The sequence below is a fragment of the Lonchura striata genome, chromosome 4 (assembly GCF_046129695.1).
Source record: "Lonchura striata isolate bLonStr1 chromosome 4, bLonStr1.mat, whole genome shotgun sequence".
Taxonomy (NCBI): Eukaryota; Metazoa; Chordata; class Aves; order Passeriformes; family Estrildidae; genus Lonchura; species Lonchura striata.
The window spans coordinates 19,433,476-19,577,654 of NC_134606.1; the positions used below are offsets into that span (position 1 = coordinate 19,433,476).

At 34.3% G+C, this 144,179-nt stretch overlaps 1 long non-coding RNA gene across 1 annotated transcript; it reads right to left on the reverse strand.

Annotated features, from left to right (window-relative positions):
* Window positions 1-31,852: 31,852 nt before the first annotated feature.
* On the reverse strand, window positions 31,853-115,822 carry LOC144246118 (uncharacterized). Its single transcript, XR_013339801.1, has 3 exons — window positions 115,688-115,822; window positions 36,077-36,153; window positions 31,853-31,867 (listed from the first exon to the last, which is right to left on the reverse strand). It is a non-coding gene; the product is annotated as an uncharacterized LOC144246118 (long non-coding RNA).
* Window positions 115,823-144,179: the final 28,357 nt, after the last annotated feature.

Sequence of the window (144,179 nt, forward strand, 5' to 3'; positions counted from 1 at the left end):
AAAAAAAAAAGTTCAATTTTGAGCAGTTAAAAAGAAATATAAAAAAATATGAAGTATTTGTTACTTTGTATGGAACATATCATAGTGACATAAATATCAAATAATTTATAATAATGACACTGGAATGTGTGATACTTTTTACACTCAGTTGCAGTTATCTGTGCTTATCATTCCATCCCTGTTATTTATGGGACATTTAGAGACATAATTATATTATTATTCTGACTTCTCTCAATTAGTCATTGTCAAATTATGCACCTGACTTTGACCTGTAACGTGGCACTTCCACCAGGATGAGATCTGTTCTGCCTTATTTGAGAATGTCAAGTTCCTTACAGTGAACAGAGACCACCCTACTTTTTTAGTGATCTCACAACTTGTTTCTGAGTAAAATCAAAAAGAAAAATAATTAATTAAATTGCCTCACTCTTTGGGAAGTCTCTTAGAAGTGCCTGCCATCTTAACAGGTTCTAGCATTAATCAGACAATTAGGAGTGGTCAGCTAATACCAATACAACCTAATTTTGGGTTTGATTTTTTATGATTATTGCTTGAACTCAATTTGGACAGCACATACCCAATGAGTGTAAAATACATTCATCTAAGAGCCCCTCACTTTTCAACAACATATTTCAAAAATATCATTTTAATAAAGGAAACATGTCATAATAGGATTCCCCTCTTTTCCCTGTTTTATTAAACATAAAAGAAACAAAAATAAGGGTAAATTTAAAATTAGCTTAAAATTGGTTTTCCCAATATTAGCTTTAGAATTCAATTCTTAACACATAGCCTTCTAAGAACATATTTTGAGGGGAATATATATTGTATTTTACCTCTTTTGATGTTAGAAATTATACAGATGGATTTACCATTCACTGAATGTGACTTATGTTATGGACTAGGGTCCAAATAATGACATTATTCAGTCCCTGTTCACATAAGAAACATGAAGAGAATATAATATATAATGAAGTACTATTAATCTGAGTGGTTATTCACAGAATAAATTGTATATTTGTTAAAACAAAGTTTTCCTTTACAATACAAATGAGGAACAGGAATTTCCAACTTTCTAAATATCCCCTTACTTAGGCAATTAAATAAGTTAGGAAGAGATTTGACTGTACAGTCCTCTGTGAATACAATATTTCCAAATTAAATTAATTGCTCTGTAGAAACATGACAAAAACAATTAAATGTAAGTGTTGATTCTGGCCAGTGTATCTTGCTGTAGCTCAAAGCCTCTGGCTTACAGTAGTAAAGGATTGAACAGATTTAAAGTTTGTTAAAATTGCTTTCTCCTTTTCATGAAACAGTGTATAAACAGGTATAAAATTATTTTATTTAAGTCATAAGTAAAGGAGACCAAAATACAATATACCTTTGTAACAATTATTACTAATCCATATACATTGAATTTTTAGTGAATATTGTCAAAGCCAAGTTATTCAACTTTATACTGTACATTCAATCAATTGAAATGATAACAATTTTAAAAACTGTTGGAAATTAAATAAGTTGGGTAAGTACATTCTATGAAATCTATTTGTAGCCACAGAATCACAGAAGCATTTAGGTTAGAAAGACCTCTGGGGTCATCAAATCCAACCTTTGACTAATCACCACCTTGTCAGCTGGACCATGCCACTGAGTGCCACAACCAGTCAGATCTTGAACACCTGGTGACTCCTCCAACTCCCTGGTCAGCCCATTCCAATATAGAACAACCATTTCTGTGATGAAATTCGTCCTGATGCCCAGCCTAAACCTGCCCTGGTGGAGCTGAGGCCATGGCTTCTTGTCCTGTCTCTGCATGCCTGTGAGAAAAGACCAACCTCCACTTTGACCAACCGCTTTTCATGTGGTTGTAAAGAGCAGTAGGGTCACTCCTTGGTCATTCAATGGAAAAAAGAAAGAAAGAGATAATGCCTAACCAACTTTCTCATACTTTAAAAAGTAATTTCACAATCTTTATAAGTTTTTACTTGGATAGTGCTTTGCATAACAATAGATGCTGAAAAATAGTAAAATTAAAAATACAATCTTTTGAAATATTATATGGAGATTTTAATTCATAATCCCAAACTGATTTTAGAAAAAAAGATCAGTTTAAAGACAGAGTAAATTCATAAACTTTGCAATTATTTGCAGCTGGGTCTTGGACACCATGGATAATATATTTTGTTTAGTATCATGTTTCTTCTGAAAAATGTCTTAGAAGGCAAATGACAGATTAGACTTTCCAGTATAGATTTCTGTTTCATGCATACAGAGAAGTTTTCCAATGGTGTTCTATGGTACATTAAGTACTACAATTATGTGGGGGTTTGAGAAGAAATGTGTCACAAAGCAATACAGAAGTATACTTTGCAGTGCAGAATATAAAATAAGACAAGAAAATAATACTGATTATCAAAATATATTAAAAGTTTTTTACGTTCCAAGAAATGTTTTAATTTACAAGACATGATTTAATTATCAAATAATGAATGATAACTTCTTCCTAATGATAAAATAGGAATATGCACATAATAGAAAAATCAATGGAAGCATGAAAGCACTGACAAACCAGCACTTGTGTTGGTCTCTGGGAGGAGGGAGGGACTGACTCATTTATGCAGATGGACCACACAGTCTCCTGCTGTTCAGGGATGCTCAGGAGAAATGGCTCTAAGGGAGGGCAGTTCCAGAAGGATCTCACAGATGTTTTCAGCAACCATTCTAGGGCCAGTGGCTGTTTCTATAACTTGTTCAGCCTAAAGTCAAGCCAGTCAGGGCAAGCTGCCTGGCACAGAAAATTCATCAGGACCCTAATTCAGATGCTAAAGCCAGTGCAGGTTAAATATCAATGCTGGCTGACATAGAGGGAGCCTCAAGGAGGCACTTGCACTGCCTTTGGGACTGGTGCTGCTGTCACTGCCAGGCTTTGGTGTTCACTTGCCTCATGTGGGACCTGAGCACAGACTGTTCATTGAGACAGAACTTCTTTTGATTGTATGAAAATGTCAAATGTTCTCATCTCTTTCTTCAACATTAAAACTAAATTTATGGGGATAAAGAATGCTAGAAATAATTTTAAAAAACCCTTGTTATCAGAGCATATATGACTTAACCCCTAAAAAAATTATGAAATAAATTCTTGAAATTGATGGAATAAAAATGCATTTTATGCATATTAGCTGAATAAGAGACACCATTTTCCCTATATCTTCTCTAGTCTTAAAATTATTTTAATTTTTTAACATCAATATTCACTTTATTCGGAAAAAAGGTGTTTCAGATGTTACTTTGATAAACTGTAATTATAATACAATCATATGGAATTTTCAAAAGCAGTCACACTGATCAGTCAGCAAGGTCAAAATTGTTATTGACTTTGCTTATGGCAAAGCCTGATAATAATTTAATCCTCCACAAAGTGTTTTGAAACCAAGTTTCTGAGAAATTCAAAACAATAAGGCTTGAAAATTTCTTTTATATATACACTCCTGCTGGATTTCTTATTCTTTTATCGTGATTACTAATCATTATTTATTGCTATTTATATAATGGTAATGCTGTCTTTGAGATCTCCTATTTAGTTTCAAGCAAACTACTGCAATCTGTTTAGCATCCCTTCTGAAATTATGAACAAGAACAGCATGTGTTATTTTCTGTTAAATTAGATTTCAGGCAATAGGTATTTTTAATCTCCAAGTTTACATGTTATAAAATAGCAAAAAATAACCTTAATTCCTTTCCTAATTATTTGAGACATTGGAGTTCAGCTACTGGTATTGTGTCCATGTAGTAGAAAACTGCAACCTTTGAAATGCTATCATGTTTTTTTTTAAGCACTTATATCTTGAAACACTACCAAATGTTGAAGTGTGCACTTCTTATATTAGAGCTCGCTTTGTCACATCACCACAGCCTGGAATGTATTTAGCATTAAGGGAGGCTGACATAGGGCTCTGCTTCAGGGATTTTTGATGCTCAATTTCATTCCATATGAGTTATAATTACACTTCTTGAGAGTAGGAAGATGGTTTGTCAAAATCTTCGGAATTGCAAGATATCATTTCAAGACCTATTTGTAACTCTGGAAAAACAGACAAACAGATACAATGAAAATATAGTCAGGCTCTGTTTGCTGTGCACTACCCTGAGACAGCTCTTTTTATCATAGTGTCTGTAGTTTTACAGGATTTCTATTGTCTCTCCTTCTGTTTATAGAAATTTTCATTACGTTCTATGAATCACAATACTTTGTAGCCCAAAGGAAATTTTTACTAAATATATTTTAAAATTAGATATTCCCAATTTTTTTTAAGGCCCTCCTTCATGCTCTGGTAATAGAGAGAATGGGGAAAAATAAAAGGATACGATGTAGCCTTACTACAGTCAGTAAGGGTTCACAATTTAATTACCTCTAAATTCAAGCTTTTGCACAGGTGGTGGAATAAAACATGAAAGGCTATAGTTTGCTAAATACTCCTATCAGCACCTATGCTGTCTCAGGCAGTCCCTACATTTCTGATGTTCCTTATCCTCACTTCCCTTTGTTAAAAATAACTAGGAAAAATGGTTTATTTTTACTCTGGATCAATTTCTCAATCTCACAGTTCACACCTGCAAACAGTTGTTATAGCTCAACTGAGAAAATGGCATAAGGACTACAGTGATAGCTGAGAGCTCCTTAAGACAAACTAATACTGAAAAAAGTGTTCTTCAAAATACAGGTAAAAGCATACACTAAATAAAATTATTTTTTTCTCTTGTGCCTACATATGAAGAAGTCAAAAGGAAAATCTGTTTGGAAACAGCTAGTCAGTTATTTTTCTATTGTGTATTAATAACATTTTTGCAGCCCTGATACGTGTAGTACACATCCTATTCTTTTTTTATATCCAATTATAAATATATTAATCATGTTTTATTTGGGGTTTTAGGTACAAAACCCCAGCAGTTAAGAAACAAACTCTTATTTTAACCCCAGCTACTTGTCCTATCCAGGAAAACCTTATTCAACTCTTTCTGAGTTTAAATAAATAAGTAGAAACTAGCTTAATTCAATTTTCAAACTTTTTTTTTTTTTTTTTTTTTTTGGTGTGTGTGTCTTCTGAGTGCTTATTGTATTTTCTTCTTGAATTCCTATGGCATGATTTATCATGATCCTTAATAATCTCAACAAGTCTTTAATAGAATTTCTTACATATGAAAGGACTTAGTTGATAGCTTATCAGTTACAGAAAATACACAGGAAGTGGATAATAGATTCACCAGGAGCCTCTGTTCTCACAAGAAAAATGTGACCTGAAAAATTCTTTTACTAATGGCTAAACCCAACAGATTCCAGAAGTTAATTCTCAGCTACATTTTGGGTTATATTGCATAATTTCATTTCTATCAAGATATGTTAGGTTAATGCAGCATGGTATATGGGCAAAACATAAAACCTTTATAATATATGGTCTTACTTCAGGTTCTAAAGAAGTTACATAATGAAATCTCCTGCAGGATGCCACAGGTCAAATGAAGCATGTGTTTGGAAAAAGCCAACACAGATTTACCAAGGGTGAATGACACCTGACAAACCTGATTGATTTCTATGTCCCACATCAGCCAAGCACTGGACATTGCCTACATAGATTTCTTCAAGACCTTCAATGTGGTTTCCTACTGCCTTTTCCTAAAGAAACTGATGCACTGTGGTGTAGTGGTCTGTGCTGTGGGTGGGAAACTGACCAGACACACCTACAAGAACACATCTGCTTTTCAAAGTGTAAACCTGTCACAAATGCTGTCCCCCAGGGATCAATATTGGGCCATGAAGGGTTTAATCTGTTCGTACTGGATGGGATCAAGTGTACCCTGATGAAATTTGCCAACAAATTGAATGGGGAAGTGGACACTTCAAAAGGGAGAGTCACCCTGTAGAAAGACCTGGATAGATTAGAAAAGTCGGCCTTATGAACATATGTAAGGGACAAATAGGTCCTTCACATAGGATAAAATAATCCAGCAGTGAAACACAGGTAGTAATCTACCTGGTTGAAGTTTTGTGGAGAGGCACCTGGTGGACAACCAGTTCTATATAAGTGGACAGTGTGCTGTTTCATCAAAGAAAGGCAACAGGATTCTAGGTTGCATCAATGTGGGCATCACCAGCAGAGATAAAGAAATAATTGACCCACTCTGTTTAACACTTGTCAGGTCACATCTGGAGTACTGTGTTCAGTTGTGGTCCCTACTGTACAGTAAAGGATGTGGACAGACTGGAGAGGGTCTAGAGAAGGGGCACAGAGATGTTCAAAGAACTGGGAAGCCTGACATGTGAGGAAAGGCTGAGAGAGATGGGTTGGTTCAGCCTTGAGAACTGGAGGCTTAGGGGAGACCTTGTTCTAGTATTTAAAGGGTGACTACAGAGGAAAATGGAGACACCTTTTTACAAAGAGTCATGTGGAAAAGACAAGAGGTAATGGGCAGGAGTTGTGCCTAGGGAGATTCTAACAGGACACAAGAAAAAAAAGTTTACAGAATAGGAACAATCAGCCATTGGAATAATCATCCCAGGGAAGAGGCAGATTTCCTAACATTGGACACCCAGAATTTTGTGGGACATGAGGCTGGAGCACCTCGTCTAGTCCATGCTTTTGCCAAGAAAGGTTGAAGCAGATGAATCTAGAGGTTCCTTCTAATCTGGTGTTCCATAATTCTATGATTCTATGAAGAAAATATGGATGCAGTTATTTTTTAAAGTCTAATCCAAATACTTCTAAGATCTTAGTTTAAAGATGTTATCTTTCCAAAGGAAAGCAGATAAAAGTGTTATTGATTCTCTTAATTAAAATTTAGTCACTGAATGCTTTACAAGGGAAATACAATAACAAATATAATTGTGCACAAAGGAGTCTGCAGATCGTGAGGATATTATCTCAAATGTCTTCTTTCTTTTTTTAATCTCAATAATAGAAGCTATTTATTTATTTTTGTTTGAGGTTCCTCAGCATTTTCAGTCAATGTTGGATGCATCTGTTTTTCAGTTAACTTTTTCTCTAGCAGGCTCCTTCTACTTCATCTGCATGGCATCTTGATGTTTTGAAGATATGATCAGACAAAACCTACATCTACTTTTCTATATTTTCATTCTTTCACAAGTTGTGATTTTGTTGGCTTATTTATTTTTTAATGTAAAATTAATTTTATATCAAAATATCAGAAAATGAACACATTTAATTTTGCACCTCAGCATACATGCAGCTTAATATAATCTTGGAGTCCCATTGAAAGAAAAATCAACATCAATAGAACCAGGGCCACAGGAGGAATTCTAAAATAACATTGGTTTTTATAGGCATTTGCCATTTTTCTGTGTCCTTTACTTTCCTAACTAGGAGAAATTTTCTGACAAACATTTTTAATTTAAATAAATATAAATTTTCATTGTTAAATCAGCAGAATAAAGTCAAATTCCCTTGTAAAAGGACATTTGTTTTCCTCTCTTTTGTTTTAATTACCACTCCATGGAACTAATGTATATCCATCTCAACTACTTGAAAAACAGGCTTCATGATGACTCTGTAATAAAACTGCTCATATATTTATTCCAATGTCAGGGTTGAAAGTCATTATTCCACTCCTGAGCTTGTTGCCACTTTAACTTCCAGTAATCTATTTGATTTAAAATATTATTTTGAATTGTCTGTATCCTATGTGGTTGTATTTGGTCTAGCTGAGATTAAGTTAATTTTTGCCATGTCAGAGATAGAGCTGTGCTGTGCACTGGTATCTGGAAAGGTGCTGCCAGCACAGCAGTGGTTTGGGTGCTGCTGAGCACAGCAGCAGCGCTGTCTCTCAGCATTTCCCCCATCACAGGGCTGGGAGTGGGCAAGAGCCTGGGAGGGACACAGCCAGGGCAGCTGGCCCAAAATCATCAAAGGGATATTCCACACCATGTGACACCAGCTCAGATACAAATCTAAAACATGGAGTAGGAAAGGGTGACATTTGTTATTTTCAGTGTTTGGCTTCTAGACCGAGTGCTCTGTACGCTGAAGCCCTGCTTCCCAAGAAGTGGTAGAACATGACTTGCAGATGGGAAGGAGAGAACCAATTTTTTATTTCTCTTTGCTTGTGCATGCATGACCTTTCACCTCTGCTTTAGTAAACTGCCATATTTCAACCTATGAATGGTCTTCCATTTTATTTACTCTCTCTGGCCAGATAAGAACTGGGGAGTGACAAAGCACCTTGGTAGGCATCTGGCATCCAGCCAAGATCAACCCATCACAGTGCTATTCCTTTTAGCACCTTGTCAAGATATATTTATCCCCTCAACTCTAATCTTAGCCATTTTTATTTGTCCTGTCTGACTTAATTTTTTCTGTGAACGACTAGCATTTGTTCCTGTCTTAGCTACAATGCATATGTTTTTAAATGCCAAATAAACAAATGCATAGCTAATATTCCATGTGGATTACCCATTGTACTATTAATTCATAGCTCATAATTTGAATGACAATCATTTTAATGCAGCAAGATAGGGTTTAGAGGGTATGAGTCTGGGTTTGGAGTAAACTGAAGCTTCTCTAGTGGATCACATCTTAGGAGACTGAAATATGGTACACCGACGCTCACAAATATGGTAACGTACTTAAGTTGCTGCAGAAAGTCTTGAACCCATTGTGGGGCCTGCCTTGGTCTGTCTCTTTTATGCATAAACAGGTCAGTCAACAAAAAATGAGGAAATATCTTAACTTCAGAGTTTGGTATGTTAAGGAAAGACAGCGCAGTGAAAATTTCCTTCTTTCTAGGAGTTTGTAGTTCACTCTCATTGCAAACCACCAAATTAGGAGCAGGGTATACAGCTGTGGGTAATGTTTTCTCTAGCTATTTATAAATATGTTCATTCATATATACAAGGGCTTGTATAATTCACTGTTCAAATATATTTAAAGGTCACTTACTACATTCTTCTCTGCAAGGAATTTAAATTTGTTGTGTGGTTTTGCTGGACTCCATCTCTTTCAAGAACAGTCTTTCAAACAGTATATAAAGCAGACTTTAAAAAGTTTATTAATGATCTAGTTATATTTTTGCAAAAAATAATAACCACTCCATGTTGGGTTTTTTTTTTTTGTTTTCTAGTTAGTCAAATATTTTACTAGCTGTAGGCTATAATAGCTGTCATTTATTGGAAAAAATGGGGTGGAGCAGAGTTTTTTCCAGTCACAGCTGATGACATATAATTATACACCAGAAAATAGAACTCCCTGGAGAAAAAAATAATTCAGATCATGCTCAAGTGAAATTGTTTAAGGCTATTTTGGATGGCATGGGTATTTATGAGCTCTATTAATAATAAATGAACTAATGTTGTAGTTCTACAATTTGGAGACAACCTCATCTGACCATTGAGATGATGCTGGCTTTCTGGCAATAATAAAAGTGCATAAATATTAATATCTTAAGAAAATAAAACCTCCTATCATTCTGTAATGGTTAAAAGTACATAAAATGTAATGAAAACATGAAATGTAATGGTTAATGAAATTTGTGATAGGTTTCTTCATTTATAGTTTAAAACCACATTAGATATTCTTTCAGTAGAAGAAGTTATTAACCCTTCAACCAGTTACTTTCCTAAGAGTATTAATTACTTGAATTTCAGTAGTGTAGAAATATGCAGATGCACAGAAATTTTGTAAGCCTTTGCAGATAACTTTTTGATATATTTTTTATACCTGTCCAGAAGATAATGAATGCTGCCTTATTCCAGGTAAGTTAAAAAAATAAGAAATAGGCCCCAGCTAAAAAATCCAGTAAATGCCTTCTAAGTGCTTGTCTGTTTGAAAACGTTTTTAGTTACAAAGCTAATTAATATTCTTTGGGAGGATATTCTTGCTTTGAAACACAATTAATTCCACAAAAAATTGTACAGTACCTAACAGGAAAGTAATTCCTTCATACTATTTTTTGTGATCATGATTAAAATTACTATGGAGCAGGACAAAATATGAAATTAGGATTTGCCTAGGTTTATTATAATCTGAGGACATTCATTTTCCCACACTGGTCAAACTGGGATCAGCACTTGTAGCATAATTCATAAATAGGAAAATGAGAAAAAACCTCAGATTTGAGAATCAGGATAGTTCTATTTCTTCCACTTGGTTTTACAGCAGAAATGGTTTTTTCTTTCTGAGGAATTTCTATGCCAGTATGTGATGTAGGTGAATACTGGGAGTCCTAAACATCCTAGGAACTGGATGGAGAGAAAGAAGAAAACGTTAGAAAACTCCTGCAGCTCTAGAAGTCACATATCCTTATTTCCCTCATGAGTTCAGAAATACTGTGCTAGGCTTTTTTATTATTTTTCTTACATTTCAGATGTCAGTTATATCAAACATGGAAAGAATATTTGCATCTCTGAATTTGATCATCACAACCAGGGATGGTAAAAGATTAAAAAAATAAATAAACAAGAGAAATTAGTTATTATTTTCTCCTGTCAAAGAATTTAGTAATTCTCTTCAGTCACCTAAATACATATCTGTATCATCACACAATTTTCCATGAATATTCATATATCATATATATATATATATTTATTTATATGTATCTATATCTAAGCATTAAAAATTAAAGGCTGGCAGGACAGGACAGACATAAAAGAATGAGGACATGAATAATTTTGTAACCCTGATTCTAAAATGTTAAGTACCAAGGTTACAGCCACAGTTCAAAGTCTGATGTAGCAGCTACAAAACAGATCTGGTTTTTCTCACAGCTTGATACAACTCTATATATCAAGCCACTTCATGAACTACACTTCAACCAAAAGATACAACTCAAAAATTGCACAGGATCTAGGAAATAATATTTTATTGCACATTACCACAATGCATACAAAATGTGAAAAAAACTTGCCAGTGCTGTAGACCTGGACTGGGATTTTGCTGGTTATACCCAAGCTAACAGAATTAGGCATTTGATAATTCAAGCACAGTGTAAAAAGCAACACTTGGCAGCAAGTAATAAGGTCCTTCAACAAGGAGGCCATTATTTCTTTTCCAATACATTGCAAACAATAATCTCTTTTAGTATTGTCTTGATACTGAATAGACTCCCCTGATCTTGTTTTGTGTGGTTTTCTTTAAACCTCTCTTGTATTATATGCATGGACATGTGTTTGCATCCACATATAGACACATACAAAGAGTATTTCAAAGTTTTTGTTTAGGAACATTAAAAATTCCTAACGCTAAGTAGTTCTAATTATTCTGTAACTCTTGCTGCCTAAGTACTGTTATATAGCTGCTGTAATAGAACTGTATGATCCCCAAAATTCTAGACATCCATCTCATTTCTATCAAGGCATTAATAGGGTCAAAGATACTCTCATTCACTGAGCAACATTAAACATGAATAATTGGAGATACTTGTGCTATTTTTAAACAGCTAAGGGAATCTCTATACCAATAATTTATTTAAATTATTAGCAGTAAGATGGCAATATTGAATCCATTAATAATTTTTATTTTATGAATTTCTGTTTTACTTTTCTGAATCAGAAGTATAAACCTATCCTAATTATAACAATTTCTAGAAACCTGAGGGACTTTTCTACTTTCTGTTAATTATGATAAAGCATGGGTACCATCACAGTGGACCAGTACATGTTGGAGAGGGCAAGACATGCTTTTCTTTGAGATATTCCTAACAGGAAGAACAAGAAAACCATAAAATCTGTAGGGAAGTGTTAGTATCACCAAGTCCTACTAAAATGCACCATTCTTTATTGAAAAAGTCTTGAGGTCATTCTCAGGGCTAAAAGCACATGTCCTCGTCCATGAAGAACTGAGCCTTATACTGCTGAACCTAATGGTCCAAATCTTCTCAATCTAGCAATCTGAGACCCAATTCTCCCTGAGGTCAAAAGAATTTCCTTCACTTGTGCAAGATGTTTTCTTCTTGGGGCAGGATACTCTTCCATACAAAAAGGAATTATATTCTGCCCTAGTTTTCTATTATCTTTATTAATACATAATGAAACATTTTCCTGATTTCAAAATTTTACATACTATAATGCATTTCCCCTCTCATACCTTATAACCAAATACTCTCATTTTGTTTCAAATCACTGCTTACTATAGCAAATAATGTATTAGAGATTAAATATAGGCAGTATAGCTGTCACCTAGATAGACAATATCTACATGTAATATGAGACCAATGTCTCAGATTTCTGCTTTTAAACATATGTTTTTCTGAGACATTTGAAATCTTTCCTGTTTTTCAGATGTTACTTATCTCTATAAAATATTTCTGTTTTTTAATAACCTATTGTCTAAAAGTACGACAAAAAAGTCATAATTTGAAGTCAGGTTCTGAATGTAAAGCACATTTTTTCAGTATTAGGAGAGTCAAGCATTTGGAACAACCAGAGAGTTTCTGAAATACCCATCCTTGAGAGTTTTCCAGACCCATCTGGATGATCTATCAACTGATCCTGGTTTGAGCAGGAGGCTGGATTAGAAAACTCTTCAGGTTCCTCCCAGACTGAATTGTCGTATTAACCTGTGCTGCTAATTCAGGTAATCATAGAATGTTAGGTGTATTAAACTTTTCACTTATTGACTCTTAATCCTAAACGCTCCCCACAGTTTTGCTCAGCCATACATATAAAAACAGGACTGGTAAAGTCTATCAGTGGCAGGTACTGTGGAAATTAGCACCAGTGAACTATCTTAGAGAACAGAAAGCATGTTCCTCCTTTATTAGTGCCTATACATTTTGCATGCTAGGTACTGAAAGTGAAACTTTGTCTTTTCTATCATGCCCCATCTCACAATATCCAGGTGGTTATAGACAGTTTCAGGTTAAATCTTATTTTGGTCTGCTTTGGTTTATACTTGAAGAGACTTCACCATGACAGCTTTACTTCATGGTCTAAGAATAAAAATGGGAATTGGCAATCAGGCATAACTTCATCTGCAAAACATAGGGGTCTTCAGTATGTTTTATATGAAATGGAAAGTTACCTGTGAAAAATAATATCTCTGGCTTTCCACAATTTTCCCATCTTATCCTTAGTCTCTATGACCAATTAATTGTTGAAACTCAAGATCAGATTTAAGTTGAAACTTAAGATTGGAAGTTTTCTTCTCATGCTGCCTGTGTCACTGCTAACTTCACATTTTTATTTCCATTCTATTCTCCTATTTACACTTTCTGATCTCTACTGGACTGTATTTCACTTCAACTGGTCAGTTTCTGTCATATATCCCAGTGAATACCATCAACAATTTATAATTGCTATTTGGTAATGCCCTGGAGCTTCAAATCTAAAAAGTCCACCTTTATACTAGAACATAGAATGTTCTACATAAGCAAAGATATATGTGTTGTTAATCATCTTTATGTTATGTATTAACACTGGATTTGAAAATTTTTAGCAGATCAGATATTCCTATAGAAGACTAAGGAACTGATTTTTAAACAAGGACCCCTTCCAACCAATTTCTAAGTAACTGTTCCAAAGTGTGATGTTTTTTAAAAAAGTCTGGTAATTATTTAACATTGGCAAACAATATATTGTTTTCTGCTTTAATTCTCAGAAATTAATGAGCTGTTTTATATGACATTAAAGCTGAAGCAAAAAAACGAAAACCACAAAGAAAATCAATCTGAAGCAATCACTTGTAATGGAAAAACATATACCCAAATAGATGAAGTTTATTGATGTTTGGAACAAATGAAAGTAGAACCTTGTAATGAAAGGAATCAGACTACCCTAAAAATAATTGATATTACCATCATCTAGTAAAATATCTGTTCAGATATATGTGGAGAAATTAATGCTTGACATTACTAAAGGTTCAGAAATCAAGCCAAATTAGACACCCATTCTCTCTGTCTTTAAATATTATTGTATTGCAATTGTACATTTATGTATGTCCTGGTACTGAAAGCCCAGCAATGTCCTACAGTAACCATCTCTGGAGTATTCTGTGCACACACACTGCAGTAATTTTGCTTTCAGTGGCTTTCAGTCACTGTCAGCTATGCATCGTTAAATGTTGAGTATAGCATGCCATAAGAACAGATCCACTCTCTAGGTCTAGCTCTGGATGAGAGCTGTTAGTATGCATCGATGAAATATTGTGGGATTTGAGATGATGGGTAACAAGTTTCAGCTTCACTGTATGCAAGAAAAAAATTCAAGAGCATACATAAAATTACCCACTTTTCTGGATCTCAATTTGTAATTTTTGGGTGAAGAGCTTCTTTTTCTGTGCCCAATGAGTTCATTGTGATCAAAATGTATGTCACCCAAAGCACATGGAAATCCAAAAGTTGTGATCTGTCCATAGCAGAAAACTTTCTATATTTTTATAGAACCATTGCAGTTGAACTGAAGCTATTTTCATGACTTATTGGAAAATAAATATGACTCACACTCCCATTCAGTGCACTTCTGCATCTAATTGAAAAGACTATCAGGTTGTAAACCAGGAGGAATATTTGCCCATGCACAAACTTCAAGCTCTCTGGTCATGGGCATGAATCTTTTGTGCTCAGGAAACTTGTACCATCTACAGTTTGTTCATGTCCTGGTGGGGATCTTATACAAATTCAATAACTGAACATGGTTTAGGCTGACATAAACAATTTGGATTATAATTTCTATTGTCCTTGCTTTCTCCCTTCCTCTGCAGTTTGACATCTCTCTAAAACAACAGGAGAAACAAGACTTCTGTCTGAGCACTAGGAACTATATCTCACTGATCCTTAGCATTCAGTGGTGTCCTACAGTTTCCATTTGTTACTATCTCTTTCCCATAGGTTGTCTTCCTTTATAGGGAATGGCAGCTTCTTTATTCCTTAATTATCACTGTCCCTCTGACCTACTACAGCAGAGAGAAAGACCTTGCCTGAATAAAGTAGTTAGAAGGGAACTCTGTCTTTTCACTCTGCAACCTAACACCATGTACGTGCCTGTGGGAAGATGGTTGAGTATCTACAACTGAGTGGATATTAACTGAGGGAGCATTTAAACCTTTGCAGTATTAATTTCAATTAAACCAGATCCTAGACTTCTGTATTTTCAGTTTCTCTATTGCTTTCCAACCCCTGGCAGAGAGGCAGATTTTTTTAGCATAATTCTTGGTCTGTTTTCCAGTCTGTAGATATCCATTTATGATTTCTCAGGTGTGGTGGTGTATATATGCAAGTGAAATGACTCTATGAAGACATAGGAGAAAAAGATCTCTGTAATGATAAAACTCTGCACTATTTTCCTCTTGTCTGATAAAACTAAAATTAATTTTTCAAGAGATTTAAGAAACAGTACACATTTTCTTCTTCAAATATTAACTATAAAATTCAGCCTAACAGAAATCAAAAATACTTTCAAACTATTTCAGCTCATTGTAGTAGAATAAGAGCTGAGTAAATTCTACCACTTTCTCAACAGCTTCTTCAGCTGAAACTTAAAATGTCCTGATTAGATAGCAGCTCAGACTATCTCCCTAGAAGGTAATAATTTTTCTGTCTATCTTTTTTCTAAGCTTTCAGCTTCTGTTGCATACATATGAACTCCAAATACTGTTCTCCGTAAAACAGCCCCTTTAGAATGCAAATACCTCCCAAAATAATTCTGCCATTCTGAATCTGGCTCCCCTGAGTCCCACCCTGTAAAAGAATTTATTTGTCATTTATATGAAATAGATATGAAAAATACATTGAAAAACTCCCAAACGAAACAGCTCTATTTTGGAATGTTATTAACTCATTAACTGCCGCAACCAAGTCTATAAAAGTGTCTGGAAAAAATATGTTGCACAGCTTGCCTATTCTTTGCTCAGTCATCCTTTGTGTTCAGTACTAACCTAAACTAAATAGAGTAAATAATGATGCTGGAATCTCTGGATATCATCTGCTCAAATGCCAAAATGTAACTCAGATTATTTAGGACTTTGACCAGTCAGACTGTGTCACACCTATTTCTGGTAAAACTGATAATTAAAAGAAGGAAATCCTCGGTAGTCTGGTATGATTGTGATATTAGAAATCTGTTGTTCTTTCTAAACACTTTAACAGTTTTAATTTAAAAATTAACTCAATTAGGTAATTAATTTAAAATATTAATTTTAATTCTGTAGCTTTTTAACTATGTAATTAATTGCTAAGGATGACTAATACCCATATTTATTCTCAGTTTCTGAAGCCTTCTATATATAAGACATTATTAATATTCTGATAAAATTGTTAAGACATATTATAGAACCCTGAAAGCTGCAGCATATTTCTAAGAGTTTTCAGTTAAAACTCAGAATTACAAAGACAGTGCAAACTTAAGGTTTTCCAGCTGCAGCTCACAGTTCTTATTTAAACAAAATACAAAGTCTGAAAAATTTATTCTGCTTTAAAGTAGTAAAAAATTCAGGACCAAACTTTTATGATTGCTAACAACGTCTGTGAAGCCATGGCAATTTATATTAGCCTGCCATTTGGCTTCTGAGAGTGAAGATAGTCAAATGTAACTGCAATGTTATTAAATGTTACTCAAAGTCCACAAAAAGAATTTGATTTCAGTATCATAAACAGTATAAATGAGTGAACAGATAGCAATAAAGCAGATGGGAATCAAGACCACCTCCTCTACCCAATGCAGCATGGAAAGAAGCATTTCCTAGTCACCAGCTGGCCCAACTTGAGTGTTCTGGAAACTTCCCTCATTAATTCAAAGTAGGGAAACAAAGCATGGAGAAACCTTCTTACTGATGTCACAAATTTTATCATCAGAGAGAAAACAACCAGTGTCTAATAGAAATGTGAAGTTAGGAGAGGCAAGGAAGTTAGGAGGGAACATTGAGTAGTATGTGTGAAAATCCCAGATGTATTTGAAACTTGATAGTAGGTTAAGGAAAAATGGTTTCTGGAGATTACTTTTCTAGTTAATTGTTATAATCTTTATGACTTTCAGCTTCTGGTTAAATGTGACTCTCAACTATTTTTGAGTGGTTAGCTAGGTGATACAGCCAGCATACTTTTCATCTCAATTTAGTTACAATTTTAGAATCTTATCTTTCAAATTGTCAAGGAAATGTGTCAAATTGTTAAAGGAATATTTCTACCCTCTACTCTTAAATCAAGGTGCATTTCTTTCTGCTGACTTGCAGTACTTAAACTCATTCATTCCTACTTACAGACAATCCACATTAATAATAATAATTTAAAACTGTCACTCAGCAAGTCCCAGCCATCTCCCTTTTTTGAAGAATTGCAGAAAGGGCAGAAGCATAAGGGAACCCACATAATCTACCTGAACCCTTGTGCACAAAGGTGTGCTAGAATACATTGATTAGGGCCATATTCTCCTGTGTTTTTAATATCTCCATAGATGGAGACTCCCAGACCTCTCTTGACAACCTGCCCAAGTACTTAATCACTCTTGGTGTTATTTTTTATTTTTTAATGTTTAAACAGAATTTTTCATTTCATACCTATTGCCTCTCATTCCTTCACTGGGCACCACTGAGAAAAGTCTGTTTCTGTCTTCTGTATATATACCTCTCTCATCAGGTATACATGCACACTCATAAGACCCCTTGTTGAGTCTCCTCCAGGCTGGAGTCTCAGCTCTCTCAGCCTCTCATTATGTGGCACATTCCTATCCCTTAATCACCTTCACTGCATCCAAGTTTCCCTTGCAGAACTGGACACAGCACCCTAGCTGGGGGCTTCCCAGGGATGAACTGAGGGATGAAATCACCTGTCTCAATCTGCTGTCTTTCCAGTTGCTAATACTTAGAACTCTTACACATATATATATATGCTCCTTATAAATCAATTCCTTTCTTCCAGCTTCATTGCTGTATGAGAATGAAGTATGAATATGTTAAAATGTCTGAGTATGTTAAAATTGCATGTTTTGCACATTTTCTCATTAATACTACTGAATAGGTAAAGGGATGAAATTGGACAAGAGCCCTTGGGATTCTGGAAATTAAAATAGCCTCTTAAAATCCAGTGCCCTGTAACAATATAGTCAGTGTTGCCAAAAATAAATAAAAAATAGGTAAATTTTTACTTAGCAATTAAACAAAAACTGTAATCCTTCTAATCTGCAAAGCCTATGTGGTCTAAAGCTGACTTTCCTCACAACTTTTCTAAATTGACAAGAAGAAAATTCCCTGGTTTTGCTTGCAGTGCAACACTATTCTTCACACTGCTAAGCTGTAGCCAACATACTATCAAAGCTTCAAGAGGAAGTCAGTGTGCCAGGTCTTTCTTCTCAGTTTAATATCCCTGACAGTAGAGTGAATATCGATGACAGCATTAAATGTCTTCTGGCAGGGCTTTGCTAAATCTGAAAGTAAAAAAATTGAAAAAATATATAACCACTCAGTAAAAGCATGCATGAATCTTTAAAGTCAGTATCTCCTTATGTGCAAATTGAAACATGAAATAATTTAAAACTCTGTAGTTTTTTTAAAATTTAACTCTTTCTGGGATGATTAGTGATGAAGCAACTGTGAATAAAATATACAGTGGTGGAAAGGGGCAAAGAAGTTGATATGCCAATTTTATAACAGTTCTGAATTTTTAGTAGATACTTTTTATAGCATTTAAGGGATGCTGAATAGAATGACAGTAAGAAAGTGGCAGGTATTGCTCTAATAACTCCCTTAACTGCTTTCTGTGGAGCACATTGAAAAACACATAAAATTTTGAACAAGATGGTTGAAACTTCTCCTGCTTAAAAATGTGTAAGTTTTTTATATATGGATTTTAATAAACACAACAGAATACTAAATATGAGGAAGCCATATCCCCTGGTTACCATATCTTGTGTAGGGGTAATTATTTTTCCAGTACTGGCAATCTAGGCAGGATTATAAAGATAGGTTATATGACTGCTAGTGCCCTAGTGAGCCATAATGCAATGCATAGAAAAAGCTCACATGCTCTATCTATGACCATCCATTTGGGATTTTGTATTTCTTTATTCCTCTGACCCTCTGAGCAACTTCAGAAATAAATTGTGACCCAGACCTGAGAAATCTATATATTTTGCTTTTGTACTAAAGCTCAGTGGATGGTTGCTTTTGCACTGTTGGAAAGCACTTAAGCAATAATAAAAGAACAGTATGGGAAGATGCCCCTGCATACATTCATTTTAAAATCAGAAGATATAGTGAGTCTTGAGTACAAAAGCTGTCATGTATTTAAATTACACATCTCAAATATTTATTCAAAGCTCATTTTCACAGAACAGGTGAGTATATAGTTGCTAGACTCTAGGCAAAACCAGAATAACAAGAACAATTTTACAGGCAAAGAGAAAGATCCTTTCAGCTTCAAAGTTGCTGTTGTTGATTTGGGCTCTTGCTGGTGATACAGATTTATGATCAATGCACAGGTTATTTACAGCCCTATTGTAAAATAACACTGCAGTTTTCCCATGATTTACGGTGTAGTTTATGCAAGATACCAGCTGGTATTTTACAGTAGCTGGGGGAATAATGTTACTGCTCACTGCAGCCTTCTGACAGTGACAAGGATTTATGATGTCACTTGAAGATGAGAGGTTATGAAGTAAAAAAAAAAAAGGCCTTTAGTCTTGTATCTACTCCTGGCATCCCACTACCACTTTACATGTTTTGAAAACTTGAATTAAAGGACAAAATAAAATGGCCTTGTATGGCACAGACACCATTCTGCTATAAGACCAGTTATATTTTACCCATGGGAAATTTTTTTATTAGAAACTCATTGGCATGATCCTTCATGATTTCTTAAAGGATTAATGACTATTGGCAAATCCATTTTTAAATGCCTAACCTAGCACCCCTTTCAGAAAGAAAATACTTTACAAAATGAGGAACATTGTTGGTGTTATTCTTTAACAGCCTAGTAGAGCTAGGAATCTTTCTTATTAATACAAATTTTCATAGGCTGTTGAAAATATGTTATCTAGAAATAAAAGGGGGGTCAATAAGAACCTAGGTACAAATTAAATTAGAAGGATCTCTATCAATTGATAAAGTAGCTGCAGGTAAAAGTAAAATTCTTCTGTATTTATAGGGATTCAAGCTGATGGGAATCCAGAAAGCGTGAATACTTAAATTTTCAGGAATTTCAGAAGTAGTTCACAGAAAAAAATATTACTAAGATAATATTTATAAAATGATAGCAACCTAGTATTCTCGAATAGGAGGGCAATCTTTTTCTAAAAAGGTTAGAGTGAAGTTAATTGTGTTTAGGTCATGTTTCTCATCTGAGTACTGACAGCAGATTCGCAAATAGAGCTGTTTGTTGATTTTAATAGATACTTCAGAGGCAAGCAATGTCTTTATGTACTCAATCTTGTATGTGTACCGTTGAATCACTCACAATAAGTAAGTCAACTACAGTTTGTGTTGATCTCGGAAGATAATTAAGGCTCAGTACTTCTGAAACTGAACTACTCTGATCTTTTCTTTCTTCTAGTACTTTTTCTTGACTGTCTTACACAGTAATGAAAATATTACGAGTTTGCCTGCTCTGTGTTCACAGAAAGTCACAAGATGATGCTTGCATTCCCATAAAACTTTCTTCCTTCTACCTGTTCCTCTTCTCTAGCTCCCCATACAAACAGAAGAGTAAATGAATCTTCTTCTTTAGGTAAAAAGTTTTAACTTTCAATTTTCAGAAAAGGACAAAGCAAGAAAGAATGGAAGAATACAATGGGAAGTATCGCAAACAAACCAGAGATGAAAAAAATAGTTTGATAGTGTGATCAGTTTAATCTGTGACTGTTTCCTCATTGGCATCTTGATGCTTGTGGTTTAAGTTTGATTGTGAAACTCATGTCTTTCACTCCCTTGGGACTTTTCTTTTGGTTTGGTCTAAGTGCAGAACTAGACTGTATGACATATACTTAGGTTCCTAAGAGTTAACTTGCAGGTTTAGTATTCTGTGGTTTTGACATTAAGAGGGTTCTGGTTACTTTGAACATGAACTGTAGAATTTTCTGCTGTAATGTCCTATGAAAAGAGACTTTGCAGAGGTATTAATTCTCCTCAAGATGTAACTGGGATGACTGAAGTGGTAAGCAGTCTTAGCTCTTTACCTTGACCATATGACAAATTTTATTTTTCCAAATGTAAAGATGTCCTGAATCTATCCTGAATAGACATTTAAATCTATCCCAAATGGGATACTTGTTCTCTCCTTACATGTTTACAGTCTAGAATATTAATATAAGCTACTTATGAAAAATTAAGAAGCTGACATAAATCTGCTGGTGGACTAAGAAGAATGCTACTTTAATATTTTGCCTGCACAGTGTGATGACCCAAGACCAAACATGTATCCTGCTGAGCCATGGCTGTTGCCAAGGTGGTGCTCTGTCTGATGGAGATGGGCTCAGGGCAGTATTCACTTGTATTGATATACTTAGTACATTACTAAGTATGTCAGTGCCCCTGTATTCAAATACATTCCACATAGCTTTGTTAACGCAGGGTTTATGACTAAATTAGAGGGACAAATCTCCAAATATTGAAATATTAACAGTCATGACGTAGAAAGTGCAGAAAAAAATAAAATACATTTCATAAATAAAACAATTTAAAATTAGCCTTTTTACAGTACCTCTTTTAGCACTGGAAATTATATTAATGTATTCTTTACAGTGCATTAAATTGTATAAAGAACTTGAACTTTGTTTCAGAAAGAGAAGTTTTTTCTTTTCTTTAGGAATATATATTAAACTCGATCTTCTTTTCTTCAGTTATTCAGATAACTTAGGTTATAATAGACATTATGATTTTATGGAAATGATTAATACTATAATCTGAAGAAAAGCTATTAAGTGTAGAAAAGATAGGGAGGAGCTACAGAAATATCATTTCCCACTGAATAATCCTCCTGAAGAAAAGTAAAATTAATCTGATACCTTTCTGTTAACGGTGCAGAGTGGATCAGAGAGTTGAGATCTATGAATTGGAAGATTACCACTAGGACTGTAGAAGTACAGAATCCTCTAGAACAGACCAGACTTTTGAATTCCTATTGTTTTACTTTCATTATATGTTCTAAAGCATAGATTTAACAATGTTAAGGTAATTCCATTTTATTGACTCAATATTTTTTTAATATGTCCATTATTCTACAATCCAGTTCACCCACAATACCTTGGTCTTGATCCAAGCTGTACAGATCTCATTCATTAGCAAAAGTGAACAAACTAGATTAATTTGTTGTCTCAGTTAATATTTATTTTTTCTTTCAGTCTGAGAAATAAACTCCATTCCATCCAGCTGATCACTATCACCAGTTTAACTGACCTAACTGTGTAAGAGGAGTGAAGCTGTTCAGCTCTCAGTAGGCTCAGAAGAGGATTTTGAGTAAAGACATTTTAATTAAATCACTTCATTGACTGGGTAAGAGAGAGGAAAAGGCTACTTTCATGTTCTTATAACTTTATTGCTTCTACAGTTCTAATAGAAATAAAAGCAATCTAAATATTATTACTAGTAGTAAAATGCATAGGTAGACTTCACAATTCGATCAAGGTGAATATTGGTGAATTGCTAACTAACTAAAATACAAACTGAAGAATTTTGCTGAAATGTTTCAAAATTCAAAAAGTAATGTTTTCATTTATGTAAATATTTTTCTAGAATTTTTCCTCCAGAGTAAAGACAAATATCATACTTCAAGAATAAAATACTTCCATTCCACAACTCCACTATTGACTATACAAGTATATTAAACTTTAATTACAGAACAAAGATTATATTAAAGACATGAATAGAGTATGGCAGGTGATTATTGATGGTGTTTAGCCTAATATATGCACTGCAAAGCACAGGAATGGGTAAAAATGAATAAGGACATTCTCTTTTTATTTCATACAGTGAAAATCTGATAATAACTTAATTGTTACTATGTTCTTGCCAATATAAATGTACTTAATCATTATTGATTCTACCTGAAACATATGCCTAAAATAATAATGATTTAACAATTTTAAAGCAAAGTTAAATCAAAATTATGTTTAATCAAAAACTACTGACTTTTTTTTTTTTAACCTGGTCTGTATATGTCTTAAGTCAATGTATTAAATGCTTTTTCACCTCAAACACGAATATCAGTAGATGTGGATGGCATGTAATTTCTTCATTCATCTTATGCCAAAGAAATTGAATTTTCTTCTATTTTTTCATTTGCTCTTCTCTCCATATAATGCAATCCTTTGTTCCTCTGACTCTGTTTTAATGCAGTAAATAGATTTCTTATTTAATTAATCAGCACTGCCAAACTTCATATAGTTTAATGCACAAAAACTCTTGGAGCAATATTGACAACTGGCACTTCCTTACAGGTGATTTGCTAAGCATGGTGAAAAAACAAATTTTGCATGTGGATTTATGGACTGCTGAGACTTGTAGCTTTTTCTTGTTTGGGTTGAAATACATTAATAATATCATGAATGCCAGTTATAGCTGAATAAATTATTTCTTTCCTTATTTTTCTATCTATGCTATGAATTATGGGACAATAGAACAAATCTTTAATTACCATTGCCTCAAAACATCTAAATCACTAACTGTGAAGAGTCAGCTAATCAAAATTTTGGTGGGTGGCCCATACATAACATAAGTAATATAAGGTTTTCTACCCTTGCACTAAAGCTGAGATTCGTACTCCACTAGGTAACCTCACACTACATAACCCTTGTTCTTTTATATTTCCTTCCAGTTTATTCATGTATCCAGAAGTTTATTTTAATGACACTACTAAGAGAAGATGATCAGAGGGCTTGAGCACCTCTTCTATGCAGACAGGGTGAGAGAGCTGGGGCTGTTCACCCAGCAGAAAAGAAGGAGTCAAGGAGACCTAACAGCAGCTTTCCAGTCCTTAGGAAGCTGGAGTGGGACTTTTTACAAAATCATATAGGGATAGGATGGGGGGGAATATCTTTAAACTCAAAGAGATATATTTAAATTAGACAGTAGGAAGAAATTCTTTGCCATGAGGGTAGTGAGATACTGAAACAGGTGGCACAGGGGAATAGTGGATGTTTTTTGGAGTGTTCAGCACCAGATAGGATGGCACTTTGAGCAACCTGGTCTAGTAGAAAGAATGTGTCAGGGGGTTTGTACAGGATGATCCAACCCAAATCATTATATGTTTTTTTTTTTTTTAATTTACTACATTACTTGATACTTATTTCATCACTATTAATTTATATACCTTGAATGCCATCTACCACCTTTTTAAACTGTATTATAAGGTTCTTCTGCATCATCTTTCCCTTTTCACAGCATTTAACCAGCAGAAAGTTGCTACCTGAATACAATTCTACATAAATGTGATTTTGATTGATTTGCTCTGTGTTATTATCTCTCTAGGACCTGTTATCCTGTGACCTGAACAATTTTTTAACCTTAGACTTAACTGCTCAGATGATTTAACCCAGAATATCTCCATGTAGTTCCTATTTGTTCTTGTTCACATAGTTCTCAAACACAGTTGTGCTATTTTTTAGTCCCTTGTAGCTAAAACTGCCTATGGCAGGGTGATAATGGGTATGATGCCTTGATGATTTATTCACAGTTCAGTGTCACTCAGTACACAACCTGATTCATTGCTGCTACACTTTATGAAACTTTCCTCAGGTTTTCTCTGTGACTTCCTTCAACTCTGTCAGCCCATCCTGCAGTGCCTTCACCTGGCAATAGTATGTCTTCCCAGTGCTCTCTCTACTCGTTTTAGACTATCTCTTACTTAAATAAGCTTAGCTGCTTTCCCATTTCCTGTATAGTGATTCAAACCATTCCCAGCTTTATTCCTACCTTACTACTAGAGTTCCCTTCTTGGTCTATTGCTTTCTATCAGCTAGTCTATACCTATCTAATCAAAAATACCTTTTGCATTCTCAGAGTTTTTGCTAACTGTTTGCTAACTCAACAGATCAAATAAGCTTGTGTGAAGCCAGTAGATTTATAAATCTTTTGGGAACCTTTTAACCTTTGCAGCAGCCTCACTGCTAACCTATTAAGCTGGATGAGGAAGGGTCAGTAATGGCTAAAACCACAGCTAAAAATAGAATAATTTAATCTTGGAGTTATAATAACCATTCACAGAAAAAAAAATGTTGGAGGAGAATCATGTAAAGTGGTCTTGTCTCAAAGCAGAGACAATTGAAAAGTCAGAACAGCTTGTTCAGGGCATTGTCCAGTTGAATTCTGATCATCTCTAAGGATAAATATTCCTTAATGTCTCTGGACAACCTGGTTCAGTATTTTATCCCTTCACTGTCATCTTTTTCCACCTACATAGAATTTTCTTTTTTGCAATTGTATATTGCTCAAAAAATCAATTTCTTTGCACTTCTGACAAGGAGCTGATTCTGTCATCCTTGTAACCTCCCACTAGGTAACCAAAGAGACCAAGAAGATCCCCTCTTAACATTTTTTTTACATAAGCCAGCTCCCCTAGCACCTTCTTACTCTTTATGTAGCCCAGTTTCTTTTATCATCTTGCATAACTTCTGGAGGACTGTCTCCAGGATGTGATTTTCATTTTCAGCTGAAGAGCCAAGAAACAAATGCAGTGCTCCAGGCATGGCCTCCCAAGCTGCACAATAGAGAATATAACCACATCTCTTGAAGATCTGTCTGCTAATAGAGCCCCATATGGCCTCATCCTCATTGTCACAAGGTTCCACTGCCGAGCTGAAATCTCTTAAAAATAAGCACTACATTCCAATACTAACTGAGAATAGGTGAGAGCCCTGATTTCCTAAGTGTCTTATGCTGTCCAAGCAGAGAAGAGATACTTCAGAAATGTAGGGATCTTTATATAAAATTCACAGCTCTACTAGGGTCCTTTATGCTTAATGTGTGCAGGATCATGTGAGAGGAGGTAAGATGAATAATGCAGATGCCAATCTAGGGCAAGTTAGTCTCAGCTTTTGAATAATTTTTAATAGAAGTTACATAACTTATCCTTTTTCACTTCTTCACATATGAAGAAAACCTGTAACATTACTTGTCTTATTTCACCTCTCAGACGTGTTTTGCGGTAACGTAGACACATTTTTATGGTAATGATGTGGCTGTGAACCAAGTACTTGCATGGGGCCTATTGGCATCATGCAGACAAAGCTTGTTGCCTTTAAGGAAAGAGTGACAATTGTGCTGCTTTATAAATTATGCAGTATCTCACTTGCCACCCTGACAAAAATTGTAGTTGTAGCACATTATGTTACATTTTCTAGCTTCTTGGAAATTCCACAAAGGAAAAAGCCCAACAACCACTTAAATATTATGACTCCTGTTGTATCATTGCTTAATTAGGTCAATATAATTATATTAAAAATCAAACATAGTCTTTGGTTTCTCCACTAAAAAAAGTGACCCTAACTGTGAAAAGAAGCATTAGATAAACAGAATTTTAGATAATTTTTAATCATTATTTTCCAGGTCATTTGAAACACCTCTTTCTTGAAATGTCACTATAAACCCTTTATTTTTCTTTCAGTGCCATAGGAATAAATTATATGTAATATCTTTCCTATCCCTTTCCTTTTTGGTGCTCTCCACAAAACCAAACATAAAATCTCAGATAAATACTGGGGAGAAAGAAGAAACTTCCTTATCAGAATGATAGAATAGCCTGGATTTTAAAGATAATCTACTTCCAACCCCCCAGCCATGGTCAGTGACACCTTGCACTAGACCAGGGTGCTCAAAGCCCATCCAGCCTGGCCATGAATGGTTCCAGGGATGGGACAGTGAGACAGACTGCCAGGGACTGCCGGGGAGGTTGTGCAGTCTCCACGCAGGGAAGTGTGCAAGAGTGACTGCACAATGACCTGACAGACCTGGTCCGACCCTCTGCTGGGCCTAAGGCTGGACTGGATAACTTCCTGAGGTATCTTGCAACCCACAGGACTCTATGAAACTACAGACAAACTTAGAATGGTAAAATATAAAATGAAGTAACGATGGGGATTAATCAAACCTGTTCCTTAATTCCTGAATTCAGTTGGACCATATATCAACCCAACACCCATTAATTTTATACTCCAAATAAAAGTAAATTGGAAATTTGAAAAGTTTCAAGCAATCTAAGTTTGGGGATATTTGTTTGGAGATTACGATTCAGTTTGTAGCTGAGTATATCTACTCAGAATATATTCTACTGGAATTATTTTCTAGTGTTATCCCATCAGCCCATCAAGTTAAAAAAAATGGCCTCTCTTGTAAAACAGCAACAAAGGGAAACACTTGAAAAATATTAGAAATTTATGAGTCAATGTCTATTAAGTTGGAAAGATAGTCTGAACATCCTAAGCATATGGGACTTTTTAATTCTGTATATCCTAACGATAGATAAATTGAAAGATGATTCCTTCCTCTTGTACATGGCCAAGGACAGAAACTAATTAAAACTCATTTGTTATTAAAGATTTATAGTTATAGAAATTAAATGACTACATCTAGATTTTTTAAGAGATTGAATTTTCCTTTGTATAAGGGGATTAATAATATAAAAAATTGAATCCACTATAAAATGCAGTGCTTTTGTATACATGCAACATTATTGAAATAGAAGGGAAGTGTTTTAATGAGGTGAATTAAATTTTACTTTAATAGCAGGAACAAATGTGTGTGCATTGTTACTAATGATACAATTTTTGAGTTCTTATGATGCTTCGCTGTGCAATACAAATAGATATAGCTAATTCTTTCCATAATGCTAAAAAAATGCCTTTTCAGGAAATGTCCTAATACTTTATAATTTTATACATCACAAAAGCATTTATGTTCTCAGTTCTCTTACTGGTTTAGATCCTGTGCAACTGTTAAATCAGTATCCTTTCCTTGACAGTGAGATCTGTAAGTGTCCAGCTGAAGGTTTGATTAACCTGATTACAATTACTTTTGTACTTATTTGTAACATTAAAGATGTTGGTTAAAATTCTAATGGAATGCATATTAAGGAAAGTGTGTTCTCCAAAACATTCAGCAACTGGGACAGACAAATTGCATCCCCCAAGAGCTAAACAGTATCTTCATGTCACAGCTTAGATTCAAATTCTTTGCCCAGTGATTTTTCTCTTAAATCACTTAATTTAAATTTACCTTTCATACATTTAGTTGGAAATCAGCTGCAAATGATAAAAATACCAACATCAAAACAACGCACTTTAAAGAATAAAAACAGGTGTGTTTAATAGATTCTGTTGCTAACAATGTTTATTCAGAAGCATATGCACCTTATAGAATAGCTTTGTCTTTCACATGAATTCTATGTGATTATACTGACATTTTCATCACTGTTAGGCTGCCCACAGTGTCACTACATGCAATTCAGTGATAATCATTAGTTTTACACAGCTTTAGATACCTCAGGATTATATTCCTAAAGCAACACTCACTTCATTAAAAGTATTACTGCATATGTGAATATTAACATAGAAATGAAAAGAGAAAGGCTGCCTCAGGAAGTTAAGTTTTTTTTCTTCTGCTATTAAGACTTACCACAAATCTTGATAAGAAGCAAGAATAGAATACAAAGTACAAAATGAATACTTATAAAGCATGGTTGAAGTATAATCATATACTAGAATACTGTCCTCAGTACTCCTCAGTAAATCATAGGAGTACAGAATATTTCTAATTAAAACCTACTGTAGCTAAAAATATTATCAGTATATTTTCATGTATTTTAAACAGGTCCAGGGTTTTTTAAACATCAGAAATTCACAATAGAGAAATAGCAAAAATTAAGTAAAATCACTTCTTACTGTTTTAACCACATATGAACAATATCCTACGATAATTTTTGCACCTTAAAAATATGCTGAAATTGACATCTTCATTTATTATTAATTCTACTGAAAATAAAAGCTTCTGGTTACAACAGGACAGAATGGCACAAAGTGTTTTTCTACAACCACATTATGCTAGAAGGAAAAAATGCAGCACCACAGTAGCTAAAAATGAGATTTCCTCTGAGTTCACATACCCTCCAAGCTAAAATGTGGTTTGATGTCTCTTGGTCAACTAATGTACTGGGGAATCAATTAATTAAGAGTTGCCCTAGTCTATTAAGGCTCCCTGTAGACTAATTATTAAAATGCCTTGGACCATTACAAATCTACAGCAAAAGAAAGTCACAAAAGGGTTGCTTATATTATGAGAACTCCAGTACCCAGTAGATTATCTTTTGCACTGAAGAGAATCTACAATAGGAGACTACTTCCTTTTCTGCCATGTGAGGAATAGAAAAATGTACCAATAGAAAATCTGCATGTTCCTGAGTGTTTCTTTTTTGTATATTCATATGCTTTTATCAGTTGTCAAATTGGTTATAGACGGAAAAAATCTGCTTTCTAATTTCTGATTTTTGTTTTCTTTTCCAAGATTGAGTTAGCATATATACAATGCTTAGGGATTTTAAAAATTCTATGAATTTTTAAAAAAATGTATAAAATCATTAAATAGAATTTCTTACAGAAGGGCTGAAGCTGTCTACAAGGTCACTGCTTAGAAACAGTAGGACATTTTCCCGTATACTACAACTACCCATTTTTTTTCTGCTCTGTCCTTTAAAAATCAGAAAAACACAAGGACTCTAGGCAAGGGATTCTGTTATCTCAACCCAGTTTCACACGTCTGTAGCTCTGCTCATTTCACATTATCAAAACCATGGTGCAGAGAGAGCAATAAGACCAATGAAGTGATAGAAGGGATCACATGGAATATATTCATAAAATCTAATTTTGTTTACTCTTAATTTCTTCTTAATTCTTAACTAATTTGGATATCTCTCTAGCACAGATGCATTCCATCTCTGACAACTGATTTTCCCTGAAGAGGCATACCGTATCTGCCTGCTAGCCACCTGAGTTCATCAGATATCTCAGGAGAAGCATCCAGGGCGACCTTGTGTGTTTTTCCAAATCCATTTTTGGATTTCATCAAAAATTATTAGCCATAGGTACATCTTGTGAGGTCACTCAACATGAAAGAAAGTTGAGGGAGCAATTATGTGGCCTTTCTCAGACAGAACACCCATCTTCCAGTATATTACCAGAACAGAGACATGTAAGGTCATATGCAAGAAGTAAAAAAATGCTGCTCAGTATTACTGAGTTATTCTTGTGCTTTGTTGTTGTACTGTGTGATTTAACAGTTCTGTTTACTTGATAAATATGATCCATTTAAGATTGTACCATACAGGTGAGAATGTTGCCTCTTTCACATACACTTATGGTGAACAAGCCTGACTATTTGATTGCAGACACAGAGAGACTTCTGTATTTAAAATACAAATTAATCTTCTGATCTTAAAAAAATCCTATTATATTTTAATTATTAATCATTTTTGTTAATCATAAATTATGTATTAAAAGATACTTTTACAGTTTGAAATATATTTTTTTTCAAAAATAACCCTCTTACTTTTGTTTATGGATTTGAATAGGTTTGAGGTGAAGAAATATTTTGCAGTAGTTCATTAATCAATGGAGGACACAAAATTTGCAACAGTATAACTGAATGATAAGACTAAATTTAATACATATTTAGTCTATACGCAAAGGTGTTATCAAGACTATTTCCTTCAGACTTAGAATTGTTCAAAGACCCACCTGAGAAAATTCATATAATTGACCTGTGGAATTCTATATATGCAGGTCAAAGGCTGGCCAATCGAGTTCAAAAGCATGGCTACTTGATCAAATCACACAAAGCCATAACAACTGTAAAGAGAGAAAACTAACTCAATAGGAGAAGCAGAGGAAAGCAACAAAGAGTACTTGCCTACTGTTTGTGATAGCAGTCTATTTCAGTATTTCAACTGGTATAAAATCCCTGGTTTTAAAACTTTCCCTTTTCAGAACAAGCTGTACCTCTCAATCCAGTGATCTAATTGGTTACCATAGGAACAGCTGAAGACTTTCAGGTTTTGAAAACTGAGCCCCTAACAGTTTCTGTATATGCCTCCAGGTCTAGCCTGATCCTGTAAAGGAATATTTAGGATTTTTAGACCCCTTCTGAAACCCTGTAAAGCTACCTATATGCCTAGTAATTAGTATAAAAAGAGATGTGACAGAAAAACCTAGTGATTACAGGAGGAAGACTATCTAGTTAAATGAAAGACTGTGGTGGATCAGCAAAAAAAATGAACCCAAAAAAATAGACTAGGAAGAACAGCAACCTCCTAAGCATAATAATTGGAGATTCTTCTGTTTTCTTAATTTTTAATAATTTTTCTATAATTTTTAGAACCTTTTAGCTCTATTTCAGTGGCACAATATTTGTAGTTGGATAACTATGCATAATCTGTTGTATTCACTGGAAGCAATTTTTTGCACTTAACACTTTTGAAATCTTGGGAGGAAAAGCACGTAAAGATCATAAAAACACGTGTTCATTCCTCTTTTGAGAATTACTCCAATTACTTTAGGAAAATGTTGGATTTAGGATTAATGGATTTTTCACCCTGCTATCCAAGCAGTCTTTGCTGCCCTGACTGGCATCATTTGAGAGAAGAAGCATCAGCCTTTGCAAACACCAGACCAAGACTTTAATATTGCTCAGCTGGCATCACCCACTCTCTCTGTTAACACTGATAACTTGACCCCAGTCATTGTTTCTGCACTTGCTCAACTACCCTTCCTTTCTTTAACATTTTATAACCTTCTATGCAGGTATTTTCTCTCCTGAATCCTTCTGCACCAAATAATGCCATTTTAACAATCCTAACTCTTACCTTATATCTCTGCAAACTTTCTCACAGTTCTTCCTGTGTGAATCAATGCTGTGTCTTATCTGAGTTGATCCTTGGAGTCTTGGATCCCCAGCCACTAAAAGAGGGAGAAATGGGAAGCTTAGAACAGGTAGTTACAACACTCCTTTCCAGATTCTTTATTAATTTGATGATGGAATGCATAAGTAAGGAAACAAAGGAGTAGTCAGTTCCCTTGGAGTGAGAAGATGTGAAATGTCAGTGTCCACTGCTATCTGCAGAAGTGCTTGTCCCCTTAGGACATAACCAATTGTTAACAAAAAAATATGTTGTTCTCAAGAGGAAGATGGGAAACAGTGTTATGAGAAAGTAAAAAGGCTGAAAATCACCAAGGATAAAAAATAAAGTAAAACCATTCTTTATTTTTTGTAGTTATTTGAAGGTTATATGTATATTTTAGGAATCTAAAATATTAAAGAAATAAACAAATAAGCCAAACTTAAAAAACAAACTGCTAATGATTTATGTCAACATATCCTGAGACAGAATAACACCACAGTTTTTTGTGACTGCTTATCTATTATTCTGTTTATTCTTATTAAAAACTGATGCTTTGTGTGTTTGTGTTCTGTATATGAGTCCAGGATAAAATTAGGGAGATGGGTTTGAAAGGATGCGAAATACTAAAATATTCTTTTTTAACTGTTTTATTAAAATATTCAATATGTGAAAAATAAAATAATATGACAGGAGTTATAAGCTATGATTAGCTTCCCTAAAAGAATTCTTGATTTTTTAGCTCTGATTTTAGTACTCTGTTGCCCACATTGCCCTATGTTTCTGTTTCTTTGTTATGCTGTGGCTTACACAGTCAGCACAAATAGCAATTCACATCCATGGTCAAATCTTCAAAATCAGCACCTTCTTGCCTAACTAAAAACTAAAATCTTGTTTTGGACATGTTGCTCAACTCAGTTTGAATTTCTAATTGTTCAAATTATTTCAGAGGGACCTTCAAGCAATGAAACCATTCTAAAGAGATGGCAGGGCTTCACAGAGAAATTTCTGAATGCTTATGTTAACTTTTACAGGAGAATAACTGAGGTCTAACATTTCCCATTTTCTTATTAGCTAGGGCTTTAAAGTTTTGGGCTTTAGGGTTTTTTATATGTTTTTCCACTGTCTATTAAAACCTGACTATTATCCATCTGTAGAGAAATTATAACAGTCTGATGTTTAGTTCATCTGGAACAGATTTGTTCTTCAGTTTTAAGACTCACAATTTGAGGTAGTGTAGGCAATCCTTATAGGTGTATGAGCATGTTACTCTTCTGGATACATAAGCATACAAAAAAAGTAAGGGTACTTCTCAGTGTAACAATGGATCCATTTCTCATGGATCAAAGCAGCAGCTTTTAAAGCAGCTGTTGCTCTTTATCTCCTGCTATAAACTCCTACCTACTGCTGCTACTTCTCCAATCAGCTAATACAGTGAGAATCTCAATGGAAAAAAATGTCTTTCATGATATTTTCTCACAAAGTGACTCTTGATATAATTTCTGATAGAGGACAGGATCACTGGGGACTGTATAGTATTAGCACAGTAAGCATCTTTAGCAGAAACTTTGCAAGCCTTTTCATTGCTTTTCTTTTGCATTCTGACAGCTCTCAGCAGCAACATCTAGAAAGTTTAGAAAATATAAGCAAAAAAAGCTACAAGCAAAGGCACCAAAGAATTCATTTTCTGTATAGTTTTAGTCAATACAAAGTCAGTTAAAGCAATTTCTCTTAAAGAGAGATTGAGCACTTAAGTCCAATAATGCCGTCATAACATGGTATCCATGAGAGGGATTGAACTTGTTCTATGTTGTTGACATTTTTACTCTTATTTACATCAGTAAATCCCCTAGTTTTGTCTTCATAAATTCGTTCTAGTGAACTACTTCGATACCAACTGTCAGTTGATTATAACAAAATAAATTACAAGGTAGTTATGTCCCTGTTTAGTGAAAATTTTATTATAATTAGAGTTCTCTATTCGTCATCTCTGCCTCTCAGTTTCTTCTCTTTGTTCTGTGCCTTACATGACATCCACAGGACAAAACGTGGGTAATTTTTAAGTAAAAGGTGTGGATGTTTTTTTACATTATTTATATTTCACTGAACACAGCTCTGATTAATGCTGAATAAATTCTAATATAACTGCATGCTAATGAACCCTTCATCCTTCTTACTGCAACTGAATTTGGAACTTCTCTGAAGAAACATCTCCTGAGGATGCTCTTTTGCCCAGATCTGATCCTCATTCCTATTCTGTCACTCAGCAATTCTTCAGCATTAAAGATAATGAAGAACGAAAACAAAATCAACATTCTTCAGGAAAACTCCTTTCTTCTTTTTCTTGACACAAAAGTGTGTGAAAAAAAAATTAGATTTTTCCTTTTTAGGGATTGTTTAAAAAGGTGTGTAAAGCCCACATATATAAAAAAAGTTTGAATTAATAACTTCAACAGAATTTTTGAACGGGAGTAAAAATCTTATTATTAGAAATAAGGTTCTACATTTTTCTCTAAAAACTGTCAGTAAGTCAATGGATTAAACACCAATTCTGCCAGGAAGAAGAAGATGGGCAACGAGAATTGTCATTGAGTTTGTCATTGACTTAATTTGTCAACTTTGTTGGCATAGGCTGGGGAGATAGGCAGCTGAAAAACAAGTGAAAATAATAAAAAGGTAAACACTTGTCATCATTTTATCAGTGATCTTAATTCAATATATTTCTCACAAATATACACATTTTACTATATAAAAACATGGTAATGAGAAGTGGTTGCACCAATGGCACTACCAGTAAATCAATATCTAAGTACTTATAAACAATAAGGCGTTTTGTCCATGGCGCAAAAGAAATAAAACATACAGGTTTTTATTTCTAAAGGAATAGCTTTGGCTCTTCAGGAGTGAATCCTGAGAAAATATTCTGTGCACAATTATTTAATCCAACTATATTTTATACTTGAGGTTAGTGCCTCTGAAACAAGCTAGTCATATAAAAATATTTCCTCTTTTATAATTATCATAGCAGTAAAAACCCTGTTTACTTACATCTTCTGGATTAGCTATTATCTCATATCTTCTTTCCTAAATAAAGACTTTATCAAGGTATATTAGGAAGAAAAATATATTAAAAAAACATATATTAGATATATCTAATGATATATTTCTAAATTTACATAAAAGCAACTGAATTTCAGAAGTACTTTCTATAGAAAGGGTCACCACACCTTAAAGAGTTACTTGGTAAGGAATAGCCAAGGAATTTCTTTTCTTTTTTTAATGTTCATGCTAATTTTTGTTTAACAAGAGCATAACATAATAAGTGTGATGATGGCACATTTTTCTGTGTGATAAATTTATTCTGTTTGCATCCATCACCTGCTATCCCATCTCATTTATGGTGCTATTATTGGCAATATGATTTTATGTTCCTGATATCAGTGTCATTTTTTAATCAGATTTGCTCTTTATGAACCACTCCATACTTGTAGTTAAGATTTTACTGCCCCATTTTCAAAATTAAAAAAAAATATTTTCCTTAGTCTCCTAGTGAGGAAGTGAAAGTTTGCAGATTCAGGTAGCAATCTAAACTTAAACCTACATTTCCTTGGTGCCTCCTGTGTAGATTTCTCTTGAAGGATAATCAGTGGTCAATGAGTGGTCAAAACAGTCTTTCGTTTATATTCAAGGAGCTGAGAAATGGATTACTAAAACTTATAAAAATACTTTAAAATATATTTCAAAGTACATTATTTGGATTTTTAATAATTAAAGGGAATTTAAATTTTTTTGTTAATTTGTGTTAAATCTGAACTTATTAGTAAACTATTTGTGATTTTTTTTTTGATAAAAAAAGAAAAAAAAAATTTTAAAATTTTATCCTCTGTTTCTCAGGAAGACATAAAAAGATAAAACTTTATTGTTTTAAATTTCTTTATTAAATTTCAGTATTACACTACCTATATAAAATGATAGAAATCAAAATATTCTGAGATGAGAGACACTGGATGAAGATCAGTGTAAGGTATAAATCCACAATGCAAACACCATATTGGACATATCAGCAAAAAGAATACTTGCAACGTGGTCTAAATAATCCACATATTTATTTCTTCATATGGGATCTAGAAAGGAATAACTTCTCTTCAAATGAACATATAAGACCTTATTTTTTTAAATTTAACTTTAACTTCAGTTAATACCTGAACAAAAGGAATTAGTTTGTAGGGTCTGTAATTTAGAGTAGAAGCATACATAGAAGTGTTCATACCAGAGTTTTGGTTTGCTGTACTGGTTTTCTTCACTGTTTTGTTTTCTTGCTGATCACTTTCTTTCCTCCCCCAAGAACTAGGAAGTGAATGAACAATCACAAGAATTTCTCAATCTCTATAGATAATTAAAAAAAAAAAAAATGCCAAATGAATTTTATAGCAAAATATACATGCTTAGATTCTGAACTGTGAGAAAACTCTACCAAAATGTTTTTGCAGTTGTTTTATTTGAGTAGTATGAAAGAACTTCAAAACATTTTGATCTAAATTTTCCAAGTCATGAATATTGTAAAATAAAAGCAATTTTGTATATTTTTCCTTCTTTTTTTTTTTAACATGAATTGACTGATTGACATCTAGTTTGAAGATTATTTTATAGAGCACATATGTACTTAACTGCAAGTGTTATGACTTCCCAAGAGAAAACATAAAACTCAAAATGGAGCAGTACAGAGCCAGCTTCTGAAGAAATATAAACCAATCTCCACTCTGCCCTTAATATCCCCTCTGAGAGCCATTCTTTATATGCTGCTTAGCTTGCCTCTTTGCTACAGCTACATTATATTTCTGTTTAGTTAGTGCACAATATTTTATTTTCTTAATACAGAAACTAATGAACAGTAGAGGATGATAAACTTGGACATGTGCCAAAGAGACTCTCAGGAGGAAAAAAAAGAAGTAAAATATCAATAAAAATCTCCATTAAGCATCATAACCCTGTCCGAGTCTACATTCCTCTCCCCAGAGTAACAAGTCCAAACTCAGAATGCATACTCAGACTGGATCAAGCACTGTGTCTGGTTTATAACCAGATGTGAAGGGTCATTCAACCTCAAATCCTCAAATGTTCCTCTATGTGGTTTCTAAAAATATCACCAAGGTATTATTTCTAGGACTCTTGCTTCAATGACAGGAAAGTTAGTTATTTCTTTTTTGAGTTGGCTTCTACACATTCCCACCAATGCAACCCATGACTGAAAGTGTATATCTATACCTATGATTAGTATGTCTGGAGGCACAACTTACCTAAGGATATACAGAAGTTAATTAATCATTGAAACTGTAGACAGATCTTTAGTTTCCTCAGTGGCAAATGTGGGTTTTAATTAGTATTTTATTGCATTGCTTGTAAAGGCATAAAGAAAATGAAAATACTAAATAATGCAAATTTAATATACCATAGAGTATATATGGTATTGCTACTGTTCAGAGAGACTATTAACAGTTCATGAATTTTTAAATATTTTTTCTGTGTTTGTTAAACTGTCAGTTAGAAAGTATGATGGATTAGCTCCATAAATTCAACTGACCTTGATAGGAATTCAAACTCCCTTCCTGAATTTTGAAACCTGCATAAGACAATATTCAGTCTGAAGAATTCATATCATATTACCATTCAGTGCAGCATCTCAAAGGGACTTCTGAATACTTGCTACTTTTTTCACAATTGATAGCTCCAAAGTAGGGATGTTACAATTCCCAAACAGAAATATACATAATATATTTCTTTTTTCCCCAAAAGGTATAGAAGTTCTTGCAACAAATGGTACTAATAAGCTCTGCAACTCTTTCATCACTTACAAGCTGTGGTAAAGCCTAGACCTCTTTGATGGAATTTAAAATTATCACCCGGAAGAAAGCTATGAGATCCTCTAAAAAGCAATCCTGAGATTTCCATGAGAGCAGAGGCAGAAAATATTTAATGTCATCATAGTGTAGATGTCACTGAAATACAGAAAGATGCACTCCTGGTGGAGTGGCAATAGGCAATTATAAATAATCCATATAATAAAAAAAAAAATTATTGTAAACAAAATTTTATATGTTGCCACTGAAGTGTTACAGCTAACAGATGGCTATGACAAAGATTTAAGCTGCTGCCTTTGAGATGAGCTATAGACCAGAAATGCCAAGATAGGAAATGTGTGACAATCTCCCCCTGAAGTAACAAATATATTTACCAGCCTTTCCAAGTTGTTCACATCATGCAAGGATGTCAACCTGGCAATATTTCTTAGGTAATAAGAAATACTCCATTAACAGGTTGAAAAAAAACTCATTGGCAAAGAAGAGGATAGTACAGGTAGACCTAGTTAGACAGCAAATGTTTGAAGGTAAAAGCAAGAAAATTCTAATTTAATTTCAGATTATTTGTGTAATTGTTAAATCTTCAGTCAGTGTCATATAAATAATTGGAGTCTAGCCAAATACCTTTGAATGCATCATAGACAAATAATCATGGTGATTTAGCAATTTTATCAATAAATGTCAGCTATACAGTCACAAAAAGCAAAGAATACCTTTTTAAAAAATCACAGGCTGCACTTCAGCAGGAAGGACTGTTTCTTTCTATAATTCCTTATTCATCTTCTGTTAATATACTCTAATATCTAGGTTAAACTTTGTGGAAAGATTCTTTTTTAAGGTACATAAAATTTTGAATCTAAAATGCTACAATTTCAAGATATTTTAAATAATCTATTCAAGTAACTAATAAAATACACACAACTCTTCCTCTTCTCCTGAGCATCAGCCATTAAATACACATTAACTCCATTATCATTCTACATTGTTGTGTATTTATTTGGATTTCCCTTTTAATGTTTAGATATATAATGATATACATTCAGGAACAAACCCACTTTGATTGGACTTACATCAGGTTGATCAGCTGTTGCAGTACTTGGACACTGAGGCTACACATTAATGGTTAGAAATGTAACATACGAAAATGTCAGAAAACATGTTCTAACTAGTATTTATGAAAAAGGTGATATATTATTTCCTTTACTTTACATGTATTCCTACTGTTTTGGGGTTTTTTCTCCTCAGAATTTGTTTAGCCAGTCTATTGCAAAAGACCATTAGTGTGCCATAATTTTCAGGTTAGGTTCTTTTCCATTTGCGTTCATTTATGTCTTTTCCAGAGTTGTATGGGACTCAGATATTTTAAGATCTATGTTGATGTAAAAGTGAAAAACCACATAGATAAAATTCTGTAGAAAATATTCCTATGATGTCACTGCTGAATTGTATACAGAACTTTATTTTGTTTCTACTCTAAGTCATAGATACAAATTAATATTCTGAAGCTAAAAGAACTTAACTGTTTTGAGCACCAACATCCTATATGGACTTAATGGTATGTGTCACACAGACACACCAGGAATTAAATTGGTAGCTGGAATTTGGTTTCATTTGTTTGAAAACTCATTTTCAGTATGTGGTACATAGTAAGCTGCCTGATTCCATTGAATCTATTCATTACACACGGTTTATTTTCCAATGGTGTCTATTCAATCAGAATCTGTATCTCTGAAATGCTTTACATTCCTCAGGACAAATGAGATTTAGTGCCTGTAAAATATATTTCTTTACTCATTTAGTCAAGCTGTTTCCATTTAGTTGGATACAATTTTGTGAAAGCTTCTTTCCTACCTCTCTTTCCATCACACCCTCTCCCCTTCAGCAGTGGAAGTCCATAAGCCTAATTATTTTCTACAACATATCTCTGCTTTTCATTATTTTATATGTTCTTACTGTTTTTCTATTTACAGTGTAGCATGTTCAAGTTCTTCCTGCTGCTTTTTAAGTGAAAAATACATTTATGTAGTAACTGGTAAGGTCAACTTAAGGAGGTAGAGAATAAATAAGTAAATAACATTTATATCATGTCTGACTAGTATCAAAACTAATTATTAAGTGCAGTTCATCTCTATATCCATTTTGGTTATTACAAGTTATACAGTACAGTAGAAGTATCAATCCTCTTTCTAAGGTACATCTAAATACATAGCAATATTATTCTTCTTAGTAAAGGATCCTGTTTTTTTTATTATTATTACTATCCAGTTTTTATGTTTATTTCTAAGGGAATAAAAATTATTCTTTTTCTTAGCTAAAAAAAAGAAAAAAGAGAAAAAATAGGTGCCATTTTTTTTCAAGATCCAGTTGTGATATTGAATGCCAATTTAATCAAGAGCAATGTCAAAAAAAGAGTACGTGCATTTTTTCACATACACTTCCATTGGTGTATCTAACTGAAATCTAAAGAACAGCTTGTAAGGAAGATGATGAACCTGCCACTTTTTATGCTGATCACAGAATTGCATTTATGTTGGAAGGTCCCTCTGGAGATCGTCTAATTTGACCTTATGCTCAAAGCAGTGCTGATTTGAAAGTAAGATCAGGTTGGTTATGGTCATATCCATCTGAGTTTTGAAAATCTCTAAGAGGAAGGTTTTCCAGCCTCTTTGTACAACCTACATCACCATCACTCTGAAGGGCTTTTTCCTTCAATCAGGATTTCCCTTGCTGCAACCTGTTACCATTATTCCTTGCCCTTTTGCCATGTACTTAAGTGTCTGGATCCAGCTTTTTGGACCACTGTAATTAGTTTGCCCTCCTTTAAGTATCCTTGAAGAATAATAAAAAAAAAATAATCTCCTTCAGTTTCTTCTCACTTTACCTGTGATCCAGACTCCTGACAAACTTAATAGCACTCCACTGGACTACAGTTTATGTGTTTTCTACTGGGAGCCACAAAACTGGACAGTGCTTCAGATTTGACCTCATGAATGCTGAGTAGAAGGAACAAGCACTTCACTTCAGCTGTTGTTTATGGTCTTGTTAACACAGCCCAGTGGGCAATTATCTTAAGCACGCATTGCTGACTTTTTCAGTTTCTAGTCTACCAGGACTCATAGGTTCTTTTCTGAAGAGCTGTTTTCCCAGCCTACATTACTGCAGACAGTTGTTCTGTCTCAGATGCATGATTTTCAGATGTCTGCTAAATCCATGAGGAACATGTAGATTCATTCCTCCATCTTACTGAGATTCTTCTATGTGACAGCCTTGACATTCCATATATTAATGATTCATCCCTAATGGTTGGGCTAAGTGGGCATTCTGACCCATGAACCAAATACTTAAAGCAGAAGTGAATACACATGGTAAAATTCTCTTTCTTTCTATAATACAAAAATATTTTTTAAAGAATAAAATCTTCAACTATTATTGCTAGATTAGCTTTTTGTACATTTCCAACACTTAAAGTGTACACCCAGTAATCATGGTTTAATTCCTGGACAGGTATATAACTATCAACTCTTTGGTTTGAGAAGACTTTCTAAATCCTAAAAGATGATCCTGTTAATAAAGCAACTGTTATCTAAGCAAAAGTGCTCCTTGCAATGCTGTCAGAGATAATGCCCAGTGGGGGAACATCTGTCATGCTGAGCATATAACACCCAAGTGACCACAAGTCAATCTCTTCATCTATTAGTTTTTAGCACAGCAACTTAATTCTCTTAGTAACCAAAAAAAGGAGCCAGCAAGCATTCCCTTAGCATTTTGGATCAGATTCTATCTTAGCTATGCATTTGTAGCTACTATTTTCTCAACATAATATTGCCATAAGTAGTTGCTCTTGGGAGTGTGCTGGCCCTATCCATTGTTGCTTAGTACCATATCTTATGGAAAGGTATCTTATGAACAATGAGTAAGTGTTTTTTCTAGTTTAAAAAATATTTTCACTAAAGTTAACAAATATGCTGAATTATTTCAGAACCATAGGGCTATCCGCAACATTCTGAAATTCAAAAATAGCTGACCTAGAGCCTATGAATCAGGATTAAAATGAGGGCAAGGGCAGAAAGCATTATTGTGGAGGACTGCTGCTGGCCATCTGACCAGGAAGACAATGTGTATGAGGCCCTCTATAATGAGATCAGACTAGCCACCTGTTCACAAGCCCTGGTCCTCATAAGGGACTTCAGGCACACTCGTCTCTGTTGAAGGAACAGCAAAGAAGGGCATAAATACTGCAGGAGGTTCCTGGAATGCTTTGATGAAAACTTCTTTCTCTGAGTGATAGAGAAGCCAAAAAGGAGAGATGGTATGCCAGACCTGGCTCTCACCAGAAATGGAAAGTGGTGGGGAATGTGAAGCTCAAGAATGGCTTGGTCACCATGAAATGGTGTTGTTCAAGATCCTTATGGCAGTGAGGAGAGCACACAGCAAGCTCACTGTGGATTTTATGAGAGCAGAATTTGGGCTTTTCTTCATGGTAGTGTACCATGGGATATAGTCCTGGAGGAGACAGGAGCCCAAGAAACTGGTTAATATTCAAGGATCACTTCCTAGGAACTCATGAGTGAAGCATCTCATCAAAGAAAAGTTGAGCAAAAAAAGATGGCTACATGGGTGAACATACAGCTCCTGAAAAAACGTAGCACTAAAAGGAGGAAGCTACAGAGATTGGAAGCAAGCAAAAACAGCCTGGAGGAATACAGAAAGGGTTTCTAAGTAGACAGTAAAGCTAAAATCCTGGGGGGAATTAAACTTGGCCATGGACATAAAGGGGAACAAGTAAAGCTTCTATAGGTGTCAGTGATAAAAGGAAGACTACAGGAAATGCAGGTCTTCTCAGAAAATACATGAGATTCCTGGTTACCCAGGGTATGGAGAAGGCTGAGGTACTGAATTAGGTTTTTGCTTCACTCTTCACTGGCAATTGTTCCAGCCACACCACCCAAGTCACAGAAGGCAAAGGCAGGGACTGGGAGAATGAAGAATCCCCCACTGTAAGAGGGAATCAGATTTGAGGCCTTGAGCCTGAAAGTGTACAAGCTCATGGGACCTGACAAGCTGCATATGTGGGATTTGATGGAAACTGATGGAAGAACTAGCTAACTTCTGAAACGTGCAGCTTTTACAACTATCATTCGCTGTCTGAAATTCATAATAATTCACTTAATTAGTGATTACTATTAAACTGCAAGTATTTTCAATAAGTATATTTAACATATTTTTAATGAGAAAATGAAATAATATTTTGAGTATAATAAAATATGCTATTGTTATTTTTTTCAAATGCTCTATATGGTAAAGTGTCTTATAATTTAGATGCTATATTGCTAGAATTATAAATAAATGTGTGAATGATCTTATTTATCCAAACCATGGGCAAAGTCTTCAAGACATGGAAGTATTAAGTTCATATTTTCCTAACCTAAGAGCAATATATTAAAATATTCCCATTTTACACTTTATTTTTCTTAGTGAGGTTAGAAAATTCAGCATAACCCATCAAATCAAAGGGAAAGTGATTTTTAAACTAAGATGTTAAAAAACTTCTCTATCAGAAACATATTATGAACTATCCAAGCATTTTGGGACAAACCACTGTATCTGATGGAAAAGGGAGAGTCAAAAAGTCAAACCAGGCAGACATAAACACCTAAGCTTTATTTAACACCATATGTGCATGTTGAAATACTGATATGTCATGAAAAGAAAATGCCTGAGGAAGTCTCTTTGAATAGAAGTCACTTTACTTCCCAGTAGTGACTCATCCACTAGAGTTTCATAAGGTTTTTACTTCATTATCTCCACAGTGAAGGATTATAAAAAAGGTTGTTGGTCTTAATATACTAGGTACCTAGTATAGTCAAATGTCTAATTTCTGAAGACTTTCGATTCTGAATTCTTCAGTGCATGACTCATAAAATGAACTCCAGTGAAATCCTCATCCTGCTTTTGTGTAGGTAAAGTGAAATCAAAATATATTTTTTTCAAAATATGACTGAATTGTCATATTCTAGTGGAAGTTTTCTATGCTTACTATTCTTTGCAGCTCCCACATAAAAATGGGCAGAAATGGTCAGAAAGATGCCTTAGAAGAATAACTCCACTACTTACAGGCATGTGTAGTATCAGCTGCTTCTTATGCCTCTCTTCCTTAAAATTCCTTTGAGGAAGACAGAGGTGTGTAGATAAAACACTTATGCTGTGCTAATTTCTGATTTGTGCATTTACTTTAATTCTTCTAATGTCCAAGGTCCCAACTTTTAATTTATTTTTTTTTAATTGCTATTGGCAGGAAAGGAAAATATCAGAATAAGACATGCAAATTACCAATATCTCCTCTTTTTTTTTTCATCCTTTCTTGTCAAGCCTGATGACTCCAAAAAATTACTAGACAATAATTTACTTCCAGAAAATATTCTATGCAGCTTCACCTCTACAATGCTAGTCACTGCAGAATTTCCTGATGGCTATTCTGCTTTTAATATATTATTTTTTTGATCTTCCTCAAAGTGAAAAACTTCGGCTCTTTGGTACAGTTCAAGACATATATTATCTCAGTTAAGAAACAATTTATTGAAAATACTTAAAAAATATGTATTTATGTATTTAATATATATTATTTGTACATTTTGTATATTTATATAGTTATATTTTAATTTTAATACTTGTCTGTAGTCTGGTATTTAAATTCCAGTCACTAGATTACTTTAATTTGCTTTACAGAAGTCAGATAACCATATGATAAAATACATACCCTAGTCCAATGTGATCTGCAGTAAGGAACTTTGCTTGACAATGCTTAACCAAAGAAAGCGACATACAACTAGAATGTTCAAAGCTATGCTGGAGAGTAAAAAATTAATATATTTTTTAAAAGAAAAATATTTTCAACATAAAAACTTGGAGAAATCAATGAAAATATCCTCATAATTTGATGTTTTCATTAAGCATTTTGAATATAATGTAACTTTCTACAATGTTGTTTTAAAATGAAAATGTGTATTACTTTAGGGGAATAAACATTTTCATTCAACATGTCAACAAACAGACTATTATTATACCAGACTTCTGATAAGAAAAAAATATAAATCTGGTTTTTATTAAGTTAACATTATGAGGAATAAATAAACACTATTATAATGATTTTTGGTCTGTTTTTTTATTCATTTCTTCATTACCAAAATAGTCCTTACCACATCCTGAAATAAACATTTCTCTTCCCAACGTCTTCTGAATATTTGTAAGACATCATCTATTTGTTAGTTTCTTCACATCTATAGCCAAACTTTATTTATTTTTCAGTCCCTCACATGTCCAACACCAATTTTTGCTAAAGATTCTACTCAAAATTAAAATAAACCCACCAAACTTTATCATTTTTACATTCTAAATTTAAATATAGTTTTTCCTATTATATTTTGTAGAGGATGGCAAATTTTCCGTAAAACTTGTAGAGGAAAAAAAAAAAAAAACAGACAGTCTATTTCAGGTTTTAATATTCTAGAGCTACCACTAATCACACATGAGCAAAAATATCCAGATGTCAATACCAGAGAAAACACGTATGAGCAATGGATAATGAGATTTATTTATCTACTCATATTCTACTCATATTTCTACATCTGTAGAAAACTAACTTCTGTTACCTGTTTGCTCCAATTTGCTACAAACCTAAAAATATTAGGCAATACATTTTAGCCAACAAACATGCCTGATTCGGCTTCTGCATCATGTAGAATGTGTATACAGAGAAATGAAATGCAAGACCAGTTGTTTAAAGACCAATATAAGAGAGGTATTTTGGATTTTTCTTATTTTTTGTGTTGGTTTAATTTTTGGAAAAATGGAGGTTCACATTATTTTGTTATAAAAATGTTTGGATTTTTTATTTAGTTAGTTTGTTTGTTTTAATCAGACTGCATTACAGCATATAGGCTGGTTACCCAGTAACAAAACAACCCAGTACCCAAAACAACTTGCTCTTGAAGTGGCAGCGACAGAAGAGAATTCTTCTCAGATTAATGGAAACTGTCATTTCAGCTTTCCTTCTTTGGCTTACTTTTAGGCATTGGAATGTAGTAGACATGTCTTTCTTTTTCAGCCACTACCTGAAATGGTGCTACACATGAGAATATAAGTAAAGTAATAGATATTGGCTAAACATCTTTAACATGTAAACTAGACAAAAAAAAAAGAAGCAGAAAGAGAGAGTGTTGAAAAAGATATGAGATGAGATGAGATTACTGATGAAGTTGTTAAAGATTAGTTTTGGGATGAAGCTTGGTTAATAAATTCATTAGTTATAATGAGATAATAGAGTGTAACAATGAAAGCTGATAATGATAAAATTAAGTGCTATTATTAATACAGAACATCAAGAAATAACTGTATGACATGGAGGACTAAAATAATAAAAATTACTTGAAATTCAATTATAAATAAATTTCAAAAAGGGAAACCATCGTCAGGATTAATAACAATAATTTTCGTCATGATGTCTAACTCACCTGCTGGAAAGAGAAGATAAAGGGAAAACATAAGATTATTGTCTGATCATCATTTCACTTTCCAGAGATTGCAGGATGCACCTGTTTGGCAGGAAAATGAAATTTTTTTGATGTAAAGATAAGTTCTAGAATAGGGTTCCAGGATAGACAGGAAAAGATTTACATAATTTTTTCAAAGTTTTGGAGACCTTTTATGTCATGCTTCTTTGAAAAAATCTGCACAATTATTATTTAGTTTCCTAGGAAAATGAAGTTTTTAGGAGCAGAATTGATCAGAAATTATGAAAAATTGTCAGACATTCTGAAAACACTTTTCAGTATGAGGATGCATTAATAAATGACTGAGTACTGAGTAACTAACTAAATAAACAGTTTCTCTTTAGTTTAAGCACCTTATAAAAATATATATGATAGCAGTATAAAAGGAATGAAATAGCCAAACCAAATAACCTGGAATATATTCCACTTCTGTAGTCCTGTCCCCATAAATTTCTTTAGGCTCTTTGAACACCATTTTTACTGCCTTCACCTCTCCCTGAATAAATAATAATAATAAAAAACCACAAAACTAAAAGGTAAGCTGTGAGTCTTTAAAAACATTTTGAAAAAATTGCTATCGGTGAACATATGAAATATTTTTTCAGCAACTTCCATGATAACCCTATTGACATCACATTAAATAACATTGATAAAACAGAAAATAATTTTTATTATGTATTTGTATCTTTTCTATAATGTATGCATAAATATATATACATGCACATATTAAATATATACACCTAAAAATACATATCAATACAACAATACAGTACAACTATAGATGCTTTTAACTTATCTTGCTGTTTCAAACAGCCTGATAGAAAGTTTTTCAAAGCAGCAAGCAACCTTGATTCATTACGCAGTTGTTTCACTGGCAAAAAGTGTTCAGGTGCTTTTCCAAATCCTACTCATAATCCTATTCATATAAAAAATAATTCTTTAATTAACTTCTCTTACTGTTAGATTTCTACTAAAAGAACTCTTCCATATGAGTGAAAATGATGTGTCACCATTGACTTCAATTGGAGGCAGGAGTCTGCATACTTTATTCAGATACAATCTAGGTGTTTTTCCATCTGCTACATAGATTGTTCACAAGGGATTGTGCTCAAGAGGCCTTTCACACATTCAAATATTTTAATGTTGCAATTGTAGCAGTGTAGAGAAACAAGAATGTCCTTTTCTTCTGCAGAGAGCAGAAGAAATACATTATTGTAGGAAAACATATCAAGATCTAATTTGTGCCATGTTCCCTGGTGTTCTTGTAGTCGATGACCTGTCAGTATTTTCATGTATCATATTAATTTTATTTTCAAATATTTATAAAACAGGTCAAAAGATTTACTACGGGGTGAAATTTTAAAAAAACAAACCACAAAGTTTCAGGAAAAAGCCTCAAAGAAGCAATTTAGATATAATGTTTAAAAAGTTTACTCAGGCAATTTTATATGAAAATAACCCTCCCCAAGCATCTGCTACATAAAACAAATGGAATATACAACTCTCTACATCTTTCCACTGCGCTTTTTAAAGCCCATTTATTGATACGTAAGCTTTAGTTGAATCTTTCAGATCATAATGCAAGTACCATTACCCTTAATAAAGAAAGTCATTACAAATTGTAACTATGGAGTGGTCCACCAAAACAAAAGCTGCACTATTAAAAATAAGTGCATATAATTAAAACTGCAACTACATGTCTTGAAGAATATGTAAAAATTATGTAATTTAAAAACTATTGGAAACAACAGTTCTGAATGAGAGATTGAGTATAGCAAACTAAAAATCTAAAGACTGAGATTTTCACAATGGAGTAGACTGAGGATTTCCAGAGGTCTCATTATGTCCAGAGTATGTCAACTCTTGAAGGTGAATACACAATCCAGGTTTCCCTCTCCGATGAAAAAGTCCAACATAAGCTCTTTAAAGTGCTTTAATTCCTTTAAAGAAAAATAATCTATCATCATGAATTTTTAAAAATAAAAATTGGAAAAGCTTCACAGAAGATATTCAAAATGTTTCACTGCAGAATGTCCACACAATAATAAGTTTTGCTGTCACTGCTTATGGGGAGTATATCCAGTTCTTTTTAATTCCCAGGGATCACTGCTGTTGCTGCTGTATTTTATATAATTGGTACTACCGCTAGTAAAATATAATTCCAATTTCTTTTCCACACAGTTTGATTTATTGAAATGCATCTTAGATTGGAATAAAAAGAAAAATAAGACCCAGTATGAGGGACTCAGAATCACTTAGATGGGGGATGAACTAAGGCTCCGCACCCAGAATAGGAATTCTTGGGTGCTCTATTAGATATTCAGATATTTTAAACCACCAGGTAGGTTTTGTTAAGCAAAATATTTGCAGCAAAATCTAACCATCTTTGAAATTAATTTTCAATAAAATTAGTATCCTTGAAGTTCTTAATCACAAAGCCATCCATGAAGCCAAACAGCAAAAGTTCTGAACAGTCTTGAAGGTATAAAAAGGACAAAGTGGCAGGTAGACATTTGTATAGAATTAGCCCTAGCCTTTCCCATCAATAACAGAATGAAACAACACAATCAAACAACACAGGCAACATCCCTCTTTTCCATTTTTAGCAGCATTTGTCACATAAGATGAAGATTTCATATGAAATCTGTGAATTAAAACAATCCAGAAGACAGGAATGGGAGGGAGAAGGCAGCAGTGAGCTGCACAAAGCCCTGTATTATCTGTGAACTGCAAAATGCCCCTGCAGGAAGAACACTGCACTGGGGCTTTAGAGCAACAAGATGACATGAAAAGAGAAAGGCAATAAAATGTGATGGGCAGGGCTCTCTGTAGGCACTTTTGGTTGCCAAGGAAGCTTGCAATGTTCAGAGTTCCCTTGGGAGCATTTTAGTCACTCATTTAACATAAACTGTGGAGAGTGTGATGAGTAACAGTGTCAAAGCTGTGCTGTCAGGGGTTTTGTTCTCTCACCTATAATATCATAACTCGTGCCTCTGCCAGTAGTCTGGCCTCCACAATATCATAAAACAGTAAATGGAAGGAAATAATTCTATTTTAAAGAATATATTATTTTATAGTGTGTTAGTGATTTCCAGTATTGATCATTGGTAAATTGAAATAATGTGTACTCCTGAAGGTATTATTTTTTAAGTAATTTACCTATTCATCAGTGAGTAGTTAATGCATCAAAAATAAACAGATTGCAAATATTTTTGGTTTTGTAGGACATAATAAAACAACTACAAAAAAAATTAGAATTATCTAGAATACCTATAACAGGAATTAGATTCTGTATGACAATATATGAATTCATTTTATTGAGATATTTTTTTTAAAAACACAATTCAAAATTAAGATAGGAAATAATTGATGTAAGCTGAAACTTTAGGTTTTCAAAATGATGAGTAGTTGAATTCTCACCTTTTATCTCTAAATCAACTAATAACTTTTAACAATAACAAAATTTTGCAAAACTCATAAAAGTACCAAAGGATCTTAGAGTTACCAATCCCATAACAAAATACATTTGGGGGAACAAAATATTATTAACAATTAATATAAAGAAACACTTCTTATTTTTTACATCAAAGCATATTTCTGTAGATATAAATAATTATAAATCACATTAATAAAAGTTAAGGCTCACAACAGGGTTCCTGTGCAATTTTTTAGCCTCCCAAGTGTTATGAAGTGCTAAAACAATAAGCATAATTTTATTACAGAATTAGAAGAAGAAACTTCTAGGGAAAATCCCAGAAAACCATATAGTCAATCCCTTTTCACTAAAGCAAGATTGCTTATATTCAGAATCAAACTTGAGAGCATTCAATTAATCTTCCCTTAAAGTTCTATCTAAGAACATTTCTCTGCAATGTCATGTAGCCTACTGCGCTCTGGACCTACATTACAATTAGACCATTTCCTCTTACTAACAAACTGAAATAATTTTTCTTAATTTAGCAAGCTAGTATCTCTTTCTGCAAAGACATCTCCTTTGAAAGACAGCTTACATTACAGCAACAAGGCCAAGTGCAAGACCTGGGTCAAGGTAACCCCTGGTGTCAATACAAGGTGGGGAATAAACCGAGAATAGCCCTGCCTTGAAGAACTCGAGGGTGCTGGTGGATGGGAGGCTGGACATGAACTGGAAATGTGCTGTTGCAGCCCAGAAAGCCAATAGTGTCCTGGCTGCATCAAAACAAATGTGACGTGCAGGGAAGTGATTCTGCCTCTCTACTCCTCCCAGGTGAGACCCCACCCGCAGTACCACACCCAGCTCTGGGGTCCCAAGCACAGGAAGGACATCAATCTTTGGAGTAAGTCCAGAGGAGGGTCACCAAATTTATTAGAGGCAGGGAGAGGCCATGTTTCCTATGAGATCAAGCTGAGAAAGCTTAGGCTGTTGAACCTGGAGAGCTCAAGGATCCAGCGTGACCTGTTTGAAGACTTCCAGTATCCAGAGGAAGCCTGGAAGAAATCTGGAGTGGGACTGCTTACAAGGGCATGTAGGAATAGACCGAGAGGAAATGGCTTTAACCTGAGTCAGATGAGATGACATATTAGAAAGAAAATCTTTACTGTAAGACACTGAAACAGCTAGCCCAGAGAAACTGGATGTCTCATCCCTGGAAGTGTTCAAGGCCAGGCTGGATGGGGCTTTAAGAAAATTGGTCTAATGGAAGATGTCCTAGATCTTGGCAGGGGGGTTGGAATTAGATGATCTTTAAGGTTCCTTCCAGGCCAAACTGTTCAATGATTCTATGATTTAGGAAGGTTATTCTTATGCTCCCATTTTTATCTCAATTTGTACATTCTCTCTTCCAGAGAGTCCCAGGCATGAGAGGGCATGTCCCATTTGCTTATTTAGAATACATGTGATATGCCCAACATAAATAAGAATTCCTTTCTGTACAGTGCCAGTGAGCAAATGGAAAGGGAAATGTTATCCTCCATATATGATGCAAAAATCCTTTTCAACTCTAAGTGAATCTTGGAATGTAACTGCCTTTTTTTTTTAACTCAGAAATACATAAAGTCTTGTCTAATTTGTGCTTCCACTGCAGCTGTACATTATTTTTAGCAGCATTATAGCCTAGACAATTTAATTTCATATTTGTGCACATTTTATTTATGCTTCTTATTTATGACATTTATACTTTGTTTTTATAGATGATTTCAGGTCAGTTTTCCATTTTCTCCAAATCGCACTGAATTCTGATCTTCCAAAGCACTCATAACCCCTCTTATCTAACACCGTCTGTACACATTGTTATCATCTAAATAATGAACTAAAATATCAATAAAATCAGTCATAGAAAATTGTGCCTCACTTGAAATTCTTCCAAGAGACAGTGAATCAATAATACTAAATATTAAATGTAGGTTTTCATCCAACTGTACACCAATTTTGTACCAAGAAAATGTGAACCATACTTTGTGAAGTTGCTCATAAGTGTGTGTTATATAGTCCCCAAGTCTTACTATGGCCTTCGTAAATATTGTAGTCTTTTCTTTCCCCTTATTCACTGCACTATTAGCATTAAAAAAAGAAAATGGATTGATATGACATGTTATTGATCAATACAAGGTGCTTTTTACCACTTCTAGTTATTATTATTAATTAATTTGATTTTTTAATAATTAAATACTGTTCTGCTCCACAGACAGAAAAAACCACTCTATTTTTTTTTCTTTTTGTCTTCTATTTTTTTTGTCTCTTTCCAATTTTAAGTGTGAATTTCAGAATGAAAGACTCAGGCATGATTAGAAGTTCAGATCACTTCAACATTTTTAAAGTAGGGTGGATTCCATTAGATTCTCAGTTCACCAAACACTGAAGACGAACTAAAGTTCTATTCAGTGTCTTCTTTTCATTGTCTGGCCTACAGTCCTATTTTTGTGCTAAGATTAGTCTTGTAATATGTTTGGACACAATTAAATTCTTAAAGACTGAAGCAAATTCTACTCAAACGTCCTTTGTTTAAATCATAATTCATTCTCTTTCCCATAAGTAATTAACCTATATATTTTACTTTTTTTTATAATATAGTCATAAAAGATTCTTTTTATCTCTTCCTTTCACTACAAATAACTCATTTTGTCTCTTAGTTTTTCTAATTTTATCCTTTTTTTGTAGAAGTACATTACATAATGAAGGCTATACACTAAGGAACAATGAGTTATGAAGAACCACATAGTGTAAATGTAATTAAAACCAAACTATTTAACTGGACTTTCCATTTGAGTAGGATGATGGAAGATTTGTCCGTGAGAACAAAGAGTAGATTCAAAGAGAATAGAAAGAAAAAAATGTATTTGTAGAAGAATCCACATAAAAGAAAATCTGTTATGTACAGTAGCAAGCAGCATTCTGAAATCTTATTACTCCTCTGCTGTGAACAAGTATCTGTGAAATTTATGAGCAAATATCATCAAGTTCATTCTTCTTTTTCTCCTTGTAACTGATGAACATGCCCTTCTGCTACATTCCTTTAAAGAACAGATGTCTGTGGCTGATGGAAAGTTTCCAAAGAGTAATAACATTTAGTGGTGGTAACTGTTAAATTTCATAGGCAGACAGGGTCGTGTTCAGTCCATGCTCCACATATGTGTGAAAAATTGCTAACACAGCACTTATCACTAATCTCTATGTTAGCAAATAATGCTAAGGTTGGATATATTTGCTTCTGCTCAGCACTTTGCTAACTCTGCTCTTTGTTCTTGGACGGTAAACACACATGGAGCTCACATGTAAATCATATGACAATTGTTACAGGAAATATGACTAGTGATACTGTTACAGTGTATTAGATAATCCTTGAAGGGTAACTATTAACATCAACATAAATTAAAATTTCTTATCTTCCCCTTCTTTAGCTAGAATTTAAAACAAACAGGTTACATCATAGAAAGAAATTCAGAAATTTATTGACACTAAGTTGTTGAACAAGAATTAATTCCTGCATGAAAATATGTCTCTCTATGTGAAACCCTTTATTAACTGCTTGGGATTTATTTTGTATGGTCAATGGAATATCCTTATGGTTATAGATATATTAAGCCATCTATATCACAGGCATCAATATATTCTTGAGTGAATGATTCCAAAACCATCCAAAATCAGACTTAATAAGGTGTAAAAATACACACAGAGAGCTTCTTTAATCGACATGAAATCCTGAAATAGAAAGCAAACCAATCTAATGAAGAAAATCTTTGAAATATGAATACAAAACACAGATCAAATACTGATTTTCCTAATCCAGTGCAGAAAATTTCTACTGGCAGAGACAAGAAAAAATTAATGTTTTAAAATTAAACTCCTTTAGTTCTTTTTACTTTATGAAAGGAAATGGGTATATTTTTAACCACTACTTTCAGTGAACCATGAATTTTTAAAATTATTTGACTTGATGCATATTTCTTGGGATAACCTGTTGTTACACACCATTAAAAAAGAACATTGTGTTTCCTTGCATAATACCCCATGCTGACATAACAATGAACAATTTATCATTCTGATGAACCTTCACAATTGAGAATTTTGAGAAACTGGTTCACTGGAAACAAGGATGTAAACAATCTTAATTTATTTTATTAACCTTTGCAGTGCCATGGGTTTGTGGCATTAATAGTTTAAACCTGCTGCAAGAATTTCACATATTTCTTCTCAGAGAGTTATTCTTAAGAATACAACTATTGAAACAGTATTTTATATATATATGTATATACAGTATAAAATACAGTATAATATATATTTCATAGTTTAACAGTTGTGCCTGCTTTGAAGAGGTACTCTGGAAACACTTTTCAGTTTATTTAGGTCTAAAAGCTATGCAATAGAATTGGTATTTTCATGATTGTCACAACGTACTGTCATTTCCAGTCCATTCTGGGACAGTGCAGGGGAATGGTGTTATCAAACCTGTAAGTATACAGCACACTGACTCCCATGACACTCAAAGCCAGGTTGCAACAAATTTTGTAAACTTTGCAACTGCTGGCTCACAGCCTCCTCCACATTCCCAGCTCTCTATGTGAGGAACTACTCAGATGGCATTAAAACCTCAGTGTCTACTGCACTGAGTACTGTGAGAGCAGCCTCCGCAGTGAATATTTTAAATCTGGTAAGGATGATCATCTAATTAAAAAGCTATCAGGAGGAAAGACTGCAGAGGACCTAAATATTATGTTGCTTAATATCTTTCTAGATTTTTGGTTTTTATCCAAACTTATAGCATCTAATTTTCTTAATTCTAGCCTGAAATTTGTTAGTCATATTTTTATCTTGAAAACAATGAATTTCCTAATGCTGATTGTCAGGCAGCCATAGCATTTTAGGATATGGTAATTTCCCTACAAGTTCTTTTTAAAAGGGAAACTCAAACAAATGTGTGTCAGCTGGTAGTACATAGGAAACTTAAAAATAAAATCTTGCATCAGCCCAAAAAATCTTGCTAATCAGTAATGTTCACATTGGGAAATATTAGAGATTCAGTTAAATACTTAATTTAGAAACTAGGATCAGTAATGCCAGTTAACCTAACATTTTGCTGTATTTAATTTAGGACTAGAAATAGGGGGGGTTATTATTTTTTCAATCTTCTTCCTCCACAACCTATTAAGAAGTGATAGGGGTGATAGAAGATTTTGATATGCATTTGGTGCCCACCTGCCCACCCAAAGTCAATCCACCACACTGACTCAGAGCAGTCCTGATTGAAATGTATTCTGTTTTACCTATATTATCTGTTCATACCTCATGAAAGATTATAACACAATAGTGGTCTTATTTGTCTTTTATTTATAGACACAAAATACACCTTAATATGGTTTTTCAGTCATGATGTTTTGCTAAATGCAATGTTCATGGTTCTGTTTACCCTGCAATGATTAATTACTTATATTTGCTCTTACTTTCAATTTAATAAATGATTTTATGAGCTGTTCCTCTCCCAGCAGTCTGTCTCCTAGGAATTTTTTTGACATATTCTTATCTTGCTCCAACTGACATTATTATTAGCATTTTCTCTATTTTATCCTTAAACATTTTCCTTTCTGTAAGTAAAAGCAAATCCATTCTGCTGATTCTCACTTTTTATTTCAATTAGTTATTTAAAATAAATTAATTATTCACTAGTTTTGGGAGTCCCAAGGTCATTTCTGGTTTTGTTCAGTGGCCATTAATATAAAATGCATGAACAGTCTTGACAGCAAGACTGACTCCAGATATTTTAGAACAGCAGATAAGTAGATGCTGAAGAGTCCAGTAATATTTAAAAATTGGAATAAGAAACTTAAATAGATGATTTGTTACTGTTTTATACAAAAGAGTGGAATTAAGAAATACATACCCTATGCAAAATGTTACATTAGAAGCATCTAATCCTATAAAGTGTGCAGCTTTTTAATCTAAGTAAAACTGTTATTATCCTACTCTTCTACAAGATTTTTTGCTTTACAGTATTCAAGTTTATTGACTCACTAGGTCTGATAAATTACAGATGACAACAATTTGATGTACATTTATCACAGAATCACAGAATGACAGAATGATTGCAGCTGGAAATGGCCTCATGAGATCATCTAATCCAACCTCCAGTAAAGCAGGTACACCTAAAGCAGATATTATGGAATCACATCCAGGCTTGTTTGAATATCTCCAGAGAAGACTCCACAACCTCTATGGGCAGCCTGTTCCAATGCTCTGTCACCCTCAATATAAAGACATTTTTCCTCATATTCATATGGGAAATATGAATATGAGGAAACCTCCTCTGTTTCTGTTTGTGCTTTTGCCCCTTGTCCTGCCCTTGGGCAGGAGTGCCATGAAAAGAGTCTGGCCCCACTTTCTTTACACCTGTCCTCAAGATATTTCTTAGTATTGATAATATCTGCTCCTCTTCAGGCTAAACAAGCCCATCTCTCTCAGTCTTTTTTCCTGGGAGAGATGCTACAGTCACACTAATCACCTTTTCCAATAGTTCCTTGTTTTTCTTGGAGTGGGGAGCTCAGAGCTGAACACAGCACTTCAGATATGACCTCAATAGGGCAGAGTAGATGAGGATAACCTTCCCCACCCTGCAGCACACAGTCACTGTTATAACTGAATATTGGCTACATAATAATTATGTGCAATATAATAAAACATACTACATACTAGAATAAGAAATAGCTTGAAGCTGTAAAATACACAAGTGGTCTATACATATACTATCTGGATAATTAGACTCACTACTCATTGAAAAGTAAGTATAACAATAAAATATCGCTATATTCTGAAATTAAAGAACTTACCATTTTATGATCATAAAGAGCTGGCAATACACAAGTTAAAAGTATAAAGAGAAAATACTACAGTAACCTGTGGTGGAACCATCCTTGAATAATGACAGATTTATCCACTCCTTATCCATTTATCTATTCAGATTTATTTCCCATTTTAGAAAGGAATTTGTTACCTCCAATTTAACTACTCATTTTTTCAGCTAGATTTTATTTCTTTGTGCTGTCTGAACATAAAGAAAACTGGAAGATGAAAAGAGAGACATTTGTCAAAATTTAAAAATTAATGTTTTGCATTACAATCTATTTATGGAGAATAAAAGGGGAGGAAAATCTGTGTTAAAAAGGAGTTAAACACTGAAAACTCACTTAATAACTTTTCTCCTGAGCACTTCTATTTGCAGAAAAATATTTGCCTGACTGTGACATGTATATCTACTATAGTACTACCAAGTGGATACTCCATCAAATTCTTCCAGCTTCAGTTAAATTGATATGTAGCTAATCTGTATTATGATTTACTTTTAAGAGTGGAATTTACAAGAAGTGGAATGAATGTCGATAAAATATTGTTGACTCTTGTAGGAGCGTTGGTTGGTAGGATGGTCAGGATGGATGGAGATGGGAGATCTCTGAAGTCAGGTCTTGGAAAAGGGGTTTATGATAAAGAGCTTGGGTGCAGGGGGTGCAGGGGCCCTGCTTAGAGCTGCCAGCTGCAGCTTGGAGCAGGCCCAAAAGAGCAAGAGAGAGAGAGGCAAGAGCAAGAGCAAGAGAGTAAGAGAGCAAGAGAGGGAAGTTCCCATTACAATACAATAAATCTTATTCTGTGCTATGTATTCTAATTTTCACTAACCAATCTAGTACAAGATACATATCCTATAGTATTTACATACAGCCTATAAGAATCATGGCATGACCATACTGTGTTACATTTTAAACCCTAAAAACTACTCTTTGGACCCCTACTGCCAAGCTAGTAGGGTCTGCTCTGAACCTTGGACCTGTTTGCAAGAAGGGGGTATTTTTTCATCAAAAGGGATTACCTTCAGCCAGCCATACCATTGTTTTCCAGTTGTTCAGTAACTAAGGCTTGCTATCTCAAAGCTTGCTTTCATTTCAATATCCCTTTTAGTTTCCAGAGTCTCAAAATCTTTTGCCAAGCCAAATATTTATAAGGCTTTCCTGTTTCATCTTCCCCAACAGACTCTGTGTAACAGATTTTTAAAAAGAGATATGTGTACACTGCATTTGTTTCATAGTCACAGGGTCTTGAGCAATCATCCACTGAATTCAAAAATTGAAGTCACTGAATTCAGCAGGACTGGAGCACACAGCTTCTTTTCTTGGGGAATTTTTTACAGCAAGTCTTGTATATTGATGCCACAGCATACAGGATAACACACATGAACAGTAATTTCAGAGCACCTGGAAACTTCTGCATTGGTTGTGGCTTCGTATCAGGGCAGAGTCTTGGCCCAAGACTGTACATGTCCTGTTTCAGGACACATAATTCTGAAATTATCTCAAATATAAAATAGAACCAAAGAGAAAAATACGTAAGACTGAAAAATTACAAAACAACAAACAAAATGGCTCAGTACCCGAATTTGCAGTAGTCTTCTAAAGTAAGCAGATGACCATCCAGTCTAATGATAACCATGAAACACAAGCAAACATTTAAATGGATTTTCTTTTTTAGGCTCTGCTATGGAGTTTTCCTTTCTTTTAGTAGAACTTAATTTTTTCCTGTGTTTTTTATTAGGCATGGTTTATTTAACAAAAATACTATAAATATAATTTCTTTGCCTAGAGATATCAGAAAAAGGAAATAAATGTCATTTGAATGAAGGATGAAAATTTGCTTTAAAGATCTTAAGTTTGTTGTAAAGTTCTCAAATTACCTTTCATTATACTAGTAGGCATTCCATTAATAATTCTGTTGAATATTCTTTCATTAAATGCTTTGCTCTTACAAATTTTTATCAGTGTTAAGTGTAGGTAACTAGGAAATACTTAGACTGACAAGAGTACCATACTTATATGCTTCTTTTTTAATTCACCTTTGAAAGGTTATAATTAGTTATCAGATTTTATGTATTTTCCTCACATTTTAAAATTATATGTATTTGACATTTTGTGTTATAAGGATCTTCCAAACTATTTTATAAATTCTGGAAATACACCCTTAGATATCAGCCAAGATCCCTTGTTTGGAATGGAAAGAAATGTTCCATCAGTTGTCTCTTGCTTTATTACTTTTCTCTATCACACCGTTGCAGTAGGGGGTGAGTCACTGTATCAAGCATGTCAGCTAAGAAATTAAAAATTGCAAATTTCAGAAACTCTACTGATTTAAAGCCCAAACCTAAATATTTTGACTGTTTGTGTACATTTCCAGCAAATAATTAGGTAAATGTCAAGGGTAATGCAACCCAGCAGTGCAGTTACTTAAGGACTGTGAAAATGTCCTGTAACATGTAATACTCAGTTTTGAATAAGTAATTGAAAATAGCAATTTTTAAAATAAAAATAATCATTTATTTATGAGTTTTCATTAGTGAGAGCCACAATTATTAGATAGACAGAAATAGGAGGTCCTAGCTTTTGGTTGCTTACTGCTTTAATATTAGTGACAAAAATGCTTATGCTTATTTTCATAATTGTATCATTTCAAAGGTAGCAAACATAAATAAAATATTGACGATTCACAGTTTAGAATATTAATCAATTATCTTAAAAAAAGAAAATTCTAGGCTCTTCTGAATTTCATAGGCATTCTCTTTCAGTCAACACATTCCCTAACCAGGTGTGTGAATCTTTGTTTTTTATCATATTGACTTCCTTCAAAGTTATGGCTAACTCTGTTATTTTTGAGGAATATTGATGAGTGTTAAAGAAAACTTGTACTGAATGAACATTTCTTCACTATTGCTCTCTATACTCCAAGAAAAAGTAGTTTTAAAAGTAAGCTCATAAAATAGAGGTTTAAGAATTTTTTTATATAATTTGGAAATTCTGCATAATCTTTACTTTTACACTATTTTACAGATAATAACCTATTAATATTTCTCAACAAAATCCAAACTTGTCCTAAAAAGAAAAAGTAACAGCCTTTCTTTTGATAGCTTCATTAGAAATAAATGAGAAAAGAAAATAAATTCTTGCATAGCACATGTAAAAATATTCAAAAATATTCTTAAAAATGGACAAAAGCATAATAGTGATGATATTGATTGTGCACACCCATGACCCATGGTGAGAATGTTATTTTACTTCAATAGAAATGAGTAGAAGAAGCTCAGTTACCTCATCATTCTAGAGATAAATTAATCCTGCTTGTATCATCACAGGCTCTCCTCTCTTTCCACTCTTGGCAATGCAGTGGCACAGAAAGCTTGAAGAGAAGCCCAGAGGACCTACCTACATGTGTGGGCACCCACAGGAGTGCCCCAGAGGGGCTGCTGAGACACAGGAGGCAGATTTCCCTATTGTGTCACAAGTGCACTAATGTAGCCTCTCTTTTTTCCTTTTTTTCTTTTTTTTTTTTTTTTTGAGGAAATTAACTGAACCAACCTTACAGTTTCTATGGAATAACTCAGCAATTAAATCCTAGAGCTCTTTGTACCTGGAGCTATAATGTCATGAGTCTTATTTGGAGCTACAGGTAGGTGCTTACTTTTGGGAAAAAAATGCTTCCTTTCTCCCTTCACTTTTCAGTTAGCTCAAAAAGAGATAACCATTCATAAAGGACTTTGAAAATACTTTGTTTCTGTCATCAAAATATTTTCCTCTATCATACAACATCTCAGTATTTTATCTTGGCCATGAGGTACAGAGTAATATGAATTTCTTTTGAGGAGAAGGATATGCTTCCTTTTGAGCAGGATATGCGGAGCATCTCCTTGTTTTGATTTTGTCCCAAGCTACAAGGGGTAAGAAAACAGCAGTCAGGCTCTCACTTTTGAGAAATGAGAGCACAGCTGCATCTCTTCTTGACCGGAAATTCCCAAGCATGAGCATGTAAAAGCATTTTCATCCCTATGGATTAAATCACATAGTACTTTACAAATAACTTATATCTTGCAATGTGACTATTTTACTCATCATTTATCTTTTGAATTTGAACACAGAATGAGCTTTTTAAATATTGCTTTGAAATGCCTCTCTATTTCATGCAGCACTACATAAATTATGTTAGATAAGTTTCATTATGTGTCTTGGCTAAAATGTTGCAGCTTTCCTTAAAAAGTGTTACACATTCTGTTATTCCAATACATGGGCCATCTGATTCAGGAATGAGACTTGTATTCACCTGCTATAAACTAGGCAGGTTTGCTGGCAATATGTAGCAAGGTGCTAGCAGCTGGAGCTGAGGGACCCCTCAGGGAGGAGAAGCTGGGGCTGCCCCATGGCAGACACGGGCAGCTCCAGCCCATTCCAGTGGACACCACAGGACACGGCTGAGCCTCTCAAACAGCTGACGGCACCTCAGGAAAAACGTGTCAGAGACAGGGCAGAAAATGACAGGCAGGCAGAAGAAAGAACAGAGAGGGTGAGAAGCAGCAGAGGGAACACCACAGTCAGTGAAGGACATGCTCTATATGCCAGAGCAGGTATTTCCCTGCAGCCTGAGTTCGAGTGTTGTCTTCTACATACCAGTTTACCCACTTTGAAGTTTACATACCCACACACAGAATAGTGAACTGAACCACAGCGATTAAATCATCCACAGCCCCCACAGGGGCTAAATCACATAGTAAATAGGAAGAAAGTGATATTTTAATTCCCTCTCCCCACTTCTCTGTTGCTCCTCCCTGATCCAAACTTCTCCCTCCATTTCCCCACTTTTGGTTCTTCCTCTAAGCACCCCACAGTTGTTTTGCACATTTCCACATTCCTTTTAAAACATCCTCTACCAAGGTTTGGATAATCCACCAGGCCTTGCTATATCCAAAAAGTTTATTCATTCCCATGAGTCCCATGGTAATCTAACTTCCCCCTTCCTATCAGTTACAAAGTTATGTTTGAGCTTCTTCATGGGGACATTGAGGGACTGTGTCAGTGGCTCAGCCATTGGTGGCATGGGAGCTCTTATCTTTGTTATTCTCAGTGTTATCTCCTGACTCTTTATGTGTATTTACTTAGTACTTTTCCTATCTCTTGTTTCTGTTTCCTAGTGAGTAAATTACTCGCCCAATACTCTCACTCAAATCAGATATCCCTGCAACGCAGGGAATCCCATACCCTTTGAGGTTCCTACATCTTTATGGAGCTGACACAATGACTTTAATCTTAATATAAACCAGCTAGGACAAATAAAATGTTAGCATGCATAAAATAAAACTGAAATTGAATGTAAAGCTCTGTAATAGTGAAGTAAGAAATTGGTTAAATTCAAACTGTATGGAGGGGACTGTCTAGCATCATAGAGTATTTTCCTCATTTATTTTGGTTTGTATTTTATTTAATCAGATTCAGCACAGGTTTTTCTCTTCATACAGAAAAAAATATCAGTTTTAGTCAGTTTACTGTGCTGTAATTTGATAGCAAAATGAAGACTAATTATAAGCTTAACCAACATTACACATCAGTCTAAAATAAAAATAATATTAGAATATTTTATCCATTCAAACAATAGAATGAGGAAGTAATAGACAAAAGTATCTCCCAGAACAAAGAATTTCTTAACAGCTGTAGGTTTTTTCTCGTATGGTGTATGCTAATATTAATGAAATTTAATACTTTTCATTCTTTTAGTACTTTGCATGGTATGAACAGAAACTTGTATTTCATGATTTGTATGGTTTTGTTTCTCTAGTACAATATAAATCATGGTAGAGGTATGGACATGAGGTGACATTCACTGAACATTTAAATAGTTTCTTTGTTCTTTTATTTATTTCTTAGATAAAAACCTCACTATATCTCCTTATTTAGTTCACACACAACATTAAACTTGCTTTCAGAACATGTATGATGAAGACATTAGTTGAAAGTTGTTTTGTCTATGTAGGTCCAAATAAATCTTCCCTCTACTTAACTGGATAATAGTGCTAATTCTTTGGGGAAGAAAATCTTACCTCACATGTGAATCACCTGTTTTGAATTTCTAATTAGCACACTTACACAATTTTGTCCTTGGTATGCAGTGATTGCAGCATATTTACCAGCACTACTATACTTCTGAGCTTTAGAAAATAAATAAAATGTGCAAATACTGGGGAAGGATATTTGTTGTAGAGGTTTTATTAAGACAGAGAGGAGACCTGGAAGCAGACACTATGCTTTGTTATTGTGTCCCCCAAAGAACATTTACAACTACTCAAGCAGACGAAACTTCATGGTGAAAACCAAACTCCATCTCAGAGAATTTACACTCGTATTCATCTTCTGCTCCTGTGACAGCAGACCCAAACTCTTGCCAAACCAACAAATACAGTCTCCAATGTTTTGAGTTTTCAAGCATCGAATTTGCAATGTAACTTGAATCTCTGTATCTGACTTGATTTATGTGCAATTCATTTCTATGAACTCACAGCTGTCTGCATGTGCTCAGTGCCCGGCTGCTCCGTGAACATGTGCTAAAGTTGTGCTACATCTTCCACACTCAGAGGCCATCCTCTTTGCAAACTGAAGAGAGGGAAAGTGAGGAAGGGGTGGAGACTAAACAAAAGTGAAGTGTTTTGAAGTGAACATATGCTGAGACAAAGTTAAATGCATTGTTTCTAATCTACCTATAAAATCAGAACTTTGAGATAAATTATGAAATGTAAGAAATTCTACCAGGATACACCGCCAAATAGAAAACTCAAACATATGGGCTTCCTAGCTTCTGGGTATTTAAATTTATTGCAGTGTGCCAACATACACAGTATTCGTTTCCCGATAATTACGAAATAGACCATTAACTGTTCTAAACTGTCATATCTCTTGGGATCCAGGGTGATATGTGAAATTATAACATAGCTATAGATGTAGAAAAAAAAGATTAAGTTATTTTAAAAGATTAATTAAGGAAGACTAATTATCAAGATGCATTTACACCATGTGGGCAGGTAAAGATAAACTTAGAAAAGGTAAGAATTTCTTTCTAGATCAGTATCAATGAACAAGGGTGAGTCAGTGCCAAAGCATAATTTTCCATTAGTGTTCATGCCCAAAGTCTCTTTTCAGGGGGCATTCACTAAGCAAGATTATTGTAGATCTAAAATGTTGGCACCATCCCTGAATTTTTACCCCAACAAGAAAAGCAAGTATAAATGAATAATGAACCAGTAAAACAATTGTATTAGGGAATTATGTCTTGTGTCTTTCCATTAACAGCAGATTTTGCTTGGCTAAAAACTCTTGGAGAAATAAACAACTCTACTGGGCATTCAAGAATAAAGCTCGTCAGAAACTTTCTGTGGATTTTAAAATGTTTATTTGCTATTATTTGAATCATAAAACCTTTTCAAAATATTTTAGACTTGATTAATTTTAAGCAACCCCACAGCAGAACTCCAGATGAAACCTAGGCAAACCTGGATAAGGACATTCTTAGCAAGTACAAAACATTCTATAGTCAATGAGATTTTTTTTTTTCAAATTATCCTATGCATTCCTTCTACTTCTGACATTCATAATCAAAGTTAGGCTTAGTATTCCTCAGAGAAGGTTTAGTTTTTCCTAAACCTTGGAAAGCATATGTCTTTTTAGAACTCAAGAAGGGCGAACACACTGCCTGCCCTGATCTACAAGCCACTTTGTGGTTCACCATGTGGGACATTGGCCACCCTGCCTGCATGTGGGAGTTAACAGACCAACCCTGCCAACCACCCAGAGGTGTTGTCTTCACTCACCACCAGGAAACTGCCAGTGCAAATATCTTTTTTTCACCTATCACGAGGTCAGTCAGCAGATGAGATAGCTGGGTATTGTGAACACTGTCTTGCCTATTTATTCCTCTATTCTTATACAGAAAAAAATCTGCTGGTATCTGCTGGAACAAGTAAGGCAATGGCAACAATACATCAAAGAACCTTAAAAGTTGGTTTTTGTTTTGTTTGTTTGTTTTCTTTTTTTCTTTTTTTTTTTTTTTTTTTGCTACAAGTAACAAAATACTGGAAATATGATGCAAAAAGAAGTGGGAATAATATAAATTGCTATAGAAAAGACAATAACCTTGATTTAGGCACTAACATGAATGAAACACACAAGATCACTGACAGGAGTCTGCTAACTGCCAGAGCCAATGCAGCCTGGAATATGGGAAGGCAGTAATGTAAAGTTCATCTAATAGGGTAGCTAGTCAAGAAAAATCCCTTTCACTTTCTGTGAAAACTTGACAACACAATATTTTCTGATGAAAACTTATGAAAAAAAGTCCATTATTTTGGCATGAGTATCCAAATAAAGTCAAAATAGGTATACACCATATTTTAATAGTTGGCTTTGTATATCTGCTCTCATGAAAAACACTAGGTCAAATTTGTTAAAAGTTGTCTTTTCCTATGAGTTAGTTAAATTAAAGCTTTTCCTTGGTGGAAAAGCATAAATACAGAAAGGAAGTAAATAGACCCTGCACTAAGCAAGGAGTGTCCAGTTCTCGGGTATTCTTTTACTCTATTCAAAACCAAATTTTACTCTCAAAATAGTGAGTGATGCTCAGAAGGGATGAGAATATAGACTATACCATTATTACTCTTTAATTTATACTTGTAGTGCTAATACTGTCTCTTAACTTCTTTGTAGCCTATAATGTTGTTTCTTGAGGTATAAAGGATATATAGCAGATAGAACCAGATAAAAGATATTGTGTTAAAACAATTCAGAGTCTCTTAGAAAGAAAAATAATTATGGTATGAAAAAAGACTACGGAATATATTTTCCTCAATGAATGCCTCAAGAATAACAAAGAAAAAAGTTAAATTTTGTGGGATACTGTATGCCAGTTTTGAGGTTGGAAAAAATTCTGTTTCCAGGTACTTATTACTTTAAAGGTGTGAGTGTAGTGGCAGTTATACTTGTAGCTAAATATCCAGGTTAAATATTGTGAAATGATAAAAGCATTGTAACTTATGACACATACAATAAAACATGGTTATAGATTATTTGATTAGCTCGTTTTGCCAATATAATTTGATAATTAAGATTAAAATAAAGTATTTAATTTCTAAAATAATTAAAGCTTTAATATTTAATTTATAAAAACAATTTTTTTTCCTGTTGGTACCTATAAGCATATAGAAACATACGTATTTCTTCACTTATATTCTGTCTTCTGGTAAATAAATAGGACTTTGACAATGACTTAAAATGACCTAAAATTACACCTATTTTCTCCATTATACAGTGTAAAATGAAAATGAGTTTAAAAGAGAGCAAGTTAATAAAGAGAATCAGATATAGGGAAGGTACTCTTCAAAATAAAAATATCTCCGCAGAGAAATATTTTACATGCTTGTCTTCAAATGTTTAGTTTTGTGACCTAGATTGACAGTTTGTAATGCATTAGTTTATATCTGAAAAAGAACTTTGCTAGGGTGTCACCTCCCAGTTTGTATATAGTATATTATGCTGACAGATGATAAATTATATTCATGAAAATTGCTGCTATAGGTGTGGGTAAAACAGATCCATTTTCACAGGAGCCATATTCATTTGCATTCCATTTGGAACTCTTATCAATTAAAGGTAATAAACATTTAATTTACAGCTTGAAAATATATTGATTTAAATAAATAATAATATTCTAAATAAATAATTGCATGGGAAAATATGTTGTTTTTTTAAAAATGTCTCCTTTGTTTAATTTTCTTGTTATGGATGAGCTTACTTGGAATTAACTTTTCTAAGTTTAAACATGGACATCATTAGATAAAAGTACTAGGTATTTTGTCATCAACTATGTTTCAGCATTACATTATGAGACATAGATTTGTGTATGAAAGACACAAAACTTACAAGGTAAGTACATTCAGGAGATATTGCATGATGAGTAAATGACTCAGTGAAATCTAGTTTGTAAGACACCTGCCTAGTCTATCATATATAGTTGAAGAACAGCAATATAATTTCAAAATACAGAATCAGTGAAAACCTGTATATTTAAAGTAATTAAAGTAAACTGGAATCAGGCCCTATATACTTCTCCTGGTAAAAATGTCAGGGAGAACAGAACTATTTCTGACAGGTCTTTCATGACAATTTTGCCTGAACAACTGAGTCCTAAAGTATGTTGTGATTACCCTAGAAGTGAGTATCACTATGGAAATGATAACCCAGGAGAAAATGTGCCATGTGAATAGCAGGATAATTCTGCAAAACATATTAGCATTGCAAGCACCACAATTTCAATGTTATTCAGCTGAAGTTTTATCTACTAATTATTCTGCTTTTCTGATTTTTGCTTTCATATATATTTTTCCCATAGAACTTTCTTTCAGAGCCCTTGGAAACATCTAAGCAACTAATGCGAAATCATTCCAGTCTGTGTTAGGTAACAAAATTAATATTGATGAGCTAGCTGTGAGATAAAATATGGTAGAAATTCTACTGTTGCCTTGCCCTCCTTACTACACTGATGTTACCTTGTTTGATTTTTTTTTTAATGGTTAATGTTTTAAGGGGTATGTAATAATGAAGGTACTTTGAAAAGTTACAAAGAATACAAGTTAATGTAAAACATAAAACCAGATATTTATATGAAATTTTACTACAAGATGCGAAATTAGAATTTTTTTTACTTGTTCAGCAGGTGTGTATCAGTAGAATAGCTCAGAACCAGAAAAAAATGGAGACTTCACAGCCAATGAGACAGAATCATCAGTTTTCAGTTAGGTACTTTCTGATTTTTATCTCTGTTATGAAAAAGTATAACTCTGTGGGTTTCTTTTTCACTTTACACTAGACTTCTGACAATCAGGAAATTGGTAACTAGTTCTAATAAAACAGCTTATCTTGTCTTATCCTGGCTGTACAATAAACTTCTACATGTCCCAAAATTTATAGCATTAATCTTCACTCATAAGAGAACCTGCAAGAAAATCCATTTGAATATGAAAAATATCCACCCAGATGTTATCTAATTAAAATGATGGTAAAAACAAGAATTCATTATTTAATGTTCACCATGTCCTATTTTAAGAAGTACTTAAAATAGGCTGTTTATTCCACATCAATTCTGATGATCTTGTTTATGCAATAAACCATTTTTCTTTGTGCACACGGTAACTGTCATCCCATCAATTAAAAAGTTGCTTCCTAGTCCTATCAGATATCACCTTTTTTAATGTTACATGAACAGAAAAAATTAGTTTGGCATTTAAGCAAAATATTCTGAAGAGGTGTGGTGGTTTGATGTTGGCTGGATGCTGTTGCCTACCTAATCTACTCTATCACTATCCCTCTGCTGGACAAGAAAATATGACAGGGTCATGGGTTAAAGACAAGGAGACATAACTCACTGATTATCAACATGGGCAAAACTCACTCAGCTTGGGGAAACAATTTGAATTTATTACCAATCAAATCAGAGTAGAGTAATGAGAAATGAAATCAAATTTTAGAACATCTTTCTGCTCCTCCCTTCCGAGCTTAACTAAATTCTCTTCCTTCTCTCCCCAGCAGCACAGGGGGATGGGGAAAGGTGGTTTGGCTAGTTCATCACATGCTGCCACTCCTCCTCCCAGGGAGGACTCCGTACTCCTCAAACTCTTCTTCTACTTCAGTAAGGGGTCCTTCCCACAGCAGACAGTCCTCCAAGAACTACTCCAGTGTGAGCTGTCCCCACAGCCTGTACTTCTTGATGAATTGCTCTAGCATGGATACCTCCCACCAGGTGTAGTCTTTCAGGAACAGACTAGTGTGGGAACCCCATGAGGTCACAAGTGCTGCCATCAAACCTGCTCCACCAGGCCAGAAGTCCTGCTCCAGTGCAGGCTTCCCACAGGGTCAGAATTGCCCTCAGGCATTTCCCTGCCTTGCCATGGGGTCCTCCAGGGGCTGCAAGTGGATTTCTGCCCCACAGTAGAACTCCATGGGATGCAGGGACACAGCTGTCTCACCATGGGTTGCACCACAGGCTGCAGGATAATCTCAGCTCCAGTACTTGGAACATATCCTGCCCCTCCTTTTTCACTGACCTCAGTGTCTTTATAGATGTTTCTCTCATATATTCTTACTCCTCTGTCCTGCTATTTTGCAGCACTTTTTTTACTCTTCTTAAGCACATTATTGTCCAGACACAGCAATTGCTGATGGGCTTGGGCTTGGCCTTGACTAGTGGTGGGTCCATCCTGGAACTGGGTGGCAATGGCTCTTCTGGATGTGGGGAAAGCTTCTGGTAACTTCTCATAGAAACCACACCAGTAACCTCCCCACGACTAAATTCTTACCACACAAAAAATATCATGGGAAATCTCTTGTATTTGCCTGCCTGTCTGAACCATATTTTCTATAAATTTAGCTACATAATACAAGTGCCTCCTAAATCATTACAGACAAATTTGATTCGATCACCTCGTATTTTATAAAACCTAGTAATCTATTTTACATCCTTCCAAGTCATATATATAACAGCAATAATATTACATATTAAATGTTAGCTATTATTACAGAGAAAAGGTTTGTAACTGTGAATATGAATGTGAATAGTTAATATATTAGAAATGTTGAAGATTTGTAAATAGTTGTATATCTATGTTGTATATCTATACCTATTTAGGAGCACTACAGTATTATGTTTTTAATACTCAGCTGTAGTAGAAGAGAGATATCTACAGCCCAGAAATTTACTTTACATAGTGTGTCAGGTAATTTACTTGTTACATCTTCCTTGACAAGAAGGATATTTGCTAGGTCATGTTATGATTTGTTTTACATTCATTTTCAGACAATCCACACTGGCATCCTAAACATGAAGACTCATAATTCCATTCTAGGATGATATTTGGAAGTGTGTGAAGAGTTTTAATGTTCCCCAGATTCATTTACCTCTGTAACAACCTAACAGATTAATATGGGATCATTCATTAACATGACAGAATCAAAGTCTGAAAGCATAGATAAGAGGATAAGTGAGCTGGGGTTGTTTAGCCTGGAGGAAAGGAGGCTCAGGGAAGATCTTATCAGTCTCTACAGCTACCAGAAAGGAGACTATTGACAAGTGGGAGTCAGATTCTTCTCACAGGCAACCAGTGACAGGACGAGAGGAAGTGGCTTGAAGCTTTACCAGAAGAAATTCAGGTTGGGTATCAAGAAGAATTTCTTAATTGAATGGGTAGTTAAGCACTGCAGCAGGCTGACCAGAGAAGTGGTGGAGTCACCACTCCCGGAAGTATTCAAGGAAGTATTCATGAAATAACTGGACCTGGCATTAGATGGACTTTGAACTCAATGGCTTTGGAGGTTCTTTCCAACCTTAATGATTCTATAACTCTTTGATTTTACAAAAGATTTTTTTCCTTTATCTCTTCTTCTTCAATTCAATCTGATAATATCAGGATATAAGATCAATACAGTCAATATTTTTATTACTGCTGTTACATCTGTGATGTTAGTTACCTAATAATAGTCTTGAACTGACATAGAATAAAGTGACATAACCTGTGCTGATATAAACTAATATTTCTTCAATTACTTCAACAGTTATGATAATTTAAAGCAATTGAGATATTTCCTTATTATTTTGAAGGCCAATGAAGTCTTGTATCTCTGAAATCAGACCTTAAATATGCTAAGGCATATAATGCTTTCAGACATCATGATCTTTCTTTGCTACAACTTATGAAAGTTTTTCAGCTTTCACCTTATTGTGATTACTATTGTATTTTATTATTACTTATGAACCAGATGCCACAGAATTAAGTTCTTAGCAGAAATAATTTCCTTTACTGGGAGCATTAACAGACAAAATCTACTTGTGCCCCCTTTGCCCCTGTTTTTAGTGGTCTGTGACAGAATGTGCAATAATGCCACAGTTTGTTCCTACTTTGTTTTCTAGGTGGTTTCCTAGCATCTTTAAACAGTTTTCCAGCTCCTAATGACATTTTTTTTATTTTTGGCACATAGGTTAATCATTCTTGTTATCTTTTAACACCATCATTCATATTCTTAATGCAGAAAGATATTGTTTCAGACCTTAATCTCTTGCTGAGACAGTAACAGAATGGTTTGAGATAAGCTTGTAAGATAGTATCCAGTCTGTACTCTGCTGAGCTGTAGAAATTATTTCATATTCACATGTGGCACCCAAGTTTACTCAGCCTTGGTTATCATATTATCACTGTATTTTCATGGCTTGTTCTATCATTCTATGCTCATACTCTGGAATCCTTGCCTCACCCTTCTGCTAATTAATATGAAACCTAACCAATGTAGGAATTTTTGGAAACTTCCTACTGTGTTAATCTGAAAGAAGCAAATTATACAAATGAATTTGCAGCATAGTTAAATTTTTAAACTTTGTCCTTCAATTTATGTAGATAAGTTTGAAAGTCTTATGATATTTTGAATTACTTGAAAATGTTCTGGTTTAGAATATACCAGCAGTGAAAATGCTTTATGTTGCCTTTATTTACAATATAATATACTATTGTTATGTAGCAATGTGCAGCAATCTCAAAGAAGTATTCAATGATGTCCTATTCCAGTTATCAATTTGTGCCCAAGTAATCCTTTGAAATAATTTTCAAGTTATTTTTGCCTTTCTGAAGTCTGTTCAAAAGAAGGAGCAGACTTGTCTCTGCCTGGTTGAGGCCAGAGTGGAGGTCTCTGGGTAGTATGGTCCTGATGGCCGGAGGGCACCACAGGAGCGGCTGCTCCCAGATTCTTTCCAAGTCCCGTAGGGTGGCAGTGCCCACAGGGGCTGGCAGCTCCCTGTGCCTGGCTGTGGCGTGGGAATCACAGCTCCCCAGCAGAAACGATGGACTGAATAAAGAAACAGACAGGGGACACTTGTGAGAATTCCAAGGTAATTTATTAGCTAGGAGGGTTCAGGCACAAGTAAGGCACAGGAATGAGGGCAGCAGCACATTATAAAGAGGGGAGGGTATGAGGGGTGGAAATGGCTTACATCCATTGGGGAAGCATTAGGGGAGGAGAACACAACTGGGATAATCCAATGAGGGCAGCACAGGGGAGGGAGCAGGCTTAGCAACCCAATGGGGTGCTGGGGAAGGGGCAACAGGGAACTTTTCAGAACCAAATGGGGGTGGCTACAATGACAGGCAGGGGAGGTGGGCAGCACAGTTTGGATTGATAGAACCATTGAAGGGAAGGAGGGGAGGAACAGGGAGATTGGCACTTTGAGGGACAGGGGGAAAATTTAGGGATAAACAACCTGCGAGAAACCATTGTGAGGGGAAGGAATAGGGGTACAAGGAACATACCAGCTGAAACCACCTAACATTAAATGCCTAACCCTTAAAACAAAACATTGTGAAATCCTATAAAAACACACACCATCACACAGACTTCCTTAGTGTGGAAGATCACTAAGATTATATTAATATAGAAATTTATAAAACACATATGTCCAGCTTCCAGATCTATTCTATATTTCAAACAAATATCTCAACATTTATTTTGCATATAATACACTACAAATAATGTTTAGAAATATATATCTGTTGTGTGTATACATATACATATTGATTAGAGGCTTTCTGCTCCACTTCTATGAACAGGACAAATGTAGTTAGGCAAAGAATTTCTAAACTGTGTTACCCGTTAAATCATATTGACTGCAATTACTGATACTCCCAGCAACTTTCTGTTGCCACATAGTTTGTTCTAGTGAGCCTTGGGGAGAGACCATTGTAGCATGTTTCATGAACAAATAACACTATTTGATATAAGAGAGGTTCAGAAACTAATCATCAAATGACAAGTTTTCCATGCCAAAACTTTGGAATCAGTCAGGCCCTAGCAGATTTCCCTCTGGGCTGCAAAGATCCATTTCTTCTGTCTCCCAGTTCCCACGACCTAATTACTGAGAATATTACAAACTTGCTGCCAGGCAACTCTGAACACTGCTTTCTGTCTTAAACGATAACAAATATATGGTCCTTAGTAGAGCTGTATGAAGAGAGGAATGAGAAGGTTACAAAATGGAGGGAAAAATAAAAGATTCAAAAAATATAGTTTGTACTGCTACCGGAGATATGTTTTTCCAAGTCAAAGGGGAGAAGGTGGCAGGTAAAACCTGAAAGAATTCAGTTTGAAAATGGGATTTGGGCACCTTTCCTCAAGAGGGAAGAAAAAGAGAGTTTTATAATTTTCATTATTAGAACTGAAATATCAGTCAATATTCTATATAACTGTGTTTCCAAATCTTTCATGAAATTAAATGAAGATATCTGAAGAACAGAAAAACCCACATTGAGAAAATATTAGGTAAAAGAACTAATTCCAGAATTAGATTGTGTTTTTACCTGAAAATAGAGAAGTTTTAATATAAACATGTAGGCATGTAAAACTATTTATGTTTAAACCATATTGCAGAAATAAACAGAATTACTATTGACAGAGTAACATCATTGTACAAAGGACTTGACAGATCTAGAATTTAAATGTGAACTTAGCAGAGCTGGATTCCAATTTCTTAAAATTACACATACATTCCATTTTTTGGGTAAAAAAATTGTCAAATTTGTGCCACGAATTGCCAGAAAATACTTCTTTCCTTCATGGACATGGAATTCTTGGGCACTTTTTCTACATGAGATCCATACTTTATTTGGTTAAACACATTTTTGTTGAGTAGACAGAATGAATGTAACTCAAATTATCAGGTGATATAAGATTTTTAAGGTGCTCTGTGTACCTACAGTAATTCTATACCTGCAGAATTGCAGTCCTATTAAGAAACTCCTTTGTAAAGTATACTTTTAAGGCAATATTACACTGTGATGGGTGGATACTGCCAGGAGTACAGTCTTGAAAATCAGCCAATGCTTCTGGATGTTACATGATGGTTTCCCTTCTATCCTATTATGCTGGAATAAAATCACCTTTAAAAATTCATATTTGAAAAGCAGGGAAAAAAAAGACAAGGAAAGAGACAAGAGAACAACCTCTGGATTTTGTCATAATTTGCTTGTAAAATTATATATTAATGATGTCATAGATGTATATACACAGTCAAGCAGTGAAAGGAATTTATTGACCATTGCTACCTATCTATTTACAAAATGAATTCCTGCCATCACTTCCTTAATGTGATACACAATGAGGCACGAAAGAGAAGTTACGCATCTCAAGAGCCACCACATTTAATGAATTCTCTATGAATGTCATGATATTCATATTTTACTTAATTTCTTCACATTGTTATATTCTCACACATGCATAAAAATAATCCAGTCATATTTTCCTTAATTTCTTCACATTGTTATTTTCTCACACATGCATAAAAATAATCCAGTCTAGTTCCTATAAAATTCAACAATTATACTAAAATAGCACTTCTGTAGTTCTTAACCTTGATTTGCCCTGGAACAGGTTTTAACACCTGGATCATACATTATTTTTCTTACTGAATACTAGTAATCAATTTGAACTAATGATATTTTTCTGCAGTGTAGCTCTTCAGGACCGTCACCACAATACTTTACCTAATTCTGTCCATCCCAGTTATTCCACTTCTCATTGTTAGTTAATTCTAGCCTCCACTCTTGTTCCCAAAATTCTGACTCTTTTTTTTTAATTTCTAAAATCTTGTGACTAAATTGCATTGTCTTCCTGTTTTGCAGTCATTCTTTCTTGTTTTGTGTACCCATGACACTCTAGCACTAATTCTTTACTCTCTTTACCATTTCTAATGTCTTAAGTTTTTTTTTCTCCCTTTTCATCCTAGTCTGTCAATATCCTTATCACTGTGACAGCTTTGACCTTAATTTCACAACTTCTTGTTTGTCCTAACTGTTTCTGGTTCTTCGATTGGCATGAGGTTTTTTTTTGGGTTTGCATACTATTTTTTTCCTTTTGTGAACTCTCCCTGTTACTCTCACTTATCACTTATGCTACCATCTTTGTTTTACCTCAGATTTTTCATATCATATCCTTCCCCAGTCAAAAAAAACTTTTGGATGTATAAGGGCAATGGCTACTTGCGAAATTCTTGGAATAGATCTTATTTCTAGAGTACGCATTGCATCTTCTGTAGATTCTCTTGTATCCTTTATCTGAAGCCTTCCATCTGAAGAAAATTTCAGATGGCCCACAGAGACAGGATGATCAGTATATCAGTAGTGATTCTAATTTAGGAGATTATAGGACTGTTAATTATATTTTATCTAAATTTAAAATGTGTTGATCTGATTTTCAAAAGCTAAAATGTCATTTGATAAGGAACTAGCAAGTGTTTATGATGTTTTTTAGAGTCCCTTTATTCCCACATTGTCTATTTTCAGGCAAAAAACCATATATGATTATAAATGAGGCATACCTTTGTGGCAAGTAATATAGAAATATAGGATGGCTATACTAGTTTATTTCAAAGGTACATCTAATCTAACCTTTTCCTTTATAATAGCCAAAAGCAGACACAGAGAAGAAAGCATGAGACTATAAAAATATGTAGCAATATTTCCCCTGGATACTTTCTTAGTCTCACTGGATCACAGATTTCTGAGCTGGAAGTTCTGTATGCATATTAAAACAGTTTTTCTTATCCACCACCTTCTGAAGTGAAAAACTTTTGAATCCACATATGATTCTTACAAGGTCTATTATTCAACAAAGAATGATTGATTTTTACTTGTTTTTGTATTCATGTGAATTATAAAGAGGAATATACTGACATCAAAAGGAGTGATTTTTATGTTGCTTATAGAAATGAGTACCTTCTTGTTTTTAGGTAGGTTTGGATTCAGTGACTGGCTTTGAAGATTTACCATTATTGTTTCTATACAGTGGAGCAATAAGTCCTAAACAGAATCCCAAATAACGAAAAAGGTTTTATGGAACCTTTATGGGTCAGTGACATATTTATTGAAATTAAATATTGAAAAATTTAAAAGATTAGAGCAATACCCTTCATGGATGGTATCAATGATAAACAATGTTAATGATTCATACAAGTCTTAGATATAGCACAGAAATACTTCAAGACAAGTGTAATTTCCCTATTTCCAATCTATAATAGACATTACTGCATAATTAATTCTTATTTAACAATGTTAATTCATTTATCTTCTTGCATTCTAGTCCTGTTTTTAACAAGAACAAACACATCAAAAAAAAGGAACATAGTCAACATGCACTATTTACTGTATAAGTTGTTACATTCACATTTATAGGTTTTGATTTTGGTGCTGTCATGGTACAAAGACATGGCCTAGAAAACCAGAAGTATTAAAACTATTACCTTGACGCCAACTTCCTAGAAGGTAAATGATAGGTTAAATGATTATATCTAAAGTTGGAAAACATGAGCAAGACTACTAACTTTTAAATGTATCTTTTAAGTTAAAAAAGTAGCATACAAACTCAGCATTGCCATTGGTAATAAGAATTTTTACTAACTTTGCAGAGCCTCAGGCTGGGCTGTGAGTCTTACCTTTCCTGGACTCAATCTTGACTTGCTTGGAGGTTTGTTTTAATCAGTTAAGCTGAAAGAGCAATTATCTAATGACCAAGTGGCTATTAATTAAATTTTGTTTACTTTGGCTTTACATGGCATTACAACCTTGTTAGCAAATTCTACGTGGATAGGAACACCAGTTAGTTATTCTGTGGAGAATGTGTGATCCATGGCCCTAGAATAATCATGAAGCTTCTAAGAGTACAGGACTGTGGTGATAGCAAAGGCCTTTAGAGTATGTACACAATATCATATTAGACTTATTAAGTATATCAACAGCTCCTCTGTTAATAATACAAACTTAGAAGCTGAGCAAAACAGATTTTAGTGTTAACAGAAAGAAGCAAGCATATCCAACATATGCACTGGACACCATTTGCCAAAGTCATATTGTAACACAGAGTCAGAGAAGAGTAAACAAAAAGCAAAGGATAAAGTCTGTTGGGAAACAGACAAATATGATCCCAAGTAGACCCTGGAGAGAGGACAAAACTGTCACTTTCAAGAATGTCTTTTTTCTGACATTGAGGAAGAAGACAACCCCTTAATTAACATCTCATTCCTTGGATCCTGAGAGAATGCCAACAGCTTATCACGACACCTCAGAAGCCATGCTAAAAGAATTGGCTTGGGCTCTCTGAGAATATTGGGAATGGCCATACAAACATCCTTGTTCTGGTGGATTTGGCCATGCTGAAGCTCATAGGCAATTTAGAGATGGTGCAGTGGTGCCTTTGAAAGAACAATCTAGCAGAGGAATCAGTGGAGGCCCCCAGACAAGCAGCAGGGAGACTCTGGCTTGTCTTGTGTCTATGCCAACTGCTTTCATTTGAGACTTGTCCTGGGCCCCTAACAGCATGACTGGGCCACTTGTCTCATTTATCCAGACAAGGACCCTGAGCTGTGAGCTGAAGCCCTGGCCCGACCTCACCCACACCTTGGCACCAACAACCTGGCGCTGTCATCTGATGCTGGTCATTGTCTCGGAACCTGGCAAAAGAGGAACAAGTTTAGCTTTCATAGGGGTTTGGTGGGTTTTGTTCTGGTTTTTTTTTTGTTTGTTTGTTTTTTTTTCTTAATATATAACACCTGCTTACTGTAGCTTTGCTAATAAGGTTTCTTTTGTACTAATTAGAAAATTTGGACTCACACATTTGTGAGTATGTGTACCAATGTAAATGAATTAACAGTAACAGTAATTTGTGTTTTGTTCACACTATTAAAATTGACTATTTTTTCTTTTTCACTTAGAGAGCATTTTCTCTTTCTGCCTAGAACTGTCCTAGAATTACCAGATTCCTATTTCAAGCACCAGCTATTCATAAATTTTCAGGGGTAACACTTGTTGACATGAGACTGCTTCTAATATAGTGTCTCTGACACTGAAAAACATATTTACATTGTAATACAATAATAATGTCTCAGACTTTTAAATAAGTCTATGGAACAATAGGTTTACCTTACCTAAGACACACTCTTTCTTCTACTGTCATGATTGTTTCATGTCTAAAGTAAAAAAACTTGAGTATTGATTTGAAAAGAAAGTCATATCCTAATTTACTGTTTTTTCCCTTTAGCTACAAAGATCATGACTTATAGTCTGCAAATTAGCTTTGTCAATGCTTACTCTTTTCAACTTTGTAAGTGGTGTCTTTCACCACTTCTGGAGAAATTCTCACACAAGAATTATTTGCCATGTTTTCTAAATTTCAAAACAATGCTCATTTTGCCAGATTTCTCCTATTACTACAAGCATTGCTGAACTACTGTTACCTTGATTATGTATTCATAAAAGCTTTAGTAAAACAAAGGTATATTTAACCATACGTGATACAATTATGAACAATAAAATCAAAATAATAATGTAATTTGTTACTGACACACCCCTCATGGTCTTGTTTTTAAGAGTCATACTGAAATATATACACAGACACAGCTGATCCTTAGCAATAAATTTTCAGATGATTTTAAGAAAAATGTATGATAAGAAAAAGCTGAAATGACAATTTTCATCTATGGCAATCTCTTTGAATACATACTTTTACTCTACCAGTTGCACCTTGATTGTTGTTTTTCTTTAGCTGATACAAGGAATTCTTAGTCTCCTCACTTAGTCACTTGGCCTTCTTACTCAAGGAGATGCCATTTCTTCCAATCAATACTCAATCCCCAAGATATGTATGCATCATAGTAATAAAAACAATCACATTTCTTATTTTTTTCCAAAAGGCTTTGAAATTGCAGAACTTGTATCTAGAAATGTTATTAAATACTTAAAATTTAAAGCACATAATTGTTTTTAATAATTTCACTGTTTTTTTATTTTAACAGAAATGCAAAGAGAATTTTTTTTGTTGTTGTTCAGAGGACATTCCTCTAGAAATACAGCTTTCCTAGCTAAAAATATGTGGGGAAAGAACAACCAACATATTCATTATGAGTACATCTCCCCCTGCTGCAAATCAAACTGTAAGATCATTTTTTTCTGTAAATGCCAGTTAAACTTAATGAACTGCATAAATTAATAAGAAAATGTAGCAGTGAAATTAACTTGCATCATACATTTAGAAAACAATACTATATTGTTTCAATTGCAAACTAAATATGTTTTTCATGTTCTTTGCTTCATTGCAAATAAATGTATTTAGAAATAAATATTTTATAGCAAAAGAATTTCCAGCCTACTTATTAAAAATGCTATTGCATAGTTTTGCACAAAACACTGTCTTATCATTCCAGTTCCCTGACAAATATGAGTAGAGAAAACAGGGAGAAGAAAACACAAAAGCAAAGAGGGATGGCAATAAAAAAACTTCCTGCAACTCTTGTTCCACCTTTCCTGAGTGGGCAATAGATTTTCATTTAGGGTAAGAGATATACAGCAAACTGCCATCATTGCACTTGTGCTACTTTGGCCTCCATTTATTGGTTAGCATGAAAAATGACATTTTTTCCAGATTACCAAAATGTATGAATAAGCAAAGGTAGGCCGAGAAGTCTTATATATTTAGTGAAAATATTGCTGCTTGAGTTCAATTAAGTTTGAATGATGTCATCAGATATTTTTATTAATGTCAGCTTTGATAATATCTCATTTTGGGATGTTTTCCTAACTCTAATACCAGCTTTGAATTATCTACCCAACTTTTAATGTTAACTGTAAGATCATTTTGGATAGTATTCAGTGTCTTTGAGCTCTAAGAACAGTCATAAGAGCAGTGTCTAGAGATGCTATTTAAAATCTAATTGGCAAGTTGGTGTAGAGCAAAGAGAAAAGTTGACACTTTTTCCAAGAGCTTAAATGGGTGGACACATGAGAGCAACGTCAGCTCACTCTGAAATAGTTGCTGCTTGAAACTCTTACAGATGCACAGCCTCTCACAGATATAACAACTTTGTACAATCTAACTGATGCTAACCTAAGTTATCTTCTGCAAATTCTTCAGTGCTTCTGTTATCTGCAAAAAATATTCATTGGTTTGTTTTGATTATGAAGAGGAAAAACAAACAAGAAGAAACCAGAGAAGACTCCATTTAAAACAATATATTTTCTCCCTTGGTCAGACTTAGCACCAATATTTCATGAGGGCATTCTTTCACTGAATGTTGTCACCATGTGTTTTCTTGGTGATGTGTATACTATGACAATATCAATGAAAGCACTAGAAACATTGTATTGCATGTTATGCAACAAATAAATACAAGCTGTAGAAACTGGAAATCTCTTATAGTGTTTGGTCTACTTTACAAATTTTATATATAACACATAAACATACAGGACATATATATTTAAATATTTTTCTACTAAAGTCATTATGAATTTCCTCTAACCATGTTCTCATACTTAGCAGTGGAATTTGGGTGGGACTACTTCACTACACAGAATGAAAAAAATGTGAAAGCCTTGATAGTTTAAGGGCCATATGCCAGAAAAGGGTGATAAAATTACACAGAATTTTACTCACAATGCTAAATATCATGTGATGAAATGTTTGTTTTTAGCACAAAGCATTGGCTGAACTATATAGTCTGCAGCAGAGGTCTTCAGGTAAAAAAAAAAAAAATTAAAAAGGCACATAAAAGAAAAATGGTCTTGTCTTGTATTCAAATTGTATAATCTGGAGAAAAAAAACACAAACAAGTTAAAATCTAGCTCCCTTTGACTTGGAAAAAGGAAAAAGAAAGACTTCAGCTAAAGTTTTCTCAAATGTAGACAGAGAAATTTCATATCTCTATTTCAGTGTTCCAGGAGATCCAAGGAGATTTAGAGCTCCCAGATAAACTTAAGACCTTTATATATAATTTTCTGCAGTGGAAATTATATTCTCTCTCTCTTTTTTTTTTTTTTTTTTTTTTTTTTTTTTTTTTTTTTTGTAGAAGCATTTAGAAGCTTATGTAGAGATGAGTTGCACTGTGATTGTTACTATCCAAGTATATAGAAAGCAGAAGCCTGAATTTAAAAAATACAGATGGGCCTGACAAATTAAATATTTATTACATCCATGATACAAATTAGGAGCTTAGTCAGAGAGAATGAAGAAGGAACCCAAGATCTTAAAGAATATACACAATGAAACTGGAAAGATAATTCATTATTTTCTTAATATCAGTTACTGCTAATTCACAAAACCGTTAGAAGATAATGATTAAGTTACATATTTGAGACATTTTTGGTTTGTACATACATGTTTATGTTACTGAAATGTGAAGAACTTCTATTACATGACATAGATTACATAATACTGCTTTATACCAACATATACTGTTTGATTTTGAGTCTTTAGCCTGTTTACACAACAAAATTAAAAGACTTCAACCTTGTGATTACCCTGAAAATTTACAGCTTCTACCAAAATGTATCTTTATCTATTTCATTAAGACTATTTAATTATTTAATTACATTCAGCTGGAAATATTTTCAGGAAAAAATTATGAAGCTGTGAATAGACTGACAGCTAAAATTTAATTGTCTCATGAAATATAGAAGAAATGTTTTTCTTTCAAGGGTTCCTAGTCTGGAATAGTAGTCCTTGGATTTTTACTTGTCAAATATTAAAGAATGCTTCAGTTTGCTTCCTATTGTAATTTCATGAAATGGTCATAGATAAAATATATTGCTTTGTTTTTGCCAATGTTTACAAATTGAGCAGTATGTACTTTTCCTTACATAGAAAAGTACAAATAAAGGTAATTTTTAATCACATAACTGTGTTGCCATTTGCTAACATGTATATAGTGATTACATCATTATTCAAATCATGGTCTTAGGTTCAAGCAAATAAGCATGAAAATCACAGCAACATGTTTCAACTCATTGTTTTTTAGAAAGAGCACATTTTGTTTTATTTGGTCATGTGTAACAAATGTGTGGTTGGATAGGCTTACTGATTATGTTGAATTTACAGGAAATATATTTACCTCCAACTCTCCTCTAAAGGACAAGAAACTTGACTTTCTACTACACTCCAGTGTTTGTCCAGTACTACCTAACTAGGAAAAGCCAATTGCTATACTTCAGCAATACTTTTCCATAATGCAAAGAGCCATTACTTACTGTTGTATTAGTGGGTAACCTTTTGGAATGTTCAGAATTTATAGTGCACTCTCCAACATAACATATTTTTATATTTTTCTTTCAAAGCAAGACAGTGAAGTAAAAGTAAACATACTTCCTGAAGTTTAAAGGTCAAAGATCAAAAAAAAAAAAAACCTGAAACAACAACAACAACAACAAAAAAAACCAACCAATAAATGGGGCTGTATTCTCAACCTCTCCAAAATGGTGTCAAAATGCCTAGTAATTGCCATTTCATAGAAAATGGCTCAATTCCATTAAGAAAGAAATTCACAAATATACACAGTGGGTAATGTGTTAATAACACCATTATCAGCTGATAACATGGTGCAGTTAATGTAGCTCAGCATGAGTTGATTTTACCACAAACCATTGTTTCCTTTTAAAACAGCATGAGATCTTGGGAAAAATCTCTCAGCATCTCACTGTGGGGACTTAATAAACATTAGTCACCACGGTGCAGAAACAGGGAGGAAAAAAGGTACTTTATATTTCTTCTGTTTCATGCTGTTCTATTCAACCTCGCTTAATTAATTAGTTCCTTTAAGCAATGTATCTGATCCTGGGCTCACTGACTCTTACATTATTATGATGGACAATTTTCTCTAAAAGAATCCTGAAAACTCACCTCAGTGAGTATCAGAATACTTTAAGTGACACAAGATTGTATTTCATAAATATAAAACTACCAAATAAGACCATCTGCTTTGCATTTTAGTACTAAGAGATCAACAAGAATGGATGAGAAGAGGAAATCCTTTTGGTGGAGCTGCATCTCTGAATCCAGAGTGTCTTTATTCTGTGTCTGAACATCCAAGTCATCCCTGGGCTGGATGTACAAACAACCCTCCTTGGTTGATATTGAGTCCAGTCCTCCAGGTTTCCTTGAGTCCTAGTTAAGTTCATATACTTGCAATTGAAGTGTGTTTTAAGACAAAAATAAATCTTTATTGCTAAATAAATCCAAAAAAGTTGTTTGAATTTTCAACAGGTACAATGAATTTTCATTATATGTCAGAGTTGGAAAGCAAATGCAACTTACAGTTGCATGTTAAATATGAATAAGTGACCCACGGTACAAACAAGGCTTGTTCCATGATCCACTAGGCAATTGATTCCACTGGGAAATAGGGTTGTGTTTGTGTAAATACTAGTTGTGGTCCAGATGTATGTTTTTATCATATAAATCATGGGAAGTATAATGCTATGCCTTCATTAACTAATGGTTAACACAGAAGTATAAAATGAGGCATATATTTATAGTTTGTAATTGAACTTTTTTTTATCAGAAATTTGTTTAAGTTTGTATTAGAATTTAATTCTACATACCATATTTCTTATTAGATGCAAAAGACCATGAAAAGATTGCGAAATGAATCTAGTGATTTATATCTATGCTGGCTGAATCTTCATTCTATTCCTTTATCATCCCACATCCATCTTCCTCTAGATTATTTTCCATCTTATTAAATTGGTAGCTATTTCTACAGTTGGTCTAACTGAACAGTAAGAAAGGATTTTCCTAAGTGGTTGATACTTTGTCTTTTTGTAATTACTGGAAATTCTTTATTTTGTAAACAACCCTTTACCTTGCATTATTCTTCAGGGGAAAATAAAAGGAGATACTGTACTTATTTGAAAACTACTTCATAAAAGAGTGGTGAAAACTTTTCAGCCTCTGAGATAAGAACAATTAATTGTCCTAAGATGAATCCACTCATTGCTGAAAGGAAGAAAAGTTCAAGATATTTCATTTATTTCTATATAGAGTTAATTACTTTAGGTAATAATTGAAAGCAGCAAGCATGTTCCTCTATCTCAACAGAATTTTCTAATGGGTTAAAATTGCAAGATTGCTAAAGAATATTTATTAACTTTAGATGAGAAGTAAACAGGCTAAGAAAATGCCTTCTGCTTTGCACTGGATGTCACACCCCTGTGAAGCTGGGAATGATGTTCACAGATGATATGCATAAGAATAACAATTTTTGAGGATATGGGAAAATTATGAAAGATGTTTAAGCATATTGGCAGCAGCAGGTGACATTATAATAAAGATTAAAGCCATATCTGATTTTACAAAAAAAAGTGAATTGTGAAATATTTTTCACTGCTGTCATTATTGTTGTTTTGAAATGCTAATATATCATGATTCATTATAGCAGTCTTTAGAGTTAGGATTTTATTCAGCTGGAGAAAATAAGATGTCTGAATTACTATAGTAGGTTTAATCATTTACAGTTGCTATACGGCTGTATTAGTTTAATATTTAATACAAGTTTTGAGAAAAAATAAAAGCTCTAGACAGACTAAATTGCATTTGCTATCAGTGAAAAGAGTAACTTACAAAAAGTATAACTTATGGATGATTTGCAAGTTAAAAATTGCTCTATTTCTCTATCAGATTATAAACTTTGGTTCTCATCTCAGGCACTGCTGAAGTTTCCTGTGCAAAGGGATAGCAGAGGAGAAGAATGTCCTCCACCAGGAAAAGCCCACTGAAAAATGGAACTGGGGTCAGGTTATATGTGTGTACTATGTGTCACTTTCCTTATTAAGACTACTCTGCTATTTCGCTTGTATATCCGTTTGCAACACTGGCAAACTAACCTTCACTAGTAAATTTTGGGAATGATTATATCACTTGTTCTGTTATTCCACTTCAGAAGTAAAAGTATATTTATGGGGCAAGCAGTTTTCCTAGTTGAGACAATGGATAGCATCTAACAACATTCTTCTTATGCAGAAACACATATTTTAAAACCAAGACTAATAAAGTTACTTTTGAACATCCATTTAAAAATAGCTCTTCCTAGTAATAAGTCCTTATGCAAAAAATGGTTATATATGAACTACGTTTTTTTCTAAATTATCAGAATTTTGATAATAATCTGTTTCTTTAGTTTGAGCAGAAGGAATATACTTTCATTTACATTTTTTATTCTTCTTATAGTTTTTCACAGAATAGTTACATACCATAAACTAGAATTTTGCTCAGGATTTATAAAATGTTTTGCTTACATTTTCCAGATAAATACATATAAAAATATAAACCATAATATATAACTTCAGCCAAGAAGCATTTTATCTAATTATTCACTTTGCTAAGTGTGAGGATATCCCTCATGATGTGTTGAACACAAATAAATAAGGCTGTCACCTAAGCAATTGCTCTTTGACTGTGTTGTAACTCTGGCTCTTTGTTTTCTGTCCTGTCAGTAGATCAGGATGGAGATATAATATTAGCCTTTTAAAATTAATTAATATGAGCCATGGATGTGCCCTAGAGAGATTGTTTCCCTTAATTATTTCTAAAATATCTTCTTTTTTCCCACTATGGTTAAATATGAATTCAGAACCTTTTAATTTAAAATAGATTATCAACACAGCTAGAGTCTTAAATGAAGAGAAATGAATAATTTTTAAAGAAAAGCAACAAAAATCTGTACAGGCTAAGAAATACCAAGTACAAAAGACTTTATTTTGCTTTGTTTTCATCCAATTTTAATTTAGAAAAATATCAAAACTGTGGAGAAAATACTATAACAAGCCTAAGGACTATCTGAAATAAGTTCTACATCATCACAGTTCTGTAAGATGAATGTGAAAATTATACATTTAGGGATTCTTTGCTGAATCTGCAGTTGTATCAATGAAGGATGTATGTTAATAGCACAGGAAGGTCCTTAGAGCACTAGGATTAACTGAATGAATAGAATAATGCTTCAATTGAAACCTCTTTTCTCATATAGATCTAAAACATTTTATAAAAATATTACATGTAAAACTAAAATTACCACTGAAACTAAAACAAAGGAGAAACAAGATCAGTAATGCACCCCCAAGTTTCATGTTATTGGATTTCTAAGATGTCAAGATGGACTCCATGGTTTTATCCTGAAATATCTTGATCTATCAGAACTAAGAAGATGCATTAATCTGTTAATGTTGTGCATAATCTTGTTTGAACTAGAATTTTTGTTGTGTTTTTGGTTTGTTTTTGTTTTGTTTTGTTTGTTTGTTTGTTTTATTTGAAGGGAAAATTATCAGCATCTCTTAAAACAGAGGAATAAAAAAAAACAACATCAGTACTTTTCTGCATGTTGGATAGGAGACGTACTGATACTACTGGTTGCATCCCTTTGTAAGTAACATGTCACTATGATATTTTATTAAATATGTACATTCTTATTAGATCTGTAGATGTAAACAATGACATACAGTAGACTATTGCTGAGTCAGAACTCTTCAAGGGCAAAGCCATTTAAGGTTTTATTATTCAAATCCAGCAATAAAACTTATCACATAGTTCTTCCTGAATTATATACATATTACATATTCAACTTGTTACAAAATATATATTTCATAATTTTATTATAATATAGTTAAACAAATCTGCTAAATGTTCAGTGATTATCTTTGATGATGGAAAGTATTTCTTCATTCTTATGCTAAGTACTTGACTCCTTCATAAATATTGAGCTATTTTCTGACACCAATAAGCAGTAAGGCAGACTTTCATATAATGACACACTGTGGGCAAGTCTAAATTGCAGTGTACTAATTTTGAAGTAAGCACTACTTTGGCATGAAGGAAATGTTTTATATAGTGACCAGGTTCAAACTACAGAATTGTGTTGCTTTTCTTGCTTATATTTGTCCTAGCCATGATATAGATATGATGGAAAGAATAGACTTGCAGGCTTTAAGCATTATTTCAATTAACAGTGATGCTATTTGAAAATCTCACTAACTTCCTGATCACACAGGAGTGATCAGGATTGTATATTCTGCAGTCTTGTTATAGATGCAGTCATGTTATAGATCATCAGAAATTAAAAAACCTGGCACTTTCAATGCAAGTCTTTCCAAATTCCTCTTCATATTTATACATTCCCTCTTGGGATCTATTTATTACTTGAGCTGCCTCTGCAGAGTTAATTCCTGTTCCAAAAGTTCTCTACACTTTAGTCTTACCTGCCCATTCTATTTCACCATGATTTCTTGTCTTATGTTATCAATATTCCTTAAACCAATCATGACATCGCATTAAACTTATTTTGATTCATTTGACTACTTTTAACATCTCATTTAGGGTTTGTCCAAAGTCCCTGAAAGCAATGGTAAAAGTTTCCACTGAACTTTAGTCTAGCTTTGTTATAGCAATAAAAAGATAATTTTAAAAAGTAACATTCTCTGCTACTACCTGTACAAGCTACTCTGTAAATTTACATTCAAATTAATATATAAGAAATTTAGTATTATAGTCAGTGCTGCTGTTATCACTAATGAAATACCATCTGCCAAGATGTACCATATCTAATGAGTCCAATACATAACTTTCATCTATGCCTTCTCACAAGAAGTTGCATTTTTTAATATATCAAATATTCCGATTACATTGTTTATTCATCTCTATGTATGCTTGATGTACTTTCTAATAAATTTAAAGCCAATTCTACAGATTACACCACTTGGAATAGTAAACTGGCCTTTTATTTTGTTTTAGTGTCAAGTATAAAATAGCTCAAAATTAATATGACCAACTATGAAAAAATCCAGGGTAAATGTGATGAAAACAGTAGGATATCCTTAGTTTCACACTTCTTGCCCAAACAATCTCATGATTTCCAGAAAATTCTGCCAACTTGCTTTTAGTGATATGTTTTAAAATTAACCCAGTCTCAAGGCACTGCTTTTAATGCTGTGCCTGAATGACGCAATCATCAGGCTCTGGTGACAAACACATAATAAGAAGCAGACAAAGCAAAATAATACAGGAAATACCTTTCCATAGAAGATTCCAATGAAATTTTAAAAATTACTAAGCCAAACATGTTTCAAAATTTTTGCCAACAGCCTCTATAACCAAAATCAGAAAACCATATATTTAATTAATAAGAAAATGGTAACTATACCAATCATGTGAAGCAGACTGGTGTTACAGGCACAGGTTCTTTGATAAGTTAGGTTCAGTAAAGCAAATGTTGCTATATGTCCAAAATTAAAGAAGCCATTCTGCATCACTTACTAAAAGAGAGTCAATATTTGATAAGTATTGGTGATTTAATAAAATCATTTCCATTTCAATAATGTGCCTCTTTCTTAAAAAGTGGAATTTATATGAGTTTGCATAAGAATATTAGTTTTTATAGTAAAACAAAAACAGGAATCCGTCTACCTCTCTTTTCCCTTGCAACCATAGAAAACAAGAAACTTAGGAATATGCATTAACACCTCAGTGGAGATGGTCTCTGTCTCTCCAGTGTACTCTAAAAGGGAAATTTAAAAATTCCTTTTCCCTACTCTGGAAGTACTTTCTTATTTTCAGTAATTTTCTGGTTTCCCTTTTTGTTTGAAATATACAATTGCTTTCAAAAAAAAAAAATTCTATTTGTTAATGCTCATGGAGAACAAGATAAGTATTATTTATTAATTATTAATCAGTAGATAAGTTAATTATTTTGCTTTACCCTCCAGGTATCTAAATGCTCATGGCTGTTTTATCTTTATAGTTATATGTGCCACTGTCCCTTCAGAAGTAACATACACAAACTGTGAACATGTTTTTGAATAAGGTAGTGCAATGTTAAATCTTATGATCCAGAAATATTTCCCTGAGATATTTATCCTGCTTTTTAGAGTTCTTATTCAGAGAGGTGAGAACACTTAAATAAAAACTACCATCTGACCTCTAGTATTAAGTTGAATTTCTTCTTACATACCTGTGTTTCACTCAGTTAATTGTTTTCTGCTAAAATGAGTGAGATCAAATTACTTCAACATTCCACAAAATAAAATGTCTGCACATAAAAGAAAACTTGCATGGTGGATGAAAGTTCTGTTAAATTTCTGTAGAGTTACAAAGCTCAGCAGAAACTATTCACTGAGTTTGCAGAAAGAGAAAAGTCATTCCTACAGTTGCAAGTTTCTGAAGTAAAAACTTCCCAGCAAATAGTGAGAACCAAGCCTGCAGGAACAAACAAGCAGATTGCTAAACTTGTAACCATGTTATTTAATAAATCTGTTAAAGCAACTTGTTACTTCAGACAGCTGGTTATGTGGAATAAGATTGCATATGTGGATGAGATCACATGATTCACACTACCTAAAATCTCCTCAGTTCACACTACCTAAAATCTCCAGAGCATAGCAAAATGATTGAGTTATGCACTTTCACTTCTCTAGGAGGCTATATTTATCAAAGTAGTTCAGCTTTAGTAACTGAGAAAGCAGTGTGGTCTAAGATAGTGTCACTACAATTCGGATACTTGGAACCACCTCACTATCTTGTACACTCACTGCCTCTCCTCAGAGATAGTCATTTATTCTTATCTGACATGTCATACCAGGTGAAGGGTGGACTGATAAACTTCAGGAAGGACTATTTATTTTATAAGACAGTGCTGCCACAGTACTATCCCGAAGCTTAATAAAACCTTATTGTTCCTCATTTATCCCAGACTGGCTACCATATCCTCTTTCACACATTATTTATTAGCTTCACAAAATGAATATTTTTACTCTTTTCCATGATAGACTATCCATTCTCCTGGGTGCCTTATTAATTTTCATAGCTCATGGTATCTAGTTTGAGTTTGTATGTCTCAAACATGTGAAAATATCTGGCTGATGTTCCAAGCTCCTCTCTTTCACTTCAAATTTGAGCAGAACCAACTGCTTCAGGTATTTTTTTTTTGGTTTTCAAGAACAGACAATTACACATTTTTCTTCTTCCTTCTGCATGTGCTGGGCTAGAAATAAAATGTAGCAAAATTATAAATTAGAAACTGTATCAAGCAGTCAAGAAAAAACATACATTCAACATCAAAACAGTTTTTATTGCCTATATTTTGATAAAGAAAAAATAATAAAAATAATAAAGGTCTTATGGAATTATTCACCACATCCAACTGCCAAAAACTATAAGAAAGAAGAAAATGTACTGCTATCTGTAGCTGTAAAAAAAATTAGATGTAGAAATATGAACTACAGGTAGGGTTGCATCTCAGTGATGTGCTTAAATGGGTAGATGATACCTTTAGCTCTATACTTACAGAGTAAAAGTGATTCTCCTTATAATATCATGTGGGAAAGAAGCTCCTGACTTCTTTATCATTATTGTTATGTGTGGAGTTGCGTTATGTGATTATCTATAGAATTTACCTAATTGAATTTTACTAAAGCATCATTTTATCAAGTCTTGATATCATAAATTATGCTGTCCATACTTTAGTTTCATTTTAGTTGATAGCCATTTACAAGACCTATGGCTGCTAACAACTCCTGTATTTCCATTTGTCTTTCTGTAGTAGCACTATCTGTATCTCTTTTTGCAAGGTGCTTTGTGATAGTCTTTGACAATTCTCCTGGCAGCTATAGCTCCCCATGTGACAGGCACAACATGTTCTGCAGGTCTGACTGGCTTCTATTCATATTTGGGTCTAACAGTTGAGAAGCCAATCACTTATTCAGGGAAGAGGGGTCATGTTTTGCATTTCAGAATGTCTAAATAAACATGCTGTGAATGTTTTATGGATGAAACAGTCATATTTTATTTTTAGAAAAACACTGATTTCATATACTAAATACTGTTTTTAAAAAGTCTACTATTTTCAGGGTGCAGAAAATAAGAAATAATAAAAAAAAATCTATTGTGCTTTCATTTTTCTCATGGGCTTGCAACACAAAGGGAACTTCTGGTTCTAACAGAGTCTTTTGATGTGAATTTTTCTTTAGATTAATTCCAGCTTGTTTTTTTTCATCCTTTGCAGTGAATATGCTAATAGAATTTACTGAATACAGCTCTTTTTGTAAGTTTCTGCATTTTTCCTTTACTGTAAGCTGTAAATCAATAGTAACTGATTCCTGGGGCCAAATACGTTGACAGCAGCTTAATCAACTTGTGTCCATGTTACTTTCAATGTCACCTCTAGCCACAAGGCAGTAAATTCTTTCAGAGCATTTTTCTTTGAACTGTTCTGCTATATTTTCTCTTTGTTTGTTTTAGAACATAATTCTGGCCCTTTCCCTTACAAAGTGCTTTTAGTCAGCAGTTTTAGAGAGTGCCTCTTTCCTCCCAGCCCTACTTGTCTTCTTGTATTTCCTTTATACTTTCCCTCCTAAGAATTTCTACAAATCCTTTCTGGCAAGACTAGTATGCTTGATATTAATAGACATTTTATGACTGCAAAAACTGTACTTAGACTGAGGCAAAGTACTCCCTCTTTGTGCTATATGTGTCTATCTGTGTCAAATATCTGGCTAAATTCCAGTCAGGATTTCTCAAAAAATGCAACATGAAGTAAATTTTGTAAAATAATCAATTGGAAATATTACTCTGGAGAAGAAGTTATGAAAGATGAGAAATAAATAAATAGGAATATTCTGTATTCACAAACATAAGCATTTGCCTAATAAAAAACTTTGATCAGTCACCTAAACAACTGGATGTAACAAGAAAAATGGCCCATCAGTTCCTCAGCAGACAGGAGTGCCACTATCTTAAATCTATAAAATTATTTATTAAGATTATTGAACGATATGGAAGTGATACAATTATAAAGGTTTCATAAAGCTCTACATGTATCCATGCTAACCAAGAGTCAGCCTTATAGTCACTTTGTTAGGTTTAGTCCCTAAAACGTAGTACAAAAATATGTTTTATTCTCTGGCAATTCAACGGAAGTGTCTGTCTTAGAAAAGAATCTGTAAGGAGGAGCCACCAATACATCAAATAGTAAAGTCCAACTTTGACATAATTGTTAAAGAAGACCCATAATATGTGGCTTAGCCTTTTTTTTATATATAAACATTCTTTCTTTTTAAAACACAACTAGATACTCCTCAGAGGTGGGACAAAGTGAAAAAACTGTAGTGGATATGGGTACTAGGTTAGTTTCAGAGTTTATAAGACAGTACCTTCTGAAACTAGGCTATTCTACTAGACTCTTCACCTTCCTAGATGGGATCTAAAATTATATTCCTTAGATCCAGCCTTCTCCTTCCCAAGTGAAGAGACTGTTTTCAGTCAGGCAAAAAGTCATACTGACTTCTGTTGCGGCACCCGTTTACATTTACTAGTCCCAGATGTTACTTTCTAAGCTCCAGGATATATCCAGACAAGTCTCCCTGATTGCACAGATCTGCTGCCAGTTCCCAGACCCCTTTCTTCAACAGCACTTTTCAGCTCCTTTTCAGGACTTTAAGATCAGTGTTGTCTCTGTCTAAATAGTGTATGTGCAGATCCTATGAACAGCCTTCTAGTTGATAATTCTCTCTCATTTTTTATTATTTGAAGAATTCCGGATTTATTTCCTTAGCTCACATTTTACCTAATATGTATAGCCAGCCTAAACCAATTGTAGCTGGCAAGCAGTCTTCTGCTTGAGAAATCAGAAGTTCAATTTTGAACACTTGCACACACAATTACCTGGTCTCTGTCATTATTCACAATTTATTTTTTGCCTACTATAACCTCCAAGCAATTTTAGAATTTTGAATATGAAGTTCAGGTATATGCAGTTACTAAATTCATCTAACGTTTAGACAGATATAATTTTCTGATTTGACTTAAAGTGTCAAGTATTAAGAATTTATTTTAAGTAGTAGCCTACTTCTTTTGATCACTCCAGCTTACGATCGCACCATGTAACCTAAGTCATCTTAAAATAGATGCTGAAAGCAAACAAGTAAAACTAGTAGCTCAAAAATCAAAACTTTTTCCTGAAATGTGCCCTTTGTCCAGTCCAGTTTATTTAATTTAAACCTGTTTCTTTCACATCTAACACAAGTACAGGGGCCATGTATACTCTGCCTTTCCTGAAGATTGCTTTAAAGATGTTTTTCTGAATAGATTTCCATTTCAATGCACTGAGAAAACAAATATTTCTCAAGGTTTATTTTTTAAAATATAACTTTCCTGGATATGAATATAGGCTGGAAAAAACTGTTGCAATACACAGTAATTCTAGATATTGTCACACAGGTGCTGTACTTGGGAAGGTACAGAAGAATTGTGTATATATAAAATAATATGCAGACAAAAAAATTCTCTTGCATAAGGGAAAGACAATTTCATTTTTGTCAAGGAGAAAGTCTTTGAGGTCAGAGCCTTTGCTTATTCTTTCAGAAAGTTTTATATTTTTAATCTTAAACCACAAGAAATTACTGGTTTAATTTTGTTAATTCAGCCTAAAAAGGAGAAGGCTCGGGGGATCATATCGATGCTACCCCTTTTTAATGGGACAGAGTTAAAAAATAAGATGGAACAGCTCATGGATTGAGATGAAGACAATTTAAAAGGGAAAGCAAAAACTTCAGAGAGAAGCAAATATAAAAAAGAATTTTATTCACTAGTTTCCATCAACAGTAAGACATCCATCCATTTATTAAGAAAAAAGGCTTCTGAATGAGTAGCAGTTTCTTGGGAAGAAAAATAACATAGCCACAAAAGTCTCTGTATCCTCACCTTTTCCTTCAGCCTTTATTATTATGTTGTAGGCTATTATATAGTGTGTGGAATACCACTTGGGTCAGTTTGGTCAGCTGCCCCAGCTATGTCCCCTCCCAGCCTCCTACATACCCCCAGACTACTAGCTTTTTTTGGAAGGAGAGGTTGGAGAGAGATTAAAGTCATGATGTTTATGTGACTTGTCCACTTAAGTATTCAGCAACAGACAAAACACTGGTAAGTTATCAGCACTGGTTTAACCACAAATGCAAAAATCAGTACCATAGGGGCTGCCATGGCAAAAGCTAACTCCATCCCAGCCAGACCCACCACAAGAATGCAGAGACTCTCGTATCCAGTGACAGAACAGGAGGCAATGGTCAAAACCTGAGATGCAGGATGTCTACCTGGACATAAAGAAATCTTTAATGTTCTGGCAGATAAGCAAAACTACAAGATGTTCTTGAAAAACATACAAAAGCTGTCTAGATGTGTAAGAATCCAAAAACTTGCTTTATGAGTGTCTTAAAAGAGCTTACTGTTTATGTACTATGAATCATATGCACTACAGAAACCCTGACAAGGTATGCTCAAGAGGTCAGAACAATAAAAAACTTTACTGGCAACTTCAAAAGATCAGAGAACCTTGGCAAAAAGCTTGGAGCAGAATTCAGTCAACATAAAACATTCCACAAAGCAGTAACAGCCCATTTCAGCTAGGAAAACTCCAAGCCCATCTGATTTTAAGTTACTCAAAACTCTGAGAAGAGGGAATTAGAAGAAGAAAGAGAGAAAATACATAGAAAAGAACAAGTATAGCTACCATTCCTAGTCCTGGCAGTGTTCAGCTGATAGAAATTCCTAAAAGAAGTAAGGTCAAAACATGTACTTTTCTCATGTCATGGGTTAAATATCCTTTGGCTTTCCTGAGCCCTTCTCCCAGGTGAGACTTCCATTCATCTGGCCACTCTGGGGCTAGATGGGGGCTCCAGGGGTAGGTGTGGAGCACTGTGGGTTGATGGCCTTTGTCAGTCTGGGATACAGGCCTGGGAAGTGGGGTGTGCAGAATGGGACATGGCCTTACCTGCCCCTGACCTGTCCCTTCCCCTCACACACACACACCCTAAATGTCTTGTGCCAGCAATCCTTCCAGTCTCTCACATGTTCCTCAGAAACCTTGTGTGGGTGGCCCAGCTTGAGCAAAGGTGTTGAACAAGATGACCTCTGGAGGCTCCTTCAAACCTGAAACATTCTGTGATTCGGTCATAGTATATAACGGAAACTTACTTTTAGTAGAGGCTTCCTTAATATATGTAGAATCTTCAATACAGCATACCAAAGGGGAACGTTAGTCTCTATAACATGCTATTAGTTTATGTTACTTTATCTTAATTTCAAATAAAAATATAAAAGATACACACAAAAGAGTTACAATGACCAATCAATTAATCATAAACAATGTGACAAATGGGTAGCTGCATGTATATCATTGTAATGTTGAATAGAATGAAAGAACTTTTGTGGGCTTGTTAGTATGTCAAGGTCAAAATGGTAGATCTAATATTTGTGTAATTTTTAATAGAAGTTTTCTACAGTTAATAATGACTCACATGGAAATATATATGAAAACTTTATGGAGAGATTAAATGGAATTGTCATCCTATAGTGGTGCACACATGAGATACTTTCAGCTTGATTAGACAGGATTTTCCCTAATGAAAGCAGAATGAGCTCCTTTCTTACTAAATACACGGACTTGATACATATGGAAAGTAAATTCTATTCTATTATATGAAGTACACCCTATGAAAAAATTATGGAAACATTATTGCTGTAATTCTGTACTTATGTTCAAAAAAACCACACCAGATGTCAGCTGGCATTATTATTAAAATCAAAGCAAAAGGTAATAAGAAAACAGAATAGGAAGTACTTTTCAAAAGCACTCACAGATTCCTTAGCATAATGAAAAAAAAGCCATATTTGAAAATACTGCTTCAAAAAGTCCTAAAATATATCTTAAGTTCATTAATATGAATATTCTTATTCATCTACACATGATCTGATGTTTTAACTAAATAATTATATATTAGTCTGGGTATTTTCAGTTGTACTATGGTCTTACTGTAGGTATCTTACCATTACTAAGCAGCAGAATAGTCTGAGGCCCAGATGACACATCTTTCAGTAAACTGTGCTTTCTTTCTTTGTTCTCTTTAAATACAAACTTATACTACTTTGTTTAGATAAAAGTCACAAAGTAAAATGATCACATTAGTGTTGATTATGCTTTTGAGTAGTATGTCTTTATCATCCCTTGTACTTAATTTTGGTGTTTTCTGTGGATTAACCTTGAATCCTGCAGAATTAATTCCCTTTCAAATGAAACTAAACTCAAGGAAGTGCTCTAGAAGTGAATTTAATGTACAGCAACTGCTAAAGAGCTTTCAGTCCATGACACCACAGTGAAAATACTCAGGGTAAAGATGGCATAACACATATAATGTGATGTCTACACAACCTGTTAAGGGTAGATGATACCTTTAATATTTAAAAGCAATTTGTTTTGTAGATTATGGAGTGCAACACAAGATGCTTCATAAGAGTGAAATTGGATTCTGATAATAAATTCTCTTCTTGATTTCTGCTGAAATAGAGCTATGATTTTTTGTAGTGAATTTAATTGATCATAATCAAGCAGAAATAATATTAAAAATTTTAAAGGAACCCTGTTTATTACAGCTCAGAGTAATGAATAAGGGCTTCTCATTGCAGTAAAAGGCCTCTATTTTGACTATTTTACAGTATATGGAATCTCCACAGTATCCATGTAGGAGGAGTGTAGTATCTATGTAGGAGGAACCATCTGGAGTGTATGGGGTTCAGCTATTATAACATTTTTTTATTGATGAAAATGTGCATGCAACATAATGAGTTGAAATAAAAAATACTGTTTGGTGGAATTTATGATAACATAATAAGGTCATAGAAAAAAATCCAGTATTGAATAACTTATCATTACAAAATATTGGAACAGGCAAATTTATTGGACATAGGTCGCAGCAAGTGATTAACTACTTTTTAAACTGTACCTTCAGTTTTATGAGGATTCATTGCTGCATTTGTGTTAAATGTTTGTGCAGCTCAAAAGAATTTCTTTGTGTTTGACCACAGGTCAATGATCAAAGACCTGATGATGTCCAAAAGTACCAGTACTTTGAAGTTTATGCTACTGTATCTTTGTATTGTGTCCTCAGAAGACATCAAGCACTTGTGGAAACAATGAGTACCCTCAATTTAATTCTGAATTTCTGCTTCTTTCAGATACAGATATTGCAGTGAATGTCACCACAGGAGCAGAAGTTGTCTTCTGCTCCCGGGTGATTATTTTATAATGGAGATCATAATTTCTATCACTTTTTCATTACATCTTAACTGTTCTGTCTTGCTTGGCTGCATCCAAACACTTAATGAAATTGCAGCTGCTTTTACATAAAAGAGCCTCGCTACAAAGAGGGCTGGTTGCATGCCAGAATTCTATGTATTCCAGCCATTCAAAGACTGAATTCAAAGTCTTAAGGCTAATCTAAAAGTGCAGCTATGAAGTCCTTAATTAGTCAATAGACAGACAACAATGACTTTTTTTCTTCCCCCACCCCCCAGTTATTATGCACATTAATAAGCAAGCCATAGAAGACCTGGGAATAAAAAACATTCCTTTATAAGTTTCAAGGCTTCTTGTTTTGAAGTATCTCATTGAAATTGCATTTGATCTTAATTCACAACCAACTCACACTGACCCCTGAATCAGAGTCTCCTTAATAGTTTTTACCTCAAAACACGTTATTCATAGCAAGTGAGACAAAGAAGACAAAATGAAGATAAGCCAAAGGAAAAAGAATGAGAGAAGAAAAGCTGAAAAACCTTGAAAATTTGAAGGAGAGCTCTATGAGGTTTTTTTCTTAATTCTACTTACTTGCTCAATGTGAAAATGTAAGCTTAAAACACAGTGCATTACAGCTGCAAGAATCAAGTGTTTGTTTGCTTATTAAGGATCATACTTATAATTTCAGTATTATGTAGGTTGTTTGCAAACATATTAAAAAACACAGAAGTTGTGAAAATCTGATTTTTGAATAAGACCTATATTTGCATAAATGCCTAACGGATTGGCAAAGGTTCATTATGAAGTATTTCAGTTGAAAAAAAATTGGAAACACAGTGAGTAGAAAAGCATATTTTATTCCCAAAAATCAATATTGCCTGATTTGTACCATTAACTGTCATTTAAAAACTCCTATGTATAAGAGAACCTTTTGTCTAAGTACAGTCATACATATGCATGAATCTCTTCCTTATCCAGCAAACATTTCAGACTAATTTTCAGTACTCAGCTTCCTAGATTCATAATTTATTAATTTTTTTGTTGTTGTTGTTTTGGACTGATTCCAGGTGGAAAAGGATCCACATTATATCCTCAGCTGAAACTGAACTACAATTTCAGATAGCAGTATATAGATATTTCCACACAATTAATGCAGACAATACTTAGAGCAGTATACCTGCATGGGCAAATCGAGACCATCACCACGTTATAGTCTAGGGTGTGATTTGTTGACTTTAGGGGGTTATACTCTAGGGTGTCTGAATTGTTGACTTTAGTTTCCTAGTACACCTGCCATTAACAAGGGAATATTTGTATTGCTATTGATTCATACTGCTCTCTACTGCTTTAATTCAAAGTGCATGTACACAATATATAACCATATGTCCCATTCTGGTAATTACCATGGCAGGAATTAATCTCATCCATGTTTAGATACCAAAGAGTTCTTCAATCCATATACAGTCTAATGACCCATTCCCCAGGCTTTTGAAACTGAACTGTGAAAACAGGGTGGTTTCATGTAAATAGAAAAGATTTTTAGGCATTCTAGACCTTTAAACTTGCCAGCAATTAATTTGAGAGAGAGGTCTGAGCCAAAGTTACATGATGAATTGAATTTTGATGTCTAGGATCATGGCTTGTCATAGTTTTTACTACTAATAGCTGTAATAGCTGTAGTCATTACGTCTTTTCCTTCAGCCAGCATGCACAAGCTTAGCTGAAATGATCATAGTCAACTTCTAAACAGGTATGGAGCTTGCCACAGTTATTTTATCTTCCCACATACCCTACAAGAATGCTATGTTTTTGTTCATAATGAACTAATTCTTAAATTGTTGAGTAGTAAATAAATCTTCAACTTAAAAAATTTCTGCCTTTCTTAAAATAAAATGTATATATACAAAACACATCACCTCCAACAAGTTCTTCAAGTTATTGATCTACATCATTGACTGTCTTTCTGGCTATCAAATACTAATGCCTTTGTCAATCAAGAAATGTAATAAGTATTACAGTAAATAGTAAAGAAACAGCAAATATTATGTTATAAATGTTTTTTAATATTCTCTTTTGGATAAAACATATAGTAATTATAATGTACAGTATTTAATGTAAGTGTTCTTACTACAGTCTGCTTTTCCCTTTCTTCTCCAATTAAAATCTATTTATCCTAGATGTACTAAAAATCTCCCAAAACATTAAAAACTTTTGTGGGAACTCTAACATTATCACTATGACTGTTTCAATTTCATATTATTTTTTTGTTATTCGCAGGTACGATTTCTTTTTAGCTGTTGTAAGTTTTTAAGTTTATCCAACAGATAATTGAATTATTTATCATCTCATTAGCATGCTTGTTGATATTTAATGCTAAATTTGCAAGTTATTTTTGTTGCTTGATGGTGATTTTCACATCTTTTGATCATTTTTGTTCCCCTTTGCTTATTATCAAAAGTTTGTAAGGCCCCAATTATCTTTAATTCAATGCCTCAAAAACAGATCCTTTATTTCAGTATTTTTAGAACATGAAAAAAGACAAGATACAAGAAGGTAAAACACATTAGCCTATATTTCCCCATCTCATCTGTATTAGAAATAAAAATAAAAGGAACATCACTTTGAAATCTCTGGTTTTGGTAAGGATGTATTATCACCAAAAAAAGACAAAGTTGTGATTTTTGCTGTGTTGTAGGGTTGGTTTTGTTTTTTGTTTGGTTGGTTTTTTGTAGTGGTTGTTTGTTTTTTTAATCTCTGAAAGAGAGGCTTTTGAGAAAGTTTAATGTATAATATAGGTATAATAAATAAATACATAAATACAGAAATTTTAATTGTGATGCTTAATTGATTAAAAATAATGCATGTATTATTTAAATAAATTTCCTAATTAATTATTAATTTTTGTGATTTTTAATTACATACAGCTATTTCCATTTCTATCATTATGGCTTTTCCCAAAATGCTGCAGGTTGCCTGAAGCTATTCCAATCTTCAGTGTAAGATTTTGACGTTTTTAGGATGTGCTTATTAGACATTCAGGTGAGAGACTGCATTGCAACACATTCTGTCAATCTCAGAAGTATTTTATGAACACTGTTATGCATCTTCTCTTTCCAGAATAAAAATTACCAAACTTGATAAGCCTACTAAAGACTTAAGCTGCATCTGAAATCAAGAAATAAAAAATAATTAACTCTTTCACAGGTCAATAAACATTTATATGTACAATATCCTCTATTAATGTAGGTATTCAATCCGTATTACTAGTTATAAGGCTGCATTCCTAAGGATTCCCTTCTCACCTGACTTACTTTCCTTCCAGATTTAAAGTGACATTAGATGATCTCTGAGCCCAGTGAAATGGAAGCTGATGGAATCCTCCCAGCAGTGTCTGTCTTTAGATCATAAAATTTATATATGACAAAGTGGAAGAATGATGCAATCCAATGCTTAAGGTGATATTTAGAGAGAGTGTATTTCAAAAATCAACACCGTGAAGTCGCAATGCTAATCAAACACCATGTACAGAAGGGACTGGATAAAGCTGAACAAACTTCAACATTTAAGTAGGACGATAACAAATCTCTTCTCCTTCCACCCACCTCCTTGTTTCTGTAATTAAAGGATAAGACAATATTTACCTTGTGTTCAGTATTTATGATCACTATGCAGGATTCAAAAAAAGCCAAATTTGTAACTTTGACAGTCATTCAGCCACAAATTCTGGTACTTCCAAACAGTCATGAGCTGCTGCATCTGGGCACTGGAGCACCACTCTAAGAAAAGATCTTGTGCTATAACAGCAGATGTAGAGAGCAGGCATTTCATTGGATTCATTTACAGTGTCTCCCAGTAATTAGCCTGAACCACACAATTTAGTAATAAGACTATACTGTTTCTACTAGTTGGTGCTGCATCTTCAAATTTTACCAAAGAATAGATGTAATATCATTCAAATAAGCAAATTTATTTATTAAACAATATTCTGAATAAGATTAGAAAGTTGATATTGTAACTTAAGAAAAATTTTAATATGTGCAATACCTTTAAGGCCTAATAAAGATGTTTTTTATTTTCATTATATTCTATAGTCTTTAGTCTTTTCTCTGCCTGCATTGTATAGATCCCTCTAGTCCCTTTCTCATTCTGCTGCCAATCCACTCTCAGAAAAAATACAGTATTCAGCAGTTCTGTCCATTGCATATGAAAACTGTTTGTCTCTTCTATTTCATCTCAGTTGTCAGTTATGGCAAAGCTTGACAAAGTCTCTAAACTTTTCAATATATCTAAAAATCTGAACAAAGACAAGACTTTGACATACAATGAAGTTGTGCAACATTTAATGTAAATCTACTGTTGAATGAGTATTATTCAGAAACCACTCTGGCTAAGTTGATACACTTTCACAGCTTTCATTGTCTCTCAAAAATAAAGGCTCACAGATAGAAGGTAATTTATCATCATGTATTTGTGTGATAATTTTACTTTCTGAAATAGTTTCTTCTTATTTGATTTTAAATAAAATAATATCTCTGTGGAAAATAAAAGAAATAATTTTCTGAACACACTAAGTGTTAAAAGCTTTATCTTGCACCATCTAAATATAAGAGTAATTTAGAATTAGTAGTATACAGTAATATATTTTGAAATTTTAAATGCCTTTTAAACAGCTGTTACAGTTCCAGATAAATATAGTTCCAAATAGTCTTTAATAGAATCAGTAAAGTTGGAAAATACCTCCAAGATCATCTTTGACCAAACACCACCATGTCAACTAAACCATAGCACTAAGTGCCAGGTGCAGTCATTTCTTTAATACTTCCAGGAGTGGTGACTCTGCTACTTCCCTGGGCAGTCTGTTCTAGTTCTTGACAACCCATCAGTGAAGAAATTCTTCTGGATGTGCAACCTGAACCTTCCTTGGCACTGCTTGTGGCCATTTCCTCTTGTCCCATCACTAATTGCCTGAGAGAAGAGGCCAACCCCACCTGGCCACAACCTCCTTTCTTCAGTCGAAACACCTCCAGCTCCTTCAGCTGCTGCCCATATGATTCATTCTCTTGACCCTTCCCCAGATCTCTTGCCCTTATGTGGACACACTCTACCTCAATGTCCTTATTGTAGTGAGGGATCCAGAGCTGGACAGAAGACAGAAGATGTGGCTTCATCAGTGCTGACTAAAAAGGAACAAATTAGTTCCCAGTTCCTGATGGCTGTTCTATTTCTGATACAAGTCAGAATGCCACTGGCCTTCTTGGCCACCTGGGCACACACTGACCAATGTTCAGCCAGCTGTTGACCAGCATCCCCAGGTTCTTTTCTGCTGAAAAAGTCTCAAACTGCTCTTCCCCAAGCCTGTAGTACCTCATGGGGTTGCTGTGACCCAAGAGCAGGACAGAGCACTTCACCTCATTGAACCTCATGAGCCTTGGCCCACTGACCCAGCCTCTGGAGACCCCTCTGCAGAACCCTGCTACCCAACACTCCCACTCAAGTTAGAGCTGTCTGTGAACTTACTGAGGGTGCACTTGATCCCCTCATCCAGGTCATTGATAAAGGTATTAAACAACACTGGTCCCAGCGTTGAATAAGCCTTGGGAAACCTCAGCAGTGACAGGCCACCAGCTGGATGCAGCACATTCAGCACCGCTCTCTGGGACAACCATCCAGACAGTCTTTTACCCAGTCAAAAAGTTCACATGTACAAGCCATGGGCTGCCAGCTTTTCCAGGAGAATGCCATGGGAGACAAAGATTTTACTGAAGTCCAAGTAGAGAACATTCACAGCCTTTCTGTCATCAACTAGTTAGTAATACAAAAAGATCAGGTTGGTCAGAAGGACATACCTTTCCTTAATCCTTGCTGGCTGGGCCAGATTCCCTGGTTTTCCTGTCCATGGTGTGGAACTGCAGTCAAGATAATCTGTTGCATAGTCTTAGGCATTGAGGTCGCACGGACAGGTCTCTAATTACGCAGACCCTACAGGTTTTTTATGTCCCATACTTCATGCCATTTGAAAGCAGAATTTCAATTGGTATCACTATAGAAATTACTTACCATTCTATCATAGCAATATATTGTACAGGTTTTATTATGAATATATGATAATAAGGAAAATGTTAGAATTGTCAGCAGGTTCAAATCTGGAACTGCTTGTGAGAAAGAAATCAGAAATAGATAACCCAAATCTCCTATACAGTTCTGTCACCTCTGTTTTCCCCTTCATATCATTATCATCTCAGCTTTTGCACAACTTCATGTAAGAGCAGGTAGTGCAACACATAGTTGTATCCAAACTAGAACCAAACCTGAAGGTTCAGTACCAGACCAAGTACATCATAAAATTTATGTGGGCTAGAGAAAGATATACAAGCCCAAGGATTGTTGACATTCTAATTGAAGAATTAAAATCTAAGAAGAATTTTTATCTGTACAGTGATTGTAACAATTATAGACCAGTGTATCCAATTACTGGTCATTCCCTTTCATGACACAGTTAAAACTTATCAAACTGAATAGTATCTGCCTGTTTCTTTGGTATTATTCTTACCTTTCCATTTTTGTTGAACAAAAGAAAAAAACTCAGCAAAACCCAAAGCAAAGCAGTCCCAAACAACCAAATAAATTAAGAACCCAATACACACCTGCAGATGAAAAGTAATTTGTATTTCCAAGTTCTTTACTAGATGGGAAATGATGTCACTCTCACTTGTCTGGTGAAGTTCATATATGCTCTAAAGCTCCCCTTTTCTAGTCCATAATCTATGATTCCTTTATAATTGTTGTGTGTTTTATGGTATATGTGTGTTTCTTTTTTATCTCTAAAACTGGTCCCCAACTTCCAAGGTTGTATTTCTTTAAAGCCTATTAGTTGACCACTGATGATATTTATAGCCCTCAGTATTCTGTTCTTATCTTTTGTGCAGACATTCAAGGTATATCTTTATGTCATTACTCTAGAGTCATAGGTAGTTAATTTTCTCCAGCATAAGTACTGCTTATTATTATCTCTCATAATAATATTAATAGAACAGAATTAGTAGCCATTAACTACAAGAAACAAAAAAGTTATTATAACAGTAGGTGTTGCAATTAAAAATCATGCTAAGCTAAACCTAAAATAAATTATATAATATATAGTTATCTTTTTAGCAGCTACACAGATTGTCAAAAGTGTTCCAGATAGGCCAAGTTCGCACAAAGCAAGCAGGGTCAGTTAAAATTCTAGGCCTCTGTATACTTACTGCAAGGCTGTGCCCTGTTAATGGTATGGTAAGATACTCTCTCTGTACTGGAGGACAGCAATTTTACATTTGCTCAATTGAATATGCAGTGATAAAGAGCCCTATCTCTCCTTTAAGAAAAAGCTGAAGGGAGGGTAAACTCTTTTTTCTGTTTTCAGAGAGAATATCCTAAGATGCTGAATTTTAAGAATGCATCAAATTGTTGACAACGGAAATCAGCTCCTGACATTGAAAACACTGGAAGAGTTCCAACAACATAACCCATTTTTCTAATTGCTACAAAGCAACACAGCTCCATTGAAGTCAGTTAAGTGCAATGTTTGGCAGGAACTGAGAAAAACAGGAAATGTTCTTCCATATGCAAAGCCAATTTTTTTTGTTGAAACCTTAAGACTAATCAATGATTATTGGCCCACATTTAGTTTTTATATAACATGAAAAAAAAATTTAAAAATAGTTTTAAAGGCTTTGTGTTTTGCTTTTCTTGATTAAAATTCTACTTTATAACAAAATATATGGAGAATCTTACATATGTATTGTTTTAAATTTTTTGTTATTGATCTCAGAAATTGTTTTTGCCCAGCAATCAAGTCTACATTTTTTAAAATGACTACTGGTGAGATATTTATAGCTATGGGATCTCATTTATCATCCTATGTCTTCCTTTTCATATCATATCATATCATCATATCATATCATATCATATCATATCAATCATATCATATCATCATATCATATCAATCACATCATATATTATATATCTGCAGCCTTTTCCACTGCTCTGTGTCTCTTTCAAGACTGTTGTTGTTCCATGATATCTGTATTTAAATTGCTACTACTGTTAGTGTTATAAATATTTCTTTCTATATACCATAATTACTTTCTACTAGCGTCTATAGAAGAAATACACCACATGATTATATAAATCTAAATTAAAATTTAAAAATTGAGTACTAATTAATAAACTGATAATAAACTGAGTAATAATTAGTAAACTAATATGGTTAAACAAGCTAATTTTCTTCAGACAGGCTAAGATTAAGACAGACAAAACTGGAAAAGTCTTCAAGCCTTGAAAAGTTGAACAAAGCTTGTTATTTCTTGCTAACACTGCTTCCTGCCCAGTATTTTATTCTTAATATTCAGACGACAGAATTCTTGCTAGTTCACACATTTGTAGAACACATTTTCTAAGGTGTAACCCATCACATCAGCTTATGGATAACTGACCTACTTGGTAGTTTTCCAACTAAAACTTCTGACCTTGTCTCTCAGAACTGTTGTCTGTGGTTCTGTGATGGGTTGGCCTTGGTTGAATGCTAGCTTTCTACCACACTGCTCTAGCACTCTGATCCTTAGCAGGACAAGGAAGAAGAAAATAAACACTTGTGGATCAAGATAAAGGCAGATTCTTAAAGCAAAAGCAATGTTGAGTGCACAAAGCAAAGAAAAAAAATCAATATATTTTATTCTCTAATTCCCATTATCAAACAATGTCCAACCCTTGCAGGGAAGCAGGGCTTAGCATGCATAGCAGTTGCTCTAGAAGACAAATGTCATAAGAATGAATTATTTTCTTCCTCCTCTTTTTTCTTAACTTTTATGTCTGAGCAAAGGTTTTACAGTATGGAATAACCCTTTTTGTCAGTTTGGGTAATTGATGTCCCCCCAGACTCTACTGGTGGGAGGAGAAATGTTGGAGATCCAGCACTGATGCTGTGGGAACACTGCTCAGCAGTACCCAAAACATTGCTGTGTTACCAACACCTTTCTAGGTACCGATGCACAGCACCAAGCTATGAGAGTTCTGTGGAGAAAATTAACTCCATCTCAGCCAGACTAAATACAGCTTCACATGTTCAAGCTCTGCAGTAATAAGAACTTCAACAGTTAAAGGTGAGTAATTATCATGCTATGTTCACAAAAAAAATTTTCTAGTACTTTGGGATACTGCAGAAGTTTGTAATTCACTCCCACTTCATGCTGGATTCACCTACTGCAAACTGTATTTCAAAGCCTGTCAGACTTCTAGAAATAACTAGGTCCTGACCCACAATTGTTGAACAGAAAAGTAGTGATTTCATGAAGTGATTTTAAGACCAATTACTGAAGGAAAGTTCCCTGGGTCATGCTGGTTCTATAAAATCTAAAGGAAATAAAACATAAAAATTCCCTAAAATCCTCTGCATTTCTGGTACAATCCCATAAGTTCAGTGGCCAAGCTGCAGGCTTTTTTCATGTATCACAATTTCAGCTTCTGTTTTATTTTAGCTTTACACTCTTATTTAGCAGTCACCTATTCATGAGTGGTGCCACACAGAAGTAAATTAATATCTTCTCTGAAAACTAAAATGATAAATTAACTATCCTACAGAACCTCCAGTCAAGAACACCTAACAAAATAAGGATCTATATTCAGGCCCAAATATGTAAGAACATGATCAGTTTGAAACACCTGTTCTGAACATGTTCAAAGACCCTTGTTTGTATTCAATCTTTAGTTGAAACTATGTCAGAATCAGAGCAAACCACAATTGCTGTTGTGTGAATTCTATGTTAGCTAAGTGAGAGTAACACTACTTTAACACTTCTTACTAAGTTAATGTTATTGACATGGTGTTTAGGGACTGGTATTATAATGCTGATCATTTTGCTTTTATGCTGCTTGTAATAGTAAAGCTACTACTGCCAGAAGTATACAATATATCTTCTTCAAAAGAAGAGAACAACAAGAAAATCTAAATCAATCTAGAGCTGTGAATCTGGCCTTAAAGTAGAGCCCAAGCCAGGGTAGACACTATGACACTATAAAGTCAAAATATTCATAAGAGTGCTAAGACAATTGAGAACTGGAAACTGAGTCTCAAGGAGATTAATTTCTACACACATGGGTTCCTCACAGAAGCAGATGACTACATAGGAGTAAATCTAGAACACTTCTTTATTTACAGCCTATTGAATAATTGCATTATACAAAAATACAGATTAAAGCTAAATACTCTGCTGAAGAGTATTCCAACACAAAATGTGTACTTTTCTGGAAAATTGCCAAAAGAATAAATAGACTTTTTGAATAGGATGAGAGAAAATCATTCTCCATTTTATTCCTGTAAAGCTTTGCAGTGTTATATAAGGAAAAGAATCTAGATTCATAGAGCAAAGGAAAGAATGAATGTGTCTAACTGTACCCTTCTGACTCTGACACTCATTTAAAATAATATCTTGTATAATGCATGGACAGTGTTAGGATAAAATGGGAGTGAGTAGCATGTTATCAGTTCCATAAATAGAATGTAAATTTTCACCATCACAAAGGATTTCCTAAACACTAGGTCATATGGTTCTATTTCACTGGCTTGAAGGAGAGACTTCAATAAGGAGAGAGAGTAATATCATCTATATTTAACTTTAAGCTGAATTTCTTTTTGAAGATTGTTCCCTAAGCAGTTCACAAAAATCTATTCTCTAGGCAGTAAAAATGTTTCAAATGTGTTTTTAAAATGATTACTGGACTAATCACTTCCATTCAAGAGTGAAAGGAACCAAATGGCCTATAACATGTGCCTAGCTCCTCACACAGTTAAGAGGACTATATACACATGTTAAATCAAACTTTAGGATCTTTGGAATTGCAGGGCATAAAGACAGATGTTTGCAATGTAGCAATAGGCATAAATAGGCATAAATAGGCATAAATAGAGAACAGGAAGAGGTTTTCTGGTGTTTCTGTAAATATTCCACTTTAGCTGTTAATTTTCAACTTTATAGATGGCCTTTTGTTCTTGTTTTTGCTTTATCACAGTAAGGCTACTTTGTTATGTATATAAATACTTCAAAAACCAAAATTTAAAAAAAATTAATTTACAGAGATTTATCTGTAGAGCCTTATAGTTTTCTATCACCAATGTCACAGCAAAATGGCTTTTCTAAAACCATTTACTGAAAGAAAATTCTAGTTTCCATGATTTCCCAGTATCTGTTCTTAATAGATGACAAATTATTTGATAATTTATAAAACAGACGAGCATAAACAACTAGTAGATTTTCATAAAAATTTACAGAAGAAAATACCTCTATTTTCCTACGGAAAAAACCCCACAATTTTAGTGAAGATTGCATTTTATAACAAAACTGGTAACAGAAGCAACAAAATGATTGAAAGTTATTTATATTTCAACATGACATTCTCCTAAAGGAAAATCTGGGCTAAAAAACATCACAACAGGAAATTTTGTGTGGAAAAAATGTGCACTGTACTTGTGTAAAGAGGTCAGACACAGTAGGTAAGTACCTCTACAGGAATCCCTTTGGAAAAACAATCTTATTGCTAAGTACAAAATTAAACAAAAAGTTAGGCTAATGGAACAACTTGGTTTTTTCCCTAAATCTGTCATATGAATTAATCAACACATAAGATATTTTGACTTTGTCATATGAAAGGAAAACTAAGCAGATAAACTACTCAAAAATATTTCTACTTATTCAACACAGTATTTTGATCCCCTCCCATGCTACAACAATCCTTCAGTCTCCAAAGTATCATGGAACAAGAACTTTTTCTATATCAAAGGCCTAAGAAAAAAACAAGGCTCTGACAGTGACATTACATTAGAACTCGAAAAGTTTACCTTATGCCATCAAACTCCTCCGCCTCTGAAACCTTGAAAAAAGCACAGCAACTCTCCCCTCCCCACAAAAATTAAAAAACATAAGTAAAAAATGTACAAAATGGAATAATTTTTAGGTGTCAAGTGCCGTTTATAGGTATAAGCCTAGAAATTACAGAATGCACTATTGCAGGGTATCATTCTGTCACTTTATTATAAAGGAACATGACAAAATTATCTAGAAGTCCATTTCAGACAGATGAGTTATTTTTCGTCATTTAGTTTCATTCAGAAAACCTAGTAAAGCCTGCTAGAAAGTTGTAGGAAGAGTAGTTTAAGGAACTGGAGTTCCAAACAAAATACTAAATTGCTTTAAAGCATATTTGTAGTTCTCATGAATAAATAAGAGCAAAGCAAAAAACAGCAGAGCACAAAGGTAAGAGCTTGATGGTAGAAAAAAATGGTATTTCGATCTGAAGAGATGTTTCTTTGAAAGCTAGTTGCTTGTTCTCAACATTTTGAGCATTTCAGTCAATAAAAATATGTTTTTTGCTTAATCAGGTGAATTTTGTCAGAGAAATATAAAATTAAGAAAATAGCCTGAAGTATTATGTGTAGCTAGATTTATAAAAAGGTTTTCTCATTAAAAGAACAAGAATATACAATGAAGTTAAAAGTTTCAAACATGAGAAATGTTTTTAGGGCCAGTTTTAATTTCAAGCTAGGCAGTCAAGAGTTAATAAACTGAGGCCATGAAATGAGCCATTCTAAAATAAACCAGGCTGAAGAATTTGTTTAAAATAAAGTAGGAAAGTTTCCTGCCCAAAGATCACTGAACAAGGGTCTACATTTAAGATCATAGAACTCATACACCCACAACCTCCTCTCCAGGCTAAACAGTTGAGCTTCTCTCAGCCTTTCCCCAGGGGAGAGATGTTCCAGGCCCTTCAGTATCTCAGTGGTCTGCTCCAGACCTGGACCCAGGGCTCCAGATGCATCTCACTGGGGCTGCTCTCTCAGCACCCTTGATCTGCTGAGCTCTCCTAAAGCAGAGCAGGACACTGTCAGCCTTCTTTGCCGCAAGGACACATGGCTGGCATAACATTCTGTTTGGTGAAACTAAATGAAATCTAGACATAGTTGCAGCAGAAGTTATTATTGGAAAACATTTTCTGAAAATAACCTCTGAAACCTCTTATAGATTTATCATGTAGAAAGAGGCATTTTCACTATAGGAAATATTCTGATATAACCTAGGATAAATAGATATTTCTTTTTGTAACTCCATCCTGTTGTTAGCCTATAGTCATGATGAAATTTCCCAGACATTTTGTCTCTTCTGTTTCCAGATGATGATTCCCAGTGTAAAGTGAACATTTTTGAAACTAATTTTTAAGTCTGTGGACAAGGGGGAATAGTTTTAAGCTAAAATAAGCTATATTTAGATATGGTGTTAGAAGGAAATTCTTTACTGTGAGAGTGGTGAGACACTGGAACAGGCTTCCCAGGGATGGTGTGAATGCTCCTTCCCTGGAAGTGTTCAAAGCCAGGTTTGGTGGGGCCCTGGGCAACTTGATCACCCTTCTTAAGGCAGGAGGCTGGAAATTAGAAGATCTTTAAGATCTCTTCCAACCCAAACTATCCTGTGATTTTCTGGTGAGTGCTGTTAAGCTTATTAGGGTTCTAGATATAATACAGAAATTATGTCCTGTAAATAGATTCTTGCCTCTTCATAATGAAGATAGTATTTGATAATTTTATTGAATGAATCGGGCTTGTGGGAAACAATTTACTTCTAATTACCAACATTTTCCTTTTGTTGGAGATTTGGTACTTCATTGAAGACTGCATTTGGTGTCATTTGATGTATGTATTATTGGTATGCATGAATATCCACAGAAATATTTAGGAACATATTGGTAGGTATTTAACAGTTAAAAATAGAACTATGAGCTCTGGGAAACAGATTTAAATCCCTTATCTCTTCTTAGTGTTATTAATACAGGGATTTTAGGTCAGCATTAAACTGAAGATGGTTCTCTTCCTGTGATCTGAAATTCTCTAGGTAAAAGTTAATGGGGAGTAATAACTCTACCTGAGCACACTTCTCCACATCCATCTTTCTGTTCACATTTTTACCTAGTGGATCACTGACAAAGAGCAGGGACAATGAAGAGGCTCAGATCTCCGAGTCTCTGTGACTCAGGTGGGGATCAAACCACCTGCTAGCTGAATGAAGGGGCACACATGTATGCAGACGGGTTTATAGAAAGCTCCAGGAGTTTCCAGTCTACTTTATGGGAGTATTTAGGCCAAAGGCTTTGGAGATACAAAGTTTCCAAAGGCATTTTTGCAGCAGCAGCTTCAAGACATTCTTCAACTGTCTATAAGTTAGAACAGCCTAGTCTAATGTTTTCTCTGTAGGTTTGTCCTACAAGGAAGCTTAATAAATCAAGTTTTCCTCTCCTCCAATGTTATGCTTCAGTCAAATCATTCCTTATTGCACAGAGGCTGTCCCACACTTCTTCAGTTCTCAGACAATATATAGAAAAAATTGGTAAACAATTTTACTCTTTTTTTTTTTTACTCTTATAATACATCTGTTATTATGGTTTTCCATTTTGTTGCAAAGGATCATTTATAATATCCTTCATTTATGCTTTCCTGATCTTAAACATTTCCTTTGAAAAACATTCAGTAATTTCTTTCAAAAATAATGTGTACAAGTAGGGAATACAATACAAGTTAATTACCCTGAATAACTCCACTGGTATCCAAGATTTTTTTATTTTGTTTTGGCCTGAGAGAAAACTCATGTTTCTAAATATGATAATTAATTTTCAATATCTCTGTATGATTGATCATGCCTTTCTGCTTCAGAAAACAAATGACTTAGAATAAAAATATATAAACATTCAGTTTTCAAAAATCATGGTCTACAGATCTATATGAGGCCTTTAATAGCTATTACCATCCACTTGCACCATAACTGACCATTTATCAGATCCTGTATAAGACAAACATACAGGCACTGTCATGTACAACTTTAGGTCATTATGCCCCATCTTTGTCTTGAGGACTTTGGAAGATAGAGAAAATAAAAGGTTTTAAACTCTACCTTTCATCACAGTTATATATCATAAAACAATTACTTGAGTAATTGCTTCTTAGATTACTTTCAAGACCTTTCTATACACAATGGAAAATGAGTGAGTATGAAATATGAAATAAAATACTTTTAAGATCACTATTTCAAGTAAGAAATCAGGACTACTATGATTGTGAAAAAAACACAGAATTGCAAATACTGTTTCTTGGTTCTTATTTGATGTTTTTATTTCTTAAAAAATACTTGATTCAAAATGAAAGAGAAAGGGGACATACTTTAAGAGAATTTGCCTAAATTTAGTTTTAAGAATTATTTTAGAGATTTAAAATTAAAATAATCAATTTTAAATACCTTTACGGGTACTCACTCCTTTTTCTTGCCCTTTCCATGAGCATTTATTGCTGAGCATGAGGTCACCTGGTATGGAATGCCAGCTGTTCCAGCTGTGTCTCCTTCCATCCTTTGCCTGAGCCATCTTGCTCATTTTGGCTGGGGAGTAGGGCAGAGTAGGGAGGAGAGCACATTTTGCAAGAACTTCTCAGCAATAGCCAAATTAGTGAAATTTTACCAACCCTGTTTAAGCCAAAAATCCAAAGCTTATATTCATAGGGGCTGGTATGAAGAAAATTTACTCAATCCCAGACATATTGTGCACATAAGAATGTGGCAGACACTACTGTACAGAACTACAAAACAACAGAATCTCCTCGCAAAGATCTGAGCCTTTCTGTTTGTTTGTTCATTCACTGTAGTATATCATAAAAAAAAGCAAAAGAAAAAACCCACGAAAAACCCCAAAAAACTTGGTGAAAATATCTCTCAAGAAATGAATTCTTAGACTCATAAATTGAAGGCTTCAAAGATCCATAGCATGTAGACTGCAAAAGTGTGTGTTTGAATACACAGTTTTAAACCAAAATGATGAATACAGATTTCTACATCCAGGATTTCTTCATTAGCTTTAGAGGAAATGTGTAGGAGTATAAAGATCCACACTGTGGGCACTGATGAATTGAGTAGGGCTTGAGGAACCAGAGAATAAAATCAATATAAACACAAGTTCTGAAAAAATGAAATATTAATAATTGAGAAATAGATTCTAAATTTGATTCATGTGCATACTATATGGTCATTGCAGAGCTTCAGCAGCTTTTCTGACTTTTTTCTTTTAAAGCCAAGGAAGCAGGCAAAATCTGCTTTCCATAGAAAGACAGGAAAACAGGATTCACTGTCTTGAATAATAACATATACTGAGATAATAATTTACTTTTTACTCTGTCTGAAATAATTCACAGAAGCTGTTGGGGGGGGGGAAACAGCCACTAATGGAATGTACATCATATACCAACAACACTGCAAGCATTTCCAAAATAAACACTGCATTTCACATCAAAGTCGTAAGGAACAATTTGTGACTAAGAGGTATTTAATAAACTCAGTTAAAGAAGAATGTAAAGAATACTTTTCAGAACATCTGAAGAATCTGAAAACTTTCAGAAAACCTTTGCCTGATATTCAGTTATCATTGTGGGCTTTTGAAAGCCCTGAAATAGGTCCATTGCTTTTTCTTTTAAATTTATTTAAATTATCCAGTACATGAAAGCTTCCAGAACTACAAAATACAGAAAAGAAACCCAGCTAAAAAATGGAGACCCATTCCCTGAACCACTCTCCATCCTTTTCATTATTTAACAATTAACAATTGGTTTTGTGGGCTTTTTGTTTGTTTGTGGTTATTTTCAAACTCTAATGCTTCACATTCTCTTGAAGAGAAGAATCATGACACATAAACAGTTGGACAAGAAAACACTTTTACCAAGACATTTTCTATTTTAAAAGGAATTAACTCTTGTAACGAGATAATTGGTTGCAGTCCCTCTGAGAACAGATCCACATCATAATTCTGACATAACCTAGAGTTTATTTATTAAACATTTTTTAGTATAGTGATGAATAATAATATCTAGGCAGACGGGTTAATCCTACATAGCACCTACCACATCCTGCAGCCACATCCCTGCCCTTCCAGTCTAGGTTAGACTGGCAGTACAGATCCAGGGGCTCAGGCCACAGATGCTGACTGCTGTATTCCTTTCTGGGGCCTGGTCTCTGTGTGAAACTGTTCCATGCTGGCCTCAGCCTTCAACATGATGCCTGAGGGCCACACGTGGTGTGTTGATCTCACCCCATATCAAGCAACTCTGTCTATTGCATTATAAACTAGAACATCAGTACAAGATGATACTGCCCTTGCTAATCAAATAGCAATGAGGCCAAACTCTCACAGTTTTCATCAGGCTTTGTCTCACCCACTAGTTTTCAGCCTCAAATATATTACAAATATATGAAGTCAGCAAAAATTACATAAAATGTAATAAAATGTACATAAAATGTGTATCTACTGCTTTGTATTCCAGCTCGTCTTGACCTAATCTATTCAGATATAAAATCTTTTATTTGAGCAGTGATTTAGGGTAGACTTCATACCATGTCAGTGTTTAAAATTAAATCCCCTACAGCTTTGCTAATGAAAATAAGCCAGCTAACTAGTCAAGACGTTACATAGATGGGTAGTTGCATATTTGTATGCAGCTAGTTTCATAAGAAACCCTTATAGCCTAGTACAAGTACATCACTGGAGATAAAATCAGGCAGAAAGGTTCACCCTGGTTTGTCCCAAAACTGTCAGCTATGAGGTAAAATAAGAAATTATATGTGTAAACAAAGTCAAGGTAGTCAAAGATAACCTTTGATTGTTTGTGATCAGTTCTTCAGTTTGGGGCTGGAGCCTTCACCACATCACTTCATGTCTATTTTCCCCTCAGCACATCACTTAATGTCTATTTACCCCTTGTGTACTTTCTCAGTGTCCCACTACCTGAATGTGACAAGTATGCAATACTACATTTCTTGGCTGCCTAAGTTTTGAACACTTCCCAACAGCAAATGCTTTCATGTTTAAGGCCATTAGGAAAAAGCCCAAACAAGCTAGCATATCAGGTATGTGTTAGCTTATATATTGTAAAAGAAAAGGGAAATAATAGGTATGAGTTGTGATAGGTGCTCCATGTGATACTGAAGGAAGAAATAAGGTTAGTTCTGTAAGCCTCACTCTGAATGAAGGGGAAGTAAGAAAATGCAGCACTATTTCTCAGCATTAAACTATAGATTTTATAACAGAAGTATCCCCAATATGGGCAAATGTTTGGTCTTGATGGTTTTGAGTAGTTAGTTCTCTACTCATTTCTATAGTCTTCCAGTTTCATAGCAGCTTCATTTTCTAATAAATTATTTCAAATTCTATAAATTGTAAGATAAGAAAGTGCTGATCTAACTCAAATTCTGCATAAATTAACTTGTAATTCTGAAAGTTTTATATATATAAAAATCCCAGTTAACTATGGCAGCCAATAGGTATCTTCATCTTCATTCATATATGTGACCCATTTATTTTAAAGTTTTACCCACAGAATAGTTGTCAGAGCTGTTTTGATTTCTTGAGTGTACAGGCTAAATCAGATTTCTATTAACTCTCCTTTCTTTAAACTCAACATGTAGTTTGACTTCTCAAAGGCTAATTATTATAGTATGTTTCCATATATATTTGAATATTCAGTAACTTTAGTTACATCCTATAATCTATATCAGAGCCATTTCAAAAAATTGTCTTTTCTTCTGTACTAATTTTCAAAATGTATTTGAGTTCTTTTCCAGCTCTTTGATTCATACTTGTATCCAATTATATTCAAAAAATATATTTATATTATTGATTTAACTATAATAGTCATTAAATTCTAAAAAACTCTGTAACACTAAAGTCTGGGCTTTTGAGAGCATAATTAGAAGTCATATTTAGTTCTATTAGAAAATGTATTCTCACCTATATTAAATCTCATTTTAATACTTCATGATATTTAATATAGCAAACAAGATTTTGAAAAAGTTCCAGACATCTTTAATATTAGTGCAAGTCGATTTTACAGAAATAATGAGATTTGCTTGTGTTCTCCTCTTGAAAGACAGAAATACTATCCTGCACTCCTCAATAGCATAAAAGAGAAGCAGTCACCTTTTTGTCAGTGCACTTATGGCCATTTTAGCAAATAACAGATTTTTTGCTCTCTCTTATAAGATATTGAAAAATGATTTAAGAATCATTTGATGATTTAAACCTCACTAACTTCCAAGATTATTAAGTATTTGGACTGTCAGAAATTCAAAAACAAACAAAAAACCCCCAGGTAATCCTACCTTTGGCAGCATGCTGCTCCAGCTCCTGTTCAACCCATGCAGGCTCCTAAACAAGTCAGCAAAGTAATTTTTACATCTTAAATATGCTAAATCTTCCCAAAAGCTTTCCAGTTCTCAGATTCTCCTTTTTATAATCCACACTTCTGGCAGTGTGCAGATTTTAAATGACTTCGTGATATTGCTTGTATTCCCAGTAATAACTCTTCACATCCGCTTTAGGTATTATGGGATTCAAGAACTTATTTATGTGTAAAATCACTTGCAAAAGAGAAAAAAAATGGAGCTCTCAGAAACTTTGTTACCTTGGAGGTCTCTGCCTGCTGGCTGTAAGTTTTATCTGTTACCATGAACTATCTTGAAATCATCCACTGTAAACTACAGACAAAACTAAAACCTCTTTGCCAAGTACCTTGAGACTTGTTATAACATGAAAGTAACTTTCCTGGTACAGGATCAATCCATCTACTCCAATTGATTCTGGGGTAAGCCAAAGGTATATCACAAACATTTCTATGTGCTTTACTGCTTTGTTTACACGAACAATTACATAGCATGTCAATTTATGCTTTTATCTAGACAGTTACTCTTATTATTATTTCCTAAGTGCTGTTACAGTGAAGAAAAAATTCTGCATATGAAAGTCACCACTGAGAAATTGCACAATGAAAGACACATTGAACAGATACTCAGATTTATTGGGAAAGATACTTACCTGCTTTCTGTGCATCACAAGTGTCACTGAGATAAATATCAGAAACAGAATGGTTTTTACTTTTTTGTAAATGCAAATCTTCTTTTATGAACATGTATTAAATCCACTGAGGAACAGATCAATCATAAATTCCAATGACTATCTTAATTTATTTGGACTAAAAATGTCAAATAAAACACTGATGAGATTAGTGAAATTAAATAAAATATCAAATGCTGGTTTTACTTATTTTTGTGCATAGAATGTTCTTAGTGAAAAACATTATGCTATACACCACTGAATGGAGAAACAAATACTTTCATTGAATGCACATAATATTGAGAATGGATAGCTGAACAGAGAAGGCAAGGAGTTTCCTAATTACTAGAAACTAGTGTTGAATCCCTATCAAGGAGTCTTGAAAGCATAATAATATGCTTTTAAGTTCAAGGACAAGTAGTAACAAATTATGTCAATGCAAACACTGATCTACTTCAGCCCCTTGGCATCTTCTGTTTTACTTTGGTTTCTAAATGAAGACACAAACACCTGTTCTTGCAGCAGGTGGTATTTGTTTATTATAGCTCTTCCTGCTGAGTTTTAATCAGCCTGCAGCTGCAGAATCCAGACTAAGGAATGGTTATAATACCAGATTTTCATATATAAGCAGTATTGGTCCAGAGAAAAATTTTCATGCTTCATTTCCATCATGTGTTACCAATCATATAATTTCCTTCTCACACTCCACGTTTTTAATTAAAGAGTAAATTCTTGTATAATGGTTGTAAAAGAAATTTTGAACATTGTGCCCTGAGGGTGTTATTTGATTGTATTCTCTTATTGCAAAATCTCCAATTTTTGGAAGAAGATTCTCAAATCTCTGCCAATTTGTACTCCTGCCATTCTTTACTGGGAGAATCAAGAAGCTTAAAAAAAAAGCCAAAGGACAAATTAACAACATGCAAATCCCTCTATTCAAATGCAATTTAAATAAGAAAAAGGTGCTTATGAGACAGGAGAAGTTGGGTAAAACTTTATATTTCAAGCTATAAGGTAAGAACACTGAAGTAATTATGTAGAGACATTATTAAGAAAGTCTTTCTATGTATTGAGATATGCTTTAACGTTTTCATCCTTATTAAAGGCCTTCTATGCATGATGAGCATGCAATATAACTTAATTCTATTTATTGTCATTAATAGAATGAATTCATGGGCTTCAGACTGCCAGACATTTTGCAAAAATTTTATATTAATTTTGCTTGGTATTAAAGCAACAACTATTCAATGAGGCTTATAGAATACAAGAATTTGTTTAAAATAAACTAAGATAAGGGTCAAAAAAGTGAGATTTTACTGTGTGGAATGTCAGAGTTGCTTCAGTGCAACTAGGGTGAAGCCAAACAGGGTAGTGAGACGCTGGAACAAGTTGCACAGAGAAGTGCTAGATGCCCCATCCCTGGAATCATTCAGGATCTGGTTGGATGGGGCTCTAAACCACCTAGTCTAGTTGAAGGTGTAATTCAGACTTTTGGCTTCAGGTTAGTTTAAGTCCCCAAAGGGTCCAGTTCATTCCAGGAGACTGCTTCAGCAGGGACTCCCCGTGGGGTAACAGCTTCCTGTGGGACAAATCCACCTCTAGGAGAGCAACTTACGTCGCTCTCATCTGCACTGCCGCAGGGGAGTTTCTGCTCCAGTGCTGGGGGCATCCTCCCCCTCCTTCTCCGGTGACCTTGGTGTCTGCAGAGATGTTTCTCCCACATGTCACTCATCTCTCCCAGCTGCTGTTACACAGTATTTTTTCTCCTTCCTTAACAAGAGTTTTCCTCAGGTGCTGCCAACTGATTTACTCAGCTTTGTCTGGGGATGGGTCTGTCTTGGAGCCAGCTGGAACTGACTCTTTTTGACATGGAGGAAAGTTTCTGGCATGTCCTCACAGAAGCCATCCCCACACATCTCCTACCAGCTACCAAAATTTTGTTACTTCAAACTAATACAAGGGCTCCATGGCACAGTGTGTGACAATACTTGGCCTGAAACAAACTCTGAAAAGCTAATTTTCCAATGGAAGTGGGGCCTTTTTTAATTTGTGTTAATGCAGCATCAAGATCACAGCATCTTGCTCCATAGCAATAGAAATATCTTTATTAGGTCAAAGTTCTGTCGCTTCCTGAGATTTCTACTCTTATTTTGCCAGTATGTTTTTTCTGACGTCAAGAGTTGGGGGTTTTGTTTTGTTGGTACTTTTTAAAAAAGTAATTTTTCTTTTTTTATTATATTTCTATGTAATGAAAAATTGTAATATCCTGAGCCTCTGACCACCAGAAGTCCTATAGGAGAGGGCAAGTAAGGAATAGGTATCTGGCTCCTAATTAGGCAATAAATTAGGACAAGTGCTCTCAAAGACACAGTCATTTCAAGCATCTCTTGAGATAAGAATTTCAATGATCAATACAGTTTTCCCTTTGTGAAGGAAAGGGGAACAGTAGAAAAGAGAATGAAATTATTTTTATTATTTTTATTTATGATTTTTAAATACATTTTTTTTCTTTTCTTTTTAATTTAGTCATTTTTTTGTTACTTTTTGATCATGAAAACTGATCTTTTTCAATTTAAAGTACTAAAAAAACAGACATTTGTAAAATGTTTCCAATACATACAACATACTAACAGCATTTCTTATATCATGAATTTAAATCCTTATTTTCATGAAAAATGTCATTCTTTTCCAAGGTATCACCATGCTGAAAGGTTATGTGCATAGAGAATATTGCATAGAGTTATGTGTGGTAAATTAATTCATTGTTCCTTAGGTTTTGCTGCTGCTTTTCATCATAGATGAAACAGACAGTGGACATTTTTATCCTTTCTACTAGCTTTAAGTCATTACAAGAACTTCATACAATAAAGGGTCACACGAAAGGGTTTTAACAGTAACAATATTTGTCCTGAGAAAGTTTGCTTTCCGAAGATGAAATTTATGCCTTGCTTTGCTATTGAACTTATAATAATATTAACTCCTTAATGTTACATGGTCTGTATTCTTTCTATACTGCTTTTGGTTGGAAAAGAGTTAATTTTCTTCACAGTACCTAGTATGGAGCTGTGTTTTGGTTTTGTGCTGGAAACATTGATATTTTATTACTGTTGATCCTTGCTTGCACAGAATCAAGGCCCTTTTTGCCTCTCAGCCCACCAATGAGGAGTCATGTATACAACAAACTGGTAGGGGACACGGATGGGACAGCTGAACCCCACTGACCCAGGGGATATTCCACACCACAGGACAGCAGGAGGAGCACCTAAAGTTGGAAGAAAAAAAAAAATAAGAGGAGATGTTTATAGTGATGGTGTTTGTCTTCCCAAGTCACTGTTACATGTGATGGAGCTGTGCTTTCTGGGGATAGCTGAACACCTGCCTGCCCTTATGAAGCTGTGAATGAATCACTTGTTTTGCTCCCTTGCACAGTTCCTGTTTTATCTTTTAAACCTGTTGTCTTAACCCACAAGTTTTCTGACTTTTCTGATTCTGGAGGTGGAGTCATGATCTCTGGAAGAGTTAAAAAAACATATGGGTATGGCACTTGGGGATGTGATTCAGTGGTGAACATGGTGGTGGTCAACAAGGTTGGTGGCTGGACTCGATCTTATCAGTATTTTCCAACCTTGATGACTCTATTATTTTATGATTCTTGCCCCCATTTCCTGAGGAGTCTCTGTGTTTGTGTGTCTGTGTATGTCCATGTGTTAATGAATCTTTGTGGGATTTAGTTGCTGACAGGAGTTACACACCCCCCAGAAAAGAAGGCTGGCTGGAGTAAACACCCCCTCCCCCCCCCCCCCCTTCAAAAAAAAAGTTAGTGCTAGTCCTGGTCCAAAAGTCTGACACACAAATTGTCAGAAGTTAAGAAAGGATCATGGGAAAAACTTCACCTAATTTATTCTGTGAAGATCTGTCCTAGAAAATTTCTATTGATTGTTACTGAAAGTATGGTATTGGGTCACTGGCAGTTCAGAGATTCTTAGGACTTGCCTCAGTTCATCAAAAAAATCCAATAGGTTGAGAAGTTTTGGTCTGAGTACAAGACCCAGTGAAATTTCCAGATAACTGCTTTCCTGTTAAATCCAGTAAATGAAAAGAATGTTAGAAGACTTGGAGTTGTAACCTTGAAAGCACCTGGGAAAATGGGCGGCAGCAGTGAAAAGCTGGGATCAAAGTTCTCAGCCAACAGAATTCTGACAATTACACCACTTCCCAAGCACATGACAGCGTGTGCGGCACACAGAAGATTACATAGCAGAGCTGTCAGCAGTCTAACAGACAACAGCAGAGCTGTCTATTAGTAGACCCTTAACAGATTGCTTTGTGGAAGTGTGGCTTCAGAAAAGTAATTGACAATGAAAATTCAAAGTGTGCATCTATAAATATATATAATTATATACCTATACAGATAAATATGTACCATTATGTATAAAAAATATATATATAACACTATAAACATATTCTTATTGTAGTAAATACCTCCACAGTACTTGTTTTGCTCGAGTCACCTTGACCAGATTAACAATTTTTGAGGCACTGGTCATATCTTCTGAACAGTATTACCCAAGCATGTCCTCTTCAGTAACCTAGTTTTTATAACACAGTACTCACAAACCCACCAGACTTGAACTAAATCCAGGTTATCATGCATTGTCTTTTCTATATTAATTAGTACCAGTTCAAAGTTCTAATTTAACTTCATTAACTTAGGAAAAAATTATTTCCTTAAAGGATAACATGAGCTACAAATGATTAAATAAATCCTTCAGAAGTTCAGATCCTTTTGAAACTCTTATAGAAATCCTGAGCCCCAGTTTTGCAAAAATGTAAAAAATCTGACTCTAAATAAGTGATATCCATCAAAATGAAATCACAAGAATTTTTGCTGAAATTATGCCAGATCGCTAAGTGTAGAGCTATCCTATCTTGTAGTCCTATGAGACACAGAAAAATTAAAATGAGTCCAAGGAAATGTAGATTTAAAAAATCATACAATATCTGTTTAACCTGCAAGTTAAAAAACATTCTGATCTAAAGCACATTTATTTTTCTTAAGCTGGATAGCATTCTATATTTCAAATTTGGGAAAAATAAAGCATCTTTGGCACATTATAACAGTCCAGTCTGTTCTCCTTTATAGACCATAGAACCTCATCTTGTATTGCTCGATTAAATCAGAATTTGCTTGAACAACCCATCTTTCAGGAAGATTTAAGTGATAGATTTATAATTAAACTATCAAAGTGGCACACAGCTCAGACCTAGATGGCAATTTTATGAACAGTACATATTCCAAATCACCTACCTATCTTAAGTCCAAACAACTATATATCACGGTCAATTTTAGTTCAGTCCCAAGAGGGATTTTAAATCAGTCATCCAGAGGCATCCTGTAATAATTCAGCTGTTCTCCAACTGTGCATCTGAGAGACTGCAATAAACTACAAACTATGTTTTCAAGTTTTGTTTGAAAGTTAAATATTTCAATGTCCTTTCATTTTCTGCTTTCTTACCTTCAGTCCAGCAATTTCACTCACATGTTCAAGGGAACTCACTAGGTTTTCTGTATACACCCCAGAAATTCATAGGTGTCTTCTGCATGTAGATGGTAGTTCACTGGATGCTAAGCTGAGCAATGAATAACAAAAGAAGTAATACTGCATAAAATTGCATATGAAAGACAATAATTATGGCATCTCCTTAATGAGAAAGTGGCCTACAGTCCTTTGAACTTCTTAGCTTTGTCTTATGCATCCACATCAACATATAAACTCCATTTTTTCACACCACACAGTTTAGAAACTTGCAAAAAATAAAAAGCCCAAGTGATTGATTTGTTTAACAACAACCAACAGAATTTCCTAAAATATAGGATGTGACTGCTTGTGAGATGTGGATTGGCACAGCATAATTGATTTTTTCCTACATTTTTAACCTCTTTAGACACTTATAAAGGTTTTGGTCACAAAATCTTTGTGATGTTTTATGGCACTCTGAGACAAACCTCATATATATGCTTGAAAATTATACTGTGTTTATACAGCATGGATGAGTAAAAGATCAGGACTAAAGTGCAAACCAGACTGAAATCCATTTGCAAGTTAATGGATACATGGTTAGGGTTAGCTAGAAGAACTTGGGACAACATGAAACTCCAGAATCTACTGAGCAAGAAAAGAAAGTATTTTTAAAACAATGCAACCAAACAGTCACAGATGTATTCTGAGCTCAGAGAAAGCACCATGCAGGTTCTGGTCTAGCATTTTTAGAAAATTTGTGTATTAACATAATTTTTTCTCAGGTGGAGTTACATTGTGCTCCACTACCCCCATTCCACTTATAAAATACCACAGTGCATTTAATAGAAGTCTAGAGTTGATATTAATAAAAAACCAGTTTTATCAGTCATTGTTTCTTCATTCTGAATGAGCACACTGTAATACATAGTCTACAAATATTTCAAAACTTAATATGTTTTAAAGCTCAAAGCATATAACTTGTAAGATGTATAGAAATATTTAATTCTGGAAACAATTTAATCTAACTTGGTTGGAATGGATTCTTTTGATCTGGGTGTGTTTTTGTTGTTTTTTTTTTTTTTTTTTCAAGGAGCATAAATACATTTTAATCAACTAAGAATTTTGACATGAGGTTCCAAAGTGCTTTCTGAAGTCATTTGATCTATAGAGTACCAAGAAAATTATAGTGAAACTCTAAAACATATTGGCAATGACATTGCAACAGAGGGGAATAACAGCATAATAAGTTTGTTAAGAAGGCTCATACTGACTCTGTAAGAACCATGGCAGTGTGCAATGAAGAAATACATGTTGGTTTGTCCTTACTCACTTGAGACTTCATCCCAAAGATACTGGAATTAAAGTAATCCATTTGGAAATAATATTAAAGTCCTTCCAAAAAAAGACTTCAATAAATCAGCTTTTATAATCTTTATTTACTTTAAGTACATCAAGTGTATGCAGTATCAGTTATGTTTCTGTGGATTTTTTTCCCAAACTCAACATATAGGAAAGCATCATGTGTGCTTAAGTCAAGAATAAATTGTAATGGCTTTCCATATTGTTCAATGTTAGACAATTTATTTTTGTTTTGTTTTGTTTGAATTAACCGGAATTAACAGCTTCCAGCAGGTTTAAAGACCATTGACCAATTACATTAGTTTTCTTTAACCATAACAGACATTTATAGTAAGTGGTTTAAGCACTGGTAATTAGTGTCAGTATTTCCATACGAAAATAAAAATAACAGTTGGCACTTCTAGAGCACTGCCTCATTGAGAATTTCAGACTGATCCAACAAGAAATTTCTGAAATTGCTTAGTACAACAGGTCAAGGTTTTCCTATTTGTCATGGTGAAAACTATCAGAGATTCATCACAGCAAAATCAGTACCGGTTTTATCTTAAGAGCTTTCTAGATAAGCAATAGAACAAAAAGTGTTTAGACTGTTATACACCTAAATCAGTTGTGCTCTGAGCCAGCATCAGTCCATATTGACCTCAGTGAAACAATACCAAACTGAGCACGAGGTGTAGGATGCATCAGCTCACCTAATATATTTCCTTAATACATTTTTGGTATTTTCCACACCAGTTAGATCACATAACCAACTCAGCATATACCAGGGAGAGAAGCAGTTATCATACAATCAGAATTATTAAGGTTGGAAAAAGACCCTGTGGGAAAAAGACTGGGGGTACAATTACATTTTAATAGATGGAGATTGAGATCAGTATGCCCAAGTCACCACACAAAATGCATGTTAAGGGGATGATGTGATTGCTACTCCCTGGCTGGAAGACAGTCAGCACTAGAAAACCTGAAGTGTGATACTGCAAAACTTGAAAACTTCTAAAAGATAAAATCCTTGTTTAGTGCTGCAAAGACAACTAAAGTACATGGATTATTAAATTTTTAAGGGCTGAAGAGATCTACTATGGTTGCTGAATAGTGACCTTCTGATTAATGCAGATTTCTAACACATCTAGGGATTTTTTGATTTCCTTTTAAATAATATATGCTCCAGCTATATATGTCCTGATCTTCAAATAACATATATTATTAAGTCTTCACTGCTTTGCACTTAAGCTTCAGTAAATAGACCATTTGGTCTTATTGAGCTGATGCAACTGCAATTTATTTATCTATAAGTTTGTCATGTTCAGTTCTTCTAGATTACACTGTCAGTGATCTGGTTCTTGTGGATTCTTGTGGACATTGGTCAAGTCAGCCACATAAAGGAAAAGTCTTTCTTTCTATAAAACATGGTTTCCTTCATTTCAAATTATGGCAAAAACTCTCTGATTTCTCAAGCTCATATATCCCATAATAGTCTCATTAGTGACAGAAGTAATACAACATCAAATTCCTATTTTTCTATCTTCATAAAAAAGGAATTAAATATAATAATAAATTGTTTTGGTCTCCAGTGTTATGGCACCAGAAAGATCAAACGGTCAGCTGTTTATCAATCATGACCTTAAGTCCTTTATCCTTTAGCTTTGGCAAGTCAATTTAAACATAGCTTTAAGGAAAAAACTATGCTTAAAAACTAGTCCACCTGCCATTGTCAATTCTAAACAATATGGTGATACTACATTTTTGTGATAGTGTAATTCCATGTAGTAATCCAAGTGCTGTTACTTTCCTGATCAAAATCTCTGTATCTCAATAAAATACTTAATAAAAGACCATGTGAAATTCTTAATTGTTTTCACTGCAATTAGAGAAGTGACCCAATTTTGTAGTACTTTAATGGAAGCATTCATTTTTATGAGAGTATTCACTAAATTGCCCTAGAAAATACCTACCCAAAGAAAAGAAAACATCTCAGTTTTAGCTTTTCCTAAATAGTAATAATGATTTTTTTTTTCTTTTCAGGTTAATATAAATTACAAATTAACTCTAATGAGAAGATTTCTATTTAAAGTCAGCTGGTTCAAGGATCTAGAAAATAATTTCAATGTAACACAGATTATTCTTCAAGGAAAGTACAGAGTACAGAGGGAGTATCACAGTAAATATAAGTTTCTTTATGGGACAGTTGCAAAGACTGTGATTTCGTCTCATGAATTCAGCAATAGCTTTGGCTGACTTTTTTTTTTCATTCATAAATACTGTGGTTAAAAATGAATTAACACTTTCTGGACCTTAAATCCACTAATAAAAAGAGAAAGATGGCATTTAACTCCTATGTTATATAAATAGTTGTTCAAAAATTGGAAATTCTTTCCATAAATTAGGAATACAGACAGAATTCCATTCAATTTTAATTTTTACATAAAGTGTTACTGAATGTATAGGTGCTACCGCAAGTGAGTAGGAAGCCTTCAAGCTTCTAGCACAAAAAAATTTGCTACTGAAAGTGCTCTAGAAAAAATGTTATAAAAGAACAAATATAGGATGAAAAAATAATTTAAAAACAAGTAAACAATGAAAAAAATGGGAAAGGCTCAGACTTTTGTTCATGTTGTACTCATTGTTTCTTTGATTTTTATTATTAATCTTATAAAGCATTTTTCAGATATTTTCTTCTGTTACTATTAGTGTCAGCCATGGTTGGATCAAGAAAATTTAAGTTTGAAACAGCATCTTTAAAATTTTAAAGATTTAAGTTTGACCTATCACTATAAAACAAATTTAGAGACAGATTCCTTACTTTTATTATCTTTTAGACCTGACACCAGAAAATTACCATTACAGGACTACAGATTGCAAAACACAGAATAACAAAATTAACAGAGATGAAAGGGATCCACAAGGATCATTGAGTCCAACTCCTGGCTGGGAAAAGTTCCATCCCCAAGAATCACACCATGTGCCCAAGAGCATTGTCCACATGCTTCTTGAGCTCTGTCAGGCTGGTACCGTGAGCACTTCCCTGGGGAGCCTGTTGCAGGGCCCAGCCAACCTCTGGGTGAGGAACCTTTTCTTAATATCCAACCTAAACCTCCCCCAGCTCAGCTTCTGCCCATTTCCTTGGATCCTGTCACTGTCACCACAGAGAAGAGATCAGTGTCTGCCCTCCTCTTCCCTCCACAAGGAAGTTGTAACTGCAATGAGATTTTTCCTCAATCTCCTCTGTTTGTGTACACATATAGAGCAGAGTTTGAGTCAGTACTTGACATAGTACATGTATGTAGGATTGTGAAGAAGCCAATATTTTTATTCCTCCTTAATAGTTATAAGTAAATTTAATGGTAATACTCCCATGTATTCCAAATTTCTCAAAAAGAGAACCACTTATGACAAGTTCAAACTTTAGAAACAGAGCCAGAGAAAAGAGGATGAGAAAAACACTGAAAATCTTAAAAAAGCAAGGAAAGGTAAGCTTCCTTTAATTCGGATGTTTCCATGTACATTGTTGCTATAAGTCCCTTTTCTCCCTCATACAAACATGCACACATTTTGTGAAGACAAGCATTAACATGCACTCTTTGTTCTCTGCTTGGAAGGAACACTCATGAATGGAAAATACTTCAAACTTCAGAAGCACTTGACTTAGGTTCTGTATTTAAACATAAATTCAGATCTTAAATGTTTTTTCTACATTCCTGTTAATCTTGGAGAGGGAGATTTGCTCAAATGTTGTTTACCTATTGCTTATGTCATAAATTTATAATCCATAAATTTGTTCTGTGTATCCATTTGCATAACATTATAAACTGTGAAAACATGAATTTTAATGTTGGAAACTTAAAGTGCTACATTTCTTGTAATTCTATTTTTAACAGCTTATTTTCAGTCATGAACATTAGACATATTCTAATAGATACAGATCTTATGTATCACCAAGGATGCTTCAGCCTTATTCTTTGGGTCATTATCACCATATTTTGTCTCTCATTCTCTCATATTCTCTGACATAGCATTGTGCCATCTTTGTCATTGGCATCTCTTGGCTTTAGGACATGAAGACTTCTGCAATTACAGTTTTGAATACATCCTGAAATCCTTAGTGAATTTCAGTTTAGGAAAGATGTGAATCTTCACATTTTCTAGTATTTGGAAAAGAAAATTGATCACTCTATATCATCATTACAAACCAGTAATACTGCCTGTGATTTTCTTCCAGTATTTTACAAAATCTATTTTGTCTGACTGTCACAAAATAATCAGTACTTTGGGGAAAGAAAAAACACCAAAACTTTGCAGAAGTTTCCCTGAAAAGTTTGTGTTTGGTTTGGTTTATTTTCTGTTGGTGTTTCTTTATTTTAAATTATTGATTTCTTTATTGCCAGAAGTTCAAAGAATTAAATATCTCTTACTATCAGAAAATTTTTGAAAAATAACTTTGTTTGCTTTAACTTGATTTAAAATATTTAATTATGACAGATTCTATAATTCTAAATATAAGTGCTTGACTTGCTCATTTATTTCATTTAGTAATGACTTATACAATTTTTAAATAACACTCTAAGGATTTGTTTTTTGGCTGAAGCATAATCCCTGGTTGTGCAAAATAGCATAGCACTTCTAGTCATGTATCTTATTGTTCACTGTATTGGGTCTGGCTGGAATGAAGCTATAAAATCTTCACAGTAAGCTGTGTCCCAAGGAAAACCCTTGCTGGAGCAGGCTCCTGGCAGGACTTATGTCCACAACCCCCATTCCCAGTCCTCCTGTACCACCAGAGAGGAGAAGGTGGAGGAGCTGAGAGTGAGCCTGAGCCTGGGAGGGATGGGAGGAAGGTGTTTTTAGATTTCTTACTTCTCATTATCTTACTTTTTTATTAACTGGTAACAACTAACTTCACCCAAGTACAGCCTAATCTCCCCATGGCTGTAATTGCTTAGTGATCTCCTTATCATTATCTTAAGCCATGAGGTTTTTGTTATATTTCCTCTCCCCTGTCTTGTTTGTGGAGGGGATTGCTAGAGCATCTTGCTGAGTACCTGGCAGTCTACCAAGGTCAGCTCACTTCAGATTACTGGTTAAGATCAGTCCACCACATTTACAAAAGAAAGGATGTAAGTATCACAATCTTTGTTCTCTGGAATTGTATCAGGGTGTAACAGTGAGAAAATTTAAGGTGAAATGAGACTTCTGTATACAGGGCATCATGACCAAGTAGTGAAGGCTTCCTTTGCAAGTTAGAGTGTTACACAGAGAGTGTAGTAATTATATTAACGACTGACCAATCAACAGAAAGTTCCAGTCATTAAAATCACATAGAAAGATAGAGATCTGTCACAGCCTCAAGGCCAATCAAGTCACCTATAATGGAACTTTTGCAATTTGTAGCTGTGATACCTTTTTCTGAATGAATAGTTAATTCTACCTAAAAAAAAAAAAAAGGTCTTTCTGAATAATGTAGCAAACAAAGCCATGGGATAGAGACAATGCTTTGTGTGACTGACAGCAGGAAGAGTCAATAAAGGCATGGGAATGAGACTATCATGAAGACTAATTCTCACTGTGACTGAGTTTATCAAAAGCTTGTGCAGTTTTGTTACTGCAGTAAGTATTTCAGCTCACAAAGAGAACAGGGTGAAAATTCATATAGTACAAAGCTAAAGGAGAACCTCATGAATAAAATAATAATTTTATATTCGGGGTAAACCTTTGACATGAGCAGAAAAACATATTAGAATTATGCATTGGATGGTGAAGATAATGAGAAACAGTATACAGCTACCTCACTTTCTTAATATTTATTACATTTGTACAGAAACCATGTTTTTTTCACTTTACAGGTGTCTATACAGGCAAATAGCAGTATATGTATATATGTGTCAACAAATGTTATATATATACATAGATACAGATGTATACATAAAAATAAATACATAGGCATCCACAAGTGCTCCATTTTGCTTTGGCATTTGTAGCATGGCTGTGCATTTAGTATATCTTCCATAGATAAAGGTCAATCAGCTTTCCACTCAAATACAAAATAAAAAACCAAAAAATTTCTAATAAAGTCCACTACCAAACACACAAATTGAACAAACAAATAAATATGAACCTGCCTTATTGAGGGGTTGGACTAGATGATTTCCAGAGGTGCTTTTCAGACCTGAGAATTCTCTGATTTTGTGATGACACTCTTTATCGCAAAAAGTTCATGCAAAACTTAGGAAGCAGAGATTTCTGAACAGATTTTCTTGTTTTTGGTTCAGCACTTGAAATTGTCAGAGCAGTGCAGTTCAAATTTTATTATCACACATCTGCTCTCATCCTGAAAATATTGCAAAGACAGTCAAGCAGGACTGTAAACAACAGTCCAGGTAAAATGGGCTTTTATCTTTCAACCTGAATGGTTCAAAATCAAACTCTATGAGTTAAATCTGAACATCTGGGTTATCTGCCGATAATCATCTGATGGAAGCACTCTCTGAGCAGGAAGTCTTCTCTCAATCAATGAGAGAGGCAAGACTGTTTCAGTGTCTTGGCTTATTGCAGCTTAATACTTCTCCTAACCCTACAGCTGTCATGAAGAAGAAAAAAACAATAACAAGATGTATGTGCAGAAGTCAATAATCATAGAATGTCCTGAGTTGAAAGATCATCTAGTTCCAGCCACCCTGATGTGGGCTGTGACACCTTTTACTAGACCAGGTTGCTCAGAGCTCCATCCAACCTGGCCTTGAACACCTCTAGGGATGGGGCATTCATTTCTCTGGGCAGCCTCTTCCAATGCTTCCTTACCATCAGATTTTTTTCCTAATAGCTAAGATAAACCTTCTTTCTTTCAGTCCAAAATCATTCCCCCTTGGCTTTGAAATAATGATGTTTGGCTTCTATAAATGGAGCCTAGTCTTGTTTCAAGAACTAAAATATCTGCAGATAAGTGTTAAAAAAAATGAACCATGTGATATATTTTCTCTTAGTATATATGGAAGGCTGGTAGTTTTTCTCCTTCTACATGGGTATGAGTTATAGTTAATTACAAATTTGAATCCCTTTTGCAAATAAGATGCTATTTCTGTCTGTGAGATCTCACCTGTCTGTGAGACTTCTGTGAACCACTGTTGTCCAACACCACAAGTAAGAATGATGTCTATCTGGCTATCTTTCCCATATGGATTACATTATGGCCTGTTGAAACCAAGACTATTTCTTAATGCTTATTTGGAGTTTATGTAGAATAGTAGGGTTGTGATCTGGATCAGACTTTTTAGAAAACATAAGAAGTGTGTTTGCTTTTTGCCCTATTTTATCCAGGTATGTATGTATTTTACTCAAAGAATCTAAATTAGCAGACATTTACATGGACTGGTTCTGATTTGCCTCAAACATATTCTAGCATGTCAAACATGTTGGTACAGTGAGCTGCTTTATTATGACTTTTTTGTTTGTCTTAATGAAAATAATAGTTTTTCTATAGCAAATAATAGAAAACAAAAAATTCTCTGAAGTGCAACCTGCAATAGAAGATATACAATACCTATATTAGTTTATTATTACTGCATATCATTATGGTTTTTTTACATATTTGTGTATGATTGTTTGTGTATAGTTTCTTCTCTGGGAAGAATAAGTTATGTAAACTGAGAAATAATTCAGATATGTCCCTATGCCTCATAAGTACATAACAACATTCTTACACAATTATTTTGATAATAAAATATTGTGCCAAATTACATTCTGGAAACAGCTTCTGTTATTACTTCTATGAGCAGCCCAATAAGCTGGAACAATTGGCATGGTTAGGGAAGATTACGAGATCTCAGGTGCACTGCAAGAGAGAAGAACGTGACTGAGAGAAACAAAACCTGTACAGAAACAGTTCTGCTGATTACTTCTTCCATTTCTATAAAAAATAGGAAGATTTTCTATTTCATTTAACTTTGTTAAAGAATGGGAAAATTTGCCATTAGCATCAAAAAAAGAATTCTATGTGGTATAGAATTCTTCAAATCTACGAAACTATACCGTAGTCTTCATGGTATTGTGTAACATCCACAGCTGACATCAAGCCTCTTCATAGCTTAGCCTCAGATTTGGCACATATTTGACCTAATTTATTTTATATATATATATATATATATATATTGGTCAAATGAAATTATCTCTGACCCTTGTACGATAATCTAGAATAAGTAAAAAAAAAGTATGGATATAGAAAGAAAACTCTTTTAAGAGACACAGAGCCTTAAGATAAAAAAAAAAGTATTGGGATGCTAAAGTGATAAAAATTTTGGGATGTTAAAGTGTCACAAAAAGGAATTTTCTAATAATATAGTTCTTGGGCAAACTGTCAAATATCTAGGAAGAAAACCAGATAGAACACATATTTTAAAAAGTTGTAAAATATTCACAAAATAAATGAGGGTAATGATCAGGATGAAAAATCAGAGCAATGTGTCACTGAGGAAGAGAACTCACTAGAAAATTATCCCAAATGTGAAAATGCACACTGAAGATCTATCTTAGATAGATCTGTGCAACATGATGTTAATTTTAAAGTTATAAATAAGCTGTAAGTGATGGTAGGTTTCATAGCCAATAGCTATGTTGCTAAATAATTGCATAAATGGATTCCAGAACTCAAAAATAAGACTCAATTAACATCAAAACAATAAAGCTGAGCCAAAATGTTAAGAGAAAAACATTAACACCATTGATTTGTACTAATATCCTACAACTTTCTATATAAATAGCAATGATAATTGTCATTCAGGCTTTTCCATCAACAATTTCCAGCTATGGACAAGACTGCAAACAAATTCTTAGTTGATAATAATACCAAGATATTTTAAACAAACAGAGCACATTGTGCTCTGTTTCAGAAATAAAAAAAGCAATACTAACCAGAATAAATGCTGTAGGAGAAATTTCTGGAGAAGTAAATACATGTTTTCATATTTTATGGATATGAAGTTTAGATCCAGTGGGGTGTGTTTGCAAAAAAAGCTGAAATATGCTGATATGTATGAGTGGATGAAAGTGTTGCAAGAGGAACAAGATACAGACTCATAAATTCATAATAACACTATTACCAAAGATTCCAGTGCTAGACCTTGGACTACAGTTTATTTTTTTCTGCTGTTGAGCAAATACATGCCTCTTTATCCATTTGTCTTCTTCCCTCTCCCAAATTCCTGTTGTCACCCTCCTATTTCTTCAAAGCTTTATTCCTTGTACAATCCTCCATGAATGAACGTTTCTATAGTCTTCTACTAGACTAAACATTCTTTTTTTCTCCTCAAACTTATCCTCTCATTCTCCTTCAGAGATTTTTTTGTTTTGTTGTTTGTCTTCAGTCCCTTTTTATTTCTTGCAGGCAAAATATAAATGCTGACTGGTTGAGTGAGAATAGAATAGAATAGAATAGAATAGAATAGAATAGAATAGAAAAGAATAGAATAGAACAGAACAGAATATTTCAGTTGGAAGGACCTACAGTTATTATCTAGTCCAACTGCCTGATAATTTCAGAGCTGACCTAAAGTTAAAGTATGTTATAAGGATCTAAATGCTTTTTAAACATGGACAAATTTGGGGCCTCAGCAAACTTTCTAGTAAGCCTGATCCAAGGTTTGACCATCGTCTCAATAAAGAAATGTTTCCTAATATTCAGTCTGAACCTCCCCTGCTACAGCTTTGAACAATACACATGTCCTATCCATGGGCCCCAGGAAGCAGAGCTCAGCACCTTCTTCTCCCCTTCTTCTCCTCTTCCAGAAGATGCAGAAGGCAATGATGTTACCCCTCAGCTCCTTGTACTACAAGGTGCATTCAACTCCTCCTTTAGGAGGAACGGACCTGTCCCTAGAACTGACCTCTGCAGTTCTGTCCCTAAAACTGACCACTAGTCATTACCAGCCAGCTGTAGCCCCACCCATTACAACCCTTTGAGCCTGGTCGTTTCAGTCCTGGCCAGCATGCCATTAACCTGCTCATCCCACAGCTGAACAACTTGTTCAGAAGGATATTTTGAGGGTCAGTATCAAAAGCCTCACTAAAATACACAAAAATTCTTTTTGAAGTAAATCTTTCTGGCATTTGGTAATTTTGAATTCTTTGTGCAATCAGCTTAGTTCCTCACTTTTCTGTGATGTGGGCAGATAGAGGATATAAATATTTTGCACAAAAAGGACTTGTGATTCTGATTAGCTGAGAAGCAGAAAAAAATGCATTTGTGGCTCTATCTGTAGCTGCATTTTCCCTTAAGCAAGGAATATTCTAAATTAACTTGTATAGAGCTGAGCATTTTTACTGATGTAACACACCTACACAGTATCTGATCTGGCTTGGGTATTCCAGCTCTGTACTACATTATAAACTGTGGATATTTAATAAGAAGCCTCAGGGCTCAGACAAATTATCAAGTCATCCAAGTCATCTGAGCTAATTAATTGTCTGTGTTCTTAGTTTGCCTCTGACAAATTGAAATAAAATGACATATTACTAAAAGAAGGTGCTGTGGGTAAGTCATGCTCTCTCTATTTCATACAGCCAGATACCAGAGGTTTTAATTCAGGCTATCTCATCAGCAAAGATAAATCAGATTTAAGCCTGAGTCTTCAGGCTTCATGTTGGTAGATCTACCCTTAGGTGTAGTGGCAGTGGTACAAATGTCACTATTCTTCTGCATGGGCTTCAGTTGCCTTATCGAATATATGTGGATTTCAGTTAGAAGCCCAAGTAACTTTTCCAAAATCAGTTTTTAAAGTAAACACACAACTTTAAATTTAGTCCCACAGTTCTAATGGCACTGATGAGATTTTGTGATTTATGGAAGCCTTTTGCACCGAGCTTTTGCTGTCATTGCCTATATATCTTATTTATTCTAAAAAAAAATAATAATTTGGTAGAACCATTGCTCCCCTAGCATGGGATAAATAGAAGAAGGGAACCATTCACAGGGTACACAGACACAGATGTTTTGACTGATGGAGACAGTCAATATCTGTCATATCTAGGTTTGTAATATTAAGATCCCACTAGAGAAGTCTTGTTGATTTTCTTGGGCAAAATTTCTGTGTAACTTCCAGAAGAAAAAATTACATCTGTAAGATCTTCAGCTTTCTCATGTAAATAATTTTTTAAATCAAAAGAACTATGTTAGACAGGTGTGAGAATATCTAAGTAGAAGGTGTCATCAAGCACCAGAGAAGCCTTCTCAAGGACTACTAAGCTAAGAGCTCTGCATGTAAGGAAAACTCCCTTTTCACATGAGGCATTCTGTATCTCAAGGCAGTAAGTAAAAAGGGACGAAACGCTGCATATGAAAATACTATTAAAGCTTATCATTGTTTTGTGTAAGACAGGAAATGACACTCAAATGCACTTTTTTCATTTTGCAGCATTTCCATAATAGTTTAATTGAATTACTGTACTATTTGAATGCGTCTGTCTTTCAGATTAAAAGAATGTGCATATTGAATCTGAGATTATAACTAGAGGAGCTGATTTTAAATCAGATTCCTTTTTCATTAATAAAGACAGCAAACTAAGATGTTGATTCTTTAAAAAAATAGTTCTTTATCAAACAGCAGGGGGCAATGAAACATAAATCAAAATTAAAAAAGCTCCTTTACAAAGTAGAGGAAACATAGAATATTGCTACCTGAATATTCTATTTGCTTTAGTGAATGTTTTATGAGAAGATAAAAATACAATGGGGATATTTTGGAGAGGAAAATAAGGAGAATTTTCATGTAGCCTACAAAAGTATACGAGCAGAAGTATATGTAGTTTGTGATATGTCAAAAGATCAATACTTTTTTCCTGTGGAAATGTTTAAACATTTTTAAGTGGCTACCAGATTTCAGGTCTATAAACACCTTTATGTATCTGCAAGTGGAAGGATATAAAATCTCGGCAGAAATAAGATTCCACTGAAAGAGAATCTTGATTTCCTCTAAAAAAGACTATTATTCTCTCTTATCACTCTTTGATTGCAGCATAGTTTTAGTGTATGTAATTAATTTCTTGTCATTTTTATTATTTATGCAAAGCCATATAATACTTTAAAAATTGCGAGACTTATTTATTATCAAAAATGCTAACTAGTTTCAAATTTAAATGCAGTAATCAATATATGCTCCAACTCCTTATCTTAGCATATACTTCAGAGTTAAATATATAATTGTACATTTTATTATTCAAATGAAAGAATATTCAACTTCTTATTTTACTGGTATGTGAAGTACGTGGCATACACTTTATGTCATATATAGCATTTTATGTGAATAAAAAGGAAGAATTTGCATATCAAGGTATTAAAGCCCCCTACAAACAACAAAAGATATTATGTGTCTCTCATAGGACCCATTTTAGAATTGCATTCCAAGGGAGTGAAATTAGCTAAAATGCCTGAGAGCCAAAGCTGATCTATGCCAATTGCCAAAGCAGTGTGGGAGATGATCTATATGAGAGTCTCCTCAAAAATAAGCACTTGCAGAGGCTGTAAAGCTTTCCATTAGTCCTAGCACTTTGTACCAGCTTTTCTGCTATGTGTACCTGAAAGGAGAATGCTTCCCTCAGTCCCTATATAGGATAATGAAAGTAACCAGTTCCATGGACAAATCCATAAAAATTCAGTTGGCTCATACCTTTTATTAACCAAATCTATGCAAGCTTGACAACTATGTGAAAACTAAAAAAATTTTGTTTATTGCAGTGGAAAGACTGGCATAAATGTTTATGTGTGATATTAGGAAAAAAAAGTATTTTAAGATAATCTTGGATCTTCTGAACTTGTCATGTGATCATAATCTGCAGAGTCTTTTTAACCTTTTTGCCTGTATAGACACCTTTTTTTTATATGTATTTATGTTAGTAATGTGTAGGAACACAGCTTGCAGAGGATAATACCATAAGTAATGAAGGAGAGGAAGACTACACAAGTGTTAGGCAATCGAGGTTTGAGAAGGCATTAGAACAGTGATTGTGTCTGGATATGTACCTAGCAGCACTCAAAAGATGCTCTCAGTTATAGTCCTTCTGTATCGTAATGTGTAATTGCATGTTTTTGAAGATATACCTGTTACAACCAATAGTAAACTATAACTTTTATGATGTTCTAGGTATAGCAGATATGTTTCTAAGCAATGTCTGTTAAATGTCACAAATATTTTATGTTATATTTTGTATTCCACTGCAAAACTCTAGTGTTGTCATATTACATATTTAGCTCCTAAAGTTGATTGATTGCTTCAGAGAAAAGTGTATATGGTATTCCACTTCTTATCTGAGTCAATGTTTTTCTCAATACTGCGAAGTAAATTAAAATAAAGTGTTTAAATCTACTGCTTATGATAAAGAAGACCAAATCTTATTCTAAAAAATGTGAAATACAACTTGTCATGTTCTTTTCACTTTGTAGAAATGCTACCACAAGGCTTAGCCAGTTAAGTCTAATATGTTGACATTTATTTTTGCTGCAATAAATGTTAGGATTATATTTTTGCATTAAATTCTGGCATTTTTAAAGATCACGATGACAAGTGATTTATTCTTCAAATCACTCTGGTTTGTTTTTACTTTTTGAATATGGATTTGGCCATGTGTCTCCAAGGCACAGTACAAAGCATATTTCATATGTTTTGCAACCTATTAGTTTGATTTAAATCCACTTTTTCTGTCAGGATTTATGCAAGGCTTTCTTGATGTTATTTGCTCTGAATTATTGCCCAGAAATAATCACATGGAATCCAATTTCACACAGGCTGTGTGGCCTATGAGGTCTGTCACTGTAAAGCTCTAAAGCTTTTAAAACTTTTTCAATTGAGGTGATCCTTCAAATTTTATTTAATAGTACTGTCTTGCTTTACTTTCACATTTGTCCCTTCCCTTAAAAGTATGAAGAATTTGATTGGGTTCAGTACGTGGTGTGTGGTGTTTGGCCCTGGCTGAACATAAGGGCACACATAAGGACAGGGAGAGATCACTCACCAAATACCATCACAGGCAAAACAGCTAAGCTTAGGAAAACGAGTTTAATTTATTAGCACCCAAATCAGAGTAGGATAATGAGTCCAAATCTTAAAATGCTTTCTCCCTGCCTGTCTACTTTACTCTTGATTTTACCTCATCCCTTTCTGAAGTGCAAGGGGACAGGGGAATAGAAGTTGCAATGAGTCCATTACATGTTGTCTCTGCCACTGCTTTCCTTTCAGGGAGAAAAATTCTCAAATTTCCTCTGCTCCAGACAGTTCTCCATGAACTTCTGCAATATAAGTCCTTCCCACAGGCTACAGTTCTTTACAAACGTCTCCACTGTGGGTCTGTTCTGTGGGATCACAAGTCCTGGCAGGAAATCTGCTCCAGCATGGACTCCTATCTCCAAAGGGCCACAGGTCTTTCCAAGAACCTGGTCCAGTTCAGGCTTCCCACAGGGTCACAGTCTCCTTTGGGCATCTCCCTGCTACAAAGTCGAGTCCTCCAGGGGCTGCAGGTGAATCTCTGCTCCCCCATGGACTTGGTTGCACTTTGCTGCTTAGTCATGGTTTTCACCACTCTTCTCTGGTGTCTAGAGCATCTCCTCCTCCTCATTTTACACTGGCCTTGCTGTCTGCAGAGCTTTCTCTTGCATATTCTCACTCTCTCCTCTTAATTAATTCTTTGGAAGGAAATATGATAAAAAAGGGTTATTGGTTTTTGGAAATGTACTAAACTTGTGTGGTCAAATGCCTAATTCAGAATTGGTCCTTACAAAATAGTCCACAAGTTTTTGTTTTCCAAAACACTTAACAAAACCCCTTAAAGTATTCTATTGCTTAATTTGCATATATATATAAGGATGCCTAGAGGCAGACTTAATTTAATCCTGCATATTTCTGATTAGTCCTTTTCACCTCACCTTCATTTAGTAAAGGTACATATGCTGGCAGAACTGGACTGCAGGAAAGGCTTATTTATCCTCAACATTAAAACAAACAAAATAACTCCCTGAAGCAGTTAAAGCTAGCAAAGTGGTTTCTTTAAGGGTTTTTTCTTTTTCTGTGGGATTTTTTTAATGCTTCTCTGTTTTCTCTTCAGAAACCATTTACATTTTTAACTGAATGCTGAAAGGTTTCTTAATTATACTTGCCAAAAATCAGTAAAGGCATCTACAAGCAGAGCACTAGAAGCATGAGCCAGTTCAAATTATATAATGTGTCTCCAGGAGAACTAGAGTACTTGTTGATTCTCAGCAAAGGTTGTCTGCTAAAGTCCTGTGTTTACTATGCTACTTTTGAGATGCCATAGAGATGTAATTTGACTGTTCTGATTTCACATCATAATTCCTCAGTAAATGTCTGATCATGTTGCTCCTTGAACATCTGAATGTACATATATATACCTTTTTGCTGCTGCATGGTCAGATTTACTGACCATACATATAAATAATTAATTGATGCTAATATGGAACATAATTCACTCCAATTCCTTGTATGCTGATTTCAGTGGTCTTTGAATCAGACTGCTGGCATTAGAGATTTACTGAAGAAATTTGCAATTTAATAAGAATTCTATGAAATTTTCCCCAGGCTCAGCTTAGACCAGTGCCTCTTCTAAGCAGTGATGGCAATGGATATGAGCCATCAGTTGGGATATCATATATTAAAAAAAAAACCATAAAAACCAAAACCAAAACACAAACCGAAAAAAAATTAAAAAAACAAAAGCTTTGGGGTGTTGTTGACTTATTTTTTTCCAGAGCCAGTTCCTCTCCTGGAAGTCTGTTACAACTTTTTCCAGGTGGTTTACACAAAGATTACACAGTTGGTTTACATAGTCCCTAAATTTAAAGTAACTGGAGATAGGGAGATGATAAGACAGAATCATACTTATGTGCATGGTACATTGTTATTTAGCTGTTTGTTAAACAAACATGTACTGATGTACAGTCTCCTTGCTGAAATTTAATAGATTTCTTTTGGCTCAGCTCTCAGCTTTTTAAAAGTCCCTCAGGACATTAGGTCTGACATTTGGTATATCAGTCACTCCCCATATACAGTAATATTCACACATTTGCTGAGAGTCATTTCTATGTTATCATCCAGATCATTAAGATATTGAACACTTAAAAATACCCAGCATTTCCAAGTTTTGACCCTTGAGGCATTCCATTTGTTACAGATCACTGCTTATGTCAAACCAGTGATCACTTTGATTCTGGTGGCTCAGCCAAATTTTACATGACCATTTATTTTTTAGTTGTTAAATGAATTTGTCTAATTTTTTGAATATATATTGTAGTTTATATAGTTCCTAGGGTTACACCAGATCAATTCTGTGATAACTCCTCCCAGCCACTGCTTTCTTGCCTTCAGTCACTTCTAAGCCTCAATATAATGTTGGAACACCACTGCCAGAGTCTCTGCAGCTGAAAGCTCACCAGGAGTTTCATTGTTGAGAGGTCCAGTGGAAATATTTTTCTTTAGGGGGTACAGCTAGGAGGACAGACTTTTAAATGGGTGGTGCACTGTGGATGTTAAATATCTATGAAAAGGGTAGCATCATGATATCCTGAATAAAAATTACAAATCTAACCATACAGCCTTGAGTGGAATGCAATGACTCTCCCCTCAAGCACCCTCCTTTGGCAAGTTAGCAGAGTAAGTGAGTTAGATGAGTGTAAAAAATAATATATTCTCTTGTCAAATGATGAAAACATGCTCCTTCCTTCATGTCATTACAGTTCTCTAAATCTGCATTCTTTCTCATCTCTGTAGTGCTTTTCTTCTCTTCTTGTATAAAAGGACATTCCTGTCATTATCAGCACACCATCCAGCCTTAGGCAGTTATGATTACCATATAGTCGAGAAGAAGAATCTTCACTAATTACCAATACATATGACTTTCTCACTATTCATCAAGGGCAAATTGTGATACTATCCTTGAATCTTTATAAAACACATAATATGCACTAATGTTCAGGTATTTATTGGAAGACTAGGTCACCACATCAGATATGTTAAAAAGGGAACAAAAAATAGAAAATATATAAACTGAATTGTATACTAAGAATAAAATTGTTAGGAATCATTTTTTGGCTGAAACAGGAAAATCCTTGCTGTTCTGGAAATTATTAATATTTTTTCATTTTAAAATGACAAAATATAAGAATAGGGCCCATATTTCTTTCGTTCTTCTTCTACTGCTACTTCCTTCCATGTTTTGACCCTAAGTACTAGGTCTGTTCAGAAGTCCTCAATCCTCAAAAGAGAAAACTCTGTATGACACAACCTGTGCAACCAGCGATTGATCTGCAGTTCCCATTTGCTCGTAATCAAGCCTTTCTCTTTAACCTTGGGACTGAGGAGACACAGTGCGGGTTATTATGCCCTTCACTCTCACACCCAGAGCTGTGAAACAACTCTTGATGTGGTTGACATCTCCCCTCACAGTACCAACAGTGTCCACGTGCATGGACAGCAGCAGAAAATAATCCAAAGGCTGGACAAATCTCATTAGCCTCTCCATATCATCTGGTATCTGGGCCTCAGGCAAGCAACGAGTCTCCTTAGACAGCAGGCAGGCCTGGCAGATGGGGGCCTCCATTCCCCTTGGGAAGAGTCTCCAGCTGTTCCTGCCGGCTGCTCTCCTTTGGTGGTGGCTTGCATTTCAGGCTTGGCTGCTCTGGCACCGCTTTGGAGCCTTCTTCCCTCACAGTCTACCAGGGCAATGAAGTTGCAGGTCTGTCTTTCTTCTTCCACTCTTTCTCTAGAGTAAAATCTGTCAGCTTACAAGTCTGGGTATGGCTCTTCCTCCAGTTTATCTATCTGCATACCTGTGCATATCCAAGCTTTGCACCCCTGCATCTAGAGAAACAAATAATTATTTGATATAAAGATTGGTTTTGTAGATCTTGTAGGCTTTTTTTTGTATGTTACTTCTAGACTGAGCAAACTGAAATATAGAATCCTGAAGGACTGCTAGTTTTAATGACTTAGCAAGTGACTTCTTTTCCTCCTTGGAATGAAAGAAACCAATGATACAAAATAGGTGAGCGCCCAATATTTAGTTGAAAAAAGGACACAGACTAAATCTTTCCATCAGAAATTTTCACAAATTGAAATGAAGTAATCTACCAATCAGAAAAAGAAATAAAAAAAGACTTTGAAGAATTGTATATATGAAAATCATCACAATTTTTGAAATATATGGATTCATTAAATGCTTTAAATGTCATTTTAAGGCTAACTGCTGTCTCACAAGCCCACATTTTTCTCTCTTTTTAGAAATTTAGAATTGGGTAAAACAAGATTGTTGACCACTCCAATAACACACTGAAATGAGAGGATGTTGTTTTTGTTTCCACATGCCAGAATGTCACAGCTACTGCTTGGGCTCCATACAGAGTCAATCAATTCTTATTTTTTTCCTTCCTGAATGTGTGTACATTTATATACGAAGAAGATCAGGGAATTTCAAAGGTGGTTTACATCTAAGCTTTCTGACATACTTTTCCTCTAGGTCTTTGTTAAATTCACATTAAATGCAAAGGAAACTCCTAGAACAAATAAACCTATTAGTGAAAAATTGTTTGATCATAGCTTCCAAACAAGACATAACAAAAACCTCCCAGGTATATGATTCATATATGTTGTACTTCAATTTACAAAAAAAGTCAAAGCCCTAGGACGTTTGCACAGTAATAAATGGAACTAATTATAGACTGCAGCTACAATAACCTGCATACTGGAGAGTTTTCAGTGAGACTACTGAGATACCAGAAGAGAAAGAACAATAAAAAGAGAGACAATGAATGTATCTAAATTAAATGGTGAACAAAGAAAAGAATGAAAAAAACAGCTGAGGAGATATCTGAAAAAAAATTAAAATATTCTTTTAAGTATAAGTCTTAATAAAATAGTGGATATATTAGTGGTTACTAGATATAATACAAATCTAGCATCAGGACAAGACAAAAAAAAAATCAAGAATGCAACAGATTCAGAAGTCTTCTGCTAATATTCTAATATGATTGAATCAACCCTGTTTCAGAATTACTCAGATTTCTACTATTTTTCAAGTTTTGCTTTTTTTTCAAGTTGGTTTTTTACTCTGTTTCTTCAGAGCTTATACTTGAGAATTTTTATGTGCCTGTTGGCAGGAAAAATACACAACAGCTCTTTAGGACATGTTAAAGCTGCTGCAGTTTTGTAGAGTTTCAGGGAAAAAAACCAATCTGACCTGGTTATTTTTTCCTATTTTTTTTTTTTTTTTCATTATCAGACACAGAAAATCAAACAGTGTGATTCTTTGAAGGTAACCCAGGTAAATTAGAGTGTTCAAGAGTAAAAAACATTTTTTTCTTGGGAATTTATCTCATAATTACATTCTGGAAAATATTTTTTTTTTTATAAAATTTCTTTGTTACTACTGCTCTTAAATATTATTTTACACCATATCATGTTCCATATTGAATTATGGGACAAAAAAGATTGGGAGGAAAAAAAGAAAATTTGTACTTTAACTTTTATTAGGTCTTTTCCAGTGTTTGTGGAACACTACAGACTTCTCAAAAAGTACTGAAGTATTAATCTTTAACTTCCACTATAAAAGACATGTTATTATTTCTTTTTGCTTCCAAAACACAAAGTCTGATGCTTTGGATTAAAGAGTAATAACAGAAAATTACAGCTCTTTTATAATTTGACCTTTATTCTAAAAATAAATATTTTCCTACATATTATACCAAGCAGTTCCATTTTAATTTGAACTCACTGTCATTCATTCACACTTGCAGCTGGTTCTGAAGTTTGTATACTAGTGAACCCCATAATTAACTTAGTTCTTTGTCCATAATCTAACCACTCTGACATCAGGAAATAGATGTGACATGGAAAGATATTCAATCTACTCTTCCTGTTCCTGACTTGAACAAATTTAGTTCATGTCCCTGTTACTGGAATTTTTATTATGTCATTAATTTTTTAGGAAATCATATATCACACAGAGAGATACAATAGCTTGTCTCTACAATAGCTTGATAATGAGCTGTTAATGAAAGAAAACTTATTCAAGACAAAATCAACACAACTTTGAAGCTTCCATAGTAAATATCACTAGTGCTAATCTAAAGCCAAAGAAACCAACAGTTAATTGCCATCAAAGATAAAAATATTACTCATGTTTTTAAATACTGTATATAATTAAAAATAGGACAGAGAAGTTTAACATTAAAAAGAGTCTTACATCCTCCCTCTTTAATGTATATTTGTAATTGTTTAAACCGGCAAACTAACTTTCATACCATGCAAACATCAAATGCATCATAAAGATACAATTTTTTACAAAACCAGGGCTCAAGGAAAGGCAGTGAGTTAGAAGGATCCATCTTTTTTCTCAGGCAAGACAATCCTCTAATACCCAAAAGAAAAGGTTCTTCATAGCATTGAAAATTATAATGACGGGCTTGTGAAATTAATGACAGAATTTAAAATAAATTTCTTTAAGGTTAATGAATTTAAATTACCATATCCAAAACCTTCCACGCTGTAAAATTTTCCCACTTTGAACCATTATTGGTGATATCTCTAAATGTTCACCTCAGCAGAAAATGCAGCATTATACATTTCAAATATATATTTTTTTCCTGTGGTATGTGATATACAAAGAACAGTCTCTGTAGCAGCCTACAGGTAAAATTTCAAGGTTTAAAAGCATTCTCTAGAGAAGTTTAAAAAGATGACAAAGTCAATTAAGTTACAAGAAATAATATATTTTTTATGAAGAGGGAGCATATTAGGAATTTTATTAACAATCAGTGTTGTAGTGCATGTTTCTCCTTTGCAATTTAAAAATTCTGACTTCTGTTGCAAATTAACCACCACAGTTCAAACAACTGAGATGC